Genomic DNA, 121,896 nt, shown 5'->3' on the forward strand with positions numbered 1-121,896 from the left:
CATCTGGCAACCAAGTTTTAGGTCTGGCTCATAGATCTGAAAATATTTGTTGAGGCCTACCACAGGATGAATACCTACAAGAAAACTTTGGTGCTTTGACTGCAGGATTTTGTTATTGTGAAGTCTGCTATATTTGATGAAGTATAAACTGTTCTTTATTTGTCTTCTTGGTCAGTAAGTTTTAACACTTTCTTAATTAAAGGAAATGGTATTTTATACAACTAAAAGAATGTACGAAGAAGAGAGATCACCAGTTTTTGAGGGAAGACAATTGCTTAAGAGCTGTTGGCAGAGCCAGATTAAGACCTTTATATGACCTAAGCAATGAAAAGATTATAGTGATCCATATATATGTAACTTAAAATAAAATCAATACTAAACTGTACAATAAATTTTCATCTTTTGAAATGACTCAAAACTTAGATGTATGTTGAAGTAAAAATAGCTTCTGTCTAGATTTTCTGACTAAAAATCACCTGAATAATTTCATTGAAGCTAAGTTGACGAAGCTTGTTCACTTCAATAAACATTAGGGAATACAAATCAAGTCTGTTCTGACATGTTGTTCTCTGAGGGTTTTTATTCATTTCAGCTGAGAAATGCTTTCTTTGAAATGTCAAATTTGAAATTCTTTAAAAAATTTTCTCTCTCTCTCTCTCTCTTTTTTGTTGTTGTTGGTGCCTTTGCTGATGCCCTAAGCACATAATTAGTCTGCCTACTGGATAATCCAGGACTGGATGTTAGATATAAGAGAAGTTCTTTCCTAAATATAGGGCTTTCATCAATGCTGTAAATTACAGTCAAAACTCCATGACATATAGGTACCAATTTCTGATATACCTAGATTGACATGAACCAAAGAACATGAATTCATGTATGGGAATGGGCAAGATGAAAGACCAAAAAAGTGAAAGAAAACTGATGACAAACAACTTCTCTCCAAAATTCTTAGGTGTGAGGAGCACCTCAAAGACTTCATGACAAATGAGTGGAGTGCTTCACTAAAAGAAAAAGGGGGGAAAGCATTAAGAGGGTCTGGAGGAACAACCAATTGAAGATGGTGCAATGAGTGTTTGGTGTCTGTAGGTCCCTACTTTGAAAACCAGGAAGACACAGATTGTAAGAGTCATGGGTCACAAGGAATGGGTGAAAATTCCTATCTGATTTACTCATGAAGTGCATGAGTGATGGCCCTCAGAATTATATACATACATACACAGATATACAGTTATGTGAAAAAGTTAGGACACTCTATGAAAGCCTGTGTGTTTTTGTAACATTTTGCATGTACAGATATTTAATCTCAATTTTAACAATACTGAGAGATTATAGGAATATAACTAAACAATTAAAACTGAAGAAAATACTTTTCAAGATCTTCTGTAAATGTAATTCTACAAAAATGCATATTCTAATTGAGGAAAAAGTTTGGACACCCTACCCCCTAATAGCTAGTGTTACCCTCTTTGGCTGAAATAACTGCAGTGATACACTTCTTGTAGCCATCTACCAGTCTCTGACATCAGTCTGAAGAAAGTTTGCCCCACTTCTCAATGCAGAATTCTTTCAGCTGTGAGATGTTTGAGGAATTTCTTGCATGTACAGCCCATTTCAAGTCACCCCACTGCATCTCAATGGGATTAAGATCTGGACTTTGACTTGACCATTCCAGGACTCTCCATTTCTTACTTTTCAGCCAGTCCTTGGTGGATTTACTGGTATGTTTTGGGTTATTGTCGTGTTGCAGGGTCCAGTTCTGCTTCAGCTTTAATTTTCTTACAAATGGACTCACATGTTCCTCAAGCACCCTCTGATACACAGTAGAATTCATGGTGGATTCTATGATTGTGAGCTGTCCAGGTCCTACTGCAGCAAAGCAGCCCCAAACCATGACACTACCACCTCCATGCTTTACAGTTGGTATCAGGTTCTTTTCCTGGAATGCTGTATTTAATTTACACCAAACATGTCCTCTGTTCTGGTGTACAAATAATTCAAATTTGGACTCATCTGTCCAAAGAACATTATTCCAGAAGTCCTGGTCTTTGTCTACATTCTCTCTGGCAAACTTCAGTCTGGCCTTGATGTTTATCTAAGAGAGCAAAGGTTTCCTCCTTGCACACCTCCCATGCAAGTTAAACATGTGCAGCCTCTTTCTGATTGTAGAGGCATGCACTTTCACATCAACAGTAGCCAGAGCCTGCTGTAGGGCCCGTGATTACATGTTAGGGTGTTTGGAGACCTCTTAAGCATCTTGCAGTCTCCTCTCAGGGTGAACTTGCTTGGACTACCAGACCTGAGCATGTTGGCAGTTGTTTTGAAAGCTTTCCACTTGTTGACTATTTTCTGAACAGTGGAATGGCTGATTTCAAAATCTTTTGGAATCTTTTTAATCCCTTATCAAACTCATAAGCTGCTACAATTTTCTTTCTGAAGGCCTCAGGCAGCTCTTTTGCTCTCACTATGGTGCTCACTCTCACTTCAACAGTCAGGAGCACACCAAACTAAATGTCTGAGGTTTAAATAGGGCAAGCCTCATTCAAAATGCTGAGTAACGATCTTCTAATCATGTGCACCTGGTGTGATACACCTGTGTGTGAGTTGAGCCATTTTAAGTGGGAATAAATGTGGGGGTGTCCAAACTTTTTCCTCAGTTAGAATATGCATTTTTGTAGAATTACATTTACAGAAGATCTTGAAAAATCTTTTCTTCAGTTTTAATTATTTAGTTATATTCCTATAATCTCTCAGTATTGTTAAAATTGAGATTAAATATCTATATATCCAAAAATGTTACAAAAATACACAGGCTTTCATAGGGTGACCTAACCTTTCACATGACTGTAACTATTGCTTTAATAATAAATCAGCAATAATGTACTGGTAAAATGCCTTCTGAGCATACTGCTTTCAAAACGTGTCATAAATTCTCTTTAACGTCTGCTATTGTATTATTTGCAACATATAAAAGGCGAATCTTTCACTAAACCGATCTAAGAGGGTCGAAACGTTGTTCTCTACTTTATTTTAATTAAAGTGCCAATAGCCATACCAACTGTTTTAAAAATACAAGTACTGTTTTTGTTTTTCATTAAGTAGTTAATAGTTATAAAATGAAATACTGATGTACACCATTTGAAGTGTGTTTTGACAATGAGCACTACTTTGACTGTCCCCACATTCAGGCCTGTGTTTCACATCATGTACAGACAGAACTTTCGAGATAGTTTGGCGGCAAGGTAGTACGTGTTACAACAACGAGCAAGTGAAGTAGATCTATGCTTTGTTATGATTAATAGTTTGATATCTTTAGCCCCAAACCAGAATATTCTGAGCGTCTGGAGAAATGTTCTCAGCACTGTGGCAAACTACAAAAGAAACGGAACGTTTGGTAACCTAACTGATATCCTATTTAATTTACATTATATTCTATTTACGTACTAGATAATATAATATGTTTTAGATAATTAACGGTTATCCTTGCCCTGCAAGGATATTGCAATCGGGTTCGTGTGTTTGTGTCTGTGCATATCTCTAAAACCAATATACCGATGTGCACGAAAATTTGTACAAGATGAGAAATCAGTATAGAATAGTGATCCCCATATCTGGTCCAGATTGAAATTCGGATCACTTTATTGCTGTGAAAGTTGGGCTGACCTGGGGAAACTGCATCTGTGTTTTGCATCTTATATATAAAATATTCCCTTCAAATCAAAAGGAGTGGAGAGAGGTACTACTGTTTTCTCTTTTACGTAACTCGCTGATTGTTTTGTGTCGGGATAGTGACTCAGAACCAACAATGAAAATTTGCACACATTTTCTACAGGATCCAACTTTCTAATAACAGCCAACTTAGCTTTCATCTCCTTTGGTTTTTATGGTAGACCCTCTTCCGTTGTCTCAGAGAGCTGAAGGTCTAGGTTCTTTTCCAAAATTACTGGGACCTCATTCAATTTGAATAACTCAGACAAGACGAATTAATTTACTATGACAGACTCCATTCTAGTCAACTGGTTTCACTCAGTTTCTCAACGTTGAAGGGTTCAATAACCAATAGTAAAAAACTACGGCTTTATACAGTAAAGTCGATATTAATAGCCAGGGGCGTAAATTTTTTACACCCGATGGGGGGAATGATTTTTGCAACCACTTATGTGGACTGTTCAATTTGCAAATTGGTAATCTCTGATTACGTGAACATGAAAGCTGTAAACATGCAGTCACAGAGTAATCTTGTTGCCACGATACTTGCATATATACTTAGGCCTACCGACTTATACTTACGAACTTTTGCTTAGATCGAAAAGCTTAGAAGCACGCCTATAGTAAAGATGTACATTTCAGCTACTGAAAAAGCCTACATCTAGGCCTAATTATGTAATTTGATTGGTAAGAACACGAGAATCACAAGAACACACACACAATTTATAGGCCTGTGATGCAATAACAATTCAACAGACCAAACTGTAGGGGGGATGATTGTATGCACCATACCCCCCACCTAAAATGAAGGGGGGATGTATCTACGCCCCTGTTAATAACTCAAAACCTGCTCTTCCTGTAATAGATTAGCATTTCAATAGGGTTATAAATCATTACCAAATAAGTCAAATCTAACCTTAACTAAATATAGTTTACTGTAATATATCGCATCTTTCTGTTTTTATGGTATGTACACTTCCAACTATGTTGTAAAATTGTACTTTTCCAAGCTCTACATAGTTTTTTACGAAACAACACCCATGTAGCTACTATAGCTAGATGCCTTAGTACTATGGACCCGAGTAACAGTTGTATGGTCAGCAGTTACAGATATTCCACATACATGTAGAACTTACTACCTTTATTTAGCTACCTAATACGCAAAGCTATAAGGGAACACTTGTGACTTAAATTAAGCCAACTACTTTAAAAACAATGACTAAAGCTTCTAAAACGGAATTTTTTTTTTGCAACCTGAATATTCAAAAGTACGTATGGTTTTCTGATAAGAGTTAAAGATACTCCAAATAAGGGCCCGGCATGGCAAAGCGCGTAAGGTGTGCGACTCGTAATCCGAGGGTCACGGGTTCGCGCCCGCGTCGCGCCAAACATGCTCGCCCTCCCAGCCGTGGGTGCGTTATAATGTGACGGTCAATCCCACTATTCGTTGGTACAAGAGTTGGCGGTGGGTGGTGATGACTAGCTGCCTTCCCTCTAGTCTTACACTGCTAAATTAGGGACGGCTAGGACAGATAGCCCTCGAGTAGCTTTGTGCGAAATTCAAAAACAAACAATACTCCAAATAATTAAGAAAACAATTTACTTCACAAATAAATCTAGTTATATTCACACAGTAAATACAAATATAATGTCATGAAGCTGGAAACGAGTGCAGTTAATACAAACTTTGTGTGTAAGAACAACCTAATTCAGTGACAATAACAAGATAATAAATATGGCTAATACACGCAAAATTTAGAAACAGCTTGATTGTTCAAACCAAAAACTACTCTAAACAATAGGTATACAATTTTATTTCATTTCTTCTTGAATGAACATATTATTGCGATTTAACTTTCAAAGGTGAAGTCACATGCTTATAAATATTCCAGTTTGAGACCAAACTTTATCTGTTGTTTACCTGCATTAATAAAAATATTGGTTTTCCAAGCTAAAACCTGTATCTGCTTGCAAATATGTGCTCTCATATATACAAAAGTTGAGTACCTTTTGTTAAAATGATTTTGAAATATTTCCATCTCACTGGAGTCCTTGGCACCATATTTGGCTATGCTCCAATCTAACGACTGCCCATCGTCATGGTTTATATTACAAAAAGATTTGTTGTAAGGCTCACATATCCAAAGCACAATCTCCTCCCTGTGTTATTTCTATATTCTGTTGCATATACGAGAGGGATGGTTTGTTAGTGCCAATATCAAACGTCTGATTGCACAGAAAAAAAACATAGATGCTGTGTTTGGGAGTTGACCTGGTATATTTTCGTGGAAAATGTCATTAATATTCATTTCATTTTCCAGCTGCTTGAACTATGTGTTGATTGAATACCTATGTCGTAGCAGCTTATTCCTTTGTTTTCAGTGCTTCTAAATACAATCCGAACACATCTTTGTAATCTGAATGTATGAATATTTTATATCAGAAATCGATCATTTTGGGTAAGAGTATATAATTACTCTTCCCCAAAATGATCAATTTGAAGATTTATCACACTATCTAAAAATGCTAAACAATGTCAAAATGTAATTACGTTATATGCCATTTCACCGATACTTTATATTGGCCCGGCATGGCCAAGCGTGTTAAGGCTTTGTGTGGCCTTCGAGTAGCTTTGTGCGAAATTCAAAAACAAACAAGACTTTATATTGGCTGTGGTTGTCACGTGACTTCCAGATTTGCTTATTCAAAGTTGTTTTAATATCACGAAAACATACTAGTCACATTGCTGGATGCAGCATATGTAGATTTCTGTAAGATCAGACTTGTGAAAATGGTACTAGCAACCGTTGAACTAAACAATCAAATTATGGGGAGTTTACAGCGAACGGGGATGTGCTTCAGACATGAAAGCATTAACATGGAGTCTTCTGCAATACAATCTTCGCTGAAGAACTGTTATCAAGATGCATGGTCACCAGGTAAAGCATTACCACATGTGTTGACATGCAGTGTAATGGCATGGTGAGATTAAAATTGAATTTAATTTGTTTGTAATTAAACACAAAGCTACAAAAAGGGCTATCTGTGCTCTGTCCGCCACGGGCATCGAAACCCAGTTTTTAGCGTTGTAAGTCCGAAAACATACTGCTGTACTACTGGGGGTAATTGTTTTATTATAAACTTCTGCATAGTAGAAGCAGTAATCTAACTTCACATAAATGTCTGACTGGCAAAAATTGTTCATTAATTTGGAAAGTAAAAATTACGATGCTGAATAAATCTTTCATGTTTCAATCAATCAACTGTGTTCACAGTTATTAAGTGGTTATCGTATGACGTTAGGATGACTTTACTGCAAACTACAATTCAGTATCTCAGAAAGTAAATAATAATGTCACCTTCCTCATATAATGAACTTGTAAAAAGTGGCTTTCCTAGCTGTTTGTCAAACAATTTAGTCTCAGTTATAATGGTTGGGATGCAGGCTTGATATTTTGAACAGTTATGAAAACATACAACAGACTGGCGTTTTTTCATTTGATTCTTCATAAGTAGCCAGATATGTTCAACTAGTTTCCTTATCATCATCACTTGAAATGAAATCATATGGCAATATTCTCATCATCAACTGCTATTGCTCATTCACTTCTGGATTCTTTTTAACCATTTTTCGAGCACTCATCAGTAGTGTACAATAAATATCATTAGTGTAATTCACCTCGCTGATCTGTCAACAAAAATATATGGACAATGCAGCCAGAACCCAGTGCTTACACATTATAGTGATATACTCTAACTAAATCTATTCAACAAGTTACACTTTCTATTAATGTTTTGTCACATCCTCTCTTTTGACAACTACTACTTTACTCATTTGTTGGAGTATAAATTCGTGTCCATCAACTTTTGTGGAAAGTATATTCCATATGCTTCTGTGAATACCATGGAACATCTGCATCAATTAAAGAGACACATAAAATCCATTAGGAGCTCATCTTCCCTTCCAAATATCAGGAGGTTCAGATAACAACCAGTTGAAGGTTCGTCTTCAAAACCATGAGAATTTGGTTAATACGGTAAAGTGTATATTTTGACTAAAACTTACCATCATAACAACCCAATAAAGGATTAGCTATTGAATGTACATCCTTGAATTGTGTGATACCTTCAGTGTTTTACAGCGTAATATCCCAAAAATTTCTCTAAGAAATATAAATGATATAATGTTTACACTAATCCTCACGTCTTTATGTGAATTTGGGCTACAAATTTATGTGTTGTATTTGTAACACTACTTTCTATGTTCCAGCCTGAAGTATCTCTTGTCTTAGAACTATGGTGACTACCACTTACACCATAGGTTGGCTAACACATTTTAATTATTCATAATATGGCACAACATGTCATTCTGCACTAAGACTATGCATGTGCCATACGTCGTATGCACCAATACTATATTTAACATTTTGTGATGGCTGTGCTTTCCTTTTTTTGTATGACAAGTAATACCCAAGTTCTATCAGTCCTTCAGTTGTTCCTTCTCTTTGTACATTTGTCATATTGATCCAAATGTAAAGTTGTCATCATTTTTACGGTTTATGGTTGCTGTTGTTACAATCGCTTTAACTACTGCATAATTTTAGCAATACTACCGCTTAATGAATGAAGATGAACCCAATAGCTGACTAGATATTTTATGTTGCTGACCCACGTGGTTTTCTACTTGTGCAACAGATATCAAATTAATAACCTCACCTCCTTAATTTCCAAAGTTTTTAGCCTATTTAGTGACTTGTGATCCATTTAAAGGGTGAACTATATTATACAACTAGTAATAGTGGTAATGTTTAACAAATGCCACAACTGCATACAGTTCCTTCTTTGGCATATCATGTCAGTACTGGAGTTTAGTTAGCATATGACTCGTGTAAGTAATTACATATTTTGCCTGTGACGAACTGTTATAAATTCCACAATCACTGGCATTTGTACTCGAGATAAAAGGACAGTGTTACAGATGATAATCCAAAACAAAACTTTGAAAAAAGGGGTCTTCAAAGATTGGAATACATCTTCCTGTTCCCGTATTCTCATTAAGCCAATGTGACAGCAGTTCACTAGTTTGGAGAAATAGACCACGCATTGTCATAACACGACATTAAACCTAAAAGGCTGTGACTCTTGTTTAGTTTCAGACCAAAGTTACTCCTTGATTCTTAACATTTTTGCAGGATTGTCGGATACTTCATCTCTTCCTAGTTTGTAACCAAGAAATTCTGATTTTATGTATGTGAACACATATTTTTTCAGTTGAAATTTCAAGTCTATATCCTTGATGGGCTAAAATACTGTACTCGTGTTATAAACAGTAGCTGCAATCTTGCAACAAAAGGTTAATATGTTATTTTCATAGATAACGACTAATACGTCTAAATTAAATCAATCTCTCAAAAGCGATAGCATGTTACATAAACTGAATGATGTAATTCACAATTCATACAATGCTCGGCAGTTTCTAAAAGCTATTTTAGACACTTTAATCATTCAGATCAACTTATCAAAAACCAGGAGCCATATCTAATGTATTAATCTACTGGCTACACACATTAACACATTCACTTATCTGAAGCTCCCAGAGAATCATGGCATTCTTTTTCTCTGACAATCACAAAATATCTGAATGTCATTGTCTTTAATATATGCTTAACTATAACACTGTGAATATTCCTGGTACTCCAAGGAAGACAAAATAATGGATTTGATTAGATATATGTCATCTGAGTTTATATGATGAAATGTGATTATTGTTTGACATCATCAAACTCTCTGAGTAATTTACTGTGTTATTTCTCAACCTTTCCCAGACACCCTCTCTGCTTATCAGAAGAGTATTTCTTCGATCACTATTAGACACTCTTTCTACATACTTTAAAGATATTATCTATATTTTTAATTTTCAAAAACAAGTTTGATTTTACTACTACCATCGATTATTTTTGCACTATAAGCATTCACCCTCAATACACCATAATAAACTCTACTTTTGCTCGAGCTTCTAGTTATTTCGACCCTAATGGCCTTTTGTAAGTAACATAATTTGAAGTTTAAAGACAGACATCATCTGTACACATAACTGTCTTTTGTATGGACTAACCAAAACCACTATCATTTGTAATCGTATACACGACCTCAACAGAAAACTCTTCTAAGATTATAATAATCAGAAGTTTGACAAACTAATACATATAGATGCCCCTATAGTCAATTCATCGCCAAAGTATAGTGTGAAATAAAAGAGACGTAAGAATACCCAGAAATCACCCTCTTGTGGAAGCTTAACTTTCTGTTTTATCAAGAGGGCTTGATTCTGTGCCCAGTCAAACTGATTGAATGGATATTCTATAAAAGCTGATATGGAAAACTTCTACACGTTTTGTTATTTAAAGGTTCACTTCTCCAGACATTGTTCATATAAATATATATATATATACTAAGAACACTGTGAACACTGATTTCAATAAAGTATCAGCTGTGATCATACCTGGATTTACCTCTAGTGATATTCCTCCCATTGATTCAATACAAATCACAAATACAACAACAACACTCATTGCATCTGAATTTTTCAATTACTTCGAAGTTTGGAATCTATATTTATTTACCTCCAAAATGAGAACTATCAATTTTTCTTTAATCCATACTATTAGTTTCGGGAATACCTGTAAAAGGTCTACTTTCTTCAAAGGCACAATATTTGCTCTATCTATCCTGAAAATCTACAAGAAAATTACCATCAAACCAGCCAACAATGATGATCCTTTTGATTTTTAGCAGGAGGACCTGTATATTTAAAAGGCTAACAAATAACTAATTGACTACATCTTCTACAACCTCTACGACAATATTCCATTTCCAGAATCTTATCAAAGACAATCTATATGTCTTACTCTCCTTATAAAAAATATTATAGTTCAACATCCAGTGTTGCTTTTTTCTGCATGCTACCTAAATTTCACGAATCTAGGTTTCCAGGGTGCCTATTAGTCTCTAATTGTAATTGCCAAACTGAGCTGATTTTCAATTATCTCGAGATTATTTTTCAATCTCTAGTAAACACCTTTTTTTACATATGTTAAAGACAGCACCCATACCCTTAATCTTTTAAAGAGTTTAAATCTGTCACTGTTGTTGTTTTAGCTTAAAACAAAGCCACAGTATACTATCTACTGTGTTCACTACAAGGAGTCGAACTTCAGATTTTAGTAATGTACGTCCGTAAACTAACTACTGTTCTATCAGGGGGTGATTTTGCTATTGTCATGAATTGCATTTCCACTGTCAATATTTTGTTTCTAACACTGTCATACCACACAATGATAGACTGATCATACTTAAACTTTTTTTAAAAAGAAGAAACAATATCTATTCATTAGCAAACACTATAGCTAAGTTAAATGATTTGTATTGGCTTTGAAGACTCTTAATCTCCATGAACAAACTTATCAGCAGTTATGACTTGTTACTTGAATCAAAATGAGTTTATTCTATGCAAACCTCTATGTCAGTTATGTAGAAGAACAAAGACAACAATTTCACTCACAAACTGAACTTTTATCAGGTATATTGGCAATATTCTGGGACTTTTCACTGAAAGGAAAAATAACTCAAAATTTTCGTTTACAATGTTGAAACTTATCACCCTTTGCTTAAATTTATTTCTCATATTTCAAGTCAAAATGCTGACTTTTTTATACATCACTGTGGTTTATTCATCTGCCCTAGCTTCCAGGCTTACATAATCACTTTCAACTGCATTGCCACAAAAATTATCTTTATCAGAGACAAGATTTGGTACTTACTAAGAGCACACACTGCAATCCTACTGCCACCTATTCCTATTTAAATTTCGATTCTTTCCACCCACCTGACGCTACACAAGCTTTTTCAAAAGGACAATTTCCACACAAGACGTCTTTGGTTTGGAAATGCTGAACTCAGTAGTAAAGTAAGTATGACCAGTTATTTTAACCAACACAAATACCTTTTGCTTCCATTCTAATAACAAACAACTTCCTGACAGAGTTTCGTTACCCATCCTCTAAACAGACAAACTAGCAAAACTGTCCAAACCAACTTTCCTAATTCAAAACAAACAAACAATATATTTAATGACATACGTGTTACCCCATTTTTGATTTTTCAAATACGAGGAAAATGTAGTTTTTAAGTTACAATCGTATATTTAAATTAAATGGTCTGCTACCATACATAATTAATGAACGTTTTATTTTAAGTAATTACAGCTATTATTATCCCATTACTATAACATTGCAACCTTATTTTGACAACTATAACACTACTACCTCATTTCTGTCTGTGAATAATATTCATTTTGAAATTTTTTCTCCTTCTATTTTATTATACCGATTTATAAATACTAACATCTTTGTATAAATTCTAAATGTTCTGTATATTACATATTTCTGGTAGCTAAGCTCAAAGGTTATATAGGCGAAACACTCAGATGAAAAAGATTTTTTTGTCTCTCAATCTCTTTTTCTGTGTAGTAGTCTTTTTTCTGCAGTTTTTAAATTTATGTGTTAAGTTGGTTTTTAGCGTAATCCTTGACTCCTCACTTCAGTTGCACTAGAAACTGCACATTTCTTCTTGAGTGCGATAAGTAGTATGTAATTACAATACTGACTGTTTAGATTGTTTGCATCACCTCTGTCTTTGTTACAATGCCCATGATCATTATAACTGAAGATATGAATATCTGTAGCTACAAACTTATTCTGATACAATACCCACCCTCAAACAAATCATTGATCAATGAAGCGTAGCATGCTTTTCACACAGAAACAATGTTTTTTTCTGCAAATGTGAACAAGGTATTACATTGTGTCCGAAGTGTGCCACAGAACACTAACTGCACAGCCAGCAGTGTAACTAGCTTCTTCTCAATCTTTCAATTTACTATTGAGCCCACCAGGGGCGTAGACCCTGGGGAGGATGGGTACGGTACATCCCCCCTTCATTTTAGGTGAGAGGTATGGTACATACAATCATCCACCCCTACCATTTGGTCTGTTGAATTGTTTTATTGCATCACAGGCCTACAAATTGTGTGTTTGTTCTTGTTTTTCTTGTGTTCTTACCAATCAAATTACATAATTAGGCCTAGATGTAGGCTTTTTTAGTAGCCGATATATACATCTTTACTATAGGCGTGCTTCTAAGTTTCTCGATCTAAGCGATAGTTCGTAAGTATAAGTCAGTAGGTCTAAGTATACATGTAAGTATCGTGGCAACAAGATTATTCTGTGACTGCATGTTTACACATTTCAGGTTCACGTAATCAGAGATTACCAATTTGCAAATTGAATAGTCCACATACGTGGTTGCAAAAATCATCCCCCCATCGGGTGTAAAAAATCTATGCTCCTGGAGCCCACACAAAGAGGCAATAAATTTCTTTGCTACAGAACTGTGGTTCAACTGTTACATAAGTGAAATTGGCTGAAATTTCTACAGTAGGTCCATCCTTAAGATAACAAGACCTGAAAGAAGAAGACACAACTACCTTCATTCAAAATGTAACACTGCCAAAATAAAGCCAGCAAAATAATCCTCTCCTCTCTTCTAGCTTATTGCCAATTTCCAAAATAAAGTTGCACTAAATGATAAAAGTAATCGTTTTACACAAAGTATTTGATACATGTGAAAACCAAATAAGCTCTTTTATCAATTAGAAATTAAACTCTATGTCCATATGTCATTACTGATAAGTATTATACGATAATAAGTTTAAGGTTTTCTAAACCAGTCAGCCCTAATCTTGTGTGTAAACTGACTATTGGATTTATGCAAGCTTACAGAAGCTAATTCAGGCTCTACTATTTTGAGTTTCTTGAAATAGCCACAATCTTCCTACACCTTTTATAGCACTGGCATGAATGGAACTTATGCTTAATGGTCTTATTTGGCAAAAGAAAAAAATTGACATTTCCAAAACTAATGAGCAGGTAGGCTATAACTGAAGCAAGTGGTTCTTGATACTTGTGGGAATCCAACTATTGTTACATTTGTGGCACAGCCTTAACAAATTGACCTAGAAAGTCCTGCTAACTCCTAGTGAACCATAGTGGCTGTACCATGATCCAGTGCTGTATTAGAGATAGTAGTTGATGCTTTTGTTGTGTTGTGGGAGGTCATTTTGAAGTTGAGTCTGCAGCTATATTTACTTCTCCTCATGACTTCTTCCTCTGCTCTGAGACAATATGGGGTATCAAATGAGCTCACTTGAAAATCTTCTATGAATTTATCAATGACTGTCTTATCATAATCTGCATAAAACCTGCTTGGAAATTAATTTGTATGCTATCTCTGTAAATTATCTGAGTAATTGATCAAGTTGTAATGAGGCTATCTCAATAAGCTTTGAATTTGACCATTTGAATCAGCCAGTTCCCCACGAGGTGAACCCTGAGAGAAAAATAATTAACAAATGTGTCCTATTCATCAAGCTGCATCTTGTCCAAATACTCTAAAATAGTGAGCTCAGGTAAAATCTATCCTTTAAGTCTATCTATTTCAAGCAACATCTTGCTTGAAAATCAAAAATGATTGATCCATATATTATTTTGACTGCCCCTTGAACACTTATGGGTTAACCTGTTTTATCTTGTTGTCATAATTAAAACATAATTCAGAGAGGTTCTGACAACTAGCTTTCATAACAATGAGTAGCCGAGAAATAGTACATGATCAGGGGAGATCTTAGTCTTTTCCAGTAATTCAGATACGTGTATTTGAACAAATATAACTTCCCAAGCTGAAATTTGTTGCAGAGTTGTGCAGCATGTAAGGGTGCGAGTCATTGTAATGATGCATTACATAGTGATACATATCATCATCATGTTCCATATAAACTTCATGTGCTTGATATAATCACAAAGTATAGCAGTGTGCTTTGCTGGCCATGCTAACTTGGAGATTTTATACATCTTACCAATCTTCATGATTACAGTTGACTTAAACTAATGCTTTATGATACTTGGGCTTGTTAATAAGTGACAAGGAGTCTCATAAGAAACAATTTCAGTAAGTGTTTGATTGATCAGGCTGTTCAATATCATCATGACCATTCTTTGTTACCCTATGTTCCTGCATATAAGAGTAAATATTGTGGGCCACATAACAGCAGATTGGGAATACATTAAGTGCCTATCACCACTGAGAATGAAGTGAGAACCTAAACATAGTTATCAACATGGCTAGCAAATGCTATTGGTCTAAAAGAAATGCCACTCTAGCCTTTGCCACATTCTTATTTTAGTCCTTGTTTCACTTGCAATTTGCTCCTCTCTGCCATAAGTTGGAAATGATTTCAAAGAGTGCAATTTAATTGTAAAAAATTTGAAACTTTATAGAACCAGAATCAGAGAGAAAAAGAAATATTCAAAATAAACGTCCTAATAAACATCTTTGTCATAACACCAAATTGTGAATTATTTAGTGGTATGCATGTCCATTTATGTTTTACAGGTTAAAACAGAATATCAACAAAATAAGATTCTGTAAGTGTTATGTCGAGTATTAAATATTAACATGGACAGTAACTGGAAAATAAAAGAATGCAAATGAACAAATATGACAAAGTATTTATTTACAATTATGCAAATATGTATTTTTTTACTCACTGACAAGCTGGTTATATTACAATAAGACTACAAATCATTGCATGAGCTGGAAACAATGTTTATAACACATTCTGATGGGATAAAGAATCTTGTACACTCCATGTAGGAAAGGACAAATAAGAGAATAAAGAATATTGCACTTTAAAGTAAACTCAGAGCCTACTACTGTATCCTACAGTCCTCAGCTTAACTATGTCAATAGTCATTCTAAATAAATATATAAAAGGGAGAGATCATCCAACTCATATTAACCTGTACAACTCTCTGTATTACCCTTTGCTATGGGCTTATTCTAGTCTCTGTGGAAGACATTTATACAATGCCAAGCATGTGCAATAATTTGTGAAATAGTTATAAAAGTAATGTATTTCTTCTTGTCAGTAAGAGAACTGGTACAATATTCCAAACAAATATACATCAACAACTACAGTTCAAGATCCCTAAGTATTTTATTAGTTGTTTTATTTTTAATTAATATTGTTAGTTATATGAATTATACCAAATGTAACGACTTTTTACTTTCATTTGCATTTATCATTATACTGTTATTATAATGGTTATTTTGTATTGTTAGGTTAAAAATTTTATTTTGGTATAAAATAACTCCTAAGCTGACTGAATCTCATAAAACATTATTGGGTTTATGGATAAATGTATTGTTCATAGCAAGAGTACTCAACTGATGAACAATTAATACTAACCTTTATAATTAGGAATATAAGCACATTTAATTATTTATACTGATGGCCAGGTGGATTTTTAGTTTTGTTCATGAATATAGCTAATCCTAATCATATAATTATTATTATTTTCACTACCTTCCTACATTCAGTTTTCCTAGAAAATAATAGGTGTATGAATAACAGTTGCATGAAAGATTGGGAAAAAAAAATCTTGATTATATCTGATTCAATACTAGTTATGGATTGGTAAAATATGACAAAAAGAAAACTCTAGCTAAAGAAGATGTCATTTGCACAAGTCCTATCACCAGTATAATTATTGTAAATGACATACAATAATGACTCCTCTTCAGATGACTGTAAACGTCATAGAAGTGATGATCCTCCTTTTCATTCTGCTACTGGGACATACATATATGAAACCAAGTGTACAAGCCTTAAGTGTTTTAACGAACATCAGGACAACAGGCAACCTTCATGTCAAATTGTATTATGTGCTTCAGCTTCGATCTTATTTAGCACTGCTGTACCACTTGAAGCATAAGCCTAAGAGTTTGGTATGCATAATATTATCATCTTTGCTGAAGCCCAGGGTTGCAAAAGTCAATAAAATAGAAAATAGTTTGCACCCAACTCCTACCAGGTTTAAATGCAAAAATTAAATACTATAATATTTAAATTGTAATGGATACATGATTTGTCTTCAAAGAACACGTGCAATAGCAAATATGATCAGATGAATAAACTTTTGGCATATATTTTAATATGACTTTACTGAACAGGACATACTTTTATACCCTGTGTTTTAGGGTTCAATATTCAAAGAATACCCATGTAAGATCAGTGAGTGACTATTTAGTAGTTCTCTTTGGTAGGTTATCCAACTGATTTCTGTTTGCAATTGTTGATTTTGGAAATTTATTTTATTGTAAAGACTGTTAAACTCAGCTCATTTGGATTTGGTGAGCGATTTTGTTGTTAAGAACAAAGCTACACAGTGGAATATCTATACTGTATTCACCCCAGTTATTAAACGCCAGTTTTTAGAGCTACAAGTCTTCAGACTTGCCTCTGAGTCAGTAGGAAGGTTTAATCTTCTTTATTTTAGATTTAGACATATCATCTGCCAAGCATTGATATTTAACTATACTAGTCTATTTATATGGGTCAGTTTAGCAGAAAGAAATGTTATCTACTTTTAGATGGCATATACTTGAATATGTAGAAAAGTTCTGACCTTGTATTTCTGAGATAAAGTTACACTGTAATTTTTAATTAAATGCCTGTATTGTTATTTTTGCAAACAAATATTTGGTATCATCTGATGAGCATATTCTTAATGTGAAGAATTTTCTCCTTAGTTTTAGTTTAATAAGCAATAAAAAACGTGAATTAGTCTAGTGGCAGATTTAAGGTTGTGTGAGCCCAGGATCAAATAATTTTTGTTGGCCCTACATCCCATGTAATTTTACGTAAAATAAAACTATCAATGGGTCTCCATTAAGACTATGGGCCCTGAGGCTGAGACTCTTCTAGCCTATATCTAAATGCATTACTATATTAGTCTGTAGTAGATGATTAATGATTATCAGTAAATTACAATGAAACCATTACAGTGAATTATTGTAAAGCCAACTGTTAGAGTTAGTTTAGTTGTTTGTACATTTTAAATTTTTTTAGGGGGACAACATAACTAGACATATGAGAAATAGTATACACACAATAAAATTACTAAAAAAAGTGGAAAATATAAATTAGGCAAATCTAGGTTAGTCACATAAATTTGTGGAATTTATTAAACTAGAAGTTTAAAAAACGAAAATTTAATTAAGTGGACTGGACTTTGAAGTTTGTTTTTTTTGCTAAATAATTCCAAAGAATCCATTAAATAACAGAAGCTATTACAGCACAACTATCAGGTGTTGTAGGATTATAGGATCATTTGGATAAAAACAAAATAGAATCCAGACTTAATTAAAATATTATATGTACTTGAAGCAAGACTGAAAGTTTAATGGAATGATGAGACATACAGTGGAAACAATATGAAGGAGAAAGAGAGAGAATATAAAAAAAGATAGGTGAGATGTATGAATCCTACAGAAGAATTACGACTAATATCAGTACTAAAGATGCCATAGCCTTAAAATTGTTTAGGAGAATTATAACAACAAAATGAAAAAAATACAGAAGGATATCTCCAAAGTAGAGAGGAAAGTACTAAACATTATTAGTAAAGTAGAAAAAGAAAGTATATAAAAACACCTGAATGATAAATAGTTAAACATTGATAACAAACCAGTCACAACTGTTTCTGTAAAAATCTCAGTTTTAAACACTGTCGCCTCACAGTGGCACAGTGATATGTCTGCAGACTTACAATGCTAAAATCTGAGTTTCAATACCTGTTTTGGGCAGAGCACAGATAATCCACTTTGCAGCTTTGTATTCAATTACAAATAAACGTAAGCACTGTTAGTTATGCAAAATGATCTACACAAGTTACCACTACTGTTGTGCTACCTTTGACTGCAAGATCTTCCAGAACTATTCCAGGCTAGTTCAATAATATCCATCAGAGGAGAAAACTTCATACTGTAAGAGGAAGCATATCAAGCACAATTAGAAATAATTATCAAAGTGAATAGGTGTAATAGTGAACAGAAAGTTATTAATCTTTCTGCACATTTGAAAGGAGCCGCTTTATCAACACAAAGCAACTACCAACTGAGAGCCATACCATCTACAAAATATTAGTGGCCATCTTATCAAGCATTTTTGAGTGCTGCATGAGAAAGAAGTTTCTAGATCACAGTTTAGCTAAAGAGTAAGGAATAAATACAAGACCATAGACCTAACCTTCAATACAAAACTGTGCAATAAAATCAGAATAAAAGTTCACTGAACTTTGTTTCAGGTAAATACATACTTATATATATTCATTAGCAATATTATGATGGGTCTTCATCTGTATTTTATATCATTGATTATTTATAAAATGAATGCCACAGTATGTGGAAGTTTTGATATGCCAAAATTAATTCCTAAAAGTTAACAACAGAACAACTTCATTAAAAATATTGCATATGTTTCCCACACAGTATGAGTGTTGATGTTACTCCTATAATTATCACTTATCTGTATCCTTAGCTTTGCTTTCTTTGAATGGAATGCATCAAAAAGATACAGCATAAAGCAAGTGTTTTTTCTGTTAAATTTTTTAGAAGCTATATATAAACATCCATTTCTATATGATCATTCCATTCAAGTGTTTAAATATAGCTGCACCAAAACAACTGTAACAACCTTATGTGAATTAAATGAAAAGAGTCTATAAAAGGTAAAGTACAAATAAAGTAAATGTAAGATCCCTGTTGTAAGTTACCCCTCACTTCTATCAGTATTTTAAAAAACAAAAGAAAGTCCATGCTCAATTGCTAGAAAGTGAATTAGTGCACTTAGTACAGTTTCAAGGTATAATTTATAAGGCCCAGGACACTTTTCCCTAGGACTAAAGATATTAACTATACAAGGAGAGAAATTTATGCACTAATTTATTTGATGTATAACTTGGTAATGTAAACTTTAATTTTTGTCTTTGATTTGTTCCATAAAACATAAATTTTATTTCAATATAGAACACTTAAATTTCCCTTTACATTTCAGATACAATAAACCTCTTTTGTTATCCTTCATAGTTATGGATAAAAATGTGTAAAACAAGTTATAGGATGAATTTTAAAAGCATTATACAAACCATTCAGAAATACATACATCTAGATATATATTGCCTGAAAACAAAACGTATATAATCAATTTTAAGCATTTTCTCAGAGAAGCATTATTTTTTCTTTGACTGGTTCTTTTACATTGAACAAAAAAGTATTTTGCCATACAATCTTCAAAAAATTTAACTCTCTCTTCCTTGTCAACTTCTGAGCCAAAAGTAAACAAACAAGATTGTTAAAATATTATTGTTAAAATATTATTGTGTGAAAGTTTTATACCTTATATTTCAAGTTGTGAGAAAGAAAGATTTTGATCAAAACTGTTAAATTAATTCTTTGAGGTTAACTTCAATACTGTAAAAGTACTAAAAAGTTGACATTTATGTAAGTTAAATATTATGCTTTCAGCTTTTGAATGAAATTGTATATCTTGAGGTTATGTCCAAGCTTCAAATCAATGTACTTTATAATGAGTAAACAAACAACGATTTATAAGCATACGTGAAAAATGTAATTGATGGTAGAATATGCTACATTTTGAGAGAATATTGGTCTGTCTTCTTTAGTATGTTGCATCATCAAGTTTTACTTATGCTTATAAGTCATCGCCTTACCACCTCTTGTTATATTAGAATAATGTGCTTCCCTTACCTATTATCTCAGGTTTTGTAATATTTCTTACATCTTCTATTTTGAATATCAAAAAAAATATATATTTTCATCATCACAGTTATACTAAGCTAGAGTTGACTTCAAGAGAATAAAAACTCTGAAAAATAAAAATTTAAGTGGATCTTAATGATGCAGTGACTTCTTTGCTTTTAGCTTGTCAATGATGTTGCATATTTTGAGGGCAGGACCAAGCTTCAACCCCATATATTTCATCATTATGTCACTGTTTAACAGCATCAGTGCTTTCACATCAATTTCCTAAAAAAATAAGATACAAATGCTTTAGCAAGAAAAGAAATAACTTATTTAATCTTTACACTGAATAATATTATCTTTTATAAGTCAGTTTTCAATAAATTACATAATATATCTGGAAACAATCATTTCACATATTTTAGTATTTTTTCTTACAATAGTTGTACTATACGATAAAATAATGTGATTTCTAATATAAAAATAAGAATGTTATTTTGTTTCTTAAAAAAAAGTATTATAGGCTTATATATCACTAGTATGTAGTATTTTGTAAGTTACTTATTATTTAAAATTCATTGTTTATTTTGATTATATTGCAGTTATTATTAACACAAAAGCTGCTGAATAGCAGTGAAAGAACTATATGGTCTCAAGTTAAGAGCTTTAATGAATTAGGGAATTTTCAACTACTCATGTTTATAAAAGAGGTCTCTGTGTACACCAAGTTCCTTGTGTGTAATACTTATTAAATGCATCACCTTCTCAATACTCCATTCTGAAGGATTATGTTGAGACTTTTCTGATACTGAAGTTGTGAAGCTTGCTGAAACGAAGCAAATCTTTACAATAAAAACTGAAAACTACCACATATATTCAGCATTTAAAAAACTAAAAGAAATTTATAGTATGAACATGTACTCACATTACTCAATTTAAAAAAGAAATAGCGTTTCTAAAAATACTCAATTCATCCACTTTAAATATTATATCATGAGTTCTAAATTCAGAAACTGATATATTATACTGAAATACTATCAGATGCCTACCTTCAGGTCCCCTAATAATATGGTTCTCAAAATATTTGCAGGTTTGTGGGAACAATGAACTCCAGAGTCTGATGATTCAGAAGACCAACGATGCTTCTGATTGGAAAGAAATTCTACTGCAGAGTGATAATTACCCATTTTTTCTATAATAAACTAATAAATACATTCCTAACAAGAAATCAGAGAAAGGCACTTTTTCTAACACAAGATGGAAGAGTAAATTCTAAAGACTGATGGTCTCATAGCTGCATTATCTAGAATTATGAAAAAAAAAGAAGAAAGAAATTATAAACAAACTAATAATTACATTATCCATATCTGCTTTTACAATTAAGAATGATTTCATCTTAAGGTAGAAGATACTTTTAATGATGTAATATCTACATCTAACAAAAAAGGGGTAGAAGTTTTAAGTTATTTTTCACCATATTTTTTTTATGGGTAAGCTTTTAGTGTACATAAAATATGTAAAAAAAGTTATAAACATCAATCATCAAATTACAAGTGTTGACCAGCAGTTATCAGTTTGACATATCACTGGTGAACAAGCTGAATAAGATACAAGGTGAGGATAGATTTTGGAACTTTTGTTTTGATTTACAGGTAGGCACATTTCTATAAAGATGAGATGATAGGGTAAGTCAAACTTAATTCACTTGCTAAGACATAAGAAGTTATTATTTTCATATACTGAAAATATATGTTTAACAGGTACCTACTTCCTCTCACATGTATATCTATTCGTCTTCAGTGGTGTTTTCTATATGCAAAAATTATTTCACATTCCACAAGCCTTGAACTCCCTGATCAACTGCATATAAATCATTTTGTGACACACTCTCCTCACACATAAGACTCCCTTTGTTCAATTCTACAGAACTATCACTTCGGATTAGGCAGAAAAGGAAACATTAGTTTTCAGTGAGGAGGAAGGGTAAGATGAGACAAATACTTGACAGAAATATATTTTTAATATAGCTAAATAATAACTTCTGATATGATACGTTATCTCTTCGTACATGTATAGCTAGAACCCCACATCAAATAGATGAAGGAACTGGTGCAAGAGATAAAAGGGAATATCCTTCAAAGAACACCACAGAAGTGTGAGCCTCATTGAAGGAAGAACATATTTGGGAGACTTTACTACTTTTGTACAAGATATACTATTCACCTAGTGTGGAATGAGGTGACACATTTACAGGCAGAAAGTAAGGAGAGCACAACCAAAGAAGGTAGAGAAAACTGAAAAGATCAGAATCCAAACCATAGTGTAGAGGGATCTCAATATTGCAGAAGAAAAACAGTGGAAGAACCATCTAAAGACAGAAGTGTGGAGAAAGCTAAAATGGGTGTGCTATAAGATGTAGAATGACTAGGGGGTATGAGAGGCTGACTATATGTGGCTGGTCAGTTCCAATCCAGTACTAAGTTGTATATGGAATGAAACTTCTGAACCATGGAAGGAGGAGGGTCCACAACAGTTTCACTTCAAATTAAATAAAATTGAAGTAAATACTTTGCAAACTGATCTACAAAATGGGCACATGTGCACAAATACACAACCAAACATAGTCCCAGTAACATGACATCCAAACGATGTCAGACTGGCACCCCTGCACAACATCAGCCTCAGGCAGTGAAAACTCCCTGAGGTAGAGCGTGAGAGGGAAAACTGTTACCACAATCAACATTATCCTGCAGATAAGACTGCACAAAAGCCAGAACTCAATGCCACCCTCCAGGTCCCACAGCACGGAAGTGGACTGCCTCTAGAAATATATAGCAACCACATCCTCTGGATGAAACTGCACATTTAGAAACACTTTGTCTTTAAGACTGTTTTCTCAAAAGTGTTTAATCTTCATGAATTTATGATAGACACTGGTGATACAGGATTTTGAGTGTATTAGTGAAATATATTAGTAATTTGGATTATGCTGACTAAAAGAAGAATTAGTCAAACCTTTTTTTCCATGCTGTAAAATAATGGACAACTACAGTAATATTGTTTTGGTACACACTTGAAAGCAGTTATTAATATCTTTAGTTTACTACCACATTACTACAATAAAAATATATACCTTTTATATGCTTTACACTAAATGTTATCCATTAATAAAGTACGATGATTATTTCAAATAACCACAGTTCATAGACTCACCCCTTTTTACAAGACTCTTAGTACTGCATTTCTTACAACTGCCCTTTAAAGTTTGGCTGGTATAAAAATTCTCACAACATAGCAAATTTTCCAAAATATTCTCCAAGAAGTTCCAAAATATAGATATTTTATCTATAGTAGGTAAACAACAGGTATTGATTCTTTCATCAAAGTCGGCTGTGAGGAAAAAATTGGAAAAATATTTTCATGTTTAACTCCTTTTTAACAACAAAAGAACTTTATTTATTAGATATTAAAACTTTAACTGCCTTAAAGAAAAGTCAATAACAGTTACATAACAATTATTATGATTAAGCTGTATCATATCCACTATTCTTTCTACCTCTAATAATAACTCTTCCATCTCCTGGTTTAAGAAGACTGAAAACATGTTTTTCATTATTAGCACAACCAATGCAGGCCTGTATAGATTCTTGCAGTACTTGATTTATAGAGCTGGGTCCAAAATGGATGGGAAGCTGAGCAACTTTCTGAGGGTCCAAGTAAGGTCCACAGGAACAGGAGTGGTTAACATATATACATACTACATGAGAAAATATGTATGATAAAAAATAACCTTCAGTGCATGGCATTTTATTTAAAATAAACAGATAACCCTATGTAATCTTAATTTAGTAGTATTATGACATACTGTAACTATAAAATCATTCAGATGTATAACAAAACTCATAAATGGCTTTTCAAAGGTTAATCACTCTTTACATGTGTACTTTATAGGATGTACAGTTTTTATGAAAACTTTACAATAACTATAATTAATGTTTATCTTGTTATCTGAAACAGTGTTCTTTTATTTATAATTTTAATTTCCAAATGGATAATAAAAAACTTGATTTATTAAACAAAACAAGACTACTATAATTTTAGAAAATTGTAATATATGGTGTTTAAGATAAAATGAATCACTACAACATAATACATTGGTTTTAACACAGACTATCTGATGTGTTTATTATGTACTTCACTAGGTTTAATGGCTATGAAATAGTAAATTATAAATATACTACTGAAAACAAAAAATTCATAATAAAATTAAAGCCACCTAAAATACGAAGCAGTACTATGTTATTGTGGTAATGTTTTTAAAGAAACAATATGGATGAAGTGATTAACCCTTCATGATGGCTACCACTTTAAATACTTTTGTATGCAAGTCATTGAGTTACATTCAAATTTTATTTAAATAACTTTGTTATCAAAGTATGTCAACTAAATTAGCATAATAATGTATTCTATGATTCAAAGTTTTGTGTTATCTACATTTTAATTCCTTTATTTCAAAACAAGCTTTAAGAAAATACTTAAACTTCAGCTTTGTGTTGTCATATATGAAAAATATCAACTTTCATACTGTGTATCTTGATTTGTATAACACTAGCCCTGTAGTTGTTATGTACAGACAATTAAGTACATTAACTCTACTTTTTGATATTAAGTTTCAAAGTTTCTCACTGAATGGAGTAGAAACAAGTAATAAATTTTGTCAACCCCTGACAGGAACTATATCCATGTTCTGCATTTTTGCTTGAGCTTATAAAATACACGTAGTTGCTACATACACATGCGCATAGTCTGGGGGTTGCAGGTTTGAATCCCCATCACACCAGTCATGGGCACATTACAATGTGATATTCAATCTCAATATTTGTTGGCAAAAGAGTAACCCAAGAGTTAGTGGTGGGTGGTGATGACTAGCTGCCTTCCCTCTAGTCTTACACTGTTAAACTAGGGATCATTATTGTAGATAGCCCTCATGTAGCTGTGTGTAAAATTCAAAACAAAGAAACACTCTGCTTTGCTAGCTTTTTCTATGATAGTCCATGGAAGTAACAGTCTGGAATGGGCAATGAAATATATATATATATATATACCTCTTTAGTGGTATTGAGGAAAACTTCATTTTAACAGTTAGCACTTTAGAAGCCAGGGCAGATGAGCTTAATAATTTCTATTACCCCTGACTTGATGCCCTGTAAGGCTACACTGGTCACCAGGTGGGTTCCAAAAATAAATGGGAAAACAGAAGAAACAAGTAAAGAAATAAAAGAGGTATGTACATATTAAAGGTGGTGAGGCTGGAGAATGGTGACTGGAAGGAGGCAATACCTTGAGGGGACAAAACCATAAGATGGTAGAATAATGGGAGAAGTTGTTGGACCCAGTCAATATTCCAGCCTAGAGGATGTTGTCCAAGAGTAGTCAAAAGTTAAAGTTCAGAGATTGAATCAAATGATAGATTTAATGTGATGATATGTGATAGAGCCTATGAGCATCTCCATTGAGTGAGAAATAGACATCTGGATTAGCTAATGAATCCATTCTTTTAAGTGTAGAAAGAAAATAGGTCCCTTGGAAGCAGAGGTATCCCATAGCAAGAATAAATTATTGTGGGAACCTTGTAATGGAGCCATGCATGCTAAGTAATACCTGTGTTGATATGTGTTTGTTCATTGAGTACACATGTACAAAAAAAACAAAGTGTGACATCACAATACTTCCTGTTCCTGTCATGAATAATGTTCTCCTTGAGTTATTCCTAACTACAGGTGGCAGCACTTATCTTAATATTCTTAACACTCCCACTTAACTTTAAGTTTTACACAAACTTACAATTACTGTCAATAATCTTACAGTTATTCTAAATGTTTTACAATTACTTTCAATCTGTTATAATCGTCACTTTATCTGGTTCATTTATCCATTGGTGCTCGTCCAACATTATCTCTGAACCTTTCAAATGCATTTCTAGCAAGTGGCTTTGTAAGAATGTCAGCAGTCATACTGTTTGTGGGACAATATTCCAGTTTTACTGATCCGTTCTGCACACATTGGTGAATGAAGTGGTAACGAATATTAATGTGTTTTGTTCTTGCATGACCCACTGGATTCTGTGCCATTGCAATTGTTCCTTGGTTATCTTCCATGATACGAACAGGGTTATCAACTTTGGAACCTATTTCTTGCAGTAGTCTTCTCAACCATACTGTTTCCTGTGCTGCAAGACTCAAGGCTATATACTCTGCCTCTGAGGTGGACAGGGCCACCATAGACTGCTTTTTGCTAATCCAACTTACAGCTGTTCCTGCTTGAATGAAGATATTTCCTGATGTGGACTTCCTATCATCCAGGTCTCCAGCAAAATCTGCATCTGAGTAACCAGTAATGACGTCTCCTGGTACCTTTTCAAACTTAAGACTAAGATCAGCTGTTCATTTCAAGTAACACAGGATTCTCTTTGCTGCTGTCAAATGTGCTGTGTTGGGCTGAGCACAATATTTTGATATTGCTCCTACTGCATATGCAATATCTGGTCTTGTTTCCATTGCAGCATACAGAAGGCTGCCTACCAACGACTGGTACAAACTGCAGTCAACCTGAGTGCTAACACCATCATCCTTTTGCAATTTCACATTTACATCTGATGGAGTTGCAACTGCCTTACACTCAGTCATTCCAAATTTTACCAGCATAGTTTGGATATACTGTCTTTGATTTAACCATACACAGCCATTCTTTTCATCCTGAACAACACTGAGTCCAAGGATGTAATGGAACTTTCCAAGGTCTTTCATGCGGAAATTTCCCTTCAGTGCTTCCTTTATAGTGATTATTTCATCATCACTATCAGCAACCAAAATAATATCATCCACATATACTGCAACTATTGCTAGATTTTCACCCTTCTGTATGTAAACACATGGATCTGCTGAACTCTGAACAAATTCCAGTTCCATCATCTGTTCATGAAAAGATTTGTTCCAACAGCATGGTGATTGTTTTAATCCATACAGTGATTTTTTCAGTTTACACACAAGGTTTTCCTTCCCTGGAACAGCGTAGCCTTCTGGTTGTTTCATGTATATCTCTTCATCCAGAATTACATTCAGAAATGCAGTTATGACATCCATCTGGTAAATTTTCAAGTTGTTCTGCACAGCAAATGCAATCAAGGAGTGAACTGATGCATAGCACACCACTGGGGAGAAGGTTTCCTTGTAATCCAGACCATAATTCTGCGAGTAACCTTTGGCCACCAGCCTACTCTTGAACCTGTCTACATTTCCAGTATTTCCATACTTAACTTTGAATACCCACTTACAACCTATAGGTTTTCTTCCAACTGGTAATTCCACCAGAACCCAGGTGTCATTTTCTTGTAAAGGCTCAAATTCCAGATCTTCCACTCCTTTGAATTGTCACTTGACATTGCTTCACTTAATGTGCTTGGCTCTAACATACTGCATAAGTTTGCAGTGTGATAAACTGATTCATTTGCTGCTGCCATATCAGCATACTCATCATATCCACAGTGGATGGGGGGTTTCCTGTTTCTTGCTGGTCGTTCAGCTTTATCTTTAGCTTTAACTTCTGTTTCTTGGTCCACTATCTCTTCACTTGATGAGATATACTCATTTGTCACAGACTCTTGACTAAATTCTGTTTCAGTAAAGATAACATCTTGCCATATGAAAATCTTCCTGGATTTTTCGTCATACAGTCGATATCCCTTGGTGCAGTTATCATATCCAATGAAATGTACCTTCATAGACTTCATGTCTAATTTCTGTCTTGATGCATCTGGCACATGTGCACATACAAGACATCCAAACACTTTCATGTGTTCTACATCTGGTTTCTTCCCATACCATCTCTCATATGGCGTACTACCATCTTTTATTATCGATGTGGATACTCAGTTACCCACATACACTGCAGTAGCTACAGCTTCCACCCAGTACATTCTTGGTAACTTAGCATGTGACAGCATGCTTCTTGCTGATTCCACAAGAGTTCTGTTCCTTCTCTCAGCAACACCATTTTGTTCTGGACAATATGCTACTGACATCTCATGATGAATGCCTCTTGACTTCAAAAATTTCTGGAACTCATTTGACGTATATTCTCCGCCATTATCTGTGCACAGGTTTTTTATGCACTCTTCAGATTCATTTGAGTACAACTTCTCAAATTCCTTGAATTTCTCAAAGACTTATGACTTCTGTTTCAAGAAATACGCTCTGCAGCATCTTGAGTAATCATCAATAAATGTAACAAAGTACTTGCTACCTCCAATAGTTGGAGTTTGCATACGACCACAGAGATCACTGTGTACCAGTTGCAGTCTTCCCTTTGATCTGATTTCTCCCACTGACTTAAATGGGATTAAATGAATAGTTTATTGGCTAGTGTGTTCCTATCATAGTGAGCACGCTGTTACATTTCATGCTTCCTTAGGAGTTGTGCATGAGGTGACAAGATAGAGTTGTGCACCTTAAATATTTAGAACAATTGTTGAAAATGTTCTTTCCCTTTTCCTGTTGAAATCTGCTCTTGTTTGATCATTGGCTGTCTCTGCGAATACCTCTGTTTCAGTCACATGGTCCTCTCAATAAATGTTCCATTTGAAATTTCCATGTGACCCAATTATTTTCTCCCAACTTATCAATTGATATTTTATCTTCCATTGTCAAACTATTTCAATCACAACTGTAATATTCCTTTCTTTGATTTAGATCTATTTCTCCTTTTATATGACTTGAGAAAATGGAGTGTCAATCAATATTTTACTTATAGTTTATCTTGGTATTTCACAGTGGCTTACAGGCAAAGGAAACAAATCACCCAGTGCTTGTGATAAAGCATCCATGTAAATCCTGTGCCATCCAACAAAAATTGTCATCCAAAACTGTTCTACAGTAATCCTCAGTATCTCCTGGATTACTTGTACTAACAATCTTAAAACATTTTCATCTGTTTAAGTACTATTAGAGCATTCCTGGGCCCATAACCTGTTGATATGTGTTTATTCATTGAGTACACATGTACAAAAAAAACAACAACAAAAAAAACAAAGTGTGACATCACAATACTTCCTGTTCCTGTCATGAATAATGTTCTCCTTGAGTTATTCCTAACTACAGGTGGTAGCACTTATCTCAATATTCTTAATAACCTGACTGCCCAAACTAGCTATAAAGGTGACAACAATTAGTACAATCACATAAGGAAAGACCAATGAAAAACATACTGGAAAAATGTACTACCTTCTTCTTGAGCCACCCAAGTCTTGGAAAGAAATGAATTGCCAGGGGGTAAAACCAAGAAGAATCTGTGAAACAAAGTATGGGAGGTACTTTATGCATAAAAATCAGATATGCAATGATTATAAAAAAGAAGGAGAAAAGAAAAAGTTTTAAGAGAGATGACATAAGGAGCAGGTGACCAATAGTTCAGACAAGGTCTGGGTAAATGTGTTCGGAACCATATTAAAGTCCCAATTGAACAATGTTACTGGATGATGGATATAAATGAGGAAAGACCAGAACAAGGTACAAAGAACAGTGAAGGAAGAGAAAGAACCATAAAAATAATGGCAGAAAGTAGTTCATCCAATAGCCTGTGATGGTAGAAATCAAACATTCTTGGTTAAACAACCAGGTAAAGAAAACAAAAACTTAACAACAGTAGGATAGTCTGACAATAGTGAAGAGCAAATGGATCAGCAGTGAGAAACACTGTACTTTCAATGGTAGAGTAAGTAGAAGGTTAATGCAAATGGAATAAATGAAGAGCTATATGGTCAGAGCAATATGACTAGCAATCCAAAGACTGGAAAACAATCCACACATGAAAACAAAGAGGTTATATTAAGTGAGTACAGTCTGGACAGGCAAATTTTTTGTTATAATTCCATCACAAGGATAAACTTACAAGCAATCTTATGGAACATCCTATCTCTGCAATGTGCATTGCATAGCCAAGAAGATGTAATATATAAGTTGACATGATCTTACAGTGCAGATTTGATTTGGTCAGGTACCACTCACCACTGCATGAGATCCCAACAATGAGTAAAAATAAAAGAGAAGAAGAGTCCCTGAAAAGAAACAAACAAGAAAATATAACTTACCTAGTCAAAATCTCACTGAATTCTGAAGAACAGTTACAGGGAAAACATGATAACTAGAGGAGGAAGAAAACTTTAATCCAGTGCAAATAGTGAAAGACAAACGTATTATAGGTAGTCAACATTCCCAACTGAAGAAGTACCTATAAGGGATGTCAAAGATGAAATGCCAATGAAAGGGTAAGTTGTCAAATTAGATGAGAAGACACCTGGAACAATATACAGAAGGAAGATGATAAAAAAGAATATGCCAATCAAATTAAGAGCTGAACCAACTTGGGAAAAATAGAAGGAAAAAGATAACAAAAAGAGAGAGAGAGAAAAAAAGGTGGAGATGAACAACAAAGAAGAAAGCTGTGCAGGCAATATAACAGAGAAGAGAATGTATAGGGCATAGAAGTCTATCCAGATCATGCTGAAGATAAATGTGTGAAATGGAAGAAAGAAGAAAAGCTTAATGGAGAAGTTATTTTCATGAGCTGCAAAAGAGTTAGGTTACAAAAACAATCCAGAGAAAGGGGGAGATATGTATAAGGATAAAGAGTATGTGAAACATTAATGGCAAATAAACAGACCACCAATATACAAAAGCAAATAGGAAAAGGAACACAGGAACACATAAGGAAAGATGAAAGAAAAGGTAATGAAAGCCAACAAAGGATCCTTGTGAGATTCTGCTGCTAGAGTAGAGCCCACAAAAGAGCATATGAACCTGACCTAAGAGTATAAGGGCTACCATGGAAGATCATATCACCAAAAGTGAGAGAACTAAAAACCTATTGAATAAAGTCAAAGAAAAGAAGGGTTGACCTGATTGAGATGGGTGTTGAAAACAAAAAACACCCAAAGCAACAGGATATTGCATAATCCCAGTAAGGACTTCTCCAAGTTGATGAGCCAGCTCACTATAACTACCTCTAGGAGCAGCTAATAAGGGTAACAGGCAGACTTCTATTCAGAATGAGCTAATATTAGCCAGTTATTCAAAAAAAGAGGAAAGGTACAACCTGAGAGCATTAAGTGACGAATGAATGCTCTTCCTGCTGACAAAACCTGTAGGGTCAAAGTAAGTCCAAAGAACAGTGTAAGAAACTGATATACCCACCCATGGAGAACAAACTAAAGAGAAGATTGCTAGTGATGAGATATTGAGATATGCAAATAAGCATTGATGAAATGTCTTTTGGTCATGTATAAACCTGGAGAAGAAATCCTAAGGGTGAAAAATGAAACCCAGGTAAAATAGGGCAGATTGAAAACTAGATTGAGGCAGGACAGACATAGTACATGCCACCAGTCTCTGGTTTGTTGTGAGGACAACAAATAGCCTGGAATGAAAGTCTAGAAAAAGATGATGAAGATTCAATGAACTGTTGATACAGAAAATCTCATACTACCTTGGACATATGCTGGCTTGTGGCAGAATCCCAAGCCATGGGGAAGAAAAAGAATACTTAACACAGAAGATGAGGTAAAAAAAACAGTAGGCTAAGTTCCCCTTGTAAAATCCAAAGAATCCTTGAATCTGTAGTGAAAAATTACCAACACGTAACAAAATCATATAGTTAAGCTCCCACTGGTTAGTCTATGGTACTGTTGCCAACATGCTCACCAACACTGAATAAAACAATGAGATGAGAAGTCGCTGGAAGGAGGAACAGAGAAGGGTAGATAAGGGCCAGAATTGGAAAGGAATAGAAAAATGTGCAACCAAAGAGGAAAAGGTAAAGTTTTGATGCACAGATTACACATGTGATTCCAAAGTCTTTGATATATTATCCAAAACATAGCACCAAAGAAGAAAAAGGGATCATATGTTAATTCCTAAAAGAAAGAGGTGGCAAATGATATTGGGACAATGTCACATCACAACTTAGAATATCCCAAAAACAGTGAAACCACATGTATAAAGTGAGAGCCAAAGACGACAAATGAGCCAAGATTGAGGTGATAAGGAATCACAGAAAAATGGTGAATTGGATAAAGCATCACATACTTGAGAAAAATGCCATATTAAGCTTAGTTGTTTCTGCAGAAGGAGTCGGGAAATACACAAAATATGGTGGTGTAAAAAGGCTATCAAATCTTCTCAGCCCAAACAGTTTTGGCTTGTTAAGGAGGATTAGTGAGGCAAGATCAGGAGAAATAGGTTGACCCATATACTGATCTAGCTCATGGTGGATAATAACAGGGAAGTCCAGTGACAGGTCTACCCCACTTACAGCCTGTGAAAATAATGATAAAGGTATAACACCTGAAATAGAATAGGAACCTCAAAATTCATTGTAGAAATACATAAATCAAACAAAAGTGTTTGATGTAAATTATGAAGCTATGAGAAAAATAAATAATGGCTGGAAAATTAAGCTAAAAGAGTTCTTCAATTTAAAGGAAAAGTAAATAGTGAAGAAATTCCACTTTGGAAATTAAAATATTAATATCATCAAAATGATACACACAAAAAGTGCCAAAAGAAGAAAATTTGAATACAAGAAGTGACAGTCTGATAGATATGAATAGAGGGAGTCACATGCACCATAAAGGTATGTCACATTCTTAGTGATGAAGGGTTGAATAAGATGATTTGCTTGAGAGATACATTAGAATCAGTCAATTCCAATGGAGGGGAGATAGAGAGCTTAAGGTGTGTCTTTTATGGTTTTTTTTCATATATAGAAGACAGCACAGAAAGAGAATAGTTATTAAAGGAAGAGGTTGCAACAGAAAATGCTATGTTTGGATGGGTACTTACAAGATACATGTTCCTAGAGAAGTGGAATAATATGGTTCAAGAATGTAACCTCTTAATAATAATGATAATAATAATAATAATAAACAAAAAACCCAACAACACTGGACCCAATAACGAAAAGATGGAACCATAGCCAACTTGAATGGAAAGATCATGACTCAAATGTTTTATCATTGTGGAAGACCCAAAGGAAACAAAAAGTAGACAAACAAGCTAGATATGGAGAACATGTTTGAGATGCCGAACTGTGTCATCTACCATCTATGAGAGTATCCATTAGAGGGTGAAAAAAACTACCCTTTCAGGACTTATGAAAGGCCAAAAGTGGGTCAGAATGATATGACTGACCACCTTCCTTCTTCATGGAACAATTAAAAGATGGAATTAAAACCTTGGAGTTGGAAATGTGCTTGGGTAAAATTAACTGGTACTCACTAGTACTGAGTTCCTGAACATATTTTTAAGGTGGTAATAGTATCAAGACTTATATGAACTGTGTTATTATATTTTTATGTTTACAGATAGATTTTGTATTTTTCAAAAATAGGTCCCCTTCATGCAGATGAGTGACTCCATTTTTTTTCACAATTTCACTTCTAGATGTGTGTTCCAAAACGTATAAGTTTGATTAAAAGAAAAGCAAATTGAAGACAAGTCAAATAAATATTCTAAATAATAAGTTAACAATTTAGTATAATTATTTCAGATAATGAACAAAATTAAGAAGAAGACTGTGTGATGAACAGTAATAACAGGTTAAAACCACAAGCATAAAAATCTGGTAACCTTGTGAAAAAAATGTTTGAAGACAAGCCATGGCAAAGAAAAAATGAATCTATGATCACATGCTAAAGCTAATGGGGATAACAGCATATTGGAGATATGTGACCCAACTATTGGTAGAGGGCTACATATACTGATATATGTAGGAATTGGAGCTTTGTTCAAGGTTCATGGGATGCTCAGGAATTTATACACCAGGGTGTATGAGGTAATTACTCTTTATGGTGCAGAGAGATGAAAAGCATTTCAGAAAAGTAACCATATGGGTTGAAATTTTACACCTCTATAAAGAAAGGAATCCTAAAAGTTCACCAGTTTCAAGATTCATATAATTTAATTAATAGAATATAGAAACTTTGATGTTTTCATTTTGTTATTGTGTATCGAAAAATAATAACTGATGCTAGGAGAGTTAATTATTTTAAAGCAACAAAGAACATTGTCAGATTTAAAAAAGATTAACCAAAAAAAAACAAACAACCAATAATCTTCTCAGCTATTTATAGACCTAAAAATGTAAAATATAGAATTTTTTTGCATGTGGCCTTAATTTATAATTTTATGAGCAATCTCTTTGGTTATTTTTTTTCTTGTGGAGAAATATGTTATTCTGAAGACACAGTCATTTAAGGCTCGAGAGTGTTGTACAAAAACTTATATACGTTTTGTCTGCTTTTACTAAACAACCTTATTGTACATTCTCTACCATAGACTGCAAAAGGAACTGTATCAATAATTTGTAATTTCCTCAATGAGTAATTCAAAACAGTTTATAAAGCTTTACTTATAGAAAATAAAATTACGCAGCCCATTTTGCTATTTACTTTCATTTCCATTTTTACATTGCAACAAATTAGTCGCCTGTTTTAGATTTATTTCCAGTTTTCAATGAAATTAGATTATTGTATATACAACTAACACCTTCTACAAATAGCTTGTATTGCAGAAATGTCAAATATATTATGCATAAGATATTTCTATGTTGTTTCTTTATTACAAAATGCCCTATATACTGCTTACTTGCCTTGGCTTTGATGTAAAAATTTATCACTTGAAGTAGGATAAATAGCACTGAAAAGTTTACATGGTTTTGGGGAACACATGACTGCTTCAAAGGACAAAATAAATTACAAAATATATACATACCAGTACACATTAAAACTGTGATTAAATGTTCAAGCAACAACATAAAAGAAAATAGCGGTTAAGAAATTTATTTATTACTCTTTCACACATCATATCAGCATGTTATTGATTAGTCTAAAGCCAAGAAAATTTGTATGTTATTTCTTAGACATGCAGAGAAAAAGTGAATAAGTCATGCAGTGATAACATTGAATTGATAAAATTTACTGACTGAGAAAAATAAATAAATACACAGACATACACACATATGCATTATAAAAACGTACAAGCAATTTTAAAACAACATTTGATTGTAAAAAGTTAAACTTAATTTTTGAATAAGGTTCAATAAATGTCAATAAAGCAAAAATGCAAGCTAACCTGTTGGATTCTGTTTAGAAGAAGCACTTGTGTCTGGTTCTGGAACTAAAACAGTTAGTGATCTAAAAGGCCACAAATTTTCTTCATCTATATCTGTAGATATTGATGTAGATACAGAATCTGATTGTTTGTTTGATTTCTTGTTATTACTGGTAGAAGTCTTTCCTTGTATGTTGTTGCTATGACTTTGGGTGTTTTGAGAAGATAAAAGACTGGGATAGTGAAGGAGGAGAGGTTGAAGGTACAGGCTGACAGGAATTAACTTTAGGTTGTGTCTTAAGCTTACCCCCTAGTAAAGTCAAAACAACCTTATTACTAGTTTTTTACATTTTAATAAATGTCTTCTGATCACTGTAACTTTAAAAGTTTCATATAATAGAGTTTAAATAAGTGGAAAAAATATCTATGAAATGAGTAGGAGTGATAATATTGTCTTCAAATATCTACAAGATCATAAACAATATGTATAAAAATGATAAAAAAAACTGTATCCAGTACAAAATACGTGAATCACTCAAACCAAAAAAAAAACTTGAAAAACAGCATCTCATTGCTATATTGGAAATTAGTGACTTTCATTATAAAAGTATCTCATGTTAAGAAAACTAAAACTTTTAAAATCTTCTTAATTTTTAAGTTATTTAAAATTTATGAAGATTTAATGAAAAATAGCATATCTTTTTCTGGACATCAAACATTATAAAATGTATAAAAAGTAGAGATGAAAAACATATATATTATGCTACTTGGACTTGCCAACAGAATTCTAAATATATTGTATACTCATAATGTACTAACTACTAGTTCTTAAAAATGTACATAGTAATTTAACTTTTTATATAATGTATATATTACAAAAAGGAAAATAAAATAAGATGGTAAAATAATAATAAATTCATGAAATACCTTTATAACCTGGAGGTTCAAGAGGATGACCATTTACTTTACACCATCCAACAGGAAAAATATCTCTTGAATCAAATTTACACCAGTAGTCAAAGGCTCTTTTCCAGCCATCAAAAGCAACAAACATCTTATCATCTTTTACTGTTGCCACTGTAGCTGGGCATATTAACTGTGGATTTTTTCTGTCTAAGGCTTCTAACTTCATACCCACTTTAAATGTATTACATTTTGGTGTAACTGGTTCCTGTCGACCAAACAGAACACATCCATGATGTTACTAAATTTATTACAATTAAAAAAAAATACTGTAATGAGAAATGTCAAATTGTAATTTAACTGTGATAATTAAACTGCAAAAAACAACAACAGTGTGTTCCAAATACACAAGCTGACATTCAAGTCTGTATCTATTAGGAAAATTATTTTTGGTATCAACCCTGTGGTTCTAAGGGATATTGAATTGAATAACAAGGATAAAGTACCAGGAATATTGTTTTGTGTCATACACTTGTAGTTATCAGAAAAAAGATTGCATGTGTGTGACACAAAACGATATCCCTGGTAACTTTATGCTTGTTATCCAATTCAATATTGGATATTGTTTTGTTTCACACACATGCAGTTATCAGGGAAGAGATTGCTCTTGGCAAAAGTCTGCAGCTATCATGAAGACTGATGTTGGTAAAAACCTGCAACTATAAGTGAGATTGCTCTTGATAATAATCCTACAGCTTTCTAGAAGATTGATCTTGGTAAAAGCCTGCAACTATAAGTGAGATTGCTCTTGATAATAATCCTACAGCTTTCTAGAAGATTGATCTTGGTAAAAGCCTGCAACTATCAGTGAGATTGCTCTTGATAATAACCCTGCAGTTATTAAAGTAATTGCTTTTGGCAACAAGTCTACAGTTATTTGGGGTTCTTGATAATAAAGGCTGTAGCCATCAAGAAGATTGTTCTTAATAATAAGCCTGCAGTTATCAGGAAGATTACTCTTGGTAATAAGAAGCCTACAGCTATAAGGTAGATTGTTCTGTGTAAAAAAAACAATAACTTGCAGCTATCAAGGAGGCTGTAATGGGTAAAAAGCCTGCAATTATCAGAGAGACTGTTCTAGGTAATAAGTCTTCAGCTACAAAGGAGATTGTTATGCATAACATTTAGACTATAAGGTTTTGAAGATGACGTATAAAATTGTGGTAGTACATTCTATACCTAAACTTTTGGACTTTAAATTTCAAAAATTAACCTATATTTCTTAATTGTTGTTTTGTGTGAAAACTAAGATTATATATTAATTTATAGCTGTCCCTGGAAACTTTGTAAAAATTGCATGTTTAAATAAGTCACATATTGCATCACAGTGACTAATTGGTATTTTTGTTAGTTAGAATACTTAGTGTAAAAAATTACCAAGAAAATGAGCACACTAAGTTATTATATAAAATATGAGATTAAAGCAATAATTAGCACTGGCGATATTTTTCCTATATTTTTACACAACTCATGTGTTATTAGGAACTATTACAAATAGGTAAGTAAAGAACCAAACAACATGCTAATGAAAAATAAATAGAAAATTATAATAAAATGCCATATCTTGCATAAAAAGAATTGTCATATAAATAAGCTACTCAATACATATATTTGTCCTTACTTTATTAATCACCCTAATGCCTATTTAATGTACTACCTTTTTAAATAATTTTGAACATGCAATTTCTGCTCCATTTAAAGTCTTCAACAAAAACATGGGCCAGGAAGAAGCATTCATGCGAAAACCCAGAGGTGGCTGTAATATACCACCAAATTTTTCACAGTGACCAACAGGATGTATCTCTGAAGAATCTACAAGTTGCCAAAAGTCATTCTTGTTGTCTCCTTCATCCAGTCGTAAACACAGACGAGGGCCTTGGATATCCACAACTGTTGCTATACATACAGCAGTTACATTTCTAGGATCAATAGCTTCCAGTTTCATACCAACATTGAATTCATTTATTGGTGGTTGTGAATGCTATATGAGTAAATGGGAAATTACATTAACTTTTCGTCAGGTAACTGGTTCAGTAGATGAATGCCAACTTTACAGCACTTCGCATAAAATATTCATTTATTATCATGCAGTCAACATAAATGTGAGTACAGTTCTGACTGTTCTTGACTGTATAGCAAAAATCAACTTATTCATACTTCACTTTCCCATCTTATATGAAACTTATCACGCTTACATCAGGACATATAAAAGTTACACTTTCTTGCTATAATCCAAGTTACACTTTCTTGTTATAATCCAAAATTTTGAAATTGATTGCTGTTATGACAGAAACCATACTTATTCAATGAAGACAAACATTACTTACTGATCATTTTCAAAAGGATGATGGCCAGAAGCAAAAACTAGATGCTAAAAACTGAACAAGGAAGACTTTTTGAATTTAAAGCTATATCTGTTTTTAAAAGTGTTGTTTACTCTGTATATAAAAGAACTGCTAAATATTTTAAGCTTTAATATTATAACAATTAGTTTCATATTTGTATTTTTATAGTAGCAGTATATGCTGATGCACTCAGATAAAAATGTTAAAAAATTAGAAAGATATTTCCTTTTGTCTTATATTTTAACCATTATGGCAGTTATGTAGATACCAAAAAACTATATAAATTATATATGATTCTTCATAGTATGACACAATCTGTCTGTGTATTTATACATTTTTATATCTAACTACCAAGCAGTAGCTATATTTAGTTGTTATTTCTTACTAACTGTATTTATCAAATACACACATATAGAAATGAAAAACATCAAGTATTACAAAAAAATTAAAAGATCTTCAGAAATTATTTCAAGTGCATTTAAATACTAATAAATTATCTTTCTATTTGTAATACAAAAATGTATTACATCCCCAATTCTAATTACATTACTAGCAAATGTAAATACATCACAGAAAACATAATCTTAAAAAGAAAAAATAACTATCAGTTAGTTGTATACAATAAACATCAAATCATCTCAAAATATTTAAAAATTATCTAATCTTGGGATAAAGAGAAAACAAAAAATTGGTTACAGAGCCAGGACAGAGCATGTTCAAAAAATGACTGGCAGAACAATAATTGCTAGTTGCTGACATTACAGTCTTTCTAAAATCTTTGATTTTCTTAGATTGTCACTGTTCATTATCAGGCTTTTTAAAGTTAACTGGATTAGGGCTTGGTGGGACCCTACAGCTGTTTGGCCCCTGTGCACTGTACACCCTAAGTAGCCACCACTGTAACTACCTAACTGTATATAAAGACAAATAATTGTGTGTTACTTTTAATAATTATGAAGTTTTACTTACAATAAAATATAAATATATAATTGTTTACTCTTTTTATTGCTTTTCAAAACAAAGTGGGTAAATTTGACATATTGCAAGCATGAAACAATATATATATAAAACTGTTTTATATATAAAAGGTTTTTAATAGCTTATTTCTACTAAATATTTGTGTGTGTGAGACTTTATGAAGTCTTTAGTGAGCCAGTCTGAGGTAGAAAATCAACTTCATGATAAGAATAAAAGTACATTTATTTTTATGATTTTTATATTTATTTTGCATAACCTCTAGCCTCATAATTACTAGCAACATTTTTTTATGGTAAAACTATATTTCATCTCTTATTTTCCTTAACCTAATACTATCTGTGGTGAAATCATCAAAATTGAATGAAATGTAAAGTTGAAAAACATAAAATAATATGAACAATATCTTTTTCTTCTTCTTTGGGTGCATCATTTATAGAAAGATATTCAATTTAATTATATTCACAACTTGAGCCAATAAAGGTTTCACAACTGTTTTTTTAGTTTTATTTTCTGTTCTTTTTACCTACTAATGCAAAGAAAATCAATAAATCCCAATGGGGATCCTGGTAAAGCTTGGGGTAAAATCGATCATATTGCAGATGTATACCACAAACACACTGTTCTTATTGATGAATCTATGAAAAATTAAATTTAAAGTTTGGTTTTCTAATCTAAGGAATTCATATAGTTTCACATTTTACTTACATTTGTTTAAAAAATTAACAACTAATAAAACGTTTATATCAAAAACAAGAAATTTGCATTTATTTCAAGATTGCAGTCTTTTCCCATCAGAGACCAATATTCATTAACCATATTTTTTTTTCTAAGTTGGTGCATTTTTAGATATACATTTCAAACCACAAAAAATGCATCATGCACAAAAAAAAATGTCCCAAAACTATTATAATTTATCTGGCTTTCTACAAGCTATAATTAAGATTATGTCATTTTCACTGATTGATAACAAACAGTATCAAAACTGGAAAGTCTGAAGTATCAGTTTATACTGCTGATAGAAGTCAAGTAGCATTTGTAACTGTTGAAAAGTGTTTGAATGTAGTCATCTAGAATAAAACCTTCTAAATAAATAATGCACTGATCAGTAATGTAGATATTTTTTATCTCTTCAACACTTCCAAAATCCCATTTCAGAGCAGTTTTTCAATGCTGAAGGAAACAAATCACAAAAGAAAAGACTTGAGCAGTTTCTCAAGTATAGCTCTGTTAAAATATTTCTAATAATTCTTGCATTTGTGTGTTCACACAATATAAAATCTGTTAAATCTCTAGAGTTACAATACTTATGATTTAATGGATGCTTACATTTATAAAAAGTGAAAACTTGTATAACAAATTGTACAAGTTTCATATCATAATCAAACAGTTTACTTAAAATAATGCTCTTCCTAGTATGAGTGACAAAACAAGAAATAATGTTTCCAATGTAGTAATTATTAGTGCTTGAATGAGGTGATTTTAATTAGTAAAAACTATATGTTGATGTGATTCCAAACACTGTTTAGATAAATGATTTGATACTATTACGAAATATTCATGTGATGTAACACCAAAACTTCATTTTTCTAGGATATATGAAAATGAAATGTATTAGGACTGATATTCACTAAATCAACAATTAAGAGGTTATATTAAAATAATCAATAAAATGCAAATCAAAGAGTCACATGAGAACCACCACTAATATGGAATCATTGTGAAACAGCACGTATCAAAAGTAAATTTCAACATACTTGACTTTTTTTGGATGGTGTAATTGCCACCAAAAGCTGATCACCCCTTTCATTGCAAAACATTCATACACTAAGATTATTAAAATATGTTCTGTTCTGTGATTTACAGTTTATGTCAGGTGAAAAACAAAGGAATATGCGGTAACCAGAACCATCCAGAAAAAGACAACTACAACAAGTTCAACTGCAGATGTGGTAATAACAGTGTGGCATCTTTTAACAGGTGAGAATTCTCATATATAAAGACATAATAAAAAAGGATCTCCATTGCAAAAGCAACAGAAGTCACATGTGCACAAACTGCTCAAATGAGATATTCATCTAACCATTCCATACCATATGTAACTGGAGAATTAAATAAGTATTCATGCTATTCAATACAAGTTATATACCATTGAAGTTGTCAGAAGCAGAGCCTATGAATTTCTGTAAAACTGGAATGTTGAAGGGAGCACTGGAAAATTGTTGCCCTCTTACATTAAATGACTTATGGAAATTATGCTGGAAGAAGGGCTATGCTTCTAATATAAAAAAGCATATTGCACAAATATTGTCCAGATGCACTAGATTAAACAACAAGAATTGTAATGATCTAAAATAGTTTTAATATATCATACTTATTAGTGAATATATAGCCTTTGTACACACACGAAAAAGATCTTTAATGGAGTATCTTCACCAAAGATGTCTTTGTAAAATTCTGCATTCTTTACTGAGTGAAAAGTGATTTTAATGCTAAGAAAAAACACTTCATTTCATCTTATAGTTTTCATATTTCATTTGCATAACTTCTAGAACATCTCAAGTGAATATCAGTTTTTTCAACAAAGTTAATATTTCATCTCTTATTTTTTCTACCCTAACACTAACTGTAGCAAAACTGTCAATATACAGATAAATCAGAAAGTTATAAAAATGAGGGAAAATAATTTTTTCCATTCTACAATGACTTTATTATTAATCAAGAAGTTCCAAGTTATTTATCTTAACATTTTTAACTGTGTAATCTTCATGTAAAAACCACAAAAGGAGCCCATTAGCTATTTCTTGTAGAAAAATATAACAGTAAATGATCTAGTGTATTTGGATTGTCACTTAATGTTAATGTAATTTTAAATGTTTTATTTTAGAGATGTTTTGTTAGGTTGAGTCAAGCAGAATATAATTTTTGCATTTCAGTTACTTTAGTTAAAGAAGATAAAATCATATACATAGAAAACAGTAGTTTCTAGAACTGACTGCATATTTGAGCCATTTATTCTTAAAAAGTCTGACATTTTCTTCTAATCCTCATTGAGTCTGACACACTTGAATGTCTAAAATCCAATTCATGTAAGTTTCAAATATGTATGTTAGATCTAAAATATACACATATGAAAATTACATGTTTTTTGTTTATTTGAACAGTTAAACTTAGCAAGTAAAACAATTACATCTTATATTTGTAAAAATCATGTGGCTCATACGCTATGTTTGTGGTGTAAATATTTGACAAATGACTAATGGACTTCCTCCAGGACTTATTGCTTTTTATAGTGGATTGTGGTTCCACATACAGGCAATTAAATAACAGATCTGGAAAGATTAACATCTGAGACTCTAAATATAAAAAACTGAAAATCTTGTAAAATGACACACTAAAAAAAGTATTGTTCATTTTATTTCATATTTTTCAACTTTTTATTTCCCTATACATTAACAACTTTACTGCAGTTATTGTTAGGATAAAGAAGATAAGAGATTAAATATAAAGTTTCATCCATATTATATATATTCATTTTAGAGGCCATATAGAATATGCAAATGAAATATGAAAGTTTAAGATCAAAAGAAATATTTTTATCTTTAACATGAAAATTCTTTCATGCTAGTTAGCTCAATAAAAGCTTCATAAATTTATAAACAAATCTTTAGTAGAAATATTAAATTACAAAACTTGCTTTATGTGTACAAAAGACTTATAATATTTACAAAAAGCTCCTTAAATTTCCTGAAACTACATTTAGTAAATTCATTTATATTGTGTGTAGTTTCACACTTCATAGATGGGTCAAACTGACACACTTCATACAGAAAGAGTTAAATGAAACAACAGCTTCTCTGTTACCTTACATCAAAAACTCCCACCACAGAAAAAACCCAACATAAAGTATAATCAAGTATCTAATAACCACCAAACCAATAAAAGATACAAGTATACCAAATCAAATAAATAATTAAAATACAATGTTTTAAATTCATGCAATTACGTTTTATCATTTTATTTGTTTTGATTATTTATTTGATTTTAAACTTATATACATGCCAATAATTCTTACTTATATCAAGAAATATACAATTTGTTTATCAGTTATATTCAAAATAATTTGTCTAAGTGATGCATGACCCTAATATAATAATCTTACCTGCTTGAAACAAGAAACTGGTGCTGCTTCAGATCTAGTTTCTTTGAGATATACATTCCAGTCAAAGTAACCTAAAAAAAATATTTATTGTTACTGTAAAACCTATAATAATATGTATGAAGTTTGTATCTACTTTTATAAACTATGCACACTAGCCTCCACACTATGAAATTTACTTTATTTGAATAACATTTCTAACCTGACAACCTATTTCAGTCAATTCATGTTACCTCATTATGTATAAAAATTATCTTTAACATATTTCTTATATTTAATTTAGAAATCTACCAAGTAAGTTTACAGACTTTAATATTTTCCTTACTTAAAAATGCATTTCTGATAGATGTTTACTTTAATGCATCTTTAAAGGTTATTACTTCACATGCAACTGCTGTGATTTTCCTGCACCTACCACCACAAGCCTTGAATGACTTCCCACCCCTACCTGTGTCAATGTGTATTGCACCAGTCTGTGACATAATCATCATAATGCTGTAAATCTTTACCACTAAAAGGATGATAAACTGACGTATAAAGTAAATCCTGTGATGACTAGTGGTTGATAATAGGCTCATTCATGATAAGGAAAACAGAATGCACTACAAGTGGATAGGTGAAGAAAATGGTGAAGAGATGTATCTCTATGATAAACATTTTCAGGAAATGAAAATGTTAATTTCAGAAAGTCTACTTACTTTTTTGCACCACTAACAGCTAGTGCCCAACATTTAAGATGATGAAGAGGACAGTGCAAACCAGTTTCAAAGATGAGCTCCTTTCTAAAATAGCAACTGATGGGTTTGATACCCATGAGATCAAAGGATGCCTAGAGAATAGCAGCTGGTGGGTGACCAGTTTCTTCACAAACGTGGAATACTCTTGGCCCAATTTGATTTATATATTCATTATTCAGTGCCAGTGATAAAGTGTCATGAAGATAAATGGAACATTAGAAGTTAACATTTTCTTACAATGAATATGCATTTCCAATAGGTAATCATACAAAAATGCTATCTCGATCACTGATTACCTTCTAAGCATTGTTAAATGAGTTTTAGTAAACAGTACACTAGTTTTTATATCCCATAACTTTTGTACCATTTCTGAACATGTACATATCACATGAAGACTCTCCACCAATAGCACTGTCCACCTATAATGATGCAACTAACTCCATTTGTTATTCCTGCTAAATTCTCACTATCAAGAACTGTCAGGTACTGGAATAAAAATTCTGATTTTAGTAGGAACAAAGGGAACAAAGGTAAGCATCTATCGGAAATACATTTAACAGTTATTTCAGTGTAAGTAAATGTTAACTTCCAAAATGGATTTAACTCCTCTCACACAAAAAGGCTGGAATCTCATTACAGAAGTGGAGGGCCAATGTAGTTGCACAAAAACAAACCAAGCAGAAAGCAAGTGTCCAGAATAAATGGAGTAGAAAATGAAGCACAACTTCTGGAACAGGTGTGCTGTTTGCTAAGGAATTAGAAAAGTAACATAAAATTGGCAGTAAAGGTAATGCTTGTCCAACTGTAAGAGTGTTAAGAAGATGCAAACTGTGTCAATACATAATGAGATAAAAATGTAATAACAGTAGGTGGTGAGGGCATATGGACCATATTATTAATACCCAACAACCCTAATCATACATAAACAGAGTCGTATATGTTAACCAACCAGAATTATGAAAAGGAAGTGAGCAAATAGTCATAACCAGATAAACTCCCAAAACCACCACAGGAGCAAGAAGTACAAAGAACCAAACCTGGCATTATGGGATCTTGAGTTTCCTTGACTCAGCTGTAAGAACAGGAAAAGCTGTAACTGGTGTCAGTGGCAAAATCATGACACACGCAACCATCCATGCAGGGTAGAGACATCCTGTAACTAGAGTGAAGAGATAAGAGGATAAGCAGCATGTGCCCAACTGTAGGAATAGAATACATGTCCCATTGCTGGTAGTGTGAGGCAGAGAGAGACTCTTAAACCCAACCATAGAAGCAGAAAAGAGTCTTCTGCTAATGGAATTAATGAGAAGAGAGACATCTACTGCATCCAACTGTAGGAATAGGATAACATTATCCTATACCCATAATTATGAGAAGGATCCTGTGTAGGCTGGTCCCAAATAATATTTGATTATTGGTTTTATTGGGTGCAGTATACCCAAGCAAAAAACATTTCAGAGAAGCACCAGTAGAGAACCATCTTTACTCTCTTTTCCACAGTGAATAAATGTGGGAGACTGTGTTTCCCAAATTTTGAAAAACAGAATAAACCTAATTAAGGAATCAAAGTGTCAACAGGGATGGGCAGAAATCCACTTCTGCTTTACTCATGAAGTCCATGGCCAAAGGCCCACTAACGATATAATCACAGTATATAGATATACACATACTCTACCAAGAAAGAATCCAGTGGTCTTACAAAGCACTCCACTCAACTGTGAGCATTATATATTTACTGCATTTAGTGCAAGTTTGAGACAAAGCATACTTAACCAAGCAACACCCACCATTAAGTTGGATTTGTAAAGAAGCTTAAATTTTCTTAAAGGAAATGAGCAGACTTACCCCAATTAAAAGCAAACAAACATATGCAGAATTGCAACAGAAGGAGAACTATATTCATTAGAGAAGGAAACAGCTATATTGCAAAGATAATGAGTGATGAAGATCTTGGGAGTTGTCCACATACCAACCTAAACGATTTCTTTCAAGGGGAAGCAAGTAGTTAAGGACATGGTAATGTAACAAATTTGATGTGAATAGACAATGTGGAGAAAACAACCATCCATAAACAAAGGTTTTGAGATATAAATAATCAGAAAAATGGACCCTGAAAGAAGGCCATATTAGCCACGTAACATCTCAGGGATCAAAGCAGACAAAGAAGCCTATCTGAATCAGAATAGGAGTACAAGTAGGAAAACAAAGGTAAAAAAAATGAATGAGAAAGACAAACCTGGGCTACATAAATCTTACGCATGAAGGACAAGTCTGGGTATAAGATCACACAAGAGTAATGGTACAGGTTATGAGAAACATTAATGGTATAAGTATTAGAATGATAGGATCTACAGGCAAGTAGGAGAAGGAAATAGGCCTTAAGGGAAAGATGATACAAGGAACATGTAGCAAGTAGTTCAAAAGGAGAATGATAAAGGGCATAAAGGACCACATTAAGATCTTAATCCAGTAAAACAATAGGATGTGGAGGATGAATGATATGGAAGGAATGGAAAAGAAAGGGGAAATGGCAGTAAAAAGAAAAGTTATGGAACTGGGAAAAACAGATATTTGATAAGGCCACCCAATAACTGGACATGGTCAAAATGAACTAGCTATGGTCAAATAACCTGATAAAGAATTGGGAAAGCTGAGGAACAGAGGGAAGAAAGCCCTGGAATATAGACTATTGCCACTTGTACATAGTCAAAGAATAATGCATGATGGTTCAATAAAGGAAAGGAGTTAGTCCCTGGGCTGAAACAAGCAGCTGGACAAAAGACAAATGTGAAAATAGAGTGTGGTGACAGTGGGATGAACTATGTCCAGTCAAGGTTGATAAAAAAGAAACGAAGACAGACATAAGAACAGAGAACATAACATAAGTAAAGGCCAAAGCAGAGGAAACCATGCTTGCACTGGTCAATATGGAGCAACCAGCAAACCAAGACAAGGAGTGGTCTGGATGAGAGATAGATGTGAAGACCTATCTAATCTTGACAATGCTTCAACACTCAGAGTTCATGGGTGTAGAATGGGCATTGATAAGCAGTGTCCTTAACTGAGAACAAACCCCCAGAAAGTCCTGGAAACAAAGGGACTACTCTATGGGGAGAATCTAATAAGGACAAGATATACAATCTGCTCCAGGAACATGGTAAGGTAATGCCACCATGATGTTAACAGGGGCCCAGAAAAGATGATCCAAAGTCAGAAAATATAGAAAGCTGGATTTACTTTACTTTGTGCTATAATTGGAGAGAGTGAAATTTTTGGAGTAGGCCATAACCACTCACCACAGTAGGAAATGAGTTAAAGCCTGATGGACTATCAAATGCTTGAGGATACTGATGTGGAATGCAGACTCCTCTACAGACCCAAGATTGGAAATCTATTGGGAGTTGAGGAAAGTATCCCAACCCACCAAAGAATGATCTGTGAACAGATGTAATTCTGTATGAATTGGAGGAGTTGGAGCCTCTTCTGTTGTTTGATTCCTGTCAAGCTACCAAGCTAGGTCTGACCTGTTCATGGAAGGAAATGTAATAAATAGGCCAAAGGATCTAGAAAGAAGTTCAATTGATTAAGAAGTATCTACTGAAATGAATGTGTATGAGCATAACCCATGGGAATGGTAGCTTCAGGAAGCCCACATCCCCAAAAGAGGTAGAATCTCTTAAGCTATGGGAGAAGGACATGTAAGAGCCTTTGTGATGGCTCATTTCATATCCTTGAGACAAAAATAGAATATTGAGTTTGACACAGGTGGAATTGAAGAAACCCCCCAAATGAACCAGGTACTGAGTGGGGTTAAGAATAGACTTCTCTAACTTGGTCAGAAAATTTAAATGTGTCGCTTCCTGTAGAAGTCAACATGTTATTCACTAATTATAAACAGGAATGGCTGAGCAGGAGCCAGTTGTCCATATAATGATGAGTGCAAGTGTAGGTGATAAGCAAACCACTTGACAAAACACATAAGGAGCTGAAGAGAGACCAAACAACAGTGCTCTAAACTCGAACACTTGACCCTCTCGAATGAATCAAAGAAATTAATATGACTCTGAAGTGATGGGAACGTAAAGATAGGCATTGAACACATTAAAATTGGTCATCCAGAAAACACCTACCAAAGTGAGAAATAGGACTTCATGGTGAAATGAGGGGTCAAAAAAGGAATTCAGCTAGGACAGATCTATAATTGGTCTCTAATCACCTGGAATTTTGAGGGAAACAAAGGGGCAGGGACAAAAGCCCAAATGAATGGGAATCACTCACTCTATATCTCTTTTGCACAGGAGGTATGGAATAGCTTCAGCAAGACGAAAGAGAAAGTATTCCAAACAGGTAGAAAGGAAATTGGGGAAAAGGAACGAAGAAGGAACTGGAACCAAGGACAGAAGCCTTCTGGCAGAACCTATCAAAATCATGGATCTGTTGCGCAATGCCACCACTTAGTTTAAAGTGGAGCAATCTGACCCTAACAGGACAAAGAACCTCTGCTGTGCCAGTGATAATGCTGGTATCTATCTAACTGGGTGTGGGTAAAATGAGAATAAAGACAAGAATGCCTTGAGAAAAGGTAAAAGACAGGCTGATAAATAAGGAAGGCAGGAAATCAGGATAGGCAAATCTTGAGAGTTAACATTTCTACATGTTGAAAGTAGCACATAGTAGAAATGTTGTAGCAAGAGAAAATGAAGTAAATTAGATCAATGGAACAACAAAAGAACACAGGTATTGCCAAAGGAAGAATGAACTTATGATCCTGTGTTAGTGCTTATGAGGATCACTGTACATAGTCATTTGTCATCCTCCCATTCGTAAAGATCCACAGCCTTATAATCACATCACAGACAAGTATAGGGATGGAAGTTTGTTTGAGACTGGTAATAACTTTTAACATTTCACATTTTCTCACATGTTTTTCCCTTGTAAGTTATTCAGCCCATTTTACCTGAAAATAAAAAATACATCTAACCTCAACACTAGCATGCTCTGAAAAAAAAGCAAATAATAGTCATTATTAAAACTCATCATACCTGATGATATATTTACCTGTACTATCAAACTGATAATATGCTCCATTTGACTGTTTTCCTTTAGGCTTATGTGACATTGACTGGGAATTACTGCATTCCTTAAGTCTGTATTTTTGCAAACAGTCTGTGCTACAGAAGTCCTTTAAATGGCCTTCTTCTTCTAACTTTACAGGAGACTCATGGACAGTGGTATTACATAAGATACAAGATATCTAGGAAATCCATAGTATAATTAACAATATCAAAAATACTGTGAGGTAACAAAGACACATCATATTTACAGTACCATCAGTGAACTTTAGTAAAACACAATAGTTGTATTGCAAACAATGAAAACATATTTCAAAACAAATAATGCAGATACACTACTGGAATTGCAAGCAATGAATTTTTTTATTTTTTTTTTACAAATTCATATTACACTTGTTTTTTGTAACAAAGAAATATATTGTAAGTTAACCAAAAAATATAGCATGGTGGTATTAAAAGACAGTGGCAAGCACTGCATGATAGTTAAAACACAACGTAGATGAAATTTAAAAGCACAGAAATACATTAATGGTTTCATTTTGAGTTTACATACTGATTAAGAATATTCTGTTACAAGTTACAGCCTTTATAGTAAACAAATTTTGCTGTAAAAGCTGTAAGTTGTATAAAAATGAAATATATTGTAAAAACAAAAAAGAACTCATCATACTTATATCAAAAGCACTGGGAAAAAATCTGTAAAACAACCACATCAAAAACAAATTATCTCAATTAAAAGAACTTAATGGACAAAAATAATTTTAACTCCAAAAGTATCCAACTAATTATTTAATGAAGTCTAGTACTCATTATTATTCATTACTTTCAAATTACTTTTTAGATTTAAAAAGTTAGCTGGCTTGTCATGGCTTGGTGGTTAGGATGCTTGACTTGCAATCTGTGAACCACGGATTCATATCCCCATTCTGCCCAACATGCTGGCCCTTTCAGCCATGGAGGTGTTATAATGTACAGTCAATCCCACTATTCATTAGAAAAAAGTAGTGCAAGAGTTGGAAGTTGGTGATGATGAGTAGCTGACTTCCCTCTAGTCTATTACTACTAAATTAGGGGTGGTTAGCACAGACAATTCTCATGCAACTTTGTGTGAAACTTAAAACAAACAAACAAAAAGACATTTTATACTTAGCTTACTTTTGAGTGGAATATATTCTTAATGATTACAAAATACACACTGTACTTGTATAGAAATAATGACATGTAATACATAATAGCAAAAATAATCATCAAAGACAATAACAGGTACTACAAAATACCAGAAACAGCATTAAAGGTGTAGTAAAGGCAATAAAAACAAAAACGTTGCTAAATAATCATCAACAAAATTCTAAATGCAATCCCCAACCAATAAGAAAATAAAATAATGAAAACACTCAAAGAACTAGAATAGAAATTAAAACCATGTGTCCTAGGGCTGAGCCTTGTCTAGCCACTACCTAAATACGCCATTGATCATATTTGTATTAAAAGCAGTAAGAAACATACAAAATAGCCCAAAACACACATCATAATTAGTGCATAAGAAATGTTTTTCTCTTGTGAAGTACAGAGCCACATGGTTCAATATCTGTGTTATGCCTATTGTGAATATCAATATCCAATTTTTAACATTATAAGACTTTTTTGCCATTGCCTTGGAATGGTTTGGGGATGCCATTTCAAAGTATGTTGCTGGTCTAAATACTCTACGATATAAGTTTTTCTGTTTCTTTGTGGGATAGTAATAGCCTCTTTCTCTTTAAAATCTTGTGTCTTTTTGTTTTACATCATTACTAATTTCATTAAAATTACATCCTTCTACAGAAAAAAAGATATAACATAATTCTGCAGACAAAATTCTACATATGACAAAATTAAAATCTAATGGTTATAAATTTACTGTAAACCAAACATCTACATACTAGAAATGTTGTCCTTGGCATTATGGCTTACATTTCAAGCAATATATTACTGCATTAGTTTTCTGAAAAGTTTTTTTATTTGTATATAATTTGTTTGGGCTGTTTTATATTGTTTCTAATTGCTATTAACATTATTCACACTTTTGTAAAAATGAAGAAACTTTTCAGAAAATGGAGCAAATGTAGAGATGGTTAATATCAATCCTTCAAAAACAATACAAACAAGATAGTATTGTGGCTCTTGCATCATCCCTGCATAACAGCAAAGTTATACAGTGTAGTAGAATGTTGACAAACAAAAATTGTTTTAAAATAAATTCAGTTGTGATTGAAAAGTTATATATACTGCTACTTGTTAATTCTTGCCTGTGTTAGTATATATAAATGTCATCCCTATTATACTGTTTGTTTTGTTTATGAAGGATTGATATTAATCATCCCTACAGTGTTTCAATAGACATACTTGGGCTGTATTTATAACCAAGTTCTAGATATGATGATGTTTCAATTGAAATATTTATTGTTTATCTATTGTTGGTTGGTAATTCCTGTTTCACCCTGCACTTAAGTTTTTCAAAGGAACATCATATTTCTTTATGAAAGGTAACTTCAGGAGATAATGATAGCATCATTTGTACTAGAACTATTATTTGTTTTTTTAATTACTACTAGTTGTTAATAATACTTATAAAAACAGAAGCTTAATTTGAAACTATTACTGAAATTGGTTGACACTATCGTTTTGGTTTTTGATTTATCATCTTATAAAAAAGAAGCAGAAGAAAGAAGAGCAAGAATTTAAAACTTTTTTGCTATTATATTTACAGACATTCTCAAAATTTGTGACTCAGTCATTACATATATATTGTTATAAAAGGTAGCACTGTCTAGTATTGTAAAGTTCTGATGACCTGTTGAGGAGATATTTAAAATAACATTTTGATTAACAATCTGATCCATTTCGTCATACGCAGTTGTACTACCTGCTTGATATTTAAATTAAAGGCAAAGAGACAATATAAGAAGCCAAAACACAAAAATTTTTATAAGGTACATTACAACAGTGTTCTGGTTGCTCCAATAATATTTTGTACAAAGGCGCAAATGACACATATCTTGGACTAAATCTATCACATAAATAGTTGGTGACTTAATCAGGCATAAGACAAAAGTCCACCTTTCATGTTGAATATTTTACAATATCATGCATAGTAATTACGTTTTTGATAGTCATTACAATATATTGTTACTGTCCCTGCTGGTACAGTGATAAGTTTATGGATTTAAAACACTAAAATCAATGGTTCGATTCCCCTCAATGGGCTCAGCAGATAGTCTGATGTGGCTTTGCTATAACAAAACACACAGATAGACACACACATATTGTTACTAATTGGGGCTGCATTTCTCTCTTTCCTTTTATACTTATAACTTTATTTAGTAACAAATGAAGATTGTAAGATAGAAACATTGTTCATTATTTTTGTTTGTGCTGAAGAGAGAATAAGGAAACATTATCAAATATTCATGTTGTTTATTTTATCAATAATTTGATGACTTTAGACTCCTGAAAAATTTTTGAGTATATTTTACATTAACAATATAATTCCATCAGTAGTCATACTAGTAATCAGTGTTGCCAAGTTAGCATACTTCCAACTTTACTTGGCATATTTTCTGGTTATTGTTTTTCATAAAACTTAGATAAACATAATGACACAGCTTGTCATCAATAAAAATAGGAGCTGTGGGTGTAATATGGTTAGAGTTTCAATGATTTTTAACACTGTAAAAGGTATTTACAAAATTCCACGAATTTCCTGGATTTTCATGACATGTTCAAAACCTGATATTATCTTAATGTATGCATTCAAGTACCAGTGCAATGTATAATATTTAATAGATACTAGTAAACTATTAAAATATACATTAATACTTTACCTTTAAATATGAATTTTTGTATTTGGCAAGACATGATTCAGAGCAGAATTCTTTTTTGATGTGACCAACTACAACTAAGAAACTAAGATCTCTTTCTCCATCTCCACACCAAGCACAATATGACATGCTTCGACTTTTATTTTTTGATCCTACAAAAACCAACCAAAATTAACAAATATACATTTATTTACGTACTTATGTATAAAAATAAAAATAATTCTTTTAATTTCTTTTGAGAGTACTGTATGAATTTTTGTTTTTCCTTCAACTTTTTTTTATTACTGAAGTAAATGACTGCATAAAACTAAATTATAGTTTTAAAATGTTATCATGTTACAACACTTTATTAAGTTCTTTTTATATGACAGAAATCTTATGGTGTAAGTATTTTAATAGAACTACTTATTTAAAAATAAACATCACTGAAAGAAAAATACATTTGAAACATCTAGAACTGATTTTTACTTTATACTCACATATCATATACTTTTTTGGGGCATAGTGCTCTTTGATTTTTTAAACTTTGAAAGCTGATTATATATATAAATACCATTTGTAATTTCTTGCATCAAGTGATTTTACCATTGATGATAATGTAATCTTTACCAGAAAAATTTGGTAAATAAACAAATATGTACATGAAAAGATGAAAAACAAACACAATTTTAATTTATAGACAACAGGAAAAACTTCTATAAAGATGAGCTGCAAGACTGTAATACTGTATTAATAAGCACACTAAATAACACAATGCAGTGTCAATGTGAATCATTTCTAAATACCTCATGGGACATTCAAGTCCAATGGAAAAATGTATATTTCCAAATACTTTGCAGAAACAGCTCAGACCTTTAATAGAAATGAGCTTCAGAGACTGAAACCCATTGCTGCAAGCAATATTACTCTGATTTTCTCACATCTATAACACATATAAAGTTGGCTTCAGATATTTAAACTGATTGTAATGATTGCTCTTAGTCTTAGTCTCTGCAAAGCATTTTCATAGTTTCTTATTTATGCTTTTAGTATAAACATAATTTTATATTTTTTAGAATTAATATGAATTCCAAACAAGTACCTAATCTTTGAAACATGAAAGGCTTTTTCTTATTGAACTGTTTTTCATGCTGTCAATAAACTAGCTCTGAATGTCTTTAACAACATGAAAAGCAAGCATGAACTCACCAAGAGTTTTCCAATGTGATTTATTCTGCCCATTTTAGTTCCAAAAAAGTCAAATTCAACAGAGAAACAGCCTGAAGTACAAAAAAACCAGGATACCCACACAAAATGGAGGGAGGAACTCAAGAGCATTATATGACCACTGGGTCAGCAAGATATAAGGTTTTAAGCAGGAAAGTAATAATAATCTAGACCACAATAAATAGCAGCTATAATCAAGCAAAGCATAAGTACAACCCAAAACCAGAGTAAAAGTCAATGGACTGGATTCATTGGAGAAGAAAGTGTATGTTTGTTATTAAGCACATAGATACACAGTGGGATATCTGTGTTGTATCCTTTTGATTATCAAAACTTGTTTTGTAGAATTATGAACCTTATCTCTGAACTATTCAGAATGAGAAAAGAGTGGAACATACCAGCCAAATAAGAGACTGGATCACAAGAGGATACTCAGAAAAAGCATTTTTCTTAGCAGAGTATCTCATCACTCTAAATACCTTTTAATTAAGATTTATGACATAAAATAGGTGTCAACATATATGTACTTGTGAATACATCATATTCTCAGATGTGATTATAGGTGGTGATTTAACAGATAGACAAGGTAAGAGTGCAATGCAATTCCCTGCAAATATAGTGTAAAATTCTCAGAGGAGTGGAACCAGTAATAGGTAATGACTGGATAAGCTACTGGTGCTATGCTCCCTGTATCCACATCACAAAAGCACAGCCAAGTGAAAGAGCACTTAATGAGAACCAAAAATGATCTAGATACATCTATGAATGGGCTCTACAACTTGAAAATTGTGCAATAGGAACGATAATAGGTTAAAAATATAATGTAGTAAGATGTTCCCCATTCTAGTTAGAGCTATGAGACATCATACAGGGAACAGTCCTCTTATCTTAGATGTCTTGAAAGCTATGTAAAAATATGCAAACATAGGTGGGAAAGGATCCACTAAATGGCATCTTCTATTCATTTCTAGAGGACATTATCCTCTGATGGTGAACAAGTGTAAAGGGTGGAATTTTGTCTAGTATATTTATTGTAGAGGTATATGCAATATGCAAGAGCCCCATCTGGATGAATCCATTCAAACACATAGCCCTATATTAAAAGGACAGAGTTTTTGTTTGTCTTTTTGATCAAGTAATTCAATAACAACAGATGTCACTGCAATTGTTAAAAATGGTGTTGGGTCATACAGGAATAGAAAGGTAATCATGCATAACAGAGGTGTGGACTTAAGTGTTAAACATGCAGACAACAGAAAGTAACTTACCTGCTAAAAATTTCATCTAGCTTGAATAAGCACAACCGGAGGCAATATGATGTAAATTATATTATAAGAATGTATTCAAATTCATGCACATGCTGGCCTGTATAATATCCTCTGTGACCAGTACACCAAAAGTATAATCAAATGGAGAATTTGATGAGATATAAATAAAATTCACTTTCAAGGTGTTCAAGAACATCACAATAAATGACACAGATCAACTTCACAGTCCAATTTGTTAATGTAGCAACATTAACATCCAAGAAAAGTGTTTTATTGTAAAGTATAAATAACCTTTTCCAAGAGCTCCTTCCTTACATATGTGCATGTAAGAAAAATAATTAGTCTTTACAAGACAGATAAGTGTTCTTCCAAAAAAAAATAAAAAAATCAAGATCAGTTAGAGCAAGTGACATAATTTATGAGAAACAGAGATTACTTTCTCTTGAAGATCAAATTGCAGGTAGGAAGATTGAATCTAAGCCCTTATGTGAAAATTAAGTCTTCTGCTTGATGCAATAATAAAGGAGAAAGATAATAAGTGAGTTGCCAAGGGTTCAAAAACATGAGAAACCAAAAAATATAAGGCTAAACCCAAGACTCATTTAATACATTGTACACAAATTTGAGGTCATTAAGGTAAAAGGCTTGTAAAAGATCAATGAAACATTTAGGCAACAAAAACTGACAGCTACTATGATATCTGAGGGGTCAAATAAGGCAGTTCTGTAACCAGCTATGGAGGAAGCTGACAAGTTATGATCATGGTCATGATGTTTAAAATGTACAAGAGCTGTAACAACCCAACCAAACAGTATATATACAGGGAATTCTAGCAGGATAATGAATGTCTTATCTCTATTTTTTCGTTTATAAAATGGACAATAAAAGTTAATTTATGTTGATTGAATTGTACTGTGTTTGTTTTATATTAAGGGAACCAGTTGTTGTATATCAAGGGCAACAAGATAAGGGTAAAAGGCAAATATAAGGTCTAGTCATTAATTTAATGAATAAATAAAGTAACAATAAGCAAAATTTTTATATCCAGTAAAATTAGACAAATTATAACGTCAGAATCTCTTTAATGTCTGGCATGTAACATCTTGAATCATCTGATAATTTCTCTTTTATAACTTACAAACAAATATGGAGAACCCTCTACCTGGGAAACTAGCTTCTATTTTCTTAACTAGCATTCAACACATCTTCACATGCACCAATATAATGGCTAATATATATTAATAAAATTTTCAGAGGGTTCAATTCCAACAATGATCAAAAACAATGTCTACAACCCTTACATGATGTAGAAAGACATTAAATTTACTGTACAAAAATTAACATTTTCCTAAATTGATAATGTATTTCCAATAATACTTTTCTGTTCTCACTTATAGCTAGGGTTTCTTCCTTTGCCCATCTGAGAATTGCTGTGATTTTGTTTTTTCTCGCTTGCTTTGGTCTTTCATACTCCACTTAACTGCCCATGGCAATATTTGTATGAGGACATTTTCAACCTACATCAATGCACACTCTATTCTAATATTGCTCATAAAACCTCTTATTTAGATAACGTTATCACTTTTTCATGACTGACTCCATCCTAATCATAACATCAGCTCTTAGTGGGGAGGAAGGGAAGGACAGTGTCAATGGAGATATTATAGGAAGTACATTTTCTGTTTAAGAAAATATTAGCTTTCAATGCATACTTGTACATATCTCTGCTTCCACTTATAGCTAGAATCTGACATTCATGTGGGGGAGAGGTATTGGTGATGACATCATTATCCATACAGAATCATGAGTGTGTCAACAGAATATTGGCACCAAGTGGAGAAACTGCACTACATCCAGAACAAGTATGCTCTTCACCACGAATTTAATTCCTTTATCATTTAGGAAGATGTTAATGCTGTCACTTATAGGTAGAATCTCACACTGAGAGGGTAGAAAGACTGGTGAGAACATTACCTATACAGAAAGCATTTGCATAGATCATGGATGTACCAAGAGTGGTAGCTGAGTTGGGAAACTGCACTATGTCCAGAACAGGAATGCTCTTTCTCCAGAACTTAGTTCTTCTACCAAGGATGGAATTTTACATGAGTGGTGATCACTGCAGGTCAGCCTTAACAGCCAAGGTTCCACTACTCAAGGTTGGAATTAAATGGTTTTAATGCCTATATCCCATGTTGTTGGCTAGGGCAACTGGACTGCAACATTCTATCTATACATACTTATGAATGGATCCCAACCTTTAGTGATAGAGTAATGCATTCCAAGCCACTGGAATCATGACCAGGAAATAAGCAACACTGAAATGGACAATCCTTATTTCCATTTGAAGATGTCTGAAAAATAATTGCCCCATGCCTGAAATGATGGAATCCTGTATGCCATACTCAACAAAATGAAAACGGAATTCATTCAGTCTGAAATTATAAAAACCCATCCTCACTCCCCACCTGTGTGGGCAAGATATATTACACTTGCCCCTAGCATTATGGGGATGACCTGGATAAACTTTACTCAACAAAGGACCTAGGATGGGATCATTATACATTTAGCATTACTAGGAAATAGTAGACTTTCTTCTATGGACAATGTACTGAAGCTATGTTGAACAAACAGATGGAACAACTAGATATTAAAGTTTCAAATCTGACATGATATTATGAGTAGTTTCCCATAGGCTGGTACCACTCCTACTGACATCTGGGAAGGACATTTAGGGACCATGGTAAATGGGCCCTCAACTTTGCTCTCTTCTCCAAGAGTGGAGGAATTTACTCTAACTCTCTAGAGCATCTGTCCACCACCTTAGTGACTGGGAACTGGATGTGGTAAGAACTCCCTTGCTCCACCAGTACAAGCTGGGTGATAATATGCACTTGGGTGCAATAGGTAAACCAAGTTTCCTAAATTTTTAAAAGCAAACTGACCCTTATTTATTCACTTTAATGATTGCCAGAAATAGGCACTCTCATGCTTTACTCATGATAGTCCATGAGTGGCGGGCAGTTCAGCATGGTACAGTAACACCACCTGATCAACTCCTAGGTGGTCTAATGGAACCCCTCATTTCTACAGAGTATGTTGCAACCTAGATAAAGTATATTGCATGAAGTATATTGGATACTAATACAGAATTGGTTTGATAAAAGCACCCCTGAGTGGGCAACACTTGTTACAGAATGGAATCCTGTGATAACAAGTTAAGGAAGGAACTCTGAAATGTAGAATTGGAAAGACTTACCCCTCTGTATAATCTAGCAGAAACAGTTAAGGTAGCTATAAGGGGTAAGCAAAAACCCTCAGATGAAGAAACTGCCAGATCAGACAAATAATGTAAGATAAAATTATTGGGAGAAGTAGACATGTCAATCTGCACAATGACCTGCAGTGGACAATTTGATCAGGCCAATAAGACATAGAAATGTGGCAAATCTGATTAGACATTACTTGCAGAAGAATCCTATTTTCAAGAAGAGCCCAGAAAAACATTCATTGTCTAGCATCTCTAAAGGTATTACGGTAGGTAAAATAAGCTTCAAGACCCTTGCTGAACCTGACCAGGATCCAAATCTGATTGGACAAAAAAGTGAGAAATGGTGATCAGATGAATATGTGAAAAGTTCTTTATTTCCTTTCCTGTCTGACAGGTGTCTTACGTAGGAAGAAATGGTATGGTTGGTTGTTTGGTGTTTTATGGTGCAAAGCGACAAAGCTATCTCCGCAAAACAACCAGTAAAAAAATTTTAAAAAAGTAAATTTATTAAACTTCGTAAAAAAGGAATAATGTTAAAACAAAATAAAGTCAATTCTTTTTAATTATAAGCAATTAGATAGCGTTAAAAAAGGCCAATGGCCCTTAAAAAACTAAGAATATTTGTGTGGTGGACAGTGTCACCATTACCAATGACACTGTCCAGCATTATGTATGGAACAGGCACAGCAGGGATGGCGTCAGAGCAGACAGGCTTAGCTGAGGTATGAGCAAGCGATTCCGCGAATACCAGTGTGGTCTGGTATCCAGAAGAACAGGATAGAAGTATATGTTAAAGCAAAATAAAAAATCGGCTTTGAATATCGGCGACAACAGGGTGAGAACTAACGTGAAGGGGCTACAGGGCCAGTAGAGAGCTAAGCGAGTGGATATAAATTGTACAACTGGAGTACTGCTTACCTGCTATGTGATCCAGGGCAAGAGAAACAGCGTACAGTTCGGCAGTGAATACAAAAGCTGTAGAGGAGATTCTGTGCGCAACCACAACAAACCATGGCAGAGCCCACAGAATCATCTGATTTCGAATCATCCATATAAATGGGAATGGAAGGATGGTTCAAAAGATGTTCAGCAAATAAAAGACGGCACTTCCAATCGGGAGTATCCACTTTTCTCAGATGACTCAAATTAATATTACACTTGGGAAAGATAATATGACAGATCGTCTGTTCTAAAAAATCATGGCCCACTGAAAAAGGAAAACACAACTGCAGATGAGATGCTGTGATAAAAATCGATGTTTTGAAGCATACAGTAAAGACAGTTGTAAATGGCGGAGGGGAGGTTCATAAGACTCTGTGTACAAACACTGGACTGAGGAAGTGCGGAGAGCCACCGTGCAGAACTGAAGGCCCCTGATGATGAAAAGGATCAAACATGTCCAAGCCTGAGGCCCAGGCAGAGTCATAGTCCAGAAACCCATAATCCAGTTTTGCTCGAATGAGAGCATGATATATATATATATATATCTTTAGCAAAAAACATTGATCCACTCCCCAAGAGAAGGAAGAGAGGACACAGAAAATGATCAGTGCCCTTGTACACTTGACTTGTAGCTGCTTGATAAGCCCCAGAATCCTTGTCTCAGGGATCACGGGAAGCACAACTTCACCAACACGAAGTTCGCTATCGGGATGAATACCACGTTGGCAGCAAAAGTGAATGTAAACAGTTTTAGAGAGAGAAAAGGTTAAAACCGTTTACTCTGGTCCATTTCAGTAAACGACTGAGGGCAGTCTCTAGCTGCCACTCAATAAACCTCATGTTCGATGATTGACAAGAGATGTGGACGTCGTCGACACATAGCCCATTTGCAGCGGTGAGAGGGAGTTGTGCAGTGATGGCATTAATATTTATACTGAAAAGTGTGAACTGAAGAAACAGCCCTGAGGGATTTCAAGTTCCTGTAGAAAAGCACGGAAAAATGTCAATCCAACACAAACTTGGAATTGCCGTTCGTTAAAAAAGTTAATAAAAATGGGCTAATGACCATGCAATCCACATAAGTAGAGGTTTCGCAAAATACCATACCTCCATGTAGTATTATAAGCCATTTCACGGTCAAAGAAAACTGACACAAGATGTTGTTGTTTGAGAAAGGCTTCTCTGATTTACATTTTAAGTTGAATCCATGTAGTATTATAAGCCTTTTCATGGTCAAAGAATACTGACACAAGATGTTGTTGTTTGAGAAAGGCTTCTCTGATTGACATTTTAAGTTGAATCAGGTGGTCCACGGTGAAACACTGTCATCGGTACCCACACTGAGTGGGCGAGAGGAGGTTGTTTGATTCGAGGGGCCAAACAAGACGAACATTAATCATCCTCATTAAGGTCTGACAGAGACAGCTCATCAAAGCATTTGGACAGTAGTTTGAGGAATCTAGGGATCCTTCCCAGGCTTCTAGAAAGGTAGGACAATAGCTTGGTGCCAGACATTAGGAAAAACATTCTCCTGCCAGATTTTGCTAAGAACCAGAAAAATACCGAGAGAAGCAGGAGAGAGATGGTGCAGCATCTCATAGTATATATCATCAGGTCCAACTGATGTACTGCCAGACATTGAAGAGCCAGGTTGAGTTCCACCAGTGTAAAGAGGCAATTATAGTCATAGAGATGATCAGCCCAAAAAGAAACAGGTGATCGCTCTGTCTGAGTCGTGATGGTTAAGAAGGTGAAGGGTAAAACAGAAGTTCTAGATACCTGTGAAAAGCTTTTGCCGAGAGTATCGGCGATGCTCTGGCCATCAGAGAGCAAAATTAATAGGGGAAGAGAATTATACTGCCCACTGACCTTACGAATATTTTCCCATATCACTTTAGAACTGGTAGTAGAAGAAATTCTGGTTGTGAATTAAATCCAAGATTCCTTCTTGCTTTGATATCTTACCTGTTGAGCATTTGCACGGGCCCACTAAAAAGTAATTCAGTTCAAAAGTGTAGGATACTTACAAAAGGTATCCCAGGCCTGATTTTGTGGTAGGCAGAATTCCTCCATGGGGATACTGTGGAAAACGTGTCGAGGGTTTAGGAATAATGGAGCAGCTGCCTGGATAATACAGTTAGTAACTGCTGCCATATAGTTGTATATTGATGGCTCATAGACGATGGCAGGATGAAGTTCTGTGAGAGCAGTTAAAGAGAGCCAGTTAACTTGATCCAGCTTCCACCGAGGCACGTGAGTCGGGTGACCAAGACCAATCTCCCTCAAAATGATAGGAAAATTATCACTGCCCCATGAGTTACTGTCAACTCTGGGAGAATTGTGAAGGGGAGCAGACTAAGAGATCAATAACAGTAAAAGACTGACTAGTGCATGAAAATAAGTATAAGAACCAGTACTAAAGAGAGAAAGGTTGTGATCCAAGAGCACACACTCAACAGAGTGACCCCTCCCATCAATATCAACACCTTCCAAGAGGGGATTATGTCTATTGAAGTCCCTCAGGATTGAAAAAGGATACAACAACTGTTCAACAAGAGCATCAAAGTCTGATTGATTATTGAAATTTCCAGGAGACAGGAATGGCAAAGACAGGGTGGGCACATGCTGATCAACCAGCAGTGCCACCCCTTCTCCCCGTCACACCAAACATGCAACAGAATAAGTCATATCATAGTAATATCTCAACTTAACAATTCCTCAAGAATAAAGAATAATCCCAACTAAGGAAACCAGCGAATTGTTGTTTACAATCACTCGGTCACATAAAGACCATTAAAAGGATCTTGTGTGCTCTTTTCCCATACGTATAAGGGATTCGAGTGATACTCACATTTCTAGAACAGAAAACGATTAGTACCGTGGAAAAAGGAGAGATGAGTAGGTCTGACATCTTATTTCATAGAGTTGAGCCAGATGATAGCTAAATGAGCCCAACTAGGTGACAAGATGAAAATTTAGCTTGGCTTGGTCGTTTCTGAAAGTAGAATCAGGATGTGATGTTCTGACAATTGATGAGACCATACCAGAAGAAACCAGACGTCCGTGGAGTGGGGGTGTACACACTGTTGGTCCAACTAAGCAGCAGAATCTTGCTATGAACTATGATCTCTGTAGGAAGTGATAAAATTCAAGACTCTAATGACAAAAGAGAGGAATGTAGAAGCTGAAACTAAAACTCAGAGCCTCTTGGAAGAACACCACAGGTCCCAACGTACGTCTCCATCTCAGTAAGAATAAGATCCCTGACAATCCCAACCACGAATAATTCTCCACTACCTCCCACCCTCACCCCGACTGCTGTGCGACGCTAGATATCAGAAGTATGACAGGAAAGAAATTACTAGCAAGGAATTATTCGGTGATTCATGTTGCAAATTGGCATATCAATCAGAATAAAAAGAATTATTGTTATTATAAACTACAATCACTAGATAATACTGATAATGATCAAAGTATTTCCAAGCGATCGTAATACTGGAAAATTTGTTAGTGATGCTTTGACGATAAAAAGTAATGACATTACGTACATGAATTATATTCAGTATAGGGTAGAAAGCGCACTGACATAGGTGGAGAGTGTCATGAGACAAATATCACCAAGGTCAGTTAAATGGAGTGTAAAACATTGAGCTAGCGACAAAAAATAAGAAAAATGCTTAGATGTGCAAAGGAAGAAACCCTGACAATCGCGTAATAGACACAAGTGGGAAAAGATGTATGTGTTGTATTGGAATAAAAATAATAATACAGTTAACTTTCTGAATTCCACCACCATCCAGACTCCTTGACTTTCAGCATAAATATTCATAGAAAGACATGTAATGAAAATTACTCTAACTGGGTTTCAATCGCACAATATCCCACAAACTAGGCATAAAAAAAATTGTAATGAATTTAGTTTACAAATTTTGCACCAGTAATAACATCAACAAAGAAACTGCACACTTAATCAAATGTTTTTATAGGCTCTAATAAGTTCCCCATTAGAACAATTCATCAAATAAGTCAGATTTATAATAGTACATTATAACCCTGACCAACTAACTCCACTGAAAACAATAATACATAAAAACAATCTAATAAAATAAGGTTTTTCCTTAGAAAAATATGGCAAAGATTAATACACAACTAGAACATAAATATACATACAAAATTCAAAAATCAAACAAATGCTAGAAAACCTGTGATGAGCCTCCATAACAATGAACCATATATAACGACTGTTCCAATTTATATATAAATGAAACTGGACATAAATTATATGCACAAGTAAAATAACACCAGCTGCCTTCCCTCTAGTCTTACACTACTAAATTAGGGACTGCTCAGTGCAGTGGGCTAACAACCTACTCACTTAAATACCTGTTGAAGAATCCGCAAGCGATTGCGCCCCTATGTTCCTTGATGGAATCTAATGGTGATAACTAACTAACTAACTAACTAACTAAAATAACACCTCCCCCTTAAATGAAAATTGCTATATGTAATCAAATCTCCACACATTTTTCGAATACAGTGCCTCCATATTCAAAATAAGAACACAACATAAACAAAAATAAAATAGCATAAGCCTTACCAAGTAAAACACATTACCTCAAAATTAATATACATCCAGGAATGTCTCTTTAGCTTTTTTTATATTTCTGCACACTATCCATCTATTCACATATTTACGTAAATATCAACATCCTTTGTACTAGGTACTACTGTCATCTTAATGCACGATTATCACGAATAGTTTACAGATGCAACGTTCTGCATCTTTAATTTTAATACTTTTTATCATACGAATAGTTATCATAATAATATTTAAATATAATTGTAGTGTGTTACTTAAAAATGATCATATTAAGTGTCCAAACGTTGTAAGTATTGTAACATATGAAAATTTCCAACTATCGACTGCAAGTTGTAAATATAATTTGATAAAGTTCACTCTTAAATGAGAATAATGTGACTCAAAATGGGCCTGTACGATTGATGATTGTAATTTTCAGTTCAGTACCTTATACCTTATCTAGCTAGCTCTTGCACGCTGCGCCTTTTAATTTCTTTTTGGATCTTGTCATTGTATTTAATACAAAGTATGCACAAAATATTTGTAACAAATTCTCTTAGTAAGGTGCCTTCAAAATGATGGGATTGACCGTAACATTATAAATATAATAGTTAGCAGTGCATTGGCCTGGAGTATTACACAGTCTTACAATATACTTTTAACACTGCTTATCAGTTTTGTATCTTTTCCACTTATTATTATTGCTTAGCAGCTTCTATTTTCCGTCTATTAATTTTTTAGCTAATCATAAAACATATATTGTAGTTTTTCTTTATTTTTATATCTCATAAAATAAGTATATATGTAATACGTTGGTGTAGCTAGTATTATAACTATACTACAATATTAGAAGAATAATGAAACAATTATAGCATTTATTTATTGTTAGACGCAAGTTACGGCAAATTCGAAAAATAAATCATTGCAAGCAATTTTATAATTTAAAGTCTATTCTAATGTCAAACAGTTATGTGCATTAACACTCCTACGAAAAGACGTTTCTAGTCCTGATTTCTCCAAGCCCGTTCCCCTGGCTGTGGTTTTGCTAGATAGTAGATAGGGACAGTGGGAATCTCGTTAATCCATTCATTAACGGATTTAAATGGCAATTTCATTTAAATACAAAATTATTAGCCTAATATTAATAACCTTTCAAGTTGCTCTGGGGCCTATTAGGCCCCACGTTTTGTAGGAGTGTTAACCCTTAGAAAAACGCAAAGGCGAAACGATATATATATATATATGATGTGTAAAAGTCGTTTTTTTCTTGTTACAATGTGTATATCCCTTCAGTGTGCACTACAAATTTTGTAATACAAGTGACTCTCCAGCATTACGCCATCGATAATACAACCGTTAAATAGTAGGGTAAAAATAATAATTGTTAATAAAAATCGGAAAGATTCATGAAATAAATTTCAGTTGTATACCAATATGTATTTTACTATTTGCGTTCCTTTGCGTTGTCAGTACATGATTGCAAATAAATGCTGAGTATTATTAAACACCTTTTAGTGGCGCAATAGCCATGTGCAATACTTGAAGTAAAGTTAAAAGAATCTTTTTAGTTTGTTTTTGAATTTCGCGCAAAGCTACTCGAGGGCTATCTGCGCTAGCCGTCCCTAATTTAGCAGTGTAAGACTAAAGGAAAGGCAGCTAGTCATCACCACCCACCGCCAACTCTTGGACTACTCTTTTACCAACGAATAGTGGGATTGACAGTAACATTATAACGTCCCCACGGCTGAAAGGGCGGGCATGTTTGGTGCGACCGGGATTCGAACCCGCAACCCTAGGATTACGAGTCGAACGCCTTAACACGGTTGGCCATGCCGGGCCTCGCGCAAAGCTACACGAGGACTATCTGCGATAGCCGTCCCTAATTTAGCAGTGTAAGACTAAAGGGAAGGCAGCTAGTCATCATTATCCACCGCCAACTCTTGGGCTACTCTTTTACCAACGAATAGTGAGATTGGTCGTGACATTATAACGTCCCCATGTGATGAGGATTCGAAAACTTAAAATAGAAAACTGTATCTAATGAAAAGCTTTGCTAATATCATTAATTACTCACAAGATCTGATAAAACATTTGCTAGACAGAATAGAAGGTGAGATCAAAAGACTGATCGTGATCATGAAAACATAGTATTGTGTACATTATCTCATTTTCAAAGTATTAATGAAAATTTACTAAAGATATGTAATAACGGTTTCAAAAACCTACAACTTGTAAAAAAAAAGATAGAAGAATGAGTAGGTTGTTAACTAAGAAGCACATTAACAACACAAATAATGGAATTTATTGAAAAGGTTGTCTCTCCTGTAATTTATCATAGATAAGTGAGACCGATAAAACCCAGAGAAAAGGGTCAAACTGTCACTAGTTTGGAATATTCTATTGGCTGCGCTGATATTCATTTAACGTAATGAGACAAAATCTTATGTTATGAACATTATACTGATAATAGAAACAAACAAACAAACAAACAAACACAAGGCACGTCACTGTATCTGTTAAAAAGCGGGTTTAAACCACGCACTTTTTCTCGGTACTTAAAGTCAGTTTGATATTGATTGACAGGTGTAAACCACGGTCTCACTAACACGATTTCAAAGTTAGGATATAAAAGTTAGTGCTAACAACACGGCCTAATGCTCGGTGCTGAATTGCATCATTGACGAGCGTTATACAGAAAAACAAGCGTCAATGGATGCAAAAAGGAATCTTTCCACCAATTCACGACAAATAAAGACTTAAAGAAGAAGAGGATTAATGTTATAAAACGAAATGAAGGCCCGCATTCAAGACAATGTGGTCGTATATGAGTGATTTTTATTATTGGGGCCTTATGGTCTTGCTAGTGCTATTATTATTTTTACATAGATCTAATGCAAAACAGCAACGTATTTAGCTCCCACTTTGTTTGTTTGAAAGCATTCATTAAACAACATGCATAACGGACTATTATTACTGGCAAAAATGTCAATTTAGATCTACTTTCTCAGTCTGTGTTAATGTTCATTGACTTGATCAATAATAAATGACTTTTAGTCTCTCTACACATTAATTCTGAGCAATGGCAATGTATATTCTTATTGTAACGGAGGTACGTACTGTTATACATTTATTTTGATGTCATATGACGTACATTGTTGAATATGAATTGCGTAAGTCCACCCTGTTTTCTAAATTTGTAGTGGATTTTCGAGACTGAGAATCAACAATATAAGACAGACGACAACCAGTCTAAGCTGGAAACAGCGTAACGCGGAAACCACTACAAGCCAGAAATATCAAAATTTTGCAACATCATATTAAGATTTCTCTTATACAAAGCCTTCTATATGGCGAAACCTGTGTAACGCAGACGAAAAACTTTCACCTACCTCACCGCTCAATAAGTAGGATTAGAACCTGAGTAAGGCAGAAAAATGTTTTTCATTAAATGTTAATTTTGTATTGTATTAATAATTTGTTTAAATATTAATAAATTCTCGGACATTATGTTACCGTAATTATTGGTTAAATATATCCTGTTCTTTTTTTTGTCGTAATTATTTTTGCAATTAAATTAAACAAAAGAATGGAACAATAAAATAGGAATATACTACTTTTCCTAGATAATGCAACTTGTCACCCAAAAGTTCAACTTTCAAATGTTCGTTTAGTATTTCTATCTCCATGTACAACATCAGTTCTACAACCACTAGTTAATGGAATTATACAGCGTATAAAATTGAAATACAGAAAAATTGATGCTTCAGTATATTATTGCAAACACGGACGACTGTAAGAGAGCATCTGAAATGACCATTAAAACTGACATGTTAGATGCAATTGTATTTTTAACTCATTCAATGAAATGCATAAAAGATGAATGTGTAAAAAAGTGCTTTTGAAACTTTGAATATATTGTTAATAATGGCAGAGATTGTGGAGAAGTTGTTTGTTATGATAATTCTGGAGAAATCCAAACTCTGAGAAGATTGATGCAGATGATTCTGTGGACGCAGAAAGTTTTGTGAACGTTGACAAAAATGTTTTAACAGAAACTGATGAAATTGATTTAAAATCTATAATAGAATCACAAGATGGTAACAGTGTGAGTTTGTTTGTTTTGGAATTTCGCACAAAGCTACTCGAGGGCTATCTGTGCTGGCCGTCCCTAATTTAGCAGTGTAAGACTAGAGGGAAGGCAGCTAGTCATCACCACCCACCGCCAACTCTTGGGCTACTCAAAATGGAAAGGAAAGTGAGGAAATAAAAATTCCAACTTCATCAAAAGTGTTAAGTTATTTACCAACGAATAGTGGGATTGATCGTTACATTATACGCCCCCACGGCTGGGAGGGCGAGCATGTTTGGCGCGACTCGGGCGCGAACCCGCGACCCTCGGATTACGAGTCGCACGCCTGACGCGCTTGGCCATACGAAACAGTTGAAACTGGACACTTTCTTCAAGTAAATGCGATTAAGATTTTGTGTACTTATGTATACTTTGAATGTCTGTTTTGTCCTTATTGAAATAAATATAGCACAAACAGTATAATAACTTTATTCACAAACGTCTTCCTTTGAGTCAAACAAGCATAACGTTCCGCTCAAAAATTATATATAATTAAGGAAATGCATGTTTACTATGTCTAAGCCGGAAATTTTACTCGTTCCCGTGCGATTCCGCCTAAGACAGGTTTCACTGTATATGTTTTACGAAAACACTAGCGTATCTTCGAATATTGTTGAACGGTAAAAAACCTCGCCTAATTGGTATAAAAGCTAGCCGAGAAACAGTAATAAAATACTGTTTTCATAAGACGGCTGGAATGAGTATTAAAACTTCAATCTGAATATGACCTAAGAAGGTCAGAACGTTGTTCTATGCTTCATTTTAATTAAAGTTTTAATACCCATACCAGCCGTCTTATGACTACATTTTTACTTTGGTTTCTAGTTTGGTTTGGAGTTTTTATAGATTTCGACCATCACGAACTGTTCAACTTAAATATATCGGACTTAGTATTTTTACGAGGTAAGCAATTATCTTCCTTTATGAAAAGTGAGTTTGTAAACTGCGTTAAGCTAAACACAAACAGATCTATGAAACTTTGTAGAATGGACGGCAACTGTCTGCTGTGAAGACACAAATGTAGAGATCTAGCTAACATTCCCGTCAGATGAAGTGTAAACATAAAGTTGATTCACCGGTTGTGGACCCTGCACAGTCGATAAAATATTGAGTTCCAGGCCAGATAGACGACTGAATAGTTTGTGAGTTTGTAATTTTTTCTATATAAATAATTATTTCTAATAACTATTATTATAAATTGAAATTTTTATATTAAAATATGTTTAAGTTAAGGAAAAAAATGTGTGTATCAATCTTGTAAAATATCATATACTTGATACATATCGAAATTCAATTAACTTCTAAATTACGTTAATATTTTCGGCTATTTGAAATCGTAATACGAAACATAATAAATTGGAGGCTTCTCCGAGATGGCTGGGGGGTTGTGGCATTCTCCTGTAATCCAGCTATTTGGAGGCCGGAGTTGGTGGAGGGTTTGAGGTTGGGAAATCTGCTGTATACTGACCTATGTTGATCGGGCGTTCACACTAAGCTCGGCGTCGATATTGTGATCTTAGGGGAGCCGAGGATCACCAGCTTGAATAATGAGGAGCGAACCGGCCCAGGTCGGAAACGCAGCAGGCAAAAGTTCCCGCGTCGTGCAGTAGTGGGATCGCGCCTGTGAATAGGCAGTATGGAGTAGCCCATCCGACATAGTCGGACTCAATTCCCTTTTTAACAATATGCCCGGCATGGCCAAGCGTGTTAAGACGTGCGACTCGTAATCTGAGGGTCGCGGGTTCGCATCCCCGTCGCGCCAAACATGCTCGCCCTTTCAGCCGTGGGGGCGTTATAAAGTGACGGTCAATCCCACTATTCGTTGGTAAAAGAGTAGCCCAAAAAAAACCTTTTCGGTGGGACGAGGATTCGAACTCACAGATTGCGAGTCGAGTTCCCTAACCACCTGGCCATGCCAGTCCAATAAAGATATATTCTGGATGTATACATCATTGTTTTATTTACCTTAAATATTAATAGATTTTTCAACGTTTTTTATAACTTCGGTGATGTAACAGCAAAATAGTTTACGCAGAAATGATTTTGGTTTAGAATTAAATTGATATTTTTAATTTCGTGAGAAATTTTACGCACTTCGATTTGTTGGAAAATAAAGACACATAACCCACCTTCTGTGTGCACCGCGAAGTACAGAAATCCCGGATTTTAGGGTTTAAGGTTCCGAGAGTTACCGCTGTCCCCCCTGTGGGACTGCACTCGGCTTGAGTAGGTTATAATATATTACATCCTTACTTTAGGCTCAATTACAAAAATGTATCTAACTTTACTATCACAAATTTAAATGACAAATTTAAATAACATTTTACAAATGTAAATAAAATCACAACCTATATCTTCAGAATGTAACTTTAATAGCTCAGCATTGCGTTATTACAGCTTCATTGGGAGTTATGAATATCCTAACGATTTCTTCACTTAAATTTAGATATAACTGAATTAGTTAATTTCTAAAATACTGATAGGTCTTGACGAGCAAGTAATAACGAAATACTTACGTAATAAAGTTACATTCTGGAATATGGGTCGCGTTTTATTTACCTTTATAGATATGTTTTCTATTTGGGCAGGTGGTTAGGGCACTCGACTCGTAATCCGAGGGTCGCGAGTTCGAATCCCTATTATACCAAACATTCTGGCCCTTTTACCTCTGATTTTAGCATTGTAAATACGTAGACTTACAGTTGTATGAGCGGGGGACACAGGAAAAGTATTCGACACTGTATGACATAATAGGCTCCGTAACAAATTGTGGCAATTAGAATTATCGGCAGGTGTTATTCGCTGGTTATCCAACTTTCTAGATAATAGACAATCTAGTGTAAGTATGAAAGGCGCCTACTCAGAGTAATATACTCTTGAGGCGGTTGGTCCTCAGGGTGGGATAGTTATTGCTATCTTCCTTATTATGTATATAAGTGATATGCCATTAATAGACATTAACTGATGTACGACTTTACAATTCGCAGATGATGTAGCTATTTGGAAGAGTTCCCCTAACCTGTTCATAGCAACTACAAATCTTCAATTCGTATTAAATCAAATAATAAAATTTTATGAAAAACATCCAATAAAAATTAACAATCAAAAACCAAATTACTGATATTTTTAAAAAAGATACAACTTCGTAAACACAAATCAAAATTATATATAAAGAGAACTGTTCTAAATACTGCTTCTTAAGCAAAATTCCTCTGCCTAACTTACCATACAAAATCTGATAAACAAGTTAGTAAACAGGATCACTGGAAAGGTAATGTTTTCAAATAGGACACAAAATTTGAGAGCTTTCGAATAGTTCACTATTCTTCTTTAAGATAATAAAGAATGAGAATAGTCAACTATTCGAAATCGCTTGTGTTTTAGGTCTCGTTTTAAAACATTATGATGAAAATTATTTTGAAAACCACACAGAAAGTAAATTATTAACAAATATGTTACAGGATATTTTCATGTAAAAATGTTGGTAAATCTGCTGAAAACAGTCAAAATTTATATAATTTATATACATCCGGTAATAGAATATGCTATTCCTGCATATATCAGGTCATCCCTCAAGTAATGTCCGATTTTAGGTTCAGAAAAAGAGAAAGGATTTCAAATGCTTTTAATGTTATTTAATCAATAATGTATGTTCCATTATTATTAATTACTTCCTGCCAATGATTCACAAGCTTCTGAATGCAACTTCTAGAAATTTCCGGGGGTTTGGAGGAGAAGAATGGAAAGAGGGTATTTTGACATCTTCATGTGTTCCAAGCTCTTTTCCATCAAGATAGTTTTGCAAACTTTAGAATAGATGATAATCAGATGGGGTAAGGTCTGGAGAACAAGGAGGATGTGAAAGTTTTTCCCAGTCTAGCTCTTCAATCTCTACAGGTGTGATCCTTGCTGTATGAGGCCGTCCTGGTGTAACACAACACCTTTACAATTGATCAGTGCAGGCCTGTTTTCTTTCAGTGCAACATTCCAGCGCTCTAACTGTTGACAATGGAAGTCTGATGTAATTGTTACATTGAGTGGCAGCACATCAAAATTGGATCAGACCAACAATATTCCACCAAATGCTTAACAAGACTTTCCTAGGGTGGAGGTACATTTTGGGTTGTGCTTTAGTCAGTTTACCTGCACTGAGCCATTGTCTGCGGTGTTTAATATAATGTATCCATTTTTCATCTCCAGTCACAACCTGTCCAAAAAAGGAGAGTTACGTTCGCGAGAGTGCAGAGAAATTTCCATTCTTGCTTTGAGGTTGGCTTCTGTCAAATCATGAGGGATCCATTTTCCAAGTTTTGACACCTTTCCAAGCTGTTGCAGATGACGGCGAACTGTTGAATGGGTTGAAGTAAGCTTCTATGCTTGTTCTTCTACTGTTACAGCACAATCTTCATAAAATGCAGCCGGCAGCAAGTCATCATTAAACTCAACAGGACGATCTGAACGTGGCACATCATTGAAGCTGTAGTTACCTGATCTGAACTTCTGGAACAACTTTCAACATTTTCTTTCATTGGGAGATTCCATACCATAAACACTTTGAATGTTTCGTGTAGTTTCTGCTGCATTATTGCCTTTTTTAAACTCATAAAGCATTATACGCCTAATGAGTTCCTCAGAAACATCCATCTTAATATGTGTTTATTTGATTAATGATCAGAAAAAGTGGAGTTAGCTTAGTTTCTTTTATTTATCTCAACATTTTTACACACGTCCTACTACATATTTTAGTTATTAAAGCCTTCTGCAAAGAGAGAAATGATGATGCACTTTCTGTGTTACATTTTCTGACATTACTTATAGGATGACCTGATATAAATATTGCACCTACAAACATAAAGAAACTGAAAAAACAAAATGCTCCAGAATGACCAGGTGCTTAGGGCACTTGACTCGTAACCTAAGGGGTACGTCAAATATGCTCGCCCCTTTTAGCCGTGGGGGTGTTGTAATGTGACTATCAATCCCATTATTCGTTGGTAAAAGAGTAACCCAAGAGTTGGCAGTGGCTGCCGCTCAGTTTACCTCAAATTCGATGACTGACATGAGTTGTGAAAGTCGTCAACATAGAGCCTGTTTACAACAGTAAGAGGGAGTTGTTCAGTGATGGCATTAATCTTTATACTGAAAAGTGTGACACTCAAAACACATCCCTGTAGAAAAGAACGGGAAAGTGTCAAACCCACACGAAGTTAGAATCGCCTGTCCATTAACAAATTCTTAATAAAAATGGGCAAATGGCCACGTAACCCATGTATATATGGAGATCTCGCAAATTGTCATTTCTCCATGTTGTGCCATAAACCTTCTCAATATCAAAGAATATTGATAAAAGATGTTGTCGTTTGAGAAAGGTTTCTCTGATTGATGTTTCAAGTCAAATCAAGTGTTGAATGGTGGAGTGCTGTTGTCAGAACCCACACTTGGTGGGAGAAAGGAAGTTGTTGTTGTTTGATTCGAGGAACCAAACAAGGCGAGCAGTAACCATCCTTTCTAACAGACAGCTCATCAAAGCAATCGGACAGTAGTTTGAAGGAATCTTGGGATCCTTCCCAGGCTTACAGAAAGGTAGAACAGTAGCCTGGTGTCAGGCATCAGAAAAACATTTTCCTGCCAGATAGATTAAAATAGGGGTCACCAAACTACGGCCCGCGGGCCGGATACAGCCCTTAAGGTCATTTTTCCGGCCCGCCAGCAACTAGCCGCTTGGAAATAAAAAGTGACATTTCATCAAATGTTCGATTGTCATAACAAAATAAATCTCACAGGAATGTTGCTTTGAGCTGGCAAACACAATACCTTATGATAAAAAGAAACAAGGCTGTCATGCGCATTTTTAACCAATAGGAAAATTCTTTTTTCGTCCTTGCTGCCCATTTATTCATATCGAGGCACGTATCTATGAAAGCATTAGGATTTCGAAAACAAGTACAGACTTAACCCTCTTCCTATCGACTCGTCTTGTAAGTTCAGCGGCCTAGGGTTACCGCTTCAGCAAGCTCATTTCTCTTAGTAGTCGGGTTATGCGCTTTTCGTAATTCGTTCTTAGGTAAGTGTCGTGGCAAACGTACATTTCAATATATTTTGTTTTTGCGTTCTTGGACCAGTACAATACTTTTCTCACAGCATTCTGTGTTTTTCATTTTCAGATCCTGTTTTCTTTCACCCATCGTTATGGCTGCTTTTAAAAGAAGAAAAGTAGACTCTAAGTGTTGTGCTTTCAATGAAGAATGGGGAGAAAAGTACTTCTTTATGGAAACAAAAAAACCAGAAAGCTACTTGTGTGATATGCACCAAAAGTGTTGCCGTTTTGAAAGAGTACAATCTTTGGCGTCACTATGAAACAAAACATATATCAACATATTTGAAATTTTCAAAAAAGTTCCGTTCTGAGAAATTTGAATCCATGAAACGTGTTTTTGAATCTCAGAAGAATCTTTTCACGAGAAAGTTTGCTGAAAATGAATCTGTGACTCGTACAAGTTAAAAAATAGTGCATAGGATGGCAGAGCGAGGAAAACCTTTTACTGACTATAACTTCATCAAAGAGTGTATGATGGAAGCAGCAAATGAGCTGTGTCCTGAAAAAGCCTATTTCTTTGAAAATATCAGCCTTTCAGCAACTTCAGTTGTACAGAGAGCAGAAGAACCTGGAGATAACATCGCATTACAGATACGCCAAAAAGCTAGAAACTTCCTATAGTATTCTCTGGCATTGGATGAGTCTACTGATCTCTCGAGTACGTCACAACTTTTCGTGTTCATTCGTGGAGTTAATTTGGACTTTCAGAACACGGAAGAACAACTGAAGAAGACATTTTCATGGAAGTGCATGAAACTTTGCAAGACTTATAACCTTCAGTGGAATCAGCTTAGAGGTGTAACAGTTGATGGAGGAAAAAACATGGCTGGAGTAAAGAAGGGTCTGGTGGGGCTGATCAGGAAACAGTTGGAAGATCTTCAACTCCCAAGTGCTCTGTTAATACACTGCATCATACATCAGCAAGCACTCTGTGGAAAATACTTTGATATTTTTTGCGTACTGAAATTAGTCATTTCTGCAGTGAACTTCATTCGGGGGTTATGCACTTAATCATCGCCAGTTCAAGGCGTTTCTTGAAGAGATTGATTCGGATTTCTGTGACTTGCCTTATCACACAGTGGTCAGTGGCTCAGCTGCAGTAACGTCTTGTCTCGTTTTTATAAGCTGAGAAGAGAAATAGATATATTTCTTATCGAGAAATATGGAGCCAATCCACTTCTGTCGGATCCAACCTGGTTGACAAAGTTGTCATTTTTGGTTGACATCACATTCTACATGAATTGAACTTGAAATTTCAAGGGAAGAATAACCTTGTCTGTGATCTCTATAGAATCATTAAAGGATTTCGGAGAAAGCTGTCATTGTTTGAAGCACATTTGGAAGGAGGAAACATCTCCCATTTTCAGTGCTTCAATGAGTTTCATGCTGGAATCACAGAAGATGTCAACCTGGAGTTTCAGAAAAAGATTATTGGTGAATTATATAAGCATTTTTAGAGAGATTTTCGGATCTCGACAGAATCGAAAGTGACATTCTCCTTTTTCAGAATCCTTTTGATTGTGTCATTGATGACGTGACAGTGGAACTTCAGCTGGAGGTCATCGATTTGCAAGGAAATAACTTGTTGAAAGCAAAATACAGAGAGGGGCAATTTATTGAATTTTACAGCTGCATACCTGAAGATGATTTTCCAAAGCTGAAGCAGTTCACATCTGGTATGGCATCAGTGTTCAGAACAACTTATGTCTGTAAACAAGCCTTTTCAATAATGAAGTATGTGAAGTCGGTACATCGATCAAAGTTGACTGATGAACATTTGAAAGCATTTCAAAACCGAACATTGAAGATATTTTGAAAGCGAAACGCCATAATAAATCTCATTAACTTTTTTTGCAGCTTAGTAAAATTCAAATATGTGAATTCAAATATCGCACTATGTGCGATGTGACAATTGTTTTTGCTAATGTTACCTTCTTTGATAACCTTTTGGTGAATAAAAATGTTGGTTGTATTTCTGTTTGTTTTTTATTATATGTGTATATTGCATGTTACTCCCACATGGCTAATGTGGCATCCTAAATTTAGTGTTAAGTCTTTTACAGAGAGCTTTTGCTCTAGCTTATGAGTATTGAACATAATAATCATGTGGTCCGCACTTCTCATTTCCCAAGTAATCTGGCCCCCTGTGAAAAAGTTTGGTGATCCCTAGGTTAAAACAATCAGAAGAATAGCAAGAGAAGCAGGATAGATGGTGCAGCATTTCATAGTGTACATCAACAGGTCTGACTGATGTAATGCCAGACCGATGAAGGGCCAGTTTGAAATTCACTAGTGTAAAGGGACGATTATAGTCATAGAGACAATCAGCTTGAAAGGAAAGAAATGATCACCCTGCCCGAATCTTGATGGCTAAGAAGATGGAGGATGAAGCAGAAGTGCTAGATACCTGGCAAAAGCTTTCACCTAGAGTATTGGCAATGCTCTAGGCGTCAGCTACTTCCACTTCTTGGCCATCATAGAGCAAGAGGGAGAGGGGGACAGAATATATTGCCCACTAACTTTTAAATCTTCTCAATATGACTTTGGAACTGGTGATAGAAGATATGCTGGTTGTGAAGTTAATCTACAAAGAGTATTTCAGGCCCGTTTTTTAGTCTTCCATGCAATGTAGCAGGCAGGATTCCACCACGGAGAAGGATATTGTAGAAAACGTGACAAAGTTTAAGAAATATATTGAGCAGCTGCCTGTATAATACAGTTAGTTACTGCTGCCACAGAGTCATCTATTGATGGCTTACAGACGATGGTAGGATCAAGTGCTGCAAGAGCAGTGAAAGAAAGCCTGTTTGCTTGATCCAGCTTCCACTGGAGCATGCGTGTCATATGGCATCGACCACGGCCAGTCTCCTTCAAACTTATAGGAATATAATCACTGCCTCGTGGGTTATTGTCAACCTTCTATGAAAAGTGGGAGAATAGTGAAGGGGAACAAACTGAGAGATTAATAGTAGTAAAGGACTGGCTAGGTGCATGAAAATAAGTATAAGAACCAGAATTGAAAAGAGAAAAGTTGTGATCAGAGAGCATATGCTCTATGGAGTGACCCCTTCCCTCAATATCTGCACTTCCCTAAAGGAGAATGATGTTCATTAAAGTCCTTCAGGATAAAAAAGGGAGATGGCAACTGTTCAATGAGAGCAGCAAGGGCTGATTGATAATATGTCTCTCCTAGTGGCAGGTAGAGAGAACAAACAGTGTTGGTAAGACTCAAGGAAACACAGATGGCTACTGCTTACAAGGGTGTGTCGTGTGGCAAAGACATGGTGGGCATGTGCTGATCAACCAACAGTGCCACCCCTCCATGCACTCATCCATCACACAGTCTGTCATTTCTGTATAAAGAAAACCGCCGAAAGGTGACTGTATTGGCAGGTTTGAGAAGTGTTTCCTGTAAGGAAAGACATACAGGATGGTAGAAAGCAATCAGTGCTCTAGTGTCATCCAGATTAGAATGTAAACCTCCACAATTTCATTGGACAGCCATTTTTATTTATGTATAAGCGAATTTGGCAGAAAGCCCTTCCGTTTATAACCACGTCTTTTTTCTTTATTGTCTTTATTCGAGAGAGGTCTTTCGACCTCCATGGATCCTGCCTTGGGTCGATTGGTCAGGTCTTTGTTGTTGAAAGAGGAATCCAGTGACTGAGGACGTGAACTAATGATCGTTTTGCATCGTGGGGTGGAAGAAGATGTACCCAAGGAAATTCCCATACCTAGAACAAAGGAAGTGGATCTTTTGGTTTACTGTAATGTATGTTAGAGACAGAGATGGGCGTTGATGTTGATTTATCAACTTTTTAAGCATAGAGGTTCAAAGACTTTTCATTTGGTTTGAAAACGATTCTTTTGGAGGCACAGAGAGATCCGTCTGCACTCCCACTGTGGTAGTGGAATAAAGTGCAGCAGCATATGTCCAAGATGAAGTGGTGGACAGCAACTTTTGAGCCTTCATCGTTGTTTTCAAATGCTACACCTCTTTTTCTTCCAAACATTTAGTGCAAGAACGAAAGTAAGTCGGGTGAGAGCCATTGCAATTGACGTAATGAGGGTCTGTTTCACGCTCACAGGCATCATGGTTTTTGCCACCACAACGAGCACACATCAAGGAACCATGACATGATGCCTTACAGTGACTGAACTGCTGACACTTGAAAAATCTGAGAGGGTTTGGAATGTATGGCTGTACCTTGCAATTAAGATAACCTGCCTTGATAATGCAGGTGATGGTGATGTAAATGTTAGAATGAGAACATTGGTTGACATCATAATTCCATTTTTGTGAGTGGAGGTATGCCTCACTGCAGAAACTCCTTGGGTGGAGAAATCAGCGAGAATTTCTGCCCCGGGAATGTTCTTCAACCCCCTCTGAACAATAACTCCTCATGACGAATTCAAAGTAGCATGAGGTGCAACCTCAACAGATATATCCCCAATCGCCTTTGAATGCAAGAGAAGTTTACTGTATTGACATGTGGATGTTTCCACCAATATGTCACAAGAGCGAAGCTTTTTGACTGACATTGGAGAGCTAACAAGTCTCTCTAGTACCTTTTAAATGAAAAAGGGAGACATTTGCCCTATAGGTTTATTTGAAGGAGAATTTACTATGAGAAAATGAGATACAGGTGTTACAGATGCTGAAGATTGCTGCTTTTACCTGTGGACTGTTTTTCCATGAGTTTATTTAATGTTTTATTTGGAGGATCTATGATAAAAAAAAATAATTTTTCGGTTCCCATTGACCCCACCCACCATGGAGCCCTAAGAGGGGATGCACTAAAATGCCAATCAAGGACACTGCAGCAACGTGAGCACTATACCCAAACACAAGCATCAGATACAATGTCAACAACGTCTATTCAGAACATCCAATACTGGTTCTTGGTTGACTCTCGCCCAAGTGGACCAGCCAATTGTCCTTAGGCCCAAGGCCGCTCGTCTACAGGAATTCAAGGCCAAAGGTTGGACCCCTCAACCTCGAGGATCCTCTCCTCCCATTCACGGGTCACGACGCACGGCAAACACGTGGATGGATGTTTAGATCCCAGAGGAGGTAAGCTGAAGTGCAATAACCTTCCCTGGGAGGTCCCCTCACCACGTATAGGAATCCACACAGAAGGGAGTTCAAGGGGGAAGAAGAGGTATAAGGAGGATCTGACCCTGCTAGGTCTACATAAAGACCAAAAGCTTGAACGCGAAACGATGCAATAGAGTAGGTCGGTGCTGCTAAAGAGGTTAGGAAACAAAGTAGTGTTTCAGCTGAGCCTTACATTACATACTGCTGATTAAATTAGATATACTATTAGTATTAATAATTATTAATTAGACATTACTATTACTAAGTTTGATAATACGCAGTTAAATGTGTATAAGCATGAACGAATAGTATTCAAATTATGCAATAAAATTAATTTTAAAATTTGTAACTAAGCACGAAGCTACACAAAGGGCTATCTGTGCTCTGCTCACCACACATATCGAAACCCAGTTTTTAGCGTTTTAAGTCCGCAGGCATACCGTTATTCCATTGTGGGGGGAAGGCAACCTTTAAAGAATACTTGATATTTTTTTACAACATGAAAAAAAAACATTCCAAAATATATTTTTCAGCAATAACTAAAATTTTCAATTTTTCAAACTGCGCTCTTTAACATTATAAATAATGTAAACATTCTTGATGCAGTCATAATGTAGAGAATAAACGACTAATATGGTTTTTATAAATTTATATAAAAGTTATGAAAAGTGATACTACTGTTTTTCCACTGATTACCATCTAATATTTATAAAAGTCAGCTGTCATTTTGTGTGTGTGTCTAACGTTCAGATTTGTCATTCTTAATTGAAGTTGCACCAATCTTATCAATTTTTTACAGTGTAATTGAAATTTGTCTTTATTTTCTCAAAGTGTGATTGTTTTTATTTTCTGATCATGGGAGAAGCTTGATGTACAAATTTCCAATTTTTTATTATTATTATTATTTACAGAACTCCGACCTGTTATTTGTTAACTCGTAATTATAATATATAATAGTCACCTATATGCAATATGCACATCAAATAATTTAAATTAGTGAAAAGTGTGTATTATAACTGGAACTGCTTGCACTGTGCATAACTTTCGCACAAACAAGTGAAGTGATGATACTGTTGGATTCAATGTGAATACTACTTGTATTCCGTACACAGCCATGGCCTTGAATGTGGGTAGAGCGAATACTCGCATTGTTGGATGCATATTCTAATCCTAATGTGTTATAAAATTATATTTTCCCGGATATACAAATAGAAAGTATAATCGCTTTAATCAACAACTAAGGAGGGAGAAAGATGTCTGATATACACTTGACCTTCCCATGTCTTTCAAATGGGCCCACCTCTCAGTGGCATAGAGACATGTCTGCGGACTCACATCGCAAGGAACCGAGTTTCGATACCCATGGCTGGCTAAGCACAGATAGCCTATTGTGTAGCTTTGTGCTTAATTCCAAATTTGGCTGAGCTGAGCAAATGGGCCTAAAACCCAAAAGGATACAAATCATTTTGTACCTCACTTGCTCAGCGGTAAGTCAGTAGGTTTAGAATACTAAAAATAGGGTTTAGATACTCGTTACGTAGCTTCTTCCTCACCAATACACAATCAAATCATTACATCTCAGTCTCCTGAAGAAGCCAGGTGAGTCTGGTGAAGTGTATAGTATTTATATACTTCTAACTTTCAATAACCTCAAAATTTGTTGTAAAAGTTGTTAATATATATTTAGCATTTTAAGACTAGTTCTACTATTTATAACAAGATAAGTTGTCAATATAAGTGCTTGAATTGTCTATGTGTTACCTGTTAATTCCAACACAGGTTACAAGTCTCGTAAGTGTTTCTTCATTGTCAATCTGTTTACTTTTAAGTTTAAAGTTTGAACTGCCAGTGCTTTAAAAATCGCAAACATTTAATCAATAACATTACAGATTAAACACAACAGTACAAATGGTATGTAAGGCAATATTGTAAAACTTTATTGTTAGCATACTTATTTCTTTTATGGCATTAAATTTTCAGATGTTTATTTTTTATGCTATAATTTAAGCTTCCTCAGGAGTGTCAAGACACATTGCTAACAACCAACCTATTAATAATATTCTTAAATATCGAGACTTATTTATCAAAAAACGCTGTTAAATATGACTTTGTGCAATCTGTCAATGATGATTAGGCAGCCAATAAGTAAACAAAACAACCTCAATAAACAAAGAAAGTATTTTCCTGAATTCCATGTATATTTCATGAATTTTCAAGATTCCTGAATATTTCCAGACTAGGAAATTATAAGACAAAATTCTAAAACATTTCTACATTTCAAAAGCGTTTTGGGAACCCTGTCATACAAGATAATTAGTTAACTTGGAGAACTAAATAATATTCACATATTTTATTACAAGTATGCTAATAAATATATTGCACGACCTGTAACAACAAATATGCTATCAAGTTCAAAATAAATATAAACAGGATAAAAGTTGCTTCTTTGCAAAATAATAGCTCAGAATAATTTTAGTAAAACCATTTCAAATTCAAAATCTTTACAAATATCGAAATGTATAGTGAAAGACGTTGTTTCAGAAATATATTAGTTCTTCATGCTAATTTATAAACAATGTTTATTCTATGCTAATATACCACTAAATTTCATTATCTTTCTCTAGCTTGTTTATTTGTTATTAAGCACAAAATTACAGAGAGGGCTATCTGATCTATGCCCACCAAGGGTGTCGAAACTCAGTTTCTAGCGGCATAAATCCGCAGACATACCGCTGTGTCATTGAGAGGCGTTTGTATAGCTTTAATGTTATATTCTTTTTTAACTGAGTTTAAGAATACACAGGGTTTGTGTTTTCATTAAGATCTGCTTCTTTATTTGGTTATTATTCAGCCAAACAGTAGATATGACAATTTGAGTGTTTTGATAAGAGTGGTTAGCATTTATTACTCTTATTACGTGTATTGTTTTTGTAATTTGAAATTACTTATTTTATTTTGCTGTTTTTGTTGCGTAAACCTTCAACCTTCTTTCCAAAAGATTAGCATTAGGAAAAAATAGAGAACAAAATCTCCCAAACCGTTGTAAATATATTAATTTTAACTGTCTTTTTTTTTTAAGTAAACAGAAGCACCACTATAAAAGAACACATTTTCACAATAAAATGGAGAAAACATTAACACAGCAGAAACAAGAACCAAACCACGAAAGGGTAAAAATTACTACTTGCTATTCTTAGGGTAACATTTGTAATTTTTGAAGTACATAACCCTATATTACATTAGAATTAATGTACTACCACTTGCTATTCTTAGGATAGCATTTGTAATGTTTGAAGTACATAACCCTATATTACATTAGAATTAATGACCGTAAGTATGAAAAAGGTGTATTGCATTTAATATTATTTTAATATATATTTAGAAATGTATATAACTTGTATTGTAAAATGTGTGTTGCTAAAAAGTAAGGACGAACAATATATGTTTTACGAAAGCACAAGCGTATCTTCGAATATTGTTGGGCCAACTGAACTTTAGAATTTCACGTAAAGATTATGAACACATGCGCCAAGAAACAGTTTAAGAATATAGTTTGTCTGCTAAGTCTTGGTTTGTTTGCTTGTTGTGAATTTCGCGCAAAGCTACTCGGGGGCTATCTGCGATAGCGGTCCCTAATTTAGCAGTGTAAGACTAGAGGGAAGGCAGCTAGTCATCACCACCCACCGCCAACACTTGGGCTATTCTTTTACCACCGAATAGTGGGATTGATCGTCGTATTATAACACCCCCAGACCAAGTAATCTTGCAAACCGCGTTAAGTCAAACAAGAAAACAGCTAGCTGGCATTACAGTCGAGTGAAGTGTACCTGTATATCAACATAAAATTAACTCACTTGTTGTGGACCTTGACCGTCTATGAATTACTTAATTTTCAGACGAGATAGAAGTCTGAATATTGTTTGTAAGTTTGTAAAAGTTTTTGTATATAAATAATTATTTGTAATAACCGTTATCAGGGGCGTAGATTTTTTACACCCGATGGGAGGGATGATTTTTGCAACCACTCATGTGGACTGTTCAATTTGCAAATTGGTAATCTCTGATTACGTGAATCTGAAGTCACAGAGTAATCTTGTTGTCACGATACTTGCATGTATACTTAGGCCTACTGACTGATACTTACGAACTATCGCTTAGATCGAAAAGCTTAGAAGCACGCCTATAGTAAAGATGTACATTTCAGCTACTGAAAAAGCCTACATCTAGGCCTAATTATGTAATTTGATTGGTAATAACACGAGAATCACAAGAACAAACACATAATTTGTAGGCCTGTGATGCAATAAAACAATTCAACAGACCAAACTGTAGGGGTGGATGATTGTATGCACCATACCCCCTACAAAAAATGAAGGGGGTGTATCTATGCCTCTGTTAATAACTCAAAATCTGCTCTTCCTGTAATACATTAGCATTTCGGTAGGGTTATAAATCATTACCAAATAAGTCAAATCTAACCTTAACTAAATACAGTTCGCTGTAATATATCGCATCTTTCCGTTTTTATGGTATGTACACTTCCAACTATATTGTAAAATTGCACTTTTCCAAGCTCTACATAGTTTTTTATGAAACAACACCCATGTAGCTACTATAGCTAGATGCCTTAGTACTACAGACCCGAGTAACAGTTGTATGGTCAGCAGTTACACACAATTTTTAGGTCTGTGATGCAATAAAACAATTCAACAGACCAAACTGTAGGGTGGATGATTGTATGCACCATACCCCCACCTAAAATGAAGGGGGAATGTATACCCCCACCCCCAGGATCTACGTCCCTGACCATTATTATAAATTGTATTGTTATTTGTATATTTGTGATAATAAAGAAAATTGTGTATCAATTTTGCTAGCAAATATAAAAAAATACATATCGACATTTAATTAACTTCTAAATTAAATTTGAAATTTCCAGCTATTTGACATCTTCAGACGTAACGTAATAAATCAGAGAATCGTCCAGAATAAATTATGTACACCATTTGTGACATATTATATATACATGTTATAAAATTAAAGTATTTCTTGAGAAAGCCTAATAATTTACTAGTTGAACAAACAGTGTACAAGTACGTTCCCCTATTTCCTCTACTAGCCATGATTATTAATTCAATAAGCTGCTTCTTGTGACAGTTTTGGTTTGAATTCATAAACACAGCCAATAGTAACAAATTACCTAATTCACCCTTAATAAGTGAAGTATGAAATATAAAAGAAGAAACTTCGGATAAGCATTTAGAAAGAGTTATAAAATAAAGCCTTCTTTTTTGTGTAAAACATAAACTAAAAGGAAGAGATAAAATATTTACTAACAATAAAGACTATATTTAAGAATCACCAATTACAGTTCCACCATGATTCCTACACTTACATTACACAGTCATGACTTGAAAATTAATAACAGTTTAGCTATAACAAAATTAAAATTACTGAAGAACAAAACTTAAAACATCCAACGAAAAGACAGATCTCATTTCAAAGAGGTCCCCCAGTGGCTCAGCGGTATGCCTGCGGACTTAAAACGCTTAAATCCGGGTTTTGATACCCGTGGTGGGCAGAGCACAGATAGCCCATTGTGTAGCTTTCTTCTTAATTAAAAACAACAACATTTCAAATATTATAAAATATTGTAATACTTGAAATAATGTATAAATTGTTTGTCCTATAAATTAAAACAAAAGAATTGAAAATAAATTATAATGTATACTAACTTTGTGATGATTAATCACAATTAAAAAATAAATTTTTCTTTGTCAAGATTGGGTATGTTTGAAAATTAAACATTGGTTCTAAGAAACATCACACTAACAAGTTTTTTTCATATTCAAAGTACTGAAATGCAGATATCATGAGAAATCAGAACAGTAAAGAAGACCTTTAACAAGACACTAAATGCACAACTCAATTGTCAACTAAATGCTTAACAGATATACAAATTAAATGAAATTAGATTTCAACTTCTTTTAGAATTTCACTAGGGTTCCATCCTGAAGTAGTATTACCTTTTTTTATATGTAAAATAATAGTTTTTTTTAAAAAGGTTACCTTATAATATTATGTTGTTAAAAAAAACAAAAACATTTCCTTACCACACATGATAAAGCTTTGAAGGGAACCAAGAAACTACAGGCACATTTCTAAGTTTTCTTCTGCCTGAAAGAATGTGTGTTAGAAAGAAGACAAAACGTATTTAAGTACAGAATCTACTCTCTCTTCTTCCCTCTCCCTTCTTATGGCTTAAGGAGCTACTGTTGACTGGTTTCTTACTCCAAGTGTTACAACTGGTGATTACAACATAAAGTGATATAGTTATAATAGCAATAAAGTAGTCTTAAAATGATGGAGAAGGAATGAAGCAATTGCCTTTAATGGTTTTATGGCCTAAATTATTTTATTACCTTTCTCTACTACCTTTTCTGCTTTTTACCCACACACTGACATGCCATTATTTAAATAAGATTGTGCTGGAAGATAAAAAGAATTATTCTGGAAATGTTTTTTATTATTACCTAGTTATGGCTTGGACTAAGTATTAGGGCAGTTTTATTAAAGAAAAAACAGAATAAAGAAACTTGAAACACTAGTCAAGGGGCTAAAAATCGTGTAGCATGTAAAACTGAATGGAGTCTTAAAGTCTTAATAATTTCTGACTATATTTGAGAAGGAGAGCATACCAGCTGACAGAAAATATTGCATTTCTGGACTATCTTGTGCAACATCATAACTGGCACTGTTGTGCACCTACCCTATAACCAATCAAATAGTGTATTTTGGACAGTCCAACACAGACAGGGTGGTTGTAACTCCCCTAATCTTGTATCTGTGTTGAGATACAAATTACAATTATGTGTGCTTAACACCTTCTTACCTCTTTTACAAACAAATACATAATAATTACTATTAGCTGCTGTTGGTATTTCTTTGGATGCCTTTATGTACACGCTAGAGTAGCATAAAACATTAATTTTATATAAATTTCAGGTAGGGTTAATCTTTTTGTAAGTTATTAAATAAAGCTAGACGACAAATTATCATTAATAAGGAACTAAAATATATATTAGATTATGAAAAATGGAGTTTGCAAATGTCTCAGTTTTAGTGCTAGAAACGTAGAATTAGAGTAAAAGGTGTGTGTTTTGAATTTCGCACAAAGCTACTCTTTTACCAACGAATAGTGGGATTGATCGTCACATTGTAACGCCCCCACGGCTGAAAGGGCGAGCATGTTTTGCGGGACGGGGATGCGAACCCGCGACCCTCAGATTACGAGTCGCACGCCTTAACACGCTTGGCCATGCCGGGCCAGGGTAAAAGGTAAAAGATTCTCAAATCTGAGCCTTATTACGTTGGAACAAATGGTAAGTAGAGTTAGGTGACTCATTATTCACTTAAATATTGCTAAGATACTATAATTTGTAATTTTATAAATTGTTTGAAATAATTTGGTTTTATGGTTTCTTTATAAACTTTGAAACAAAGTAAGCAGTTCACATCCCTTCAAATGATCTTACATTAAGGGAACAGATGTTAAATCCCTATAGTAAAACATAAAATCAAAATGCTATTACTGTCTAATGTTTAGAGACCAAGAATAATCTAATGACTAATCTTCACAAGATGAGGATGAGACAGATTCCGTACTTATTACCTGCTAATAAAAGGTCAAAAGATTATACTCAACTAACTCTTGCTGCTGCCTACATTTTCTTTAAAACATTTACATAACACTTCATTGCAGTACAAATACAAAACAAAACAAAAACAATTATTAAAGCCTAGTATCACAACAGAATGCAAAGAGCTTATACATTTCAAGTCTGGATCATTGTACTGTTGTAACAGATACAAAATTGACGTTCACTGTTGTACTCCATTTTCAAACTGGTTGAAATAAATTTGGTAAAATGCATAGGGACATTTGAAATGAGTAAAAACTAAATAAATGTACTGTGAAAATCCTCAGATTTATGATAACGTTAATACCACTCTGATAAAAGAGCGTTAATCATCAAATATGGTCGGGCCTGATACTGAGAATAGTAGGTGCCTCTCTCTTGCAGCTAAAATTTACTCTGTGTGACTATTATATAAAAAAATAACTTAGGCCACAACTTTATAAGTAACAGTTCTTAAATATAATAAATATTCTTTGGAATATAATGTATCAGATACTTAAATCCACCCTGTATTTCTCAGCCTAAAAAAAATACTCTAGTTTTATATTAATGGAAGTAGACCAAACATGTCTGTTGTGTTATTGTGCAAGATAATACAAAAAGAAACACAAGTATTCTGATATCTGAGATCTCTCTCTCATCAAAAATATTTTTAAAATTTTACTTCACAGAAAGAACAATATTTTGTAAAATTCCTGGTCTCATCCTCTTGATTTACATCTTCACTGTAGCTGACTCGTATAAGGGTTGGACTTTTTCCTTCTGTACACTAAGGCTTTGTTTTGTATGAAATTTTTGTTGCCATTGAGAAGGCTAATGATGGGAAAAGACAAAAAATAATTGATCCTGTTGGGTATAATACAAATCTAGAGAACAAGTGGGACTAGCGCAATACGCATCCAATAATATACGTCACATGTATCAAACTGAAACAAACACAAATAAAAAAAAATGTATAACAGTAAATCCGTTACAACCCATTGTTTGGTAAAAATGTTCGGGTGGATGAAAAGTGCTTCAACATTCATAAATACCCCTTACCAGTTCATACAGCATATGTAAAAATAAAATCCCATATACAGTACAGTTGTAGCATACAGAAGAAAAAAAGTCAAACCTATATTCATTACAGCTGCAGTGAATGAGGTAAATTGAACTTTTCTTGTATTCTTCCTTGCATTTATGCCATTATTATTTAATATAATTTTGAAAATTGAAACATGTTTAAGTGATAAAAATCTCCTAAGTTTGAAAAAAAAGCAATAAGTCATGCAAATAATATTACATTAGTATCGCGTAAGGAATCAAATATTCATAAATACATATGAACCAAAATAATGTAATATATGATAACAAAAAAGGTGCAATAAATTAAAAACTTAGAACTGTACAATTCATATTCGTGCATAGAAAGTTCTAGATATTTGTAAAACAAAAAGTACCTGATTACAATCGTGGTAGTATAAAAAACAGTGGAACTTATTATTATATATGGGTCTCAAAAAAATGTAATCGTTTTATAGATGTAATCAATAAATAATCTTTTCTTCCTGGCTCTCTCATGGAATTTATAAGAAAAACGTATTATATACAAAGATGACAAATATACAAGAGCTTAAAATGCTGTAACGAAAACCTACTGAAAAGTTTGTTCGTTTTTGAATTTCGCGCAAAGCTACACAAGGGCTATGTGTAATAGCCGTCCCTAATTTACTAGTGTAAGACTAGAGGGAAGGCAGGTCGTAATCGCTACTCACCAACAGTTCTTGGGCTACTCTTTTACCAACGTCACATTATAACGGCCCCACAGCTGAAGGGTTGAGCATGTTTGGTGCAATTGGAATTCGAACTCGCGACCCTCGGATTAGGGAGTTGAGTGCCTTAACCACTTAGCCATTCCGGGCCCCTACTGATGAAAAGTCAAACATTTGTTTTATAAAACTTGGTTTATAGGTAATGTTTTTGTTTTCAAGTTGTCAGCAGAGTTTATTACATGCAATTAAAATCCCCACAAAACAGAAAGGTTATTTTACTAACACTGATATTTTGATGCGTTTTATATAGGATTAGCTTTAAAAATTCTAATAATACAATGCTTCAGTTTGTGATTATATTTGTGTCAAGTTTCTAACTAGGATTTATGCTGCTTTTATTTTTTTCATGCGGTGCCTTGTATAGAAAAGAGTATACTGTTTCTTTTTTAAAATTTCTTTTTTCGGAAAAGTTATCTACCTTGTTGTTTTTTTTTACGGTTGTAGCTAGGATTGCTAGGGAGTGAGTAAAAGCCGGATGAGCATATCATTAATCAGTAGAGTTGATCAATTAATTTGATTGATTAATTACTGTAAGTATTAAATACATGTATTAGTGTCACAGACAATAATCAGTTAATAGATATGGCTGAATTGATTCATGTCACTAAAATAAATAACTAATCTAAAATAGGGTTTCTGACTATTATTATATTACTATTTTCAATTGTTCTATTCCTCGAGGCCCGGCATGCCCAGATGGGTTAAGGCGTGCGACTCGTAATGTGAGGGTCGCGGGTTCGTATCCCCTTCGCACCAAACATGCTCGCATTTTCAGGCGTGGGGGGCGTTATAATATTTGGTCAATCACCCTATTTGTTGGTAAAAGAGTAGCCTAAGAGTGGGCGGTGGGTGGTAATGACTAGCGGTCTTCGTTCTGGTTTTACACTGATAAATTAGGGACGGCTAGCACAGACAGCCCTCGAGTTGCTTTGCGCGAAATTCAAAAATAAACAAACCATCTAAATAATAAAAAAATATAGATGTTATGATTTCTTATCATTATTTTCGATTACTTCAAGTTGGTCAACTTAATCTGTTAGTTACATGACTTAAGAATATTCAAATAAGAAAATTAGGGTGTAAGATTATTACTTCTATTCTCTATCCAAATATCCATGAAATCAAAATATTGCCGTGACGATTTCTTTTAAAAATTAATTCAAGTTTAACTGGACTTAAAATTTAATTCAAAATAAATGGAAAAAATTGGGCTCTAATGAGTATGCATAATTATCAAACATTACATAACGTTTTTGAAGACAAATATGAAGGTGGTCGTTATCGAAGAAAGAGTCGGCTGAATACAAGTTAAACATTAAAGCTATAAACGATAACACATTATAATGGTTATATTTGTTCAGAATTAAAAATTAAGAAACAAGATGGTTCTTCATTTTGAATATATATTGTAACATTCGTCAGTACAGAATATTTTTATGAGAGCATAATTACAAATTTGTAAAGAGTTGAAATTTAGTCATCTTGTCTCATTCATCATTTACAAGAATTAATAAATTTTGCACACAATTACGGCACAAGTAAAGCATCTGTTTTTCTATATTGATACCTCATATTCAAAGTAAGTAGAATATCTGATTACTATAGATCACTAACATTTGTTGGTGAAGATGTAAGGATAAAAATGACAAGTTGCTATCAAAATGTAAATACAATATTTTATACAAGAATGGTTTTAGGAAAACATGATTTTTAACAAAACAACTAATGAAAATATTTGTGGTCACTCATTAAACAATACTTATGTTATTTAATGACTTTGCAAGCTATTTTAAGTATTAATGCGAGATATCTACTCTGGAGGAATAAAAGTAATTACATGATTTATATTGCTATAGGTTGAGATAGTGAATTCTACTTTTATTTATTATATGGCTTTTTTTTTGTCCACTATGGGTATCGAAACTAGTTTCTAGCATTGTAAGCTTATCAACATACAACTGAACCACTTGGGGGATTAATGGAAGAATATGCTCACAAAAAGAAATTTGAATAATATTTTCAATAGAAAAGAAAAACACAAAAAACGGGTTATATGTACCAAAAAGCTTACCATTAGTTAATGATAATTTTAATGCTGATAAGAAGAATAAATATACGAATAGATAGAATAAATTGGTGCAGTAAAGGAAGTATCTAAATGTAAATAAATTACAAATAGGCATTAAAATACTTTACAACATTACAAAGTACTCATACCTCACATATTATTCAATTCTTAAGTTAGTTTATGATATATATGAATCTACTACTAAATATACCAATGCTATTGCACTGGTAGATTTTTGATGCAATGAAAGAAGATTGTGTAGTTTATAATGATGATAACAACAACAATAATAATATATTAAAAAGAATTAAGTGAATTAGAAATTCTAAAGACTCGCTTGAAAATATTAGCTTAATTATTATTAATTTTAATATTGAATTGCCAGAGAATTGCAATATTTCGAAAATGATTTATTACTACTGAATAAAGATAAATGTGACGCAAATAAAAATGCTGTCAAAACCAAATTTAAAGAATAAAAGGGACTTTTACAATGCACATTAAACAATAAAGCAATTTGCAACAGCAGTTTTACTACGCCCAATCTCACCAGTGATGGCACGTTGAGAGAGACCTTGCTTTCACAGCTCAACAATTCTGCCACGTTCAAACTCTGCCAACTTTTTAGCCTTTGCCATGTTTTTACTCAATGTAACACAGGAGATGTCAGTGGAAGGTGTTGACAACGCTAATGCTTGAACACAAATGACTAAATTTCATTACGTGTTTACCGATTAACGCTTCGTTTCAGTATGGTCTTAAACTTTTGAAACAGTTAGTATTTAGGCTAATTTCACAGTGTTCACATTTTCACTAGTAAATTCTAAATAGTTTTTTATTTTTATTTTCCCTTTTCTTATTTTCATCTTTTGAAGCTCTACTCAAATAAGTGGTTGAGTCTAACAACGCGAAATGCATATTTTTTTTCTTATATTCATTGGCCTTAAGATTTTGGCAAGCGGTGTATATTAGTAAATACGTTACATCTCTCAGTGTACTTGGTGGTTTTGGATGAGGATTTGTATTTAGGATGGTGGTTTCAAGTCAGATGTCACTTTTTCACGATTGGTTAAAAATTATCTGTAACTACGCTTCTTTCATGTTATTGTTTATAAAGAGAATCAATGTTTTCCTATCCTATATCTCCAACTAAATAGTGTCTAAACGTGTAATATAATCGCTGTTATTTATGCAGCAGTAATGATGCCCGTGTTCGAAACAATAGCACTTGACAAGTGACGTCAAATACTAACACTAGTCTTGATCTCTGGATTAGATAGATCCATGACGTATTTAGACTATGAAACCACGGCTTTCTTTCTTTAATAAAATTCAATAGACCCTAACATCCAATTCACCCTAAGTCATTAGAATGTCAAGAGAAGCACAGATTTTCTTGCCTTTACCTTGAGGATCAACAATGCCAATAATATAAAATCTGCAAACCAATTAGAAAATCTATCTTCATTAACTTCACGTAATTCGAGGGTCGCGGGTTCGAATCCCAGTCGCATCAAACATGCTCGCCCTTTCAGCCGTGAGGGCGTTATAATGTGCGGTCAATCCAACTATTCGTTGTGTCTGAGGAGCACGTTAACCATACAATGCTTTATGAGTTTAAAAAGAAAACAGTGCAGCAGAAACTACACGAAACATTCAAGGTGTTTATGCTATTTATGAAAGAAAATGTCGAAGGTGGTTTCAAAAGTTCAGATCAGGTGACTACAGCTTGAGTTTAATGATGACATGCTGCTGGCTGCACTTGATGAAGACTGTGCTGTAACAGTTGAAGCACTACCACAAAAGTTTAATTCAACCCATTCAACAGTTCATCGTCATCTGCAATAGCTTGGAAAGGTGTCAAAACTTAAAACAAGCACAGTTTAAGAGGAAGCATTTTTACGAGTTGTTTTTCGGTAATTATTCTGCAAGATATTTCGATTTCTTTTGAATTGCTAAAGTAGCGAATTATGCACAAAAATGCAGGCTTTAGTTGTTATTAGAGGAGATAGGACATTTTTGTTGAATTTTATGCAAAGCTACTCGAAGGTTACCTGTGCTAGCTTTTTGCGAGTAGTGATAACTTAGAGGAAAGGAAACTAGTCCACACAACCCACAGACGACACTTGGGAAACTGTAAACAAACAGTGTGTTTGTGTGTGAAGTTAAGCATAAAGCTACATAACGAGTCATCTGTTCTCTGCCCATAACGAGTATCGAAATCCACAGGCATATCGCTATGCCACTTGGAAACAAACAAATAGCAGAACTGACTATTGTATTATAATTAATGCCCCAAAAGTAGAACGGGCAGGTATGTTCAGCGATGCTATTCAAACTCGTGACTCACAGATTGAGTTGAACGTATTAGATAGTACCATGCTGAAGCATTAAGCAGCACTCAATTGGTAAAATTTTGTACTATTTGGTAGTACTAAACCTGTAAGTGAAAGAAGGTTCCCAAGAAAAGGCAATGAAAATAAAGGTTAATAATCAATATTGAATAGGATAAACTAGGAATGGCGGTGTAACAGAATGGGTGATATATAAAGTGAATTAAGTGAGGCCGTGAAGGTCACCTGGGCTTCCATAAAGTGTTTTTGTATATTTGTCAATGTAGTTTAATATGAACAGAGTACTAAAATCAGAATGGCCCGGCATGGCCGAGCGTGTTAAGGCGTGCGATCTCGTAATCTGAGGGTCGCGGGTTCGCATCCCCGTCGCACCAAACATGCTCGCCCTTTCAGCCGTGGGGGCGTTATAATGTGACGATCAATCCCACTATTCGTTGGTAAAATAGTAGCCAAAGAGTTGGCGGTGGGTGGTGATGACTAGCTGCCTTCCATCTAGTCTTACACTACGAAATTAGGGACGGCTAGCACAGATAGCCCTCGCGTAGCTTTGTGCGAAATTCCAAACAAACAAACATTAACTTCAACATATCGACACTCTTTATAAACACTAACATGAAAAAAAAACTCAAGTGCAGATCATTTTTTAACTAACCATGTACAAGTAACAACTGATTGGAAACCACAATTCTTTGTACAAACCTACACCAAAGCCACTGATTGGAAATTCAAAGAAATTCTTCTTATAGAACAACTACAACCAAAGATGAATAGGGACAAAGGATGGCACCTATGATTTTAATTATTTTATTTTTCATCCTATCTTTTTGTTATTTCAATCTGTAACTTTGTTATAGTTTTTCTTTATTACAAGTAACAGTTAATTATGTCAATAATTAACTTTATTACTTAACATGTTAAACGCATGTTGTAGAAATGCACGCTATAGTTTCCATTAGAAGTTGCTATTTAAACCATTTGACGCTTTATACACTCAGTTATGGCTTGTGTTTTGATAGGACGCTCCTCAAGAGGATGTAAAGTAAAACTTTAAGTGTCCAATAAAAGAAAAACAACAATTTGGTGTCATGTAATCGATTACTTGGAGTATTAAAATGGCTTCTACGCATCAATATGCACTACAAAAGTTAAATAACAAACCTAGTATTGTATATTTCTGAACGATTTGAAATATTTACAACAATGAAATACCTATTCGCTTAACTAACATTTTAGGCCTATGGTCAAATTATAAAGTAGTTTGAAAATACCATGAAGAAATTCTATCTTCATCAATTTTTTTTTTTTTTTTTACTTTTGGTACAGTAGTCTTGTGGAAAGCTTTAAGATAAAATAATAGGGCGTTATCAATCTATTTTTATTTTAAGCTTTGTCCAACATTGTTCCTTTTTATATACAACATTTTAATATTAAAATAACTTAATATTAAATTATGATACATGAAGACGCCTATCGTATTAAATGAAGGATAGTTAAAAAGCTTTAAAGCTGGAAATAGGAAGAATGGTATTGTGAGAATAACTGATTAGTTGAATGTAATCAGTTAATAACTCTAACAATTAATCAATTAGCAAAGTTCACTAATTGCCTACAGTAGTATTGCCCTTCAAGGGAATTTATATATAACGATGCAATTCATTTACTGCAGTTCTCCTCCGTACTGATCGGAAGTATTCTCAGATATTTAGTTTTTCTGTAGTAGCAAAATAAAATATGGACCAGAATGTTCATCCGAACGACGAAGTTAATTAATCTAATTCTCCCCAGATCTTTAAAAAAATATCTGTTCTCTAAAATAGTTTTAGTATTACTTCATAATCGATGTATTTTGTGCATCTACTGTTAGTTAGTGAACCTATCCAATATCTCAAAGGATAATTAACATTACCTTAACATAGAGTAGAAAGATATGAGAGAATTCATGGCTGTAACTGCAGGATCTCATTATGAAGTTTTCTATTAGTTGTTGAATAATGTACTTACCTTTACGGCCTGGCATGGCCAGGTGGTTAAGGTACACGACTCGTAATCTGAGGGTCGACCGTCACACCAAACATGCTCACCGTTTCAGCCGTGGGGCGTTATAATGAGACGGTCAATCCCACTATTCATTGGTAAAAGAGTTGCCGAAGAGTTGATGGTGGGTAGTGATGACTAGCTGTCTTCCCTCTAATATTACACTGCTAAATTAGGGACAGCTAGTGCAGATAGCCCTCGAGTAGCTTTGCGTGAAAGTCAAACCAAATCAAACAAACTTCCTTTTACTTGAACTCTTGTGTTACGAAGTTTTGAAAGGGCTACTACTTAGAAAAACAGCATTTCCAACAACTAGCATATGTGGCCTAGAGGGGGACATGGCGTTTGAAAGTTGTCAAGTTTAGAACTCCTGTACGTTGGAATCTTGTCAATGCTGCAAAGGTCCACAAATTTGATCTCATTACTATCTACAATCCAAGAAGTAAGGTTGCAGACATTTAGTTCATTGCAGTAAATCATTTGAGATCTTCGTTTGAGGAACAACTTCAGTATGAAAAAGTATGGATGGAAGAATCGCATAGTGGTTTAGCATATGGCTAGTCTGAGGTTAGGTGAGTGAGTCCAAACATATGTGCCCGCGTCGCGCTAAACATGCTCGCCCTCCCAGCCGTGGGGGCGTATAATGTGACGGTCAATCCCACTATTCGTTGGTAAAAGAGTAGCCCAAGAGTTGGCGGTGGGTGGTGATGACTAGCTGCCTTCCCTCTAGTCTTACACTGCTAAATTAGGGACGGCTAGCACAGATAGCCCTCGAGTAGCTTTGTGCGAAATTCCAAAACAAAGAAACAAACCAAACATATGTTTCCAAGTAATTCAGTTGTAGCTGTGGTTGAAGTCATTTGAGGTTAATGCAATGAGAATGGAGACATTGTTTGTAAATAAACTTCAACTGAACTCGCCACTTGGCGATGCATTTTGAAGACAGACGATTAGGAGGCAGTGGTGAGCTCTCCTCAGGCAGGAGATATACGGCAAAAGTACGTATACTTCATGAAGGAGTGTGTGGTTGAGTATAATTAATATACAGTCTACCTAAAACCATTCTAGATCAGGAACATACCACTTATAATAACATCTGGGCCTCTGCTCTGAGGAGTCCTTTCATCTGTATGTATAATATTGAATATATTTTGGTCACAAGACGACTAAGAATTTTGAATGGAGATTTTCTGGACACAATAACTGAACCCTGTGACTGAATGAGCGTAAGACAGTCATTATTAATTTGTACTGAAGGTTTGATCCATTGGAGAAAAAAGTAATTCATTAACCTGAAGACAAGTACCGCCGAAATCTTGTCTTTTTGTATGAATAATCTATACCGTTTGTATGGTAAATCGTGTTTTGCAATGATTTCAGCAGATTAAACAGTATCTTTGCAGGCAAGTTTGTGGAAGGGCTGCACACCAATATAATGCAGGATCGCCTGATTCTAAGAGGCTTCTCACTCTTATGCAGGCAGTTCATATTATTATTCAATATGCATAGATAACATGATAGGAATACGCTTTTAGCTGCAATGACTTCATCTCAGAAGCATTCAGATCATTATATCTAAGCACCCACATCATGCTAGCATCCAATCCTGTGAAACATTGTAATTTTTCTGAGTACACCACCCCTTCCCTGCTGCTTGTTTCTACTAACGGTGCAGCACTAGACTAAGCAAAACATCAAGTTAAGTTGCATGAAGCTAGTTTAGTGGAATTCCTCTCTAGTAATTTCAGCAGACATTCTGGAACAGAAAGTGGACTCAACTGGACTGCATCTTTAAGTTCTAGAACTTCTAACTATTAATATTCATAATATCAGTTTTTATAGCTGGTAATCAGGATGTAAGTAATTTTCCATGTAGAATCAAAACTGTAATACGTTATTCTAACTATGATGTTCTATTAATTCTTTATTAAACAATTTCAGGCTTTTATTTTCTTAATAGAGCATGGTGAGTTAGATAAATGGTGTCTATAATTACCAGGGTTACCTGGATTCCAAGCCATTTTATCTCTACAGGTATGTATTTTTCTAGCATAGGCATTCAGTTTCTAGAATTGAATTTCCTTTGGAATTTCAATACTTAACCTCTGAAATTTTGCCAGATGTCATGCTTCATCCAGCCATTAAGAATATGTCTTAATCTTCATAAATATTAAATCAACAAGTTAACAAGATAACGTCTGTTTTTCCAATGATAGAGTGAACAGCAATTCTTTACTCTAAAGCTTCAGTTTTGGAATTTTAATTAATGTTCTTGTGACCGTAATTTCTTTATTATCCGATTTGGTTATGCAACACACGTGGTGACGTCAGTATTAAAAAAGCTTTGTTATTTATTTGGTTAGCTAATATGTTATTCTTCTTTATAGCATTCAGTTTACTATAATTATTGTTAGCTTACTTTTACCAAAAATTAAAATAACAACGCTTGCATTCAAGCAATTGTTTTTATGTGAATGCTGCAGCTATAACTCAGAGAAATCTGAGGAGCTGAAGTTGAAGAACGGACATGGCGGAAGTGCATCAAACGGCTTGTACCAAAATGTAATGCTAAAGATGTTTCTGTTCCACAAAATCCAAAAGTTTGTTTTTTGTTTTTGTTTTTTTTTATTTCGCGCAAAGCTACTCGAGGGCTATCTGCGCTAGCCGTCCCTAATTTAGCAGTGTAAGACTAGAGGGAAGGCAGCTAGTCATCACCACCCACCGCCAACTCTTGGGCTACTCTTTTACCAACTAATAGTGGGATTGACCGTCACATAATAACGCCCCCACGGCTGAAAAGGCGAGCATGTTTGGTGCGACAGGGATGCGAACCCGCGACCCTCAGATTACGAGTCACACGCCTAAATCCAAAACTAAATACCCTGACAAAAAGAAACATGAGATCGCTAGTTGAGGATTTTTACTAACAATCAAAGCTCGATAGCAGCAACTTTGTACTACTTATAAAATATACTGATTTATTTATTAGACCATCTGCGTTTAAAAATCCAAAACTAAATACCCTGACAAAAAGAAACATGAGATTACTAGTTGATGATTTTTTACTGACAATCAAATCTCGATAGCAGCAACTTTGTACTACTTATGAAATATACTGATTTATTTATTAGACCATCTGCATTTAATAATCACGTGGTTCATAGGATCAAGCCATAGTTACACAATATTGGATAGATATAAATGATGCACGTTTAGGTAATAGCTGTGTCAGTTTTCCTGGAGTACTAGAGAAATTGCTAGCACTGCAATACAGCATATTTTAAATGTAAAATATTTAGAGATTGCTTTGACTTCTCTAGAAAGTAATTAACAGAAATAAGAACGAGGAAATATACTCATAGATTCTTCAACTATTTTACAAGAGAAATTTAATAAGTCACAATGACACCTTTTCATTACTGCATTGGAAAGGACCCATTTTTTCAATACTTTAGACTTAGGAAGTGAGACTGGATGATGAAAGCATAATTAAGACTGCTTTTAGAATAAATGGTGGCTTATGCGAGTTTTATGTTACAGTTCGACTTGTGTAACATGTCTGTCACTTTTGAGAGGTTAATGGAGTTTGTACTGAAGGGGCTGTAATTTGAGAAGATACTGGTTTATGTTGATGGTGTGTTCTGTTTGATTGCACATTTTGGTATACATCTAATTGCCTGAAAATGATATTTCAGTAAATTAAAAAAATAGCTGCGAAATTAAAAACCAGCAAAGATGCACTTGTGTACACTGAAGTAAAACTATGTGGTCAATGTTGGCATAGAAGGAATTGCCATGTGTTCTGCTCAAATGCCGGTGGTGTGAGACTGGTCTTGACCTGTGACCATATCAGTCAGCATCTTCTTTTGCATTTTATTAACAATAGCTTGTAACTTAGGTCTCCAGGATTATCTTACTATTATTAGATCTGTGTAAGGTGGGAATAAATTTCAGTTGGCGATAAGAATATAAGCAAGCATTGCGGTTCCTAAAACGTGATGTAATAGAAGCCACAGTACTGTTATATACATGACATGGTTGTAAATTCCTACTAGACCTGGCTTCAATGATAGCAGAATTGAAGTAGTGCTATCGTGTTCCCTGAATAGAGTTGTAGGCTTGCATCCCCTTTCAAGTGGGCCCTGCATCTTTGAAATGATTTAATGAACTTTGTGGAAACATAACTTAATTATGTTGTCACCTGGACCCATAAAAGAAAATGCGCACAGTTTTTTTTACCAAACTGTGTGTAATATGTAGTATAGTTCACATTCCTTATAGAGCTGGGACGATCATTAGGTCAAGCAACTGATTGAAAGGAACTGTTAGTTCTTGTTTTCTAAGCTAAATTGTGATTTAGACTTCATTATCACAAGGCTAGAAATTATATTACTATAATAACTACGATGTGAAGTGAATCTACAGTCAATACAACTGAAACTAATACTTTGGAATTAAAAGCTAGTTGAAAAAACGGCTTGACCCTTTCTTATTGAGCTTGTTGTATTATCGTAAGATTGTATACACATTACATTGTACGGCTATTACTTACTTATCTTAAATGATAGTCTACTCGAAAAACCATCTTTATCGAAATGGTTTTTACCCTCATTTGAATGTAACATAAAATTAAAGAAGAACAAGGAACCTGTTGATCTATCTTGACCACCCTATTCACTATACTTTAAAATAAAAAAAAGGTAGCTGGCTTTGAGTGTTTTAACCATTCAAATATTTGTCAAGCCTTTTACCTCCTATATATTTTCTACTTTTAATATATTTGAAGATAGTCCATTCCAAAGGCCAACTATCCTGTTAAAATCAAAACGGTCTTAGCTGCAGATGACTTCTATCCTGTCAAAATTTAGCTCTGTTCCATTGTTCTACAACTGTCACCAGTAAATGCAAAAATAACACATACTATTAATTATTTTGATAATCTTAAGCATTTCAGTTAGATCATTTCTTACTCTTTCTCAAGAGGAAACTTTAGAAACTGTTCTCATATGGTAAACTTTTCATCAAAAAAGAGACAGTGCATAAATCCCTTGTTTGGGGAGGCTACTCTGCCCAAAATACTGTATTTTTAAGTTGGTGAGAATAATGCTCTATAAAGGACGTTGAATTTGGGGAGGCTGTTTGATCACGGTAGGTGTTTGAGAAGAACTCCCTCTTTGGGAGTCAGATATGATTTATCTTCATGCGTGTTACTGACGATCAAAGAGAAAAAAATACTTGGTCCTGATGTACCTAACTTGTAATATTAATCCAGTTTGACTGAGCTCCATTTGTAACACCTTTCTGATCTTTTCTGTTCAGCCTCTTTTCTGGAACAAACTTAGCTCTAAATCTTAGAGGTAATTGGTAAAATGTTTTAAATGTAGTAGCTACTCAAATGCTACCTATACCAGATCCACATATGTACACTCACCTACATATGCAGTAACGTCTTCAAAAAATGTCAGGAGATTGCAAATCGCAGCAGATAGATCACACATACAGTTCGTAACCTCTCTTAAAACTCAAGGTGAAATATCTGACCAAGGTGCCTTATTTTCTAGATATCTCAATTTTTTAAAATCTCAAAATTAATGTGATAATCTTGTTTCTAACTACCACAGTCGTATCCTGAACTTTAACTTATTCATTTATACCACTGCAATAAGAGCGGAGATAATTAGTTTATCTTATAAATTGGATTGTAAAGTAATTGAACCAGACCAAGTGGAATTTTATATGCAAAAACGGCTCGTTTGGGTTGAGAAAATATTTAACATTTCGACCTTCTTCGGTCATCGTCAGGTTCACAAAGAAAGAGGTAACTGACCGGAAGCTGACCACATGTTTGAAAGGGGTTGTGTAACTGAGTGTCGAAATGTAGAGGGCGGTATTAGATGTTTCAATATATAATTTTATTTATTTTATTATATTAATATAGGTATAAAGGCGTTTCTTTATATTGGTTTATTTTGGGTTTAAGTTGTTGTATAAGTAAGGCTTCTTTAATTTTGCGTTTGTTTATGTTTGTTTCTTTATTTAGTATTTGAGTGTTTTCTATGGCTATGTTGTGTTTATTTGACTTGCAGTGTTCGAAAACGTGTGAAGGTGACTTTTTATGTTCTTTGAATCTGGTTTCCATTTTTCTACTTGTTTCTCCAATATGGAAGTCGTGGCATTTATCACATTGTATTTTATAAATAATGTTGGTGTGGTGTTTGTCAGTGTAGTTTTTACATAGTATAGACCTCAGTTTTGTGCCTGGTTTTTGAATAAATTTGGTATTAACTGGAATGTCATATTTTGTTACTAATTTTTGCCAAATGTTGGTTATTTGTTTGCTGATGTCAGGAATATATGGTATACAGCAGTATATGGTTTCGTGATTTTTTGATTCGTGAGATATATTTACTTTAGTTGGTTGATTTTGGTTTCTGTCTAGGTGTGTGCGTAAAATGTTTTCTACGGTTTGTGGAGGAAACTTATTGATGTTGATGAGGTATTGTTTTATTTTGTCTAATTCATCGTTAATTTTATCTGGTGAGCATAGTTTTATGGCTGTGTTTATTTGGTTTCTTAGTATGTTGAGTTTTTGTTTTGTTTCATGTGCTGAGTTCCAAGGGATGTATAGTCCAGTATGGGTGATTTTTCGGTGGATTTCTGTTTTGAATTGTGTGTCAGTTCTTGTAATTTTGAGGTTAAGAAATGATATTTGATTGCTTTCTTCCTGTTCACATGTGAAGTTAATGTTGGGATGTATAGAGTTAATGTGATTGAAAAAGTTAACTATGTGTTCTGTAGATTTGAATCCCGCAACCGTGTCATCTACATATCTGTACCAGTATAGTGGTAGATGTAATGCTGTGTTAATTGCTTGTGTTTCAAATTGTATCATAAAAATATTGGCTAGAACTGGTGATACTGGGTTGCCCATGCTTAGGCCATTTGTTTGTATATAGTTTTGGTTGTTGAACATGAAGTTTGTCTTTATCGTGGTGAATTCTATGAGGGTTGCTAACTGGTTACTGGGAATTTCTATAGTTGGGTTAGGGTCTCGGATATAGAGTTCTAAGGCTATCTTGCAGGCTTCAGTGGTTGGAACTTCTGTAAAGAGGGATTTAACATCGAAACTGGCCATTAAGGCTTTATGATTAAGTTGATTTAGATTAGACTTGAAATTAAAAGAGTCTTTGATGAATGAGCTGGCTGATGTTACATATTTGGAGAATGCCCATGCTATGTATTTACCAAGATTGTAATTAAACGATTCATATGTGGACATTATTGGTCGTAATGGACAATCTGGTTTATGAGGTTTTGGGGATGCCGTATATTTGCGGTGTGCGTGAGTCGGTTTTACGTAGGTAGGAATAAAGTGTTTGTGAAATTGTGTTGGCTTTTTTCATTTGTAGTAGTAATTTGTTCAGTTGCATCTCGTGTGTCTTTGTTGGATTTGTGTGTATTGGTTTAAATTTGTTCGTGTCTGATAGGATATTATTCATTTTTTGGATGTATTCATTCGTGTTCATTATGACTATAGCGTTACCTTTATCTGCTTTTAGAATTTTTATGTTTTTGTCTTGTTTTAGGTTTTTAATGGAATTAATGTCTCTTTTTGTAAGATTGTTTTTTAGTTTTCTGTTTTGTGAAATTATGTTGATGGTTTTGTGAGAAAATTCTTTGAAAAAATCGTTTAAGATGTTGTTTTTAGGTGTTTCTGGGAAATATAAATTTGTAATTTTACCTGGGAAGTTTTGCTGTTGGATGTCAATAAAATTATCTAAGTTGTCTTCTTTCTGTTGGTTGTTTTTGGTTGTTTCCTTGTTTTTCTTCTCTGTAGAAAGTATCACAAGTCTCCTGGCTAGGTCTTCTAAACATGTTTTGATTTCTATGGTTGGAATGTACCTAGGTGCTATTGCGAAGTTGAGTCCTTTGTTAAGTAGATGTATCTCGTCTGTGTTTAATTGACGGTCGGATCTGTTAATTATGAGGTTAGTCAACGGTTTGTCGTTTTGGTGTCTTTTCTGTTGTTTGCATCTTAGTTTTTCTAGTTTTTTGTTGTGGCAGATCTTTTTTGTCTCTGTCGTTCTTAGTATTGATTTGGTTTATGTTTCGTTGTATAAGTCCGTAAATCTTTGGTTTAATGCAGCATGCCAGTTGATGGTCTAGGTTCATTTTTTGTTTTTGTAAGTCATGTAGTTCTTTGTATTTTGTGTTCAACATGGCTTTAAGTAGTTTTTTCTGTAAATTTTGGATAATGTTTGTGTATGTATTAAAATTTTTTGAAAGTTTTACCTTTACAAAATTAGGGGTTAGTTGTTCTTTTCTACATTGTTGAATAAAATAAATGTCCGAAGAAGGTCGAAACGTTGTTCGCTCTTCTATGTACAATATTTTCTCAACCTAAACGAGCCGTTTTTGCATATAAATTTCTCAACAAGTGGGTTTCTCGACATCACTGATTAAGTGGAATGTTGACAAGAAAAAGAAAAAAATATTTATTGTTTGCAATACAACTGTGGTAACCTATGGAGTGAAGCGAGTTATTCAATGATACTATAGTTTATCTTTTCAATTGGATACTAAAGTAATTGAATCAACTAAATGGACTTTTGACAATAAAAAAAAAACTATCGAGAGTTTGAGGTACATCTATAATATCCATAGTGTAAATAATGTTTGTACATAGTTTGACCGGTTTTAAATATTTTACTTTAAAACAAGTGAAATGTGAACTATCTGTTTATTGTCGAAATTATTGCCAACAAGTCATAGACATTTATTGTAGAAGAATTCTCATCCCATGCATATACTTGAAACCCTGAGAGGTGGACAGTCCAATATAGGTGGATTTCTGATAACAACTGACATCAAAAAGTCATTGTTGAAAGTACGTGTCAATAAAAGATAAAGCAAAACACAGCTAAATTTAATGTTAATATTTATAGAATTCAAATATTATACAAATTTCACTAACTGACCGTCATTTTTTAATATTACAAATATGTCATCAATATAGCAATTGTAATTAAACCAGTTGTACACAATGACAATGATTGGAATGCTGAATCCTTTGCTGCTCCAGTAATAAACCCCTTCTCAGAAAATCATGGTGTTCAGTACGACAATTTGAGCCAAAACTCAAAGCTCTTTCATTGTTTTCAAAAGTTTTTCTCTCCCACAATTGTGAACCATATAAATATGCAGAAACTATGATGGCCCGTGCTGATTTGAAGGAACATTCTAGAGTAACATCATGGAAGCCAACTAATGAGAAGAAAATTTATGAATTTATGGGTCTGATAATGCTAATGGGCATAGAAAGAAAATCAACTATTTCCATGTACTTCAGTACTGACCCTTTGCTTGCCACACACATTTTTTGGTCAGTGCATGTAAAAAACCGGTTTCTTTTGCTGCTATCGATGCTACACTTTGCTGACAATACCCAGGAAAATATTGTTGACCAACGACAGCACAAGATACAGCCCATTATTGACCATTTACGGGAAAAATTTAGAACCTCATATGTACCAAACGAACATGTTTGTATTGACGAATCTTTGATACTATGGAAGGGTCGACTGGGATTTCGACAGTACATTCCATCTAAAAGAGCTAGGTTTTGTGTCAAAAGTTATGAGCTATGTGAAAGTGTAACAGGCTATGTTTGGGACTTTTTCATTTACACTGGTGCTACTACGCAGTACAGCACTAAAGAGGGCGGACAGGGCGAACGTGTTGTACCCACATTGATGGAACTATTGTTTGTACAAAATTATAAGCTCTATTTGGATCGTTTTTTTTACAAGTCCCACTTTAGCGAAGTCATTGCTTGATCGTGACACCTATTTGTGTGGGACAGTAATGAAAAATCAAATTGGGATACCGAAATGTTTCACAAATATCCAAAGGGGAGAAATGGAAGTGGCACAAAAAAGACAGCATTGGTGTTTTTCACTGGAAGGATAAGAGGGACATTTTCACGTCGCGTACAATGTATGACAATACCATGCAAAACACTAGAAAGATCAACCGTGCTACTGGTGCAGCTATTGTAAAACCAAAATGTGTGATTGATTACAATCGTTATATGGGAGGGGTTGACTTAGGTGACAGTGTGTTGCATGTTTATCCGAGTATGCGCAGGGCTGTCAAGTGGTACAAAAAAGTATTTTTTCACATGATGGATATAGCAGTGTACAATGCTTTGGTAGTTTACAAATCACTGGGAAACAACCTGTCTCTCCTGGAGTTCAGACTCGGTGTCATCCGTACCCTGATTGAAGATTACCACACCCAGCGCCCAAAATCCACCGCTTCACAGAACGTCACTTCCTAACACTTATTTCCCAAACAGAAAAGAAAAAATACCTCACTAGAAAGTGTGAAGTGTGCTCTAACAAATCCACGAGGAGAGAAAGCAGATATGAATGTACTGATTGCAAAGTGGCTCTTTGTGTTGACCCCTGCTTTAAAACATTTCATACGAAAGTGAATTATTAAATGTGTCATGTATTTCAATACCCAAAAATAACATTTTGTGCATTATTGTTTCATGTTTTATACATATTTCTTTATTTTGTGTACTACTATAAGTTTAGCTTAGAGAAAAAATAGTATTTGTTGCTTATTTCTTTTGTTTTAAAAATTACTCAATTTTGCTGAAAAAACCCGGTATAGGAGCTGCCGTAGCAGCTGAAATACTTGGCAGTCAACAGGTTAATAGGAATCGTGAGAATTTGTTTGTTTTTGTTTGTTTTTTTTTAATTTTGCGCAAAGCTACTCGAGGGCTATCTGCGTTAGCCAGTGATGTCGAGAAACCCACTTGTTGAGAAATTTATATGCAAAAACGGCTCGTTTGGGTTGAGAAAATATTTTACATAGAAGAGCGAACAACGTTTCGACCTTCTATCTAAAATATTTTTTCAACCCAAACGAGCCGTTTTTGCATATAAATATCTGCGTTAGCCGTCCCTAATTTAGTAGTGTAAGACTAGAGGGAAGGCAGCTAGTCATCACCATCCACCGCCAACTCTTGGACTACTATTTTACCAACGAATAGTGGGATTGACCACACATTATAACGCCCCACGGCTTAAAGGGCGAGCATGTTTGGTGTGACCGGGATTCGAACCCGCGACCCTCGGACTACGAGTCGAACGCCTTAACGCGCTTGGCAATGACGGGCTTCGGATCATGAGAAATTGCAGAAAAACCTAACAAAATGTTCTGGCAAAAAGCACCATAAACAACACTTTAAAATCTTTACTATTGACTACCGAAGATGTACACATAAAACTGCACAAAAATGCTTGTATGGTAGGCTTACAATTCTTCTTTTTATTATTCTTTTGCTGGATTACAACAAAAACGGTTTGGTATATTGCACTGAAAATTTTAATAGAATACCAAATATGATACTGCGTAGGTTTTAGGGGTATTGAAAAGTGTATTTGTTTCTTTTATATTAAAACATTCTATATCAAATTATTTGTAATCACAAGCTAAAAATAAAACATCATAATTCTTGTGTAAACTACGTTTTCATTACCTCTTGAAGTTAGCTTTTTAACAAATATCTGCTGTTTCTTTAAAAAGCATAAGTAAAGTGTGAAACAGGAATTACCAGCCAATAATAGATTAACATTAAATTACTGCAACATGTAGATACTATACGCTTTGTAAACTTTTCAGTTGGTGTCTTTAGGGAGCCAACCCTTTCTAGTGAAGGAGTAAATAACAATCAATTTACATAATATTAAATTTTATTACAGAGAGTCATAGAATAATTACTTTAAGAGATACTAAGGTTCATTTCAAGTGATTTTTAGACATTTATTTTACTTCAAAGGCTGCTTTTCTAATGGTAAAAATTTCTTCGCGCTTAGTCTGGCCATATATTTTCCTACTGCTATGCATTACATATAGAAAGTTCAGTTACCCAGAAACCACAACTGCTCACTACATTCCCAAACAAATCTCCATGACAATCTTCAGATTCAGCTTAATATTTTACATTTCAAATTAATTACCAAATGTTATTTTAGGTAACAGCATGGAGCCAAAAGATGTGTTTCAGTAAATAATGTTTACAATATCTTCAGACTGTCCCCTACCGGAAGAGCGGTAAGTCTACGAAGTTACAACGCTAAAGTCAGGGGTTCGATTTCCCTCGATGGACTCAGCAGATAGCCCGATGGGGCTTTGCTACAAGAAAACACACACTCACAAAGCTCCAGCGTTGCTTCATTACGTTTGTTTTTTTATACGATCCCTATTTGTAAGTTTTATATTCCCAATTTTTAATTTATCTTGTTGTTATCGATGTCTTATTTCCAGTGTAATGCTACCAGATTCACGGATATTTTAAGGATAAAGAGGCTAGAAATATATTGTTTAATGCCATGCTGTTATAAACATTTTAGTGTGTGTGTGTGTGTTTTTGTGTGTTTTTTTTTTATAGCAAAGCCACATCAGGTTATCTGCTAAGCCCACCGAGGGGAATCGAACGCCTGATTTTAGCGTTATAAATCCGGAGACATACCGCTGTACTAGCGGGGTGCTGCATTTCACTACGTATATATTGATCTTATGAAGTTGCAATATTTGTAAACGTGAGCTATTGTTTTTACGCTCACCAAAAATCAGTTATCTTAAAATCAGATTGATTAAATTTACTTTATTGTGTGGTAGACGATTACAAAATATGCTTCAAATTTTTATTGAATATTCTTCATATTTATGCAATACAAACAACGTACATAAATTGTCTAACTTCCTATTTATTTATTTGTAATTTTAGTCGTGGTTTTCTTCAGATAAAATGTTATTACTTGATGACTAAAAACTCACTTGATGTAAAAGTGTATCTCAGAACGGCTGGTATAGATATTAACACTTTACCTAATAAAGCAGTTACTTTTTTAGTAAAAGTGTTAACACCCGTACTAGCCGTTCTGAGATACAAAAACGTTATTACTTTTATTGTCAAAGTAAAATGCATTTTAATTATTTAATTATTAGCAACTATTTTACAGAGCTAGTGTGGGAGTTACCACTTATTTAAAAAAATACATTTACTTGGTGGTATTTAGCCTACATTATCAATTTATCCACCGAGTAGGGAATGTCTGTAAAACTTATGGGAGAATGATTTTTGACAGTAGTTTTTTTTCGCAAATATACAAATGGCAGCTTTAAAAAGAAGTCTATCACATGAAAGAAAGGGTAATTTGAAAATTACTGAAAGAAAATATGAACACTTATGGAACTTAATACCATGCTAATATAATGTAGTAGTTGAAAATGTTGAGATTGTAGCACAAAAGTTTATTGTAGGGGAACGATATGTTAATTAAATGATCAGTTAATAAACCCGTTAATTAATCAAGTAGCATATACTACTAAACACCCAGCTTTGCAAACTGATAAAGAAAGCCATTCTAAATAAATATCTAAAATCTGTTCGTTATGATTTGACATCAATTTCTCACTCTATATGACTGATATATTAAATCTCCCTATAATATTGACCTTATTAGTAGCTGAATTCTTTCTTTCTTTAGTTTATCATGCATTTCAAAAGTTTTGTCTGATATTCAAGACATACAAGCTAAACACTTTTTCCCTTTATATCCATTAACAGAAACCCAAATAAAATCAACTTCCTTGATATTACCTTTAATATTTTCAAGTTCATTAGGTCGTGAGTTTCATTTCTCGTATAAAACCACCCTTTCTGATTTTAGTTTTGTTTGTTTGTTCGTAGCACAAAGCTACTCGAAAGCTGTCTGTGCTAGCCGTCCCTAATTTAACAGTGTAAGAATAGAGGGAAGGCAGCTAGTCATCACCACTCACCGCCAACTCTTGGGCTACTCTTTTACCAACGAATAGTGGGATTGACCGTCACATTATAACGCCCCCACGGCTGAAAGGGCGAGCATGTTTGGTGCGACGGGGATGCGAACCCGCGACCCTCAGATTACGAGATCGCACGCCTTAACACGCTCGGCCATGCCGGGCCATTCTGATTTTAGTACTCTGTTCATATTAAACTTCATTGACAAATATACAAAAAACACTTTATGGAAGCCCAGGTGACCTTCACGGCCTCACTTAATTCACTTTATTTATCACCCATTCTGTTACACCACCATTCCTAGTTTATCCTATTCAATATTGATTATTAACCTTTATTTTCATTGCCTTTTCTTGGGAACCTTCTTTCACTTACAGGTTTAGTACTACCAAATAGTACAAAATTTTACCAATTGAGTGCTGCTTAATGCTTCAGCATGGTACTATCTAATACGTTCAACTCAATCTGTGAGTCACGAGTTTGAATAGCATCGCTGAACATACCTGCCCGTTCTACTTTTGGGGCATTAATTATAATACAATAGTCAGTTCTGCTATTTGTTTGTTTCCAAGTGGCATAGCGATATGCCTGTGGATTTCGATACCCGTTATGGGCAGAGAACAGATGACTCGTTATGTAGCTTTATGCTTAACTTCACACACAAACACACTGTTTGTTTACAGTTTCCCAAGTGTCGTCTGTGGGTGGTGTGGACTAGTTTCCTTTCCTCTAAGTTATCACTACTCGCAAAAAGCTAGCACAGGTAACCTTCGAGTAGCTTTGCATAAAATTCAACAAAAATGTCCTATCTCCTCTAACAACAACTGAAGCCTACATTTTTGTGTATATTTCGCTACTTTAGCAATTCAAAAGAAATCGAAATATCTTGCAGAATTATTACCGAAAAACAACTCGTAAAAATGCTTCCTCTTAAACTGTGCTTGTTTTAAGTTTTGACACCTTTCCAAGCTATTGCAGATGACGATGAACTGTTGAATGGATTAAATTAAACTTTTGTGGTAGTGCTTCAACTGTTACAGCACAGTCTTCATCAAGTGCAGCCAGCAGCATGTCATCATTAAACTCAAGCTGTAGTCACCTGATCTGAACTTTTGAAACCACCTTCGACATTTTCTTTCATAAATAGCATAAACACCTTGAATGTTTCGTGTAGTTTCTGCTGCACTGTTTCCTTTTTAAACTCATAAAGCATTATATGGTTAACGTGCTCCTCAGACACAACCATCTTCATAAGAGTTTATTTCATCAATGGTCTGAAAAAGTTGAGTTGGGTTAGTTTTTTTTATTCGTCTGAACATTTTTATACACGTTCTGCTACGTATTTTAGTCATTAAAGCCTTCTACAAAGACAGAAATGATGATGCACTTTCTGTATTAAATTTTCTGACATTATTTATGGGATGACCTGATATATATCAATAAATACCCAAAAAATGTCAGTGGATAGTGCTTTTTTCTTTTTAAGTATGCTGACAACAACGAGCTAACAAAGATTAAGTGATAGTGGTATTATCAATACAGCTCATACTACATTGTCGGATGAGGTGATCCTTGTGAAACCTCTCAGATGTTTCATTTCCGAAAACACCCCATGATAACTTAAAAGGTAAGAGCAACAAAATCGTATCCACTGTGTCTTCGACTTTCTATGTGTCATCTTCACTTGGTAAAACTGTCGTCGCATTATCTTTTGGGTAATTGCAGCAGGGTACAGGATATAACTGATATAGCAGGTGATATAGTAAAAGGCGCTAACTGAAATGCTGTCTTTGTTTGGTCATAGGAGCTTGTTATGTAGAATAGAGTAGTTCAGAGGAACTAACTGATAAGTACAAGAGGTTGATAAAGGCATTTAAAATAAATGGCCATAAAAACCACCAAGATTTAATTTAATATTTCAGGGTTGATCTCTTTAATATTAAATATTTTACTTAATAATCTTCTTATAGAATTGAAACAGGAAAACATACCTTATTTCAACAGATTAGCTCAGTTTCTTTTTTCAGTCGACAACATCACCTCGTGAACTTTGTTCTCTATTAGACTGGTTGGTTGTTACTTTACGATAATGTGAATTCAAGCAGTTAAGAATATAGTCGTCAATCTTTTCAACCCAGATACTGTATGTCATTACAATATTCTTTTGAGCAGAACAGACATTGTTTACTATAGAAAACAAAACAAATAAAATAAAGCAACCTACGCAACTTTCTTGACAATGTTTGTATGCTAAAACTGCAAAGAAACTAAATGTATGAAAAAAAGTTTTAAATTCCTATATAATTAAAACAGGTACAAGATATACGATATGCTTGCATGTCATACTTTTCCTCAAGCCTATAATTAAAATTAATCTGAAAATCAATCATCTTTAAATTTCTAACATGGTAAAGGGGTACGTTAATTTTACATCATTTTAAACATCGAGTACATGCCACATGAACGACACATTAATCTGACAATGAATTACATTAAAATAAAACACAGGACTATATAATACATATCACACTAAAGCTATTTAACTTTAATCGATATATATAAAATTATACTTAACGATAACAAAAGAAGGTAAATCTATAATAATACATGTAAAAGCACCAAAACAAACCTTTGAATTATAATGTAATAAATATTTAAAAAAAATCACATTACTTATGTGTATACGTATATATATTTATTCGCTCATACACATACACAAGGTGAAAAATAAAAATAACAAGAAGGGTTCTTTGTAAGGATTAAATAATAAAACGTGCAAGCCCCCCAGCGGCACAGCAGTGTGTCTGCGGACTCGTACCGCTAAAAACCGGGTTTCAATATCCGTTGTAGGCAGAGTATAGATAACCCATTATGTAGCTGTGTGCTTAATTCCAAACAAACAAAGGAAACAAAAAAGGCACACGCTAATTTCTCAGTGGGACATCGGTAAATCTTCAAATTTACATCTGTGAAATCAGCGAGTTCAATTCCACTTGGTGAAAACAGTAGATAGCCTAATATGGCTTTACCATAACAAAACACGCGTGTATGCACAAATGAAATAATCACAAGAGTAAACCTTTTAACATATAAGGACATGATATAATATTTAACACAGTAATGTGTAAGTACATACTTAATATCGCAAAAGTACCTCGCTAGTACAGCGGTAAGTCTACGTATTTACAACGCTAAAATCAGGGGCTCGATTCCCCTCGGTTGATTGAGCAGATAGTCCGATGTGGTTTTGCTATAAGAAAAACAACACATACACACACACACAATGTCGCAAAAAGAAAAACAAAAACTACTCCCCTTCTAGAGGTGGATTACTCAGTTTAAGGGTGGTCTCATTAACTCAAAACTAATTGCAAAATTAGTATAAAAACCAATATGAATATATTTTAATAATAAAACACTTTAACGAACATTTAGAGTTGCCCCCTGTAGATAGCAGCTTTTTGACACAAGGAACAAAATTAAAGTATAAAAAAGCACAAACAAATAATGGATTGTTAAACACACAATGAACATAAACTATGTAAAAATAAAAAACAACGAACGGAAATACATTTGGAATGGACACAGAAAAACAAACAAACAAACAAACAATCCTTTATCACACGTGCTCGCTTGTATGAAAAAGCGGAGGCCCAGCATGGCCAAGCGTGTTAAGGCGTGCGACTCGTAATCTGAGGGTCGCGGGTTTGAATCTCCGTCACGCCAAACATGCTCGCCCTTTCAACCGTGGGGGCGTTATAATGTGACGGTCAATCCCTCTATTCGTTGGTAAAATAGTAGCCCAAGAGTTGGCGGTGGGTGGTGATGACTAGCTGCCTTCCCTCTAGTCTTACATTACTAAATTAGGGACGGCTAGCACAGATAGTCCTCGAGTAGCTTTGTGCGAAATTCAAAAACAAACAAACAAATGAAAGAGCGAGGGTGTCATCATTATACACAGAAAATGAAATACAAATATTTATATATCCACTTACGAATACTCAAAATTGTTAGGTCCCTGTCTTCCAAAAGCACAGAAAAGTGCAGAAAATAACGAGAACCCTAAAGTAAGAATATATTTTACGAAATACACAAAATAAATAATGTAACAGTCAGCTGTGGGCATAGTAACTTCGCGTCATCTCTGCACCAGTAACAAGTAAATGTTTTAATGCTTATAAGGAGTTTGTACGACAAAAATGTCCCCCTTCAGTGGCTCAGCGGTATGTCTGCGGACTTACGCTAAAAACCGGGTTTAGATACCCGTGGTGGGCAGAGCACAGATAGCTCATTGTGTAGCTTTGTGCTTAATTCAAAACAACAACGACGAAAATATGTGATATTTTGTATTATGACCATTTTGAACCCGGAGGTTTAGCAGAGGTAGCTGGAAATTTTGGATCAGTTTTTGAGTTACAGAATAACACAAGTTAGAAACTGGCGAGAAGCTATTTACAAAGCCTAATATTACGGCATTTTATACTACTTGATTAGTATACTAACGACTCATCAAGAAATTCAGCTTTTCAAGTATGCATGTGATGCTTTTAATCCGACTGGTGGTTTCACAGCCGTCTATCAAACCAAACCCATAACTACTTGTAAATTAATTTGTACTGAACTATATCTGAGGAATTATCCATCGCGTGGGCGTTGATATCCGAACCCACTAACTAGGAGTGCATGAACACAAATCGATTAATTTCGGTCTTATTGCACATATTCTTCCACTTGTTGTTTTTTTCTTAAAATTCTCTTGAGTGATAATAAGCAGAACAACTAGTTGCTATTTCTCATGTTGCACTGTGGAATGTGTTTTAAGCTAACTCTTGTAATGGGTTTTGAGTTTCTACTATCCTTATTTAGTAATTCCACTCGCATGTGAGTGGTGAGTCATTGTTTCACCCAGTTGACCTTCTGGTCTCACAAATTCATTGTTGTATTTACCAAACAAGTCACAGACGTATTGGTAGCTTCGTATTTACTTTTGGCCATAGTTTGACAAACATAACTATAGAATTACTGTTATCATTATTTACTTCCATTTCTCTCGCTATGTCTAAGGCTGTTTCAGTAGCCAACTAGATAATAAATCGCCCTTAGTTACAAAAAAGAAGTACAAGAAGTATTGAGACCTCATTTCTTGTTGGGCAGATAACTGCTTGAGGTAATATTGTCTGCTTTTCAGATATAAAACAATTTATTTCATGCATTAGATATTCTCTGGATTAAAGCATGGAATACCACTTGTGCGCATGGAGGTACTATTACTTTCTTTAGTAAATACACTCCTGCAATTCCCTGTTCCTGGGCTCAATCTGGGTGGTATTGAGTGATTTCTGTGTGGACAATGAGATCACTTATTGTCGAGGCAAGAGTGATGGACAAACTCTGCAATATGTTCATCCAAATTATGCTTATTCTAGGTCTAAGAGTGAAAATGCTACTTTTACATATCATGGACTGAGCCAGTGCTGTTCTTCTCCTCCAATGTCTAATATATTTCCATTGATAAAAAATAAGCTAGTATCTACTTCCTATAGTGGTAGTCTCACTCATAGTACTTGAAAGATCATGATGTTCAATAGGTTCTTTAAAGCTTTTATGTTAATAAACAAATCAACTTTTTGCCCTTATATTTTCAATGATACATGCCAAGATCCACCCAACCCTGAAAAAGTTGCGTATGATCAGTAACGTTTTTTACTAAAACTGTTCACTCTCATCTCACGAGCCCAAATTAGGGCTTTATCATTTTTCCAGAGTAATTGTCACAGCATCTACTGCTTGTTGCTGGTGATCATTTCAGGGTAACTGATCCTGTGGTTGGTATTGATGCTCTCGCTCACTTGAAAACTTAGCAAGATGCCAATGTTTTGGGTTAACAGGCATCTACTTGATAATCGACATGGAGCCAATAGCTCTGTTGTGTTTGTTGTGCAATCAAGTAGAGAAAGTTCTTTTGTCATTGACTCGCTAATCCACAAGCAGAGCAGATGCTTCACTCTTCCTTTCTTGATATCTAGGGGAGAGGCATCAGCCATGGCTGTGGTATGTATTCTATGGATAAACCTTACGATGTCACATGTCCCATGAGTGAACTTAGTTGGGGAATATGTTCAATGGGCAGACCTTGCTGCAATATGTACTCTGTGAATAGACCTGCATAGCACTACCCATTTAGAGGGGGCAAATATGGTTGCATCACAATGGAGGAAGTTCGTTGCTAACCCTTCAACTAGGTTTAGCACCCTACGGTAGAAGTAGCTATATAGAAATTCCCTCAATTAAGTTATTGACTAGTGAATCTTCCTGAGTTGCAAATATAATTGCTGTCTATGTTTACCCATGCAATTAGTACAGATCATCTATGTAGACGGCCAGGCTCTTAGTGCTAATCGTCTTCTGAGTCTTCAACTCAGTACAATATGTTGTTTAATTTTCACTGGGTTGAATCCACTATACAGCTGATATACAACAGTTTTTCAGTCATTCTGCTTTTCTACAGTATTGAGGTCCTGACTATCTAAGCTCAGGATCAAGCAATGTTTGTTTTGTTTTAATTTCGCACAAAGCTACTCGAGGGCTATCTGTGCTAGCCATTCCTAATTTAGCAGTGTAAGACTTGGGCTACTCTTTTACCAACGAATAGTGGGATTGACCGTCACATTATAACGCCTCCACGGTTGAAAGGGCGAGCATGTTTGGCGCGACGTGGATGCGAACCCGCGTCCCTCAGATTACGAGTCGCACGCCTTAACACGCTTGGCCATGCCGGGCCTATCAAGCAATGTACAACTTGTTTCTAAGCACTTTCATTAATTGCACAGACCTGCTTCAAACGTTTTGTAACTAGTCTAAGTCCTATATTACTGTTTCCTTAAATATTAGGATGTGATCAGCTCGGCCTTGCTCACAAGAATTTGTATATTGAGCCAAAGTTTCTCTCTATTTTATAATGTGATAAATGCTAGAAGGAAATGTTATCAATATCCTTAGTTCTAAGTGGAAGCCTCTAACAGGGACTCCAGCACTTCAAAAGATATCTTGTCCCTGGTCTATAATACAGGAACAGGATCTACTCAAGGTGGATCGACTACAGCCCAGCATGATACCAAGGGTTACAAGTTGCCACTGATGTCCAGTAAATTATATTCTTTTCTTAAAAAAGCACTCTTTTGAACTCAGCATGTTATGTAAGAGTGATTACACAATTTATCATTTCAAAAACTCTGAAACAAATCTGGCATTATTCCAAAACCTCTCCTTTTCATCAAACTGTAATATTGTAAAGTAAACCCGATTTCCTAATAAGTATCAGACAGATAGTTCTGCTAATAACAACAGATTCAAGAAAGAAACAAAGGAAGTATTCTGTGTTTGGTAACATGACTAGGTTTCTTTAAGTGTGAAATAACGTGTGTGAGCAAATGTAAATAAATAAACAAACTAATCATTGTGATAAACAAAAAGCAAATAATGTATACTTTTGCAGACAGAACAACAGCACATTCAACTGGAATGTGTTTAGTTCCACAGCTTTTTTTTCCTCATGAATAATCTCTATAGAACTAAAATATGAGTATATCTTCACTCGACGATCTCTAAGTAGAACTGATCCAAAAAGTATACCTGAATTAGTCTGGTTTCTTTGTCCAGTCAATAGTGTCACCTCATTACCTTTGTTCTTTCAAAGTCCAGTCAGCTTTTACGACTAGATAATGTCAATTTGACAAGCAAAGGATATTGCAGTTGGTTATGTATTCGGTCCTGCAGCATCCTCTTATGCATAAAATAAAATAAAATAAAATAAATATCTACTATAGAGAGCAAAGAAACAAAGCACCTAGAACAATGCAATCTCAAAGCTTTTTGAACCTATTGCCTACATAGAAATAAAATATAAAAAAATAAAACTGCTGCATTACTAAAACAGGTAGAAAATAAATAATGTCTCTGATATCACACATACACACACGTTAAAAGAAAAGAAACTTTGCAATAAATCCTATTGTCACAGTGCCAAAATTTCTCTTTCCTATTTGTTTGTAATTTTTCAGGCAAACGTTGATTTCCAACTAGTATCAGATTGCTGGATTTGCTAATAACAACAGAGTCTCTCAAGGAATAAGGAAAGTAGTATTAAATTGATAATTGAGTTACCCTGGTATGAGTGAAGTACTAGAATGGATGAACGTAGCGAAATGAGCATTTTTTATTATCATATAAACGAAATTAAGACAGCATAGGTATTTTGTATAATAATCTGTATGATTCGCAATTGAATTTTTACTAGACCGTACTTAATTCTATTGATCTGTGAATGGAGTAGTTTGAGTAGTTAAAAAATGTTTCACTAAGTTGGTAGAGCATTCACCAGGTGTGCTAAGGATCTCAGGTTGAAACTTGATTAATAACACATCTGTAGAACTAGAACACGATGATCAATGATGTCGAGAAACTGCAGAGATCTAGCTAACATTCCCGTCAGATGAAGTGTAAACATAAAGTTTATTCTACCGGTTGTGGACCCTGCACAGTCGATAAAATATTGAGTTCCAGGCCAGATAGACGACTGAATAGTTTGTGAGTTTGTAATTTTTTCTATATAAATAATTATTTCTAATAACTATTACTATAAATTGTATTTTTTATATTAAAATATGTTTAAGTTAAGGAAAAAAATGTGTGTATCAATCTTGTAAAATATCAGAAACTTGATACATATCGAAATTCAATTAACTTCTAAATTACGTTAATATTCTCGGCTATTTGAAATCGTAATACGAAACATAATAAATTGGAGGCTTCTCCGAAATGGCTGGGGGTTGTGGCATTCTCCTGTAATCCAGCTATTTGGAGGCCGGAGTTGGTGGAGGGTTTGAGGTTGGGAATTCTGCTGTATACTGACTTATGTTGATCGGGCGTCCACATTAAGCTCGGCGTCGATATGGTGATCTTAGGGGAGCCGAGGATCACCAGCTTGAATAATGAGGAGCGAACCGGCCCAGGTCGGAAACGCAGCAGGCAAAAGTTCCCGCGTCGTGCAGTAGTGGGATCGCGCCTGTGAATAGGCAGCATGGAGTAGCCCATCCGACATAGTCGGACTCAATTCCCTTTTTAACAATATGCCCGGCATGCCCAAGCGTGTTAAGACGTGCGACTCGTAATCTGAGGGTCGCGGGTTCGCATCCCCGTCGCGCCAAACATGCTCGCCCTTTCAGCCGTGGGGGCGTTATAAAGTGACGGTCAATCCCACTATTCGTTGGTAAAAGAGTAGCCCAAGAGTTGGCGGTGGGTGGTAATGACTAGCTGTCTTCCCTCTAGTCTTACACTGCTAAATTAGGGACGGCTAGCACAGATAGCCCTCGAGTAGCTTTGTGCGAAATTCACAACAAACAAACAAATCTCCGAAATAAATCTTGATTCGTAGCATTATACATGGCCTAAAATACATGCAATCAAATTTGTTTCCCTAGATATAATTATTTGATGTTTGCTTTTGTAACAGTGGTCTTAAATGGTTATGATTGCAAAACCTCTCACTGTGTAGTTTAGTTTAAATTTTATTGTCATAGTGTAACTTATACTAATGAATGCATAGGTAGATGGCGTACAACGTAAGGCTTAATGGTTGGCTATTCAAAAGTTTGACATGTTTAAAAACAGGTATGGAAGCTTGTTAGGTCCATGTGGGGGAGCATACAAATTTTCAGTTTTGTTCTGAATTTCGCACAAAGCTATTAGGCTATTTGAGTTAGATCTCCCTAATTTAGCAGTGAAAGACTAGTTGGAAGGCAGGTAGTCATCACCACCAACTCTTAAGCTACTTTTTTACCAATGAATAGTGGAACTGACTGTCACATTATAATAGTACTGTTTGTTGCACGTCTGTGTAACTACTTCGCAGGATGTAAATGAATATTCGCCAAAATAAGTATTAAGGATCATTACGTCCATGTGGGGGTACATACAAAATTTCAGTTTTGTATTTTGCATTCTACAGTTTTTATGGATGTTTTTACCACTACTTCACCCCTGTTGATGGATCTTCACCAGATTTGGTATGAAGGTTTGTTGGTTCTATGCAAAAATACATGCAAAGTTGTGGTTTTATATTTTGTGTTTTGCAATTTTATTGGAGTTTGTTACTATTAAGTACAAGGGAATCAACTCTTCAAGTCCAAAGATAACTTTTCATTACCCATGAATTTATATAACTTCTACCCAGGGGACGGGTACTCCATGTAGTGTGTGTGTGTAAAGGCAACAAATAATGGCCTACTTAATTCAGAAATTTTAGATGCTTTTGTATACCACAGTTGTTGGTGGTATCTAAGTCACCATGGTTACCGCTACGCGTCAACCTAACATAAGTATTTTCACAGACCGAGTGGACATGATATTTATAACGTTTCCCACGGTAAGTCTATTAACTCATATCTCTGAGAAAAGCCGTGTCATCTTATCGGAGGTCTAAAATATATAAAAAACATTTACTTAAATAATTAACATCGTATCTAGTTTCAACATTCGATCAATCATTGTCGGACTAACGGGTAAAGAAAGATGTGAAACTCATGAAATTAGCCCTCTAAGAAGAACTTGTATGCTCTGCTTGATGACACTTTTACGGCTTTTTGTTAGAGGGAAGGCAGCTATTTATCACCACCCACCGCCAATACTTAGGCTACTTTTTGATCAGTGAATAGTGGGATTGATCGTTACATTATAATTCCCCACGGCTAAAAAAAAAACCTTTTCGGTGGGACGAGGATTCGAACTCACAGATTGCGAGTCGAGTTCCCTAACCACCTGGCCATGCCAGTCCAATAAAGATATATTCTGGATGTATACATCATTGTTTTATTTACCTTAAATATTAATAGATTTTTCAACGTTTTTTATAACTTCGGTGATGTAACAGCAAAATAGTTTACGCAGAAATGATTTTGGTTTAGAATTAAATTGATATTTTTAATTTCGTGAGAAATTTTACGCACTTCGATTTGTTGGAAAATAAAGACACATAACCCACCTTCTGTGTGCACCGCGAAGTACAGAAATCCCGGATTTTAGGGTTTAAGGTTCCGAGAGTTACCGCTGTCCCCCTGTGGGACTGCACTCGGCTTGAGTAGGTTATAATATATTACATCCTTACTTTAGGCTCAATTACAAAAATGTATCTAACTTTACTATCACAAATTTAAATGACAAATTTAAATAACATTTTACAAATGTAAATAAAATCACAACCTATATCTTCAGAATGTAACTTTAATAGCTCAGCATTGCGTTATTACAGCTTCATTGGGAGTTATGAATATCCTAACGATTTCTTCACTTAAATTTAGATATAACTGAATTAGTTAATTTCTAAAATACTGATAGGTCTTGACGAGCAAGTAACAACAAAATACTGACGTAATAAAGTTACATTCTGGAATATGGGTCGCGTTTTATTTACCTTTATAGAGATGTCTCCCAATCAATTTGGGCAGCTGGTTAAGGCACTCGACTCGTAATCCGAGGGTCGCGAGTTCGAATCCCTGTTACACTAAACATTCTGGCCCTTTTACCTCTGATTTTAGCATTGTAAATACGTAGACTTACCGTTGTATGAGCGGGGGACACAGGAAAAGCATTCGACACTGTATGACACAATAGGCTCCGTAACAAATTGTGGCATTGTAATGCTCCACAACTGAAAGGGCGAGCAGGTTTGGTGTAATGAGGGATTCGAACCCGCGACCCTCAAATTACGAGTCTAGTGCCCTAACTA

At 34.5% G+C, this 121,896-nt stretch overlaps 1 protein-coding gene across 1 annotated transcript; it reads right to left on the minus strand.

Moving 5' to 3' along the window:
- Positions 1 to 21,128: 21,128 nt before the first annotated feature.
- On the minus strand, positions 21,129 to 116,158 carry LOC143223872 (polycomb protein Scm-like). Its single transcript, XM_076452346.1, has 15 exons — positions 115,964 to 116,158; positions 62,411 to 62,738; positions 60,768 to 60,894; positions 59,636 to 59,758; positions 58,970 to 59,091; positions 53,700 to 53,848; positions 49,823 to 50,018; positions 44,031 to 44,101; positions 38,206 to 38,529; positions 36,513 to 36,756; positions 35,607 to 35,699; positions 23,981 to 24,181; positions 23,638 to 23,814; positions 21,474 to 21,569; positions 21,129 to 21,250 (listed from the first exon to the last, which is right to left on the minus strand). Exons 1-14 carry the CDS (start codon positions 116,156 to 116,158, stop codon positions 21,550 to 21,552), a joined length of 2,370 nt encoding a protein of 789 aa, XP_076308461.1. The 3' UTR covers positions 21,129 to 21,250; positions 21,474 to 21,549.
- Positions 116,159 to 121,896: the final 5,738 nt, after the last annotated feature.

Source organism: Tachypleus tridentatus, chromosome 8 (assembly GCF_004210375.1).
Source record: "Tachypleus tridentatus isolate NWPU-2018 chromosome 8, ASM421037v1, whole genome shotgun sequence".
Lineage (NCBI taxonomy): Eukaryota > Metazoa > Arthropoda > Merostomata > Xiphosura > Limulidae > Tachypleus > Tachypleus tridentatus.

Bases quoted from the DNA above. Each gene is read 5' to 3' on its own strand.
- LOC143223872 (XM_076452346.1), bottom strand. From the start codon at position 116,158: ATGGCTGATGCCTCTCCCCTAGATATCAAGAAAGGAAGAGTGAAGCAT. The intron at 24,182-35,606 runs GTTAGCTTGCAT...TTTCTCATGTAG, and splicing joins TTCTAAACAGAATCCAACAG to TATGTATATATGTTAACCAC. The intron at 21,570-23,637 runs GTGAGTCTATGA...CTTTCCAATCAG, and splicing joins TAAGAGTCTTGTAAAAAGGG to AAGCATCGTTGGTCTTCTGA.